Genomic DNA, 144,179 nt, shown 5'->3' with positions numbered 1-144,179 from the left:
ATCTTAAAAGAAATAATGTGATCACAAAATGGAATTTAAACTCATCACCTCCTTTAAACATAAAAGAGTCAATAAATTAAAATAAATAAATAAATAATTAACTAAAGATGTGGTGCTCATCGTTGATTGTGTTAGTGACTCAACCATTTGGATCTCCCATGTAAACTTTAGCTAAGTACATTGTTGCTTGTAGGCCAATATTCATAGTTATGGTTGCAAGATGCTGGTGGCCTTGGTTACAATCTTTGAAATAAATCAATAATAACAAATAGCTCCAAAAGCAATTCTTTTATTACTGTTATATTTTAGTACTCACTTTGTAAGCAATTAGAAGGCAAGCATATGACATAGTAAGACAAGGACCTCTCAATTTCAAAGTACAATAGTTGGAAATGCCAATTAAAAATATTGGGGGGGGACAACCACCACCAAGAATATGATGGGAATCAAATTCAACACGGCAAATTGATGGGAAATAGAAAAATTTTACAGATCATACATTTTTGGGCGTCACCATATCCATTGCAAAATAAATAATTAGTCAAAAAAATGGTTGTCTATCTCTAAGCATAGGGTGAGAGGTGACCCAATTGAATACCTCCACAATCCATAATTGAAAAGGAAAAATTAGTCAATTTCATGGAGCTGAGTATGATCCATACATAGGTGGGTGGCACAGACAATTTCAAAGAGAGAGGAACTAATGTCATTCCCAACGATGATATGGGTTGTCAATGAATTATATAATATAAAAATAAAAAAAATAATTTTTTAATAAATGCTAAAACTATTCAATGATTTAAATTGCAATCAAATCAAATGCAGGCCAAGGAAGCATAGAACAAATAAGAATGATATTTCCGCATCATAGATCACGTCCACTAGTGTCCGAATTCTAAAGTCTGTATTACAATAGATGTTTTTAAAATAAAATAAATAAATTATTATTATTATTATTATTATATAATAGCATACTCAAAGCGAATCATTTCTTGATTAGGTAAAATGTTCACTAACTTTTGCTTAGATTCCTAGGTAGAAGCATCCTTTCTAATTCATTATTTTATTTTCTCTCCTTTTTATTATATTATTCAGGTGGTAAGTCCTACTCCACTAGGTGATTATGATTATTAAAGAATTTGGCCATCAACGTTAGTATTTTTTAAAATAAACGTGTTCATATTTTAAAGGATATAAAATGCTCGGATTCATGTGTAAGAACTGAATGTATTACAATGATAAAAATTGATAAAAACAAATTATTTATAAAATTTAAGATTGTATAAGTTCTCATTAATAATTATGTATACTCTATTCCTACAAAATTTCATTATAATTTAGCAGAATCAAATCTCACTAAAGCAATTGGTTCATTCTAGTAACTACTTAGAGCTTATTAAGGCCAAACAGTAAGTAAAGTTATTTTATAATATCATTTAACCATATATTATCACATCATTAAAAAAAATATTGAAAAACCATCAATGTTATTCTTTTGATTATTTGATAACAAATAGTTAAACGATAACATGAACAACTTCAATACCAAATCAAAATTGAAATTAAATTAATAAACTAGGAGATAAAGTACCTAATTATTAGTTCCTGATAAAAAAAAATAAGAAACCCGATAAAAAAAAAACCTAATTAGTTTATGAAGTTCAATTGCAAAGTTTTGAAAAAATATTCATAACCACAATTTTGACGCAATATCAAGGTTTTGGGAGTGTTTGTAACGGCAACAAAGGGCAATTGTAATCGTATTTATGTGTAATATCAACCAATATGATGAAATATCAATCATCAACACAATTTTTGTTTCTTGTTTATTTTTTCACAATTAATTTCCTTTAAAGATGATGTTATTCAAGATGCGGTTTAGTATTAAACGTAATCAACTTTTCTAACAAGAATTCTAAGTTTATTTCGTTTTGTCAGATACTTCCTCTAGATTTATATATAAGCAAAAAAGTGATCTTATATGTTGGATTTAAATATAAATAAATCTAACTAATTTTGTTTTATTTAATATTATCATTTTTTTAAAAATCTTTTATTTAATTCTAATTTTATTTTTAATAACTCTTTTTTATTCATAATAGCAAGTTCAATGAATAATATTTTAAAAATAACTTTATTTTTTATTTAAAATTAGTAAAATTAAACGATGAATTAACTTTTTCAATTAGTGTGAAATTAATTTTTTTATATATATGTGAGTTAAGAGCGTTTGAATCAATATAAAATCCTTTCTTTTGTATTTGTATGAATCTAATATTATTACATTTCAAAATTTTCTTCTCATATCTTCTAGAAAACCGAATTAAATCTCAAATTGACAGGTTAGTGTCAGTTTATTCATGCGGTTATGCACCCTTTAGGAATCCATTTAGCAGCGATTACTAATCTTTTTCTATATAAAACTTTGCTAATTGATCACTTAAAAGGTGATCAATCTTAAGGATGATATTAAATTGAAGAGATTAGGATTTAAGGGGGGATGAGTGGGAATCAGATTCACGTGTTTTGGGAAGCTGCTGGTCACTAAGGGACAGATGGTCCTAATCGAGTGGGGGCCCACAAGAGGCCCAAAAAGATCCCACCCTACAAAAAATGAAATCTGCCCATTATTTTAGTGTTGTCCTTGTTAGGGACTGGTCACTAAATGCTACCTTTGGCGTTTGCTCCTGCCCTACTACGTGGGGCCCCCCCAAGAAGGGGTTTTATTGTGACTTGCTCAGTCCCACAACTGCATCAAATCAACAAACATCATTTTTTTAGCTTTTTATTTTATTTTCTCTCTGCATACATTGCACACATAAATCTCTTTTGGCCCATCTAAGCAGTGAAATGAATTGAGTTGGGTGGTGGTGACTCTTCAACTATGAAGCACGGACATTTCAGTTCTTCAGTTTTTTGTTGTGTTCAGTATCTGACACGATACCGACATCGACACGACATCAACGCTCATGTCTAAGTTGAATTTGATGTGTTTGACATATATTCGTGGTCAGTGTCTGGGTCGGTGTTTCATAGCTCCTCAATTAATTTGGAATTTTGAAGCTTTGCCTCTTGCATTGCACAACCAACACGAAACAAAGGTCGCTAGTAGTAGTAGTACGTACAGCTAGTGCTAGCTAAGCAAGCTAGCTTTTCAAATGGAGGGCACTATTATAGGCCTCTTTCTTTCTTTTTTATTTTTCTATTTACTAGCTGTACTTTTCTATTGGATGAATGTGACCATCATAGATAATTGAAGCTGATTCCAATGTGATTACACCAGCTCTACTTTTGGAATTTGCCACATTTCTTTGTTTAGTGATTTCTTTTTTTGTTGTTCTTAGACAATGTTTTATAAACCAGATCCAACTCGTGAGTTCAACTAATTAGATTGTTCATTGGTAATGGTTCTAATTTAAAAATGAATTACACCAATTAAATCATGATTGTATTGATGTAGTATCTGATTTGATTTTTAAGATATTATATGCGCACACACTAATATACTTCCAGAAACTTGTTTGTTGATCATTAATAAGTTTTCTGTAAATTATGAGATTTTATTTTAAGTAAAATCTAAAAATGTGTGTTAAAAAATTATTATTATTATTATTATTATTATTAAGTAATGATTACAAAATGCATAATTAAAGTATAACAAAAGAGATCTTCATTGTTAAATAAATATTCTATTTTGTTATGAGAATAAAATAAAGTGATAAAACTACAGAAATCAATAAAGAAATTATGAAAATAAATTATTAGAACTAAGAGACAGAAACTTTCTGTTTATTAATTTAATACGATATGATAAATTAAAATTTTGAAATTTGAATTAAGATTATTTTTTTTAGGTAAAATTAAGATTATTGTTTGTATTATTAATTTAACATGATGTGATAAATTAAGATTATTTTCAAATTTAATAATAGAAATGTTATTGTTTTTTTTTTTAAATTTAATAGACTAAATTTGGGTGTCTTAAAAATGTAGATTTATTAACTTTTAATATAGTGTATTATGATTTAAAATTTAGTGTCAATTCAAATTTAAGTTAGGATTAACTAAATTTATGTAGTAATATTTGTGAAGAATGAAAAATATAAATAAACATGAATTAAATGTTTGACGAATATGTTAAGCAATTAAATAAAAAAAATTACTTAAAAATAAATATTTAAATTTACAAAATATATATGTGTATGCATAGATGAAAGTTTGAAGCCACACTTTAAAGGGGGCAATAATCTTCACTTTTTTATTTTACAGGATGATATATCTTCATTGTCAATAAGAAAAGGATAATATATCTTGCTTGTAAAGAAAAAAGGATAATATATTTTCACCTATTCAATCGACGTGTTATATGAGTTTACTCTATTATTTTTTTTATAGCCATATTAGACTATTAGTGCACTCTATAAAATGGATTATTGTACAAACTATTTGTCAAGACAAGAGTATGTATGTTTTTTTATAAAATCATGTTGCAAATAGCGTTATTCTAAATATTTTTATAAACATTTTGAAAAAATAGCGAATGATGTAAGGATCATAGCGTCTGAAACTTGATTTGTGAAAACATGCATTGATTGGAATTCAGAAACTCACATAATGACAGATATGAGGTTGTTGATATAGTCTTTATCATGATGTAAGTTGATGAATTCCATTAATTGCTGATTCATGCGATGTTTTCCCATTCACCAAATTGCATATTATACGTTCATTGAAACTTAGGTCCTACGAATGCTTCGTCCTTAATTATTTAAATTGATTTAAATCAAATATACAGCTAAATAACTTTTTGGTGGGGTGCTACTTGTGTGTTTATTCTGAAATCATATAGCATATATGATAAAAAAAAATAGTAAATGTAAAGCTATTCTTATTACTATATGATTTTCACGAATTAGAAAATACAATGGTTATTATGTCATCTCTTAATACCATATTAATATCTTTTATTAGACCAGTGGATAATTAATTTCGGCACCTTCAAATTTCATCTCTAATTATAAGACATAATTGACTAATTTATGTTTATTAAAAAAATTAATTAATTTAATTATTATCATTAAATTTGACTATAATTATAATATTTTTTAAATTTATCTTTAACGTTATTATAAATTTATTCATCTTCTCTGATCTTCATTGAAGAAAAAAAGAGAATTTAAAATATTTTAGACAAAAAAATAATTACATATACAAAATAAATACAATAAAATTTTATAATGAGAGATAAAGAAATTTGAAATTTATTGATTATGTCTTATAAATAGTGATTGAGAAAGTACAATATCTAATCATGTTTTTATGTCATTTTCAACATAATGGCAATTAGATTTCTATTTTTTTGTTAAATCAATGCAATAGAAATTATACTGAATCACATTATTCTATTAAAGATGCAACAATGTTATGTATTACAACTCGTTAAAGTTTGTCTAGTGGTGAAAGTTGAGATAATTACGTGAAAAATTAGGTTTAATCTTCATTTTTTCCATTATATATACACACACAAAAATGTTGAATGCTAGAAAAATGAAGTTGTTTATCCTTGCATTTTAAACAAAGTAAAAAAAAAAGACAATGAAAGGATATTATAATCAAAAACCAATGTCGAGAATTACTAAGTAATGCTATGCTAGTGCTCACCATTATCAAAAACCAATGAAATGGATAAATATATTTATTATGAATTTTAACTATATTATAATTTATAATTCATAACATGTATTTATTATGCCTTTAAAAATATATACTACTATATTATAATTTATAATTCAAACCAAGTCAATAACACAACACAACATCTCTCAGTCTTAAAAAAAAAAAAAAAAAAAACGTAAATCCGTTTGTTTCCCTTCACTTTCCCAGAAAGAAAAATCCTGTTTCATGAGAAACCCATCTGATCACGCGGATCGAGTGGATTGAAATCTTGCTAATATCATTATTCCAAATATTTCTTATAAAAATTATGAAATACACATAGTTAATGATGTATGATCGTAGAGTACTCTGAAACTTGATTTGTAAAAATATACATTGATTGGAAGTCAGAAATACAAATAATGAAAAATATAAGGTTGTTGATTTAGTCTTTATCGTGATGTAAGTTGGTGAATTTCATTGCTGATTCATGCGATGTTTTCCCATTCATCAAAATGCATATTACCCAATTATTTTTATCATAATTCCTTAGATGATGATGAAGCATTACGAGAGACATTTTTGTTCTTTTTCTAGATTTTTTGTGTGTACTTTAACACTTATATTTATAGGCGGTGTTTTAATTTTTTATTCATTTCCATATTGTTATTCATTGTGGCTTTGTTTCTTTTATGTTTTATTGCAATGCAATACGGTGTCTTTGTTATCTATAATTATTAATAAAGATAATTATTGCTTTTGGTATACATGTTTTCTATTAATTCCTAAACTACTCATATATAATTATTCCATTTATGAACCTTTAAATTATAATTATTATCACTATTTTTTCAACTTTTTTTATTTTTTATTTTAAAAATTACTGATAAAGACACGAAGTATCTCTCTTTTTACTAGTGTTTTTATAATTTTAATTTATACATTCAGGTACTGAAACCTAAGAAGGTTGGGCAAAATTCATGGGCCAAATTCGGTCAATTAATTGTTAAGAAGTATTAATAAATAATATAAAATATTTACTTTTAGCATCCAACAGAGTCTAGAGGTTAAGTGCAAGGATAATTTTTTGCATTGCATGTAGTTACAATCACGAAGGATAAGTAAATCAAATCGTGCAAGTAATAAATATACGATAAGATTAAATATGTGTTCATAGAGATTTTGTTTGTGCAAAATAACTTTGTGTGAACCAAATTCTAAGTAATGAAAATAAATTATTAGTTGGTTTTTGAAACTAAAGTGCAGAAATTAAAAATATCATAAAATCAACAAGCGTTAAATAATAAGTCACAACTACAAAAACAAAAACACAAACACTTAGAAGGTAAAAACGGGAAAAGTAAAGAATATGTTAAGTTATTTGGTGCTTGACCTTACTAAACCACTCCTATTACAATATTAATGATTTTTCACTACTCAATGCTCATTGAAATGTTATCCTAATTCATAAAAATACCCTAATCAAGATTCCTCTAGTAAAAAAGCCTAAGTCACTTGGAGTGTTTAGTGCACCAAGCTTCTCAGCAATGGGCGATTTAGCTTTTCATTGTCATGAAAGACCTTACAAAATAAAGAAATACAAGAGTGAAAGGAGAGAAAATGGTGAAGAACAAGGAAGAAGCCTAAAGTGTTATGCGTTTTCGCTCCTCACCATGCCCTAAGTTGATTCCCTCTAATCCCAAAGGAATGTCCCTTTTATAATGGATCCAAGGCCTTTGTCTTGTCACTTCAGAGAATGCACTACTCATTGGGCAAATTCTTCATGAATACCAAAAGTCACTCTTTAGTTTTCTGTGCTCATTGATCGAGCTGCACTTACTAGGTAAGTTCTTATGAATTCCAAAAGTTACAATTAATTTCTTCCTTCTATAGAACTTTGCTTGTTGGGCGAGTTGCACTCGTTAGTCAAGATATGAAGATGATCTGCAGGCTCTTCCTCCATTCCTGAATTGCCACATGTCCTCAAATGGCCTCTCTCGCTGGATGAGCATATCTCACTGGACAAGTCTTCCTTGTTGTGACAACTCCCTTTTTCTTTCTTGGTGTTCCAAAAAACTTGATCAAGGCACAAAGCTAGAAGAAAAGCTTAAAGTTTTATTTATAAGCAAAGTTCTATAAAACAATAAATTCTAACTAATTAAGGCTAAAATAGACGAAAATTAAGGAAAAACATATAATTATTGTATTAAATGTAATGCAAATGTAATTATGCACCATAATTATCACATGGTCGGTCCCTTTTTCTTGTGAAGAATTCATCAAATAAAGAGTAGTTGTTTCCGTCCATTTTTTTTTCTTCTTTGTTGACCATTTGTTCGTTAATGTGTAACTAGAAAATACTAAAACAAAGCTAGTAGCCTAGTTGTTTTTGACAAATGTGATTAGTTAAGACATGTTTTGTTTTCAGCACATCTTAAAGAATAAAAACACCAAAAGTTCCTAACCATGTGTCCATGTTGGTGATATACAAAATGCCATTCATGTTTTTCAAATACAGTTAGTCATATATAGCTTTCTCATTGGTCAAATTGAATTTCTTTTGTCAATAGTTGCTACCATTGACTTATTCTTGAAGCTTAAAACCCGCACGACTTTTGCTTCTCTTGTTCACCTCTTATTCTTATCTATCTATATATCTCTTTTATTATGCATGATGCAACAAATGCTTGAATTGTTCTTCATAATACAAAACTCAATTGGAAAATTATTTGTTGTTTTTCATAATGGAAGTTCGGTTCCCACTACCATATACACATTCAATGAACAACATTATCCATCTAGCTACAATTTGTGATAATATATAAAACTGATTGAACTCACTGCTTGGATTGTATGCAAGCTAATGTAATAGAACAACATAAGTTGATAATTGGTGAAGTATCCCTTACATTCCCATTACTAAATCTTTTTTAATGTGTTTTTTTAGCTAATGTAATCGAGCAACATATTGTATTACTAAATACTTAAATTATAAATTCAAGTATTTATGTGAGGTACTATTAAACGAGGATACTACAAAATAATTAATATTTTTTAACATTTCAAAATGATAAATATTGAATAAGTTGCTATATTTAAAAAATTGAATGCAGATAATATTGAATAAGTTGCTATATTTAGGATATTTATTAGATCTTGTTAACTGATGCTTACTAATAAAAATATTTTATTAAAACAAAATAAAAATATATAAGGAGTATTTAAAATCACAGTATCATAAATTAATAATATTTTTAATAAAAATTAATTTATTATCGAGGACGAAGTTTTTCTTATATCTCCTACGTATCCTCTTACAAGTCATATTACATTTAAGAACATTTAATAAATGAAAGTTTTAATACATTTAATACCTGAAAAATAAAATAAAAATATAAAATATTTACTTTATTTAACAATTAAGCTAAATTTTAAGAACATAGTACTACTGTACAAGAGAACAAATATAGAATATTAGAATTAGTCTTTCTTCGTATGTATAAGAAAAAAATTGCATAACTTTTATGAATCTAAAATAATATTGATTGTATTTCTTAATTTTTATGTTAATTTTTTATATATAAAATTAACATATTAATCAAATTTCTTAATTCTTGTTATAAAAATTGTAAAACAAACTAGGATGAGAAGGGAGTAAATTAATTAAAAACAGTCTTAAATGAAAAATTAAATACACTTACAGAATTGATAATTCAGTTACCATTTTACTTGAATTATCAATAGATTCAATTGCAAGTTAGCAACATGTTTCATTCATGTTTAAAAAAGTTTTTTTTTTTAAAAAAAAAAAAACCTTCCAAATTCTGATTCTCATAATAAAAAAAACCTTTGTCCATCATTGACTTGAATTAGCCACACAAAACAAAAGGAAATTGACCAGTCACGTGCCGGTCACATGCGGTTCGAACCACTATTCGTAGTATTACTTTCATAATTTTGTTTTTCTTTTGGTTCTTTTCGAGGGAATGAAAAAAAACTCCTCAAAATAGTACTAATCCATTCGGAAAAGGCCATTCATCATTCAGAAAACAGAAACAGAGCCAGCACAGTAGTTGAACAGAACAAAACAAATGCAGTAATAATAGACTATAGATAGCACCAGTGCAACCACCATGGCTTTCCATTTTTAACCGCGTTCCGTGAAATCTTTACTTTAACGGATCCACAGTAATAATTAGTCAAAGGACGACCGTACCCACCTAGGAAACAGTAAATCTTTATTATAGTACTACTTATTCTTATCTTTGGAAACTATCTATCGAAAAAAATAGAAATTTTAAAGCTACCAAAATTAGAGTTTTTTTAATTATTTAATGTGTTATATATTTGGCATCTAGATAAAAAATAGGGAGAAGAAAAATAATAAAAAAATTACATATTCACAGAGTGTTATTTGATCATAAACTTTTATTCTAATCGACCTTGATTATAAGAAAAAAATAGTTTTTATACTTATTAAAGAAATTTGTACTAATTAATTTTATTAAATTGTATTAAAGCTAATTTCAAAAAGTTCAATTCCTCTTCATTAGAATTTAATATCAAACAATTTTTTTTGTCTTACTAAAGGAAAGATATTTTAAAAATAATTTCATTAAATAAATAAGATAAATATATTCAAGATGGGATGGTGTATATAATTAAGTTTGTTATCTGTTACAATTATAACGACAATGTAATTTATACTTAGTTGATCAAATAAGATTATTTTACTACTGCATAATTATTAATCTCTAAAAAAATAAGTATAAAAATACAATAAATTCTAAGAGTAATTAAAAAAGTAAGAAAAACTTGTTAATAAAAGACAATATGTTTTTTTTTATAAAAAAAAAAAGTTAAACAGACACCGTTAAGACAAATCTTTGAAATATTAAGAGTTTAATGTATACATATTATTATTATTATTAATCTAATCATTCATTATTTGAATTATTATAAAATAATTATTTTAAAAATTAATAAATTTATCATATATAATAAGTTATAATTTGATAGCTGTATAAAATATTTTCCTTCTTATCAATGTATAATTTTTTTTCAAATTAAAACTTTTTAACTGAATTATTTATTGTTTTTAAAATTTTAAATACATTTAAACTTTAGAGGAGTCTAATCCATTAACATTATAATTCAAATAATACATTTATTTGAATTTAGATTTTTGTAATTGTAAATTTACACTTTAAGATGTGTTTATAATTTTCTTCATTTCAGAAATCAATTTAACATTAACAGCACCTTCTAATTTTAGAAACTAATCAATTATTGATTGTGAAAGAAAAATAATTACTCTCACAATTTTAGTATTTTGTTAAAGTGTCAGCCCCACAACTATTTTTTTTTCTTTTTTTCCCTTTGCTTCACCAAAACTAACGAGTGAAATTCTCAAATCTTTCTCACTCTCCCACCTCAGTTTTTTACTTCCATTTCTTCTTTTCACTAAACAAAGGCCTAAGAAAATCTTTTGTGCTACAAAATCGGAGTGAGATTGACATAAAGGGAGAATATAATTGGGGTAGGTATAGGCACTGGTAGCTCTAGTTCCTATTTAACAGTGAAAATAAAGCAGTGTCGCACAGTAAGAACCGTGTGGCACGCCTCACTCAACCACCACCTTTCTTTTTCACTCCCCAAAACTGATCCATAATCTTCCACCTGCACCGCCTCCCAAATTAACACCCACCTTTTTTGTATTTTCCCTATAAACAACAAAACGCCGTCGTCCTCTCCACGCCATCATGCCACCTTCCCAAGACTTTTTCCACTGTTTTTATTTATTTTATTTTATTTTGTTACCGGTTGTTTTAAATAGTCATAAGATTTTATATTATTATAAACCGTCTTTCCATTTAACCTAATGAGAAGTCTTCTATAAGAATAAAATTATAAGGATTCATCATATACATAAGTAATCAATATTTGTAAGAATCAAAGAATCAAAGGATTCATATCAAACCTTATTATGGTCTCTTTGGGTTAGATGGAATGAAAACAAAGGGGAAAAAAATTAAAAGTTGAATTAAAAAGAAAATAAAAGAAAAGAAAATTTTTCATTTTTTTTTTCTAAAAGTCAACTTATCCTTCCTTTTTCTTTCAATCAACCAGCAGAAAATATTTGTAAGTCGTGTTTTTTTATTTTTTTATTCCTCGTTCTCTCCTATCAAAGGCATTATTAGTAAAAAATAAAAACTTTAATTTTTTTTTAATAAAAATAGTACTAATGTTTTTGGCGGGGTGTTGGGAACCACCGGTTATCTTGTCGGGTTGTGGAATGTGCATTGGCCTTTGGTCCAAAGTCTGAGCTCTTAATTAGAAAATGGCCATTGCAGTCACTCTTCAAACAACAGCGACATTTACGAGCGTCCTACGTGTCAGATTTTGCTGCACACCTGTCACTGTCTGTCCCCACCCTCGTTGACCCCACGCGCCATTCACCACGCGCGCCAATCCTCTTCCTAGTTTCTCTGCTGGGGAAATTATCTAGTAGATCCACCGCGGGTCCCACTAAATTTTACTTAGTTAAAAAAAACCAAAATGTTAATTAAACAGAAGTACTACTACTACTATTGGTAACAAGTTTCTGTTATTTATTCAATTTCAGTAAAATCTCTCCTTTTAAACTTGTTTTTTTTTTCATCTCTTGGAAACTTTTCTTAAGAAAATTGACATCAATTTCAATCCAATCAAGTTGATAAACTAATTAATTAATTGAACAGCTCAAAATGCAAATTTGATGAAATACAATCGGCATTCTATGGCTGTCATCAAACCAACCAGAATGCACAAAACAACATAACTATGGTAACAAAACAAACATAGCAATTGGAGAGAATAATAGAGAAATCAGAAGGATCAAAATGAACTACTATTCTTTAACAATTTGTCAATTTATGAAAATTTGATATATTTTTTCCTTTTATGAGATTGAGTTGAGACAAAGAGATGATTCTCATTAAGGTCCTAGAGTCCTATCTTATCCAAAAATTAGGACATGTTAACATGCACACTAGCAGTCTTATAGGATTTACAAATGGGACAAATGTGGAGTGAAGACCCACACACAGTACACAAGCACAAATGACGGCACGGCAAAATCAGCACACAAGACTCTTCCTTCCTACAGTTCCTGCACAACCTCCCATTACCACCACCCTCCTTATCCTTCACCCCTGCGCACCCCGCTAACGTGCGCCAACCCCCCGTTTCCTTTTCTAAACCGTCCTCCTCGGTGCTCCCGCAGCAGGACTCGGCGTCGTCCATCTCCGCGCCGCCGCACACGGTGGCGCCTCCGCCGACGTCTTCCTCCGCCGCCATTCCGCCGCGCTGCGCGAGAACCTGCTCTAAATTACACCGCAGAGCATTCGCTGTGGCTTCGTTGGTTTCCGCTATGTTACGCCACACCTGATTCTCCATGCAGAGATGCTTCACTTTCTCTTCCAACGCCCAATTCAGTTTTCCGATTTTCTCTATCTCCTCTTCCTTCGTCTTCAGCTTCTTCATCACTCCAACCTCAATCGCTTCAATGATCCTCCTCGCTTGCCTCTTCCTCTTCTCATCAATCTCCATTCTCACCTTCTCCATCTGAACAGATTAAAAATAAACAAAAAACAATCAGAATCAGAAGATTATGAAGAGTCAAAATGAAACAAAATTACATGCAGTAAGGTTTCAAAACACGGTCTTCCACATCAAGATTTTTTTACCTATCCGCAACCACAATTGGTTCACACAAGAAACTATTTAAAACCTTGATTAGATGTATGAAACTACAAATGAATGAACGAGACTTACGCGTTGCATGATTAAATGCTCGATGTCGAGTTGCTGCTGCTGGATCTGGAGAGAAACGTCTTGGCCGAGAAACGAAAATGAATCGTTGTTGTTGTTGTTGTAACCGTAATTGTTGTTATTATCTCGGGAACGCTTTCTCGACATGGGAGAAACAGAAACGTTGTTGTTGTTGTTGTTGTTGTTGTAGGTAACGCCGCTTTCGGATTTGACGGCGTTGGCGAGAGAATGGTTGAAAACCGAGGACGGAAGCGCCGTCTCCGTGACGGCGCCGGATAACGGCAGAAACGAAGAGTAACCACCAATCGGAGTGCTGTTGTTGTACATGTTCATCATATTCGCCTCACCAGAATCCATCACTTGCCTGAATAATCATTTAAGAAATTTCACAAAAGTGAGAATAATAGTAAATAATAAACAAAAACAAGAATTTTTAAGAAAGATTAGAAGAGGAAGGGGTAGTGATATATATACCGGTTGGTGATGAGTTGAGAAGGGAAGAGATTGAGATGGCGCGCTTCAACGGCCATGATGATATCTGAGATATGCTGCTGTTGTTGTTGTTGTTCTTCTTCTTCTATTGTGCTTAAAAGGAATGAGTTTTTGTTGGGTGAGAGAAGAGAGAGCAATGGATGTGAAGGAAGAAGGGAGAAAGAAAAATATACAAAGAGTGGGAGAAAACTGAAGAGAGAATGACATGCAAATAGGTGTGGTAAGGTTGGATGGTGGGGTTTATTCGGGAGTTTCCCTCGGTCCACACACATTATTAATTACTAGATTTATTATATTATAATAATATTATTATTATTATTATTAAATGTGACCAAAAGTTAGACCAATAAATTAAAAAAATATATATAAAAAAAATAGGAAGAAAAGAGTAAAGATAGTGTTTGTTCAATTACTCCAGTGAGAGGAGGAGATCTTTTTGACTATTGTCTATATAATAATAATCCCGAGCAGCTAGACAAGACAGAGAGACAGAGATTTTCCAAGGGCATTTTAGTAAAATCAGTATTATCATTTAATTTAATTTACTTTAACCAATAGTAAAAACTGAATGAATCAGAAAAGTAATGGTGCCAGGTAATACCTGCCGACTAGACGGTGCCACGTAGGCAAGTATTAATTTTTATAACTGTTTTAATGTATGGGGTGTTGGGGGAAGGAAGAACAACGTGAAGGTGGTGGGGCCCAGGAAGTGGGGCTGGACACGTGTGTGGCAGGGTTGTGGGGAACAACAGAAGGGGGCACGTGCGAGGTGCCAGCGTGGAAGAGAGAGTACGGTATACCCGGTGGATTAAGGGGAAGGAGGGCTTTTTGGCAGTTTCCTTTTTTTTTCTTTTTTAAAAATAAAAAAAATTTTAAAAAAAATGGTTATTGTTTGTTTCGTTGGTTTGTTGAAACATGGTAATGGCATGGGTAACGTTGTTGCTTGCGATGTGTCTGTGTGTGTGCTCCCTTTAGACCCTTTTGCGCCACGTGTCCTCTTTTTCTGGGTGCGTTATTATTATGGGTCCACACCCCCTTCTTATGTCATTTTGGAAAATCGCAGCCGTCGGAACCTTCAACTTTCAACGATCCTGATTCCACCGTGCCTTGTTGTTTATACGGTTCTTGATACTTATGTTTTCCTAAACTTTTTGTAGTACTATTATGTAGTTATTATTAGCTCCCATTACATTGATTATCACTAATGAAGCGTGAAATGAGAAAATCAACTCCCGAAAAAATTTGCACCGATATTAAATGTATTTAGGTTGATGATGTGGAGTAATCTTAAGAGGTTTTAACTCTAGCTAAGTAAAGGTTTTGTTAATAAGTTTTTTTTAAAAGAAAAAAATGTTTAATGTTTAAATTATAAGAGAATGAAACAATATAATTTTTTATCTCTCAATAAAAATATTTATATTTTAAGTTTTTTCATCAATATTCTTAAAACACTCTCGTTAGCATTTGTCATAAATAAAATAAGTAGTATTGATTAAGAAAATTGGTTAATAATAATATTTGATTTTACTAATTATATTTTTCTTTAATATTATTATTTATTAGAATTTAAGATCAAGAAAAAAATAGATTATTGAACATAAAATCTCAATTAAATAAATAACGTTTTAAATAAGTATTATTGAATAAGATGACAGTGGTTAAAATTTGTTTATTTTAATCCACAATCATAATTTTTTCTCTTATATTTAAGTTTAAGACTTCTTTATAAGTTGAATTTTGATTTTTTGTAAGACAGCTAAGAGTATTCCTACTCGATTTTAATATTACCTTCATCTGAAAATAAGTTTCACATTCATCTTTTCAATATAAATTTTAACCTTTCAAAAAATTCAAATTAATTGATGTTTTAACTTTTTATTGAAATATTTAAACGTCTATTTTAATTTTGTTCTATAATAAATAATAATGTTATCTAACTTAATAATACATTTATTGAAATTATCATTTTCTAATAAATATTAATTTTCTTGAAATACTTATTATTTTATATGTATGAAAAAATCTTAAACATCATTCATTCTGGGAGGAAAAGAATATTATTCTCTTTCATCTATCTAGTAAGATTAATTTTGTAAAACTATTAATCTATTGCATTTATGTATTAATTTTTTTATATGTATAAAATAATTTAGGACCAAAGTTATTTTGAAATTGATTAAGTATAAAACAGTGTAAGAGTGTTTTAACTGGCAAGGAACTTAGATGATATTGATAAATCTAGAGTATTTTCTCAAAGATAATGAATTGTTCGGGCTCAAATATTAAACACTGTTTGAATATAGAAATTAAACCAATTCTCAAAGATAATGAATTGTTCCGGCTAATATTAAACAAAGGTTGTTAGTTTTACCTAACTATCAATGTTTAAATGTAATTATTTATAACATATTAGCACTTTGCTCGAAAAAATATTAGCACTTAGAAGTATAAATAAGTTTTCTGTAAAAAAAAATATAAATAAGTTAAATAGAATATAAAATAAAATCATACTCGCATTGTACTAGTAGTTTTAACTACATTAATTTTCAAACTTCCTTTATCTCTTCAGTCTTCATATATATTGTCTATCTTATTAATTAATTTATCTCTCATTTATTGCTCTAATATATATTTTTTTTCATTCAGAAAGATTTAATAGTAGTATATTTCTTTTATCGTTTTCTCTCTCTCTCTTTTCTTGCGTAGAACAAAGTAAAATAAGGGTGTAATTTGATTTCTCTCAAAAAGAAAAAAATATATAATTTGATGATGATAAAACAATTTTTTTTTCTAACTGCTTAACGTACTATTAATATTTATATATCTCTAGCTTTATCTACTGTCTCTCTTATTAATGAACTTATCTCTCATTTATTACTCTAATATTTCTTCTATAGTTGCTTCTCTCCCTTATTTGATATATATGCATAAAATAAATAAAAATAATAGTGTAATTATGAAGATAAAATTATTTTTTTAAAACTTTTCTTAACGTAATTTTTACCTTTCCTTAAAAAAACGCAATCTTTATCTACAGCTTTATTTATTGTCTCTTTTATATTTATAATTTACCTCTCATTTATTACTCTTATATTTCTTCTATCATTAATTACTTCCGTCTTTTCTTTGCTATATGCATAAAATAAATTAAAGCAAGGGTATTTTTTCGGTACATTGAAATAAAAATAAGGATATATATAATTAAGATGGTGACGCTTCTGATAACATTCAATTTTTGAAATAAATAAGAAAACCAAAATTTCTTCTGGAATAAACAATTAAAAAGAAACAGAAAAAATACCTCCAAAGACACTTTCATTTGAATCTAGAACTTATATTTTCCCTAACCTTGGATCTGGATTCTAGAAACGTAAACTTTGCGTAAAAAAGAATTTCCAACCAAACAAATTACATTCTTTCTCTTTAATTTTTTCGGTTCAAATTTGTGATACGTCTTGAGTTTACATGGGACAAAATTTTCGAAAAGTTTTTTTTATTAAAAATAAAAACAATGCATTGAATATAGACGAGATATTTTGATGGACTTCAAATATGCGACAAAATTCTAAAATCAAAGTGATAATACATCTTTTTCGTGTATGAAAAGGGGAAAAGGGGGTATGCATTAACTTCTAATAATTAATGTTGAACTTTTGTAAGGATATAATTTGTTTTGTGGTCACGACTTTATCTTTTTTTTTTTTTACTTTTTTGAATGCGTAGGCTTTCTTCCATTGAAATTCCCTTCAAAATCTAACTTCTAGTAAGGTCTAATTAATTCGAGATTGCCAAGCTTTCATACACAATGCATTCTCTGAATCCAACACTTTGTCCATATCCACCTATTCATGGCAAGAATTTCGAAGTTGTGGATAGACATGGATGTGTTGAGTCCATTATTGTTTAGCTAGCTTCCATACGTGGTTGCGTGTATTACGTTGTCACTTTTCCATGAAAGTTGCCTATCATCATATATAGTCATGTTCAGTACCTATGTCTCTATTTAAGGTATTAATATTTAGAATAAATGGTAAAAATATGGGTTGCTTATTAATTATATTTTGAAGATGCAATGTTTATGATAATTGATAAAATTGTGAACTTATAATTGTTTAATTTGGCTGTTCATTCTCTTCATTACGTATCTATAAGACTTAATTGTCAAAACCCTAAGGAAACAACTTGAAAGTTGAAAGTAAGGTGAGCTAGAATTGACACACACATGAGGTGGTTGAGTTCACAATTTGCACAAACTTAGCCGCCAAGGTTTAACCCGAAAAGAAAGGAAGACCATTCTTCTAAAAAACCTTTCTGTTGAAGAATTAGTGGCAACCAATGAAGGATAGACGTTATATACTTTTAATATAATGTTAATTTTAATGAAATGTTATATAAAGTATGCTTGTCTATTTTATTTAAGGTATACAGTATTATTGGGAAGTAATCTATCTCATTAATGTTTGATTAAGCTGCCATTTTCTTTTTAAGGTGTGCATAAAATCATGTCAAAGTTCATGATTTACCTTCGACATGAACAGATAACATCATATATGTTAATACTTGAAAGAAATTAATCGATTAGCTTAATGGTATTCATAATTATTTAATGCTAAATATATTTTATATTCAACGTATCATTTCAGTTGAAATTTTGAAATTAATGTATCTTATAGAATTTGATTATTTTTCTCCATCTCGATCAATATGATATTTTCTTTTGGTAGAATCTCAATATAAGATTTAAATACACTTTTTGGCCCTACTTTAAGGCAGATCTCACTATAAAGTCTACATATGTGGTTTCTTTAAAAGAAAATATTTCGTGTTTATTTATATGTTCATAATATTAAATAAATAAAGTATTGAATAAAAAGTAAATACGTTTAATTAATATCTCAAAAACTGAAAATATGTTTATTTTTTTATTTAATAAATAGATGGATTAGTAAGAAGAAGTTGTAGGATACTTTAGAATTATATTTCTTCAATTAATCACCTGATGCTGGTTCATAAATTATAAAAAAAAATTATATAATTTGAGAAAACAATTTACTATTTTATTTTTATTAACAATTTTATAGAAAAAATTATATCGTTTTTATGTTGTCTTATTTAAAAAGGTTTCTTGTGAATAATAAAAATAAAATTTAATATTTTCACAAGTTATTATTCAAATTATTATAAATAAAAATAGTATGACATTTATGTAAGTATTAATCAATAAAAATATAAAACATTTATTCTCATCACTTGGGAAATATCATTACAATGAGACATGGAGATGTAGTTTGTCTAAAATAGTTTATCTGCATATGCTTTTTTTTAGGAAGGCAGCATATGCTGTTATTATGATTATTACTTTGTTATTATGAGCGGCATAAGGGGCAAGGAAAAGCTGCAATGATATTCAATTTACTACACAATGATCTCAAACAAAATAAAACCATACGATGTTTGTTGTATAGTTTTTTTTTTTTTTTTGTAGCATGTTTTTTACTTTAAATAAACATTATATATTAATTGTTTACATATCCAAATCTTGGACACGCTAGCTTGCTTTTAGGAGACAAAAAAGAAATAACAAATACATGCATGAATCTCTTCAGCAAGTGCCAACGAGGAAACATGGCCAAAATTTTATTCCCAGGTCAATATTAACTGATCAATCCATAAAAATAAATAAATTAAAACTACAAAGGCAAATGAAATTAATGGCAGTGCCAACCAAGGATTCCTCAAGTTGATTTAGTTTTACGTGCAAAATTTAGTTAGCACGTTGCGGAGGAATTGTGGAGCTTTAGCCTTATAATAGCATGAAATAAATTAAATATGATTAGCATGCACTCAAAAGGATACGATTGTATTAGTTAAATAGATAATTAAGTTTAGGATAAAATATGTGATTTTAATTTCTAAAACTATGATTTAATATCATTTCATTCTTCTAATCATTTTTTAGTATATATATATATATTAAAACTTTAAAGTGATGTCTATTATTAAATAAAAATGGCAAAACATGCCTCTAATCATGTAATGTCATATTACTTTAAAATAATCCTTGATGTGACATGTTTACACAGATATCATATTATTATTAAATATCATAAAAAACTATTTAAAATTTTATAAATATACAAAATTATGCCTAAACCTTAGCCTTATTAATTTTAAAGTAAAAGTAAGCTGCATAAGGCAGGCATGCCGTACAGACACAGAAACAATGCATTGTTCATATATGGCAAATTGGCCTTTCTTTTTTATAGTCCTCGATATTCCCGATAGCTTAATGTTGGATTAGAAAATGTGCATATAAAAAAGCTAGGGACATTAATTTGGTTATATTATTATGAATAATGGAAACGAATGGGACGTGATCATGAAGTAACATGAATTATTGCATCAGGATCTTGGCAGAAAAAAGAAATTATTATTGCATATGGAGGGCCATCTTTTTCCATGATTTAAAAATTTATAACCTTTATTTTTTTTTATCCTTCAAGTATGGCATGGCCCTCGGCATTAATAAGACGGAAAGTAAGAGAACATTCAATTTAACCCAATTAATTAGCCAAAGAATTTGAGGTTTAAACAATTAGTACTAATTGCCAACCTTATCAAGTTTCTTGAAAAAGTGAGATGAATTAGACAGATAAAGAATCCATTGGAAGATGAGTAGATGAGAAGTAGCTGCTAGATTGATTCCACCTTGTCAACTCTCTTCACATTTCTCTTTCAATATTGTAGCTCCATTATTGCACATATATACTCCCAACCACATTGACCCTACTTTATTTTAACCACCAACGAAATGAATATGAAAAGGGAGAGAGAAAAAAAAGTAACCAAAAGTTGGGGGAGAAAAAAAAGAGGGGTCACAAAACAACTACATTTTGATTAGTGCTAGTAATTACTTTAGTGGAGGATGATGGATAATAATAAGGGGGATATATCATGTGTGTTTGTGCTTGCCCTTCTTTCAAGGGAAAATCGTTTTTTGCATCTTGACTTGTGAAAATAGTTTCTTTAGTATGGGATCCTTTTTCTCTTTTCCCCATTCAACCTAAAGTTTTTTATATTCTACATGTGATCTCCACCCTTTACTATTTCTTGCATTGAGAGAATCTCCTATACTCTCTCTCTCTCTCTCCATACCCTTTGTTTTCTTTATTTGGGAATCTCATCTTTCACCTCCACAATACAAGCATATAAAAACTAATCCTTGAACATGTCAAGCCTCTGTCTCTCAATTTCTCTCTGTCAGTCAGAGTGTGTGAGAGAGAGAGGGAGAAAAAAAAAAAACAAAGGTTGGTAATTAATGAGGGAGGATCTTCTGCATGACAAAGTGGAAATGAAAGAACACTTCTCTTTTTCTTTTGTTTTATTGTTTTGTTTTACGAAGTTTTCTTTAATTAAAAGTATTTTTATTTGTAGACGAATATTGATTATTGTTCTTGAGGTATTAATTAAAAAATTAAAATGAGAAATATTTTATTGGGATACATAAAATTATATTTCTCATAATTTGTTTCCATTCTTTTATATGTTACACAATCAATATTTTTTAAAATTTTTTTAAGTAATGTCTCAAAAACACTTGTTAGTAATACGTTTGTTTTTATATCAAACTCGAGGGATTTTTATTTTTTTTCTTCTGAAATGGGTGTGTGTGTTGAGCTATCAGTATATCTTGTATTGGAAACATACCTTACTTGTGCTCGGATTCTTGAAAGAGGGTAGCTTTTATATCTATCTACGGGCAACAAAAAAATTTGACCGTTAGGTTGGAAGGAGTGAATTTCAGAGAAACTGTATTGCATGCACTCATCCGTAGGGTTTTTGTGTGGACCCCCCTCTTAAGCAAAGTTGAAGTATTTACTACTTGATTCTTTTTCTTTCTTTACTTATAATATAAATATTTTTTTTATAAACTTTTCATTTAATACATGTTTGTAATGATAGCAAGGTAAAAAAAAAATTGTGTCTAATCTTGGTGAAGCCACAATAACACACAGTTACTTCTCAAAATTTATGATTATATTATACACGATTTTTTGGCCCAAAATTGATTATTATGTGTCTAGCCAGATCCAAAATTGATTATATGCCTGTCCAAACACACATTTAATTAGTTATTTACATCATACATGTTTGTTTTATAGTGTATTTAGATTAGTTTAATGGCAAAAAAATAATCAATTTTTTATAGTAAAAACATATTAACAAATAGTTGTTTTTATTTTTGTATGATATTATCATAATTTTATGGAGTAGAATTTATTCTTGTGTGTTATCTAAATATATTACTAATTTCTAGTAAGATCTGGATAATAGAAATTTGAGTAAAAACTTATTCCAAGGAAAAATATTTTTTTTTAATTTAAAAATTAAACCAAACATGTATGAGTAAACATTATATATATATGTACTTGGCCAAATCCCATGCCTCAAACTGAAGAGTACATTTCCCAACACATGGCCTAATTTATTTTTATTTTTTTTTGTCAGGTTTCATAATTCCATGTGCATTAATGTGATTCTCCTTCCCACAAAATACGACAAGTCATTTCACATTTATTTTTTCAGTTCTCACATACTGTATTGAAGAAAATATGCTTATTCTAGAGGAACCACATTTGCTGGTGAGGATTATGAGTTTGCATTTGCAATTGGGGGGCGGGGCGGTGTTGTCTATACCATTTCTTGACTCTTTTGCGATAGTGAAGTTTCCCTACATACATTTATTGTCTAATATATACTCTAATTTGTTTTTTTGGGTTTCACTTACTTTTTTTTTAAAAAATATATAAATTATATTAAATTTAAAATGATACAATAAGTAAGACATATTTCGGGATGAGAGAAAATTAAAAACCTTTAATACCATTCATCATTACAAAAAAGTCTTGTAGGTAGTATAACTCAAAAATGATAAAGAGGATCAATAGTGCAACCATGTGGGAGGATATAAAAATTTCAACCAACAACGTATTGTTCTTAGTACATAGTAGGATAGGTAAGTTGATCAGAGCTTGGATAAAAATGAGTTAAATTTAGATTTGCCATAACAGTTCGAGTGCAAATTGATGAAATAACTACAAAAAGTGGAATTCAAATTTAGGTGAAGTGTTATAAATGTTTTTTATATTATTTTTTATACAAAATGGAGTTGTTTTTAATAATTTATAAAATAAAAACCGACACTAAAAGTTACTGAAGATTGGTTAAAATTCAATTTTAATGAAAAAATAGAATAAAAATACTTTTAAATAAGTCTTATCATAAAACAAATACACCATCTCGTGGCTTAAGCACTACAAGAAGCCAAATGTTAATCAAATCCTATATCTGTGCAGATGCACCTTAACAATTTTTTTCTTATATTTTCACTTCATTTGCTATATATGTATTTTTATAAAAAAAATATTATTTCACCTTCTTATTTTTTTGTTAACCCTTCAAATGATCAGGAAAAATGGATGTTAATTAATTCAAAATTTAGTGGAAGATAAATAAAGTCTCATTAAGAATTATATTTAACTTTAATTTCAATATATTAATCAGTATGTTTAATAACTTATTATTTTACTTTATTTAAGCTTAAATTAGACAATATTATTAATAATATGTTTAGTTGAGAAAAAAAAATATAGTAAAAAAAGTACAAAATTACAATATATTTTCTTTTTATTTAGTGGAGTACTAACCTGATTTTATAACTCTTAAAATCATTATGATAAATTTATTAATTTTGATGATAATTATTTTAAGATATAAAATATAATTTTAAATTAATTGATGTAAAAATTTTTAATAATCTAAAAATATTATGAAAGCAAAATATGAAAATGATAATTGTTCTATAATTCATCCCCCTATATAACCAGCAATTGAAGCAAAACATAAAACAATTTCAATGCTCAAAGTAACTGAAAGTTAAGTTTATTGCTTTTTCTTTATCAAGTTTAACCCTCATATAACACAAGCCAATGCTCGGCCTTACGTACAATGGTCAGTAGTACATTTGGTTTTACGTGACTTGACAGAAAATATGACAGTGGCCTTGTAATTCTTCTAGTTCAATAGGTTTGCATGCCAAAAAAGATTCCAAGGGTTCGGCTATATCATTCTTGGACTCCACGTTTCTGATTAAAAATATCATCATCACAAGCTCAAAAAATGTTGGGTTTGGGTCTAAGGAATAATGATATCTAGACCATAAAAACAAAATAAAAAGAAAGAAATTAATATCCCCACTACCACTTTTGATAAGTAGCCAGAATAGAGAAAAGTGTTTTTTTTTCACATTTTTTTCATCCATTTCTCTTTTTTCTTTTTCCATTCTTCTTATCATCATTTTTTCTTTCTCCTGCATTTTTTATGTACAATAGAAAATAATACAATGGAAATACAATTTCATTATATAAAAGAGGCAAAAGTAAGCTTACAAAATGAAATAATGATTTTGTTGTATTATCTAGGGATCATGAAAAATTGTCCAACAGAACCATGTTTCCTTTGTGCAATTGGGGGTGAAAAAATACATAATGAAATATGATTTCATTATAAACTTATACAACAAAAACGTACTTTCGTTGTGTATTTCTTTTCACCCCTCAATTGTGTTAGACCTTGTGACCTCAATAACTTATGAAGGGGTGAATTAATTTTTCACTAACAAATTTTTAACCCCCTTCTAAAAGAGATAGACTTAGAATGCAGAAGCAACAATCAATTTAATAATGTTTTTTAAACATGCAAGATACAATTGATTGCAACAAAATAAATAAGATAAGGGAAGAGAGAATGCAAACACAATTTTATACTGGTTCGGCAAATTCCGTGCCTACGTCCAGTATTCAAGCAACCCACTTGAGATTTTCCACTCTCTTTGTAAAACTCCTTTTACAAAGTCTGAACCACACAGGGATAACTTTTCCCTTGTGTTCAAGAATCCTTTACAACAAGAGACCCTCGGTCTCTTAATCCCTTTTCAGAAGTAAGAAGAAGAGAAGAAGAAATCTCTCTTGAAAGATAAAGATATTACAATTGAAGATCAATCAAGATTCCTTATTGAATATGCAAGTATTTGACCAAGGAATCTTTTTGAGAGGATAAGACATTTCAGTTCAGAAAAACTCTCTCCCAATTTCGTCCCAAGTCACACATATATATAGGCATTTGATGGTTATTCACAAATCCAATCAAAAGATGTGACTGTTGGCAGATTTTCTGAAAACTCTTCAGTGGTAATCGATTACAATGTTTGTGTAATCGATTACACAGTTATAATTTGAAGGGTCGTGACTTTTGAATTTGAATTTCAGGAGTTTCGTTGCTGGTAATCGATTACAGACATATGGTAATCGATTACATGTTCAAAATTCAAATTCAAAACCTTTTTCAACAGCTCTTTTTCATTCTTCCCTTCTGGTAATCGATTACCAGAGCCTTGCATGACTTTGAAACCCTTTGTTTTGAGGCAAGGCTTGATCTGTAGTGAATCTTGAAATAAAGCTTTGTTTGTTGAAGCAATCTTGAAGCAAATGTTTATCCTTTGAAGCGGCCTTGTTTGATTCTTCTTTGACATTATCAAAATCATGTATACGTACATTCACATTCTTCCCCTTTTTGATGATGACAACGAAGTGATTTCTTTTTGACATCATCAAAACATACATGATTCACATTCTCCCCCTTTTTGATGATGACAAACATGTGATTTCTTCTCGACATCATCAAAGCTTGCATAATTTACATTCTCTCCCTTTTTGATGATGACAACCACCTGTAGGTTAGGAGCAACAACAAAAGAAAATATCTATTTGCATATAGTTTTACTCCCCCTTGATTTTGCAATGATTGCTTATATTGAAGATTTCATAGATTTCATATATAAAACGTTGTCTCATAAAGAATAGATAATTTCCTTTACTATTTTATCTTATATCTCTCCCCCTTTGTTATCATCAAAAACAAATCATGAATAGAGAGAAGAAAAATGTTACCACTTGTTGCAATGTATGAAAGTCAAGTGATACCAAAAGACATTAAAACAAACTATTGTGCACTCACAAAAACACATATCCAGTATCTAAACAAAGTCATTCATAAACCAAGACAAACCAACACATCAATCAAAAAACACAATCAATCATCAAACACAATCAATCAAATATTAAATATAATCAATCAATCAAACTAACAAACATTGAAGATCAATCAAGCAAAAACAAACACATCATTCCAACAAGCACAATCAATCAAATTCAATCACAATCATCAAGAACAGTCTAAACTCAAGTAGAAAACAAGCATCAAAAGTAATCAATCAAAGACAAGTGACATGTTGGTATCATTTGATATTACTTGTTGGGCATGTTGATCAAGTGGCCTTTGCTTATTGTCTCCATAAATCACATATTCACTTTTCTTGAGATTCACTTTTCTTGGGGAGAAATGTGACCTTTGTTTGTTGTCTTCATAAATCACATATCCACTTATCTTGGGGAGAAATATGAATAAACTTTGATGCCTGCCATGTGTTTGGAGAAATTGCTATCAATGTATCAACTTTGCTCTTCTCCATTTTCATAGTCTTTCATCATGATACCCAGACTTATGATTTTATTCTCTGAATCACTTGAAGAATTTATGACATTATCTTCCCAAGTGATGTATCCTTTCTTTTCTTCCTTCTCTTTCAAATTCCTCTTGTCAGATTTTTCATTCTTCTTTTGAAAACAGGACAATTGAATCTCATGTGCCCAGATTGATCGCATTCAACATTTTGGGGCTAAGGAGGAATCTTCTTCTTTCTTCTTTCATCATCATCTTCTTTCTTCTCTAGTTTTTTTTATGTAGTTGCATTTCTCTCTACCATTGTAAGAATAAAGGAATCAAATTCAATGACTTCCCATATCTTTAAATCTATGGCTTCTTTAAAAATCTGCATTCGGGTTTTCCAATAATGATAACCCTCACCATTGAACATAAGAGGCCTATTAATAGATTTTCCCTCAGGAAATGCAAAATTAGATGAGACCATATCTATTCTTGAAATTTTTAAACTTTAAACAAGAACCCTGCTCTGATACCACTTGTTAGACCTTGTGGCCTCAATAACTTACGAAAGGGTGAATTAATTTTTCACTAACAAACTTTTAACCCCCTTCTAAAAGAGATAGGCTCAGAATGCAGAAGCAGCAATCAATTTAATAATGTTCTTTAAACATGCAAGATACAATTGATTGCAACAAAATAAATAAGATAAGGGAAGAGAGAATGCAAACACAGTTTTATACTGGTTCGACAAATTCCATGCCTACGTCCAGCACTCAAGTAACCCACTTGAGATTTTCCACTCTCTTTGTAAAACTCCTTTTACAAAGTATAAACCACACAGGGACAACCCTTCCCTTGTGTTCAAGAATCCTTTACAACAAGAGATCCTTGGTCTCTTAATCCCTTTTCAGAAGTAAGAAGAAGAGAAGAAGAAATCTCTCTTGAAAGAGAAAGATATTACAATTGAAGATCAACCAAGATTCCTTATTGAATATGCAAGTGTTTGACCAAGGAATCTTTTTGAGAGGATAAGACATTTCAGTTCAGAAAAACTCTCTCCCAATTTCGTCCCAAGTCACACATATATAGGCATTTGATGGCCATTCACAAATCCAATCAAAAGATTTGACTGTTTGCATATTTTCTGAAAACTCTTCACTGGTAATCGATTACAATTTTTGTGTAATTGATTACACAGTTATAATTTGAAGGATCATGACTTTTGAATTTGAATTTCAAGAGTTTCGTTGCTGGTAATCGATTACAGACATATGATAATCGATTACATGTTCAAAATTCAAATTCAAAACCCTTTTCAACAACTCTTTTTCATTCTTCCCTTCTGGTAATCGATTACCAGAGCCTTGCATGACTTTGAAACCCTTTGTTTTGAGGCAAGGCTTGATCTTTAGTGAATCTTGAAACAAGGCTTTGTTTGTTGAAACAATCTTAAATTAATCTTGAAACAAAAGCTTATCCTTTGAAGCGGCCTTGTTTGATTCTTCTTTGGCATCATCAAAATCATGTATACGAACATTCACAAATTGCACAACAAAAACAAGATTTCATTGTGCAATTTTTCAGGGGACAATTTTGGAATATGGATAAAATGCACCAACATGGGTAATGTCGTTAACAAAAGTGGTAGTGCAAATAACAATACCCTAAAAAGAAACTTCACTAACAACTAAGTGATTTTTCTTTCTTGGGCCACAAAAGATGGGTTTTGACTTTTAATTCAGGAGCGGAAGACTAGTATGTGCAAGTGAGGATAGGTCTTCCATCGTGCGAAGGAATTTATAGCCATTGATTATAAGCTTATAAAAAAGGAAGACACAAATTGAATGTGATAAACTAGTCTCAATCATAGGGGATCCTTTTTCATAATTAGTCAGTTCTAGGGCTTTACCCTCTCCAACACCGTGTCACCTCCTTTGCCATCCTTGACTCACACCATGTCAATAGAACAAGTAGAATCATGAAAACCCTCCATTTTGTGACTTAGTCAGAAAACCTTTTTCATTTGTCAGATAACCGCTTTCGGTATTGACGTGCCTTTTTTGACATCTCCAAAGGATCTTGGTCTTGATCTTTTATGAGGAGTTGGATGTCAGATGTCTTTGTGACGCAATGTTAGCATTCTTCGACCTATGCACATCTAGATCTGAAAAAAGAAAACTCAGATCTAACAAAAAAATGAAACCTTAAATTTGCTTTTCCTTTTCTTGATTACGATCATTCCATTTTTATTTGGTGACTTTTCTTTGAGTGGGTTTTGTGAAAAAGATTGTCTCTTCTACAATGGTGGTCAACTTTCGTTGGTGCGATGGTGACGATGGCTTGTAGATTTGTGATAGTGCATAGCGGTGGTGATGAATCTGTTTGTAATTTCATTGATTTTTGTTTATGAATTTTTGGATCTATTGAGAGACTGCTAGACATGATTTCTAAATTTATTTTTTAATTTGTTCATTTTTTGTTTTGAATTTGTTTGTAATTTCTTCAAGAAAGGGGATCTAATTTTTGAATCTATTTTTTAATTTCTTCTATTTCTTGGTTTTTGATTTCATAGATCTGTTGTATAATTTTATTTTTAATTGAATCTATTCCAATTTTCAATTTGATTTCTTTGGATTAAAGAGCAACTTGCAAGAGAAGGAAGAAGAGTCGTGGAGTGTCAGGTGGAGGAGGAAGCCGGGAAGAGAAAGAAGGATACTTTGGAAAATGGGAGAGCAGAAATAAAATAAAATGATCTTTTATGGTTGAAACTAGGTAATCTTCTCAATTCATTATAGAGCAAATATATCCAAGGATTGGAAAATGTTATGCATGGTGCATGACCTATTTCCACTCATGCACACTAGAAGTCGTCTTAATTTGACCCATTTTTCTTTCATTCAATATTCAACCTCACAATAACTTGTAATCTTGAAACTATAAATATAATAAAAACAAATCTTTCTGTTACAGAGAAAACTTCATATAGTCTTGGATTTTTCTACACACTTTTTTATTCCTTTCCTTTTTTATTTTGTTTTATAATGGTTAATTTTGATAATTATTGTAAATGACCATTTTGGTCTCTAAATGTGTAACTCGATGATAATTTAGTCTCTAAAAAAATGAAAATTCTAATTTAGTCTCAATATGTTTAAAAAGTACGACAATTACACTCTACATGAAACTAAATGACAAATTGATCCCTAAACTTTACAACTTAATGTCAAATATATCCTCGAAAAATATAATTTATTAACAAATTGGTCCTTGAGAATTATAGCTTAATGATAAAATGGTCTCATAAATTTAAAGACAAAATGAAATTTTCACACTTTTTACACATTACAGTGACATTTTTCGTGGACCAGTTCAGTAAAGGCTAGTTTTTTATGGGCTGTTGGATTTAAAAGTAAGATATTCAAAGGTTGAGATAAGGTGACTTAATTTTAACAGCCTAATTTATTTAATATGAAATGGATATTTAATTTTATATAGATTTTATGATATTTCCTTATGTAAAAAATTAGTAATTTTGGTAATATAGTAATTAGGATATGAGATTAATGGAATATTTGGGTTGAAATTGGATTTGAGTTGAAGTTTATTATTTTGGGTATTTTTTTTCATTAGGGATTCTCTAGAGTTTTCAAAGGGTTCATGGTAGATGTTGATTCATTTTCGACTTATTTGGTATTTGGATTAGGGATTGTCTGAAGTATGGAAGATTTCAATGGATGGAGTAAAGTGGTTTCAACAAACCTTGGTTTGAAGTTCCATTTGGGTTAGGATATTTAAATCTGGATAAGGGATTCTTATGTGGTGGTTCGATTTGGGTTGAAGCTGGATTGTTAGGATAATTGGATTATTGATTCATTAGGATTTGGCAAGTTGGGGATGAAGTTGTTTGTTGTTGGCAAGAGCAATATTGTTGTAATTTAACTTTCTTACATTATAATGAATAATGAAGTTGTTATGTGATTTGTTTAAGTTGTTGTACGAAAGACGGGTAAGTATTTTGTTTGGTTCCTTGAAGTATGTTGATGTTTAAGGAAATTTTTGTAAACTAAACATCCTTTGATGATGATTCCACGATTAGGTTATGTTCTACAACAAATAAGATGAAGTATATCACTAAAATGGTTTTTGCAAAATGAATATCCAACAATTGCATTTTGAAGGCTATTTTGTGACAATGGTGTGTATGAAGTTGATTCTGAATTGTTGGACTTATTTGTGACTATAATGGTGTTGAACACTAATTCCATGAGAAATTGATAAGTGGAGGTTGATGTGTAAAATATGTTAGGCTCACACAAGGGTAAGTGTACCCTATGCAATAGTAACAATGAATTTAAAAATTTGGATATCGAACCTAATAGACCAGTTATATTTTCAATTAGTTAAGCTTATTAAACTAATAGTAGAATTGATTAAGAATAGGATTTAAATATTTTTTGGTTTTGGTTTTTTAAGAAAGCAAATAAACAAATATAAAGAGGAGTTTGAGTTATGACAAAAAATGGCCAGGGGTTATAATTCACTAGTATCAATTTTACCTCAATCCTAATCTTAATGAAATTTCTTTCCTAGTTAATTACCGATTCCCAAAATCAACTAAAGCCTATGATCAATGTCAAAAGATTTTTTTTTTGCATTAAATCAATATCCCAATGATCACGAATCTATTAATTTTAGTCAAAGGATAAGATTAATTCTAGGGATGATTAATTGAAGATTAACTAATCTATCAGAGTTTACCCAAACACTTTGATCATGTAATTTGGTATAAAACATTCTCTACCTAAATCTACCAATTAAATGTAGAAGATCACTACTATACAATTAAGTGAGTATTAGAAAGACCGACTTCAAATAAACATTAAAATAAGAAAGAGAATTAATTATCATAAAAACAATGAGAAATTTCATTAAGAACCAGAAGAGGAGTACATTTAGACAATTACATCATAACCCCCGAACTAGAAGGACTAGCCACTTATGATCAGAGAAAAACTAGCAATCGTATAAAGATTAAACATAGACATACCAATGGTCAATAACGATGATTACGATCTATCCTAACGATGTTATTCATGTTCTTTAGCTCTCAAAAGTCCCTTAGTTCTCTCAAGATCATAAAAGACAAGAATAAAACATAATAAAATTAAAAAAAAATCCCTTTTTACAAAGATAGAGATCTCTATATGTAATTTTTGAAAGATATTTCACAAAAAGGCATACTCCAGCCATGGTAAATTCACCACGGCCGTTATTAGAACTGATGTTGAAGCCTTGGGCCATCATGGATTGACCACGACCCATCTGGATTGACCACAGTTGTGGGGGGATAATCACGACTGTTATCGGATCCTTGATGTTGTTTTGAGAGGGTTGTTATCTTCTTCCCAGGGTCATGCTGATTACCACGACCATGGTGAATGGACCATAATCGTTATCATGTGCGGAGTCTTCAAATCTTCATAAGTTTTTACAATTTCCAACTCTTTCACTCAATTGAACATTTTAATTCTATAAAACAAAACTAGTGTCCAAATGTGAGTTCTGCCAAGAAAATGCAGGCAAAATGTCACAAAAACTCACACAAAATACCACCCAGAAAGTGATTTAGAGGTTGCAAACAATGAATTGAATTTTGTTCACCTAGAATGAAGCGTGTTGGTAATTGGGGAACAACTTAAAGTAAAGAAGGTTGACACTTTTGAGTCAGAGAGGAAGATGAATTTCCGTGAAGGCTTAGGAATGGCTTCATTATTGGGAATGAATCCTTTATGTGCGTGTAGGAAATTGTCAGTTGTAGATTGCAAATAAATAAGGTGGAGGTCCATTATTGGTTGTTTTCGTAGAAGGATGTTGTGAACGAGGATATATGGAAAAATTAGGCTTATTTGTTTTGTCTGGAGAGACCAATGATGGCCATTAAGTAGATTGAAGACCCATTTTATCATTTTACAATGTAATTAAATTTAATTGAAAGTTAATAATAATTTTTGGTTGTACCATTTTTTAATTGGAATTGTCACACAAATGATTATAAATTATGTAGATATATATATATATATATATATATATATATATATATATATATATATATATATATATATATATATATATATTCCTTATTTCAATTTTTAGTTTGTCATTATATTTTTGTTCTAAAAATATTGACATGGCAAACCTAAGGATAGCATTGTGATGCGAAGTCATGACAAGTTTGATGTCATAAGTTGTCAAAGTCATCTTCTTTTGACTTCAACATGGAGTTGAAGTTTGTCATTAATTTGATGAATTAACATTAGTACTAACAAAAAAATAATTATTGAGAACAAAAACAAAAAAAAGGATGAAATTGTATTAATAAAAGAATATGTTAGTCTTTTTGCGATAAGTTAGTAAATAATATTTAAGTGTTTTTGTAAATGAATGATGAAGTTGTATGGTGTTATAGTGTAATAGTGATGAAGTGACATGCTAACACGTGATGAAGTTTTTTGATGTTATGGTTTTGTTAACCTAGATTCACTAAAGGGATGGAAAAGCAAAACAAACCTAAAGAGTTAATCACAAATCACAAGTAGTCTTAATTTTGATGATTATCGATTTTGACACGAGAGTTCATCATTCCCTGATAACATAGACCTACACCATAAACCCTAATCCTAACCCTAATATCGACAATTAATGTGCATGTTAATGACAATTTTTTTGGTTTTTTAGTTGAAGGGATTCATAGTACAATTAAGAGATGATTTTTGTTAATGGAAGTTATTTGGTTTTTTAATTGAAGGGTTTCATAGTACAATTAAGGGAGTTATGAGTTTAGAATCATTTCAAGGGATTCAGAGTACAATTAAAGGAGTTATGAGTTTGGGGTCACTTCAACGGATTATATTACAGTTAAGGGAATTATGAGTTTAGGATCACTTCAAGAGATTTATAATACAATATAAGGGAGATATAGGTTTAGGGTCACTTCAACGGATTCATAGTACAATTAAGGGAGTTATGAGTTTAGGATCACTTGAAGGGGTTCAAAGTACAATTAAAGGAGTAATGAGTTTATGGTGATTGAAATGGATTGATAGTACAATTAAGGGAATTATGAGTTTATGATCACTTCAAGGGATTTAGAGTACAATCAAGGGAGTTATGAGTTTAGGGATTCATAGTTCAAATTTTTTAATTTGAATTTAATATATTTTTGTACTATTGTCATTATTATTATTATTATCTTTTGATGTAGTATGCACAAGTTTTTGTTGTTATTAAATTACTTATGTTTTTTATGCGTTCATCAACTAATTAATCAACGTGTGGCTAGTTAGTAACAACCGTCTCTTCAATTGATTCATAAGACAAACATCAATAATTAAAGAAGCACTGATAATATAGACTTTTCTTAAAAAAAACACAACGAACATATTTTTTATATAGTAAAAACATGACTATATAGATTTATCATGTATTAGAACAATGATCTTATTAATTGATCTTGGTTTCCTTGGTTAGCATAGTAGGATAAGGATTTTATGTGGAGATCGACCAAAAGTTGTATTCAATCTAATCTGACCTTTGTTACTAAATTCCGAGAAGATGAAAAACATTTTTCCCACATCATCATTGCGTTGAAACTCCATACAATATTCAACAAAATCATCACCTACATAAACAAGTTGACGGTAAAAAAGATCAAGTAAAATTCAGCAACCTCCAATGACATCCATAATTATTTTTCTTAAAGCATTAAGTGACATATCCTCACGTATTGTGATGACTTTAGGATCACTAGGACATTCAAAAAGTATCCATTCAGATGATGAAATCATGTCACCATCATATTTTAGGCAATATGGTGAATATGAAGCAAAGGTGTTTAGTTGCATCAAACCCCTACTTCTTTTTATATTAAATGATCTATTGTTCTCTCGTAACTTATACCAATAGTTTAGATCGCACTGACAATATAAACTGTTTAGATTGTGTTTATATTTAACACAATTGGTCACTAGTGCAGAAATAAGCAGTGTGGTGTGGAAAAAATAACAAGAAAATTGAGATCTAGTAACAACAACCTCACGGGAGTCCCTCACATATTCTACACTACATGCATTAGTTGGAGATGACTTGGAATCATACGATATTATGCTTTTTCTGCTCTCTGTAAGAATGATTTGTTCCATCACAATGACTTCAACTTTATGTGTACACTTCCTCATTCCACATATCAAAGGATATATTTATTTAATATAGTGTATTTGCTAATTCATGCTTGGGAGATATTCTGCTCCCAATAAATGGGATGGAGGTTTGATGAAAGACTTAAGAGTTTGAATCTATACATTACCATAGGGTTCTACGCTCTCTTACCATTTAGTTAGATTATGTTCATAACCATGGTTGGAAGACATACTAGTCCAAGAAACAGAAGTTTGTCTATGAGTGTCGGTCTTGTAAATTGTTCAATTAAGTTCAAGTAACAACTATACCTTTCTTTATTTTGAATACTTTATTACAGTAGAATATAATGATATATGCAACATGTGCCTTTTTTTAATTTGTTACCATGTTTGCATACTAGACAACCCCCTAAGAATTGATGACATACTAAATAAGAAGGTGCACCTATTTTATTAATTGTATATTTAATAAAATTTATGACCTAGACCTCTTGCTACAACCACTTTTATATAATAACACAAACTAAGACTTAAGTTCTCACATCCATGTTGACATAAGTAGAAAGCAAAGTGGTGAGCAACATCCACGTTAATCCCTCTGCTATGAGCCAACACAAGAAGTGTAACAAGTACTATGTAGTATTTGAGGGTCAACGCCCTAGGACCTAATTCTCTTGGGCTTAATGTAACCGTTAGGTCTATAGTTACTTTGGTTCAACCTTAAGGGATTTTCAAGTTATGAGGAAGCTAAATTCCACTAGATGGATTGCCACATCAATGGTGCTTACAATGTTGTAGGTAGTCATCCCGATGCTCATACTAAAGGGTAGCCTTTTCATGATAAGTATTTCACCCCGAGAGAAAGTCACAAACATGACGTTGATGATACTAAGCCTTTCATGCAAGGTGACAAACACCAAGCTCCTCATGCTAAGCCTTTCTTGTAAGGTCACAAAGATCAATCATGTCATGGTATGTGTTTCATCTAAGAAGAAGGTGAAAAAACCATTATTTCCTATTTTTTTTTTCAATAATATAAGGTTTAATATTGGTATGCACATTTTTAATGTTTATGTCATTAGCTCACTTTTGTAAATGAGGTTGTTCATTTAATATATCCTTAGGAAGCTTGGGCTCGGGGTTGAAGGTTGCATCATAGTTTTTTGAGGAATCTTTTTACATTGTCAAATCATGAAAGAGTTATTATTTAAACTTTGTAATCACTTGAGTATTCCTCCACCAAAGTATAAATGTGAAGGACTCACACTCATCAATGGTGTGGAACATTGCAAATATTATGGATCGCTGAGTGTGGGAGGAATCAAAAACGAAATTATGGTACACTACAAATATTATAAACTAAGTGAATACGATGCTCAAGAGGATGTTTCTATTTCATTGATCCACAAATTTGTTGACTCAACAAGGAAGATAATCAAAGACGTTAAGAACTACACTATCGAAGCATTATGAGATCAACCACGAAAAACCAAATATGAGAAGAAGGAAATGCAGATAAAAATAGATATATTAACATACATGTTGCACAATTTTTCTTCAAATTTGGTGGGGAATGAGTGAAAGTTTGGTTCATAATCTAAATCATAAAGTGTGGTTTTTATGTGTATTATGGGCGAATAGGTTAAGCTGAAGAATCACCTCATGTGTGCGTGTAAGAAATGTTGTTTACTTTCTGTTGTAGGTAGGATTGTTTCCATTTTCCCACCAATGTATGAACCCAGAAAGGTGTTTCACCATCATATGTAACCAAAATTTTAAATTTCAAAATCCCATGTTCTTTGTGGTAAATATGGTCTTTATTTAAAATCGTTACCTTTATTTTGGTCAATTAGATAGGTTGCATGCATCTCAATTATTGACATTGACCAAACAAATTTAACATCTTATTAATACCCTTTGTTCGGGCCAGTATTATCCCATGCATTATGTATTATTTATTTAAATAACAAAACAAATACTTAAAATAAATGTAACAACTTAAATTTTAAAAGCTATAATATCAACCACATACTAGCTATTCAATAATATATAGGTAATTTATTCAATATTATTAGTTTTCAAATTAAAAACAATCAAATAGGTACAAACTATTTTAAAAATAATAGTAGCAATTTATTTTCAATATAACATTTTTAAAAGTTTCAACATTTTATAAATTAAAAAACCAATATATTGTTTACAATTTTTTTAAGAACAATAAACAATTGGTTGACCAATATAAGATAAAAATGGACTACAAGAGGAAGTAGGATTCTAAGATTCTTATTCCCATACAAAACAAGAATTGACTGGTCATCATATGTAAGACTTTTGATCCCATATAAGACAAAGGTTGACTAAGAAAGTAACTAGTTAATAAGACTATGGATATTAGTGCACGTGCAACATTACCAGATACACTTTTATCAACTATTAAAATAATTCTATGACAACCCATTTTGAGGAAGGTGTTTTGTGGGAACTTTTCATAGTGTGACATGATGAATTTCATTAAATGTGATGGAACAAGCATCTCTCCATTCTTGTACTTCTCTGCATTCCTTCCTCCTTCTTGATGTGAATTGATCACTTCATGATATATATGCTTAGTTGTAAGTTCCTTTGGTAGAAGTGAGAGAACTTTGTATTGTTGTCATTAGCTAAAATTCTCCCTCTCCCGCATGAAATTTTCAATTAGCTCCCATGCTGTTCAAAGTTAAGGTATCATTGATATCCTTAGCTCTAAAAACTTCATAGTTATTATCCTTGTTCCATATTTGTAAGTGTTAACCATAATGCTTTTATAACAACCCCTCTGTTGTCCACCGTCGTTTAGTCTCAACATTGTAAGTTTTAAACAAATAATAGGAAGCAACTAGCCAATGATACCAAACATGATTTGACAACCCATTTTTGCAAGTGTTAATCCTTCATCCATCTAACACATTTTTTTACATTTAATAACAATGTTCGATGGCAGAAGTTGCATATGGGCAGAAGGATGTTGATGAATTAGTCAAAGACAAACTCATAGAGAAGCTTATAAACACCGTGGATGTATGCCTACCTTTAGTTGTGTTTCATTATCCCTTAAGTTACGAGAAAGAAAATAACTATTAAATAGTAACAACATACCTGGTTCTTGTTTTGTTATATTTAAACTTAAACAGGAACACAAAGGTCAGATTGTGGGTTTGACCAAAGAGGTTGGTCAAGTAAAACAAACCAACGAGGCAATCTTGTGAACTCTAACTAGAGAACCCTTCAATGATAACCCAAAAAATGCATGCAACACCCTGGAAAAAGAGCATAGTCCCTCATAAATGGATGTCTCACCCACAATGCACCAGCAAAAAAGTCAGAGTGTGGTGGACACCAACTGTTAACTCATTGACAAGTGTATCAAATTGTCTCAACCACAAGGACTTTGTTTGTACTTAAATTAATGCCAACCCAATTTAAAATCAATAAATAAGGAATTTAAAATAAAAGATAAAGAAAGATAAAAGATAAAATAAAGATTTAAAATAAAAGATGATAAAGATAAAAAAGTAGAAGATAAAATATATAAGAAATTTTAATGTAAAAGATAAGAAAAATCAAAGATAAAGATGATGATAAAAAGATAAATTCAGAATGCAAATATGTTGGGGCCTAGCATGTCTTATTTGCCTAAGATGTATTATTTTAGATTTTTCTCTATCAATTAGGTGAATTTTTTCTATCCACATCTATTACAATACTTGCCCCTGATGTCTCACGATGACAAGTCTATCTTATCTATCTATCTCCCAAATGTATTTGCAAAGACTCAATAAATAAAATGTATGAAGTTCTAATTCTAGATGTTTGCTTTGATACATAGGCATAATGTAATCACTCTATGTCTAACAATGATTTTATTAAGATATCTCTTTCTTTGAGTTCTATTAGAAATTACCCTCTTTCAAGCGACTAATCCCTAAAGCTGATGATATAAGACCTTCCTTGTATTTCTACTAAAGATTACCCTTTGTCGAGCACCTAACCCCTAAAGACGATGTAAGGATGAATGATACATGAAATTAAAATAAGAAAGAATAATATGAAAGAAAACACATGTTTGCATTGATAGATATGAATCATACAATATATCTTTTGGCTTTTTAGGCCCGTCAGGCCCTAACTAAGAGGGTTTAACCTTGAGAGACTTTACACTTTAGGGACTGATGTGGATAAAATAAAGGAAGGGATGGATAAAGGGAGAGAAGGGAATAATGGACATAGAAATAGGGTTTCCCCTATTAGAGATACTCAAGCCTAAGATGTATTCATTAGAGAGCTCTAAGTCTCCAAGGTGGTGTCTTTTCCTTCTGCTTCCTACTCCTTTTATAGGCTTAAGGTAGCTTACTTTTCACGCTGACTTCGTGCTGAGCGTGGGCTTTCGCGCTAAGCGTGCTTTTGGACTTCCTCATGGGCCTTTTTCGCACTAAGCCTTAGCTTTCCCGCTCAGTGAAGGTGAGCGTTAAGCCTAGATTGCACACTGAGCAAGCTGTCCAATTCTTCCAATTTTTCTTCAAGGCTTTTTCTTCCAATTTTTATATCAATTTTCCTCCAAAACACTTGAAATCTTCTTCTTTTAACTTATACTAATAAAAAACTACAAATGTATTAATTTCTTTATTATTTCATTAACAATGACAGTATAATAAGAAATTGCAATCATTCTTAACCAAAATTGATTATCAAATTAACTCAAATTTCACAGTTATCATCAACCAATTTGAGTATCATAAAAAAGAGCCAAAAAAATTGATACCCACGATCCTGTGCTGAAAAATATAGACACCATTTATCTTGATGCGTACAAGGGAAGTATTGGCTGGTCACAAAAAGGAGGCCTTAGTGCACCTTATACAAGGTCGAAAACAAACAAAACATAGAACCAGTTGTCTAAGGATTAGCCACTAGCATATAAAACACATGTAACTGACATTAATATGAACAAAGACAAAGACAAAGGATTGGCCACCGACTAACTAGAAGGTAGAAGATGGATGACAACATGGGATACTTGAAAAGAAGGTTATCATTTACAGGCTTTCCCACCATATTAGATAGTTCCATAGAAAACAAAAACAGTGAAGAGGAAGGATAACAAGAAAAGACAATCCCGAGAAAAAGAAAGTCTTTCAACATGGTGGAGCGTAATTCATGATTTCATGTATTGATACCTTCAACATCAGGAGCTAAAAAGTACATTATATTTATTTTGTGTTGGGTGAATCCATGATGCTTTTTTGATGTATTTATTAATTTGTAATATTTTTCTAGAAAATACTTAGGATGTGTTTGGATATGCGTTGAAATCATATTGAACAGAAAAATCACACTTTTCAAAGCAAAAATGTCAAAGCAACTATGTGGTTTCACCATAAGAACCTTTAGGACTTGCACTAAGAGGTGAGTGCAGCTCTTGTTTAATTTGGTGAAAATTGAAAAGTAAGAACTAACGAGACAAATTTTTCTGCTACCACTAAGTGTGCGTTTAAGTATGATAAACCATTGTTGGATACTTTGTGGCTAATAAAATTCAAATATATAACATAAAGTGAGATGAAATTATTTAAAGGTTTTCATGTTATATATATGAACTAATTTTATAGAACTACATTTTTAATAACTTTTTACAAATCTTTTATTAATTAAAAAACGTTTAATAAACTTTTTAATGAGATTTGAACACACAATAATTTTATATAAAAAAAATATTTTTTTTTAAAAAAATCAAATCAAGTTAAGTAAACTCCAATATAGGCCCATTTAACTGCCATCAATTCCTTTCTTCTCTTTAAGTCTCAACCCACCAAAGGAACGAACAGTTATATATATATCGCCTTATTTGTTTCCCGCCATCAAAGATCACACAAACTTCATTTCGCTGCGAGCAAGCTCTTTCGGTAAGGTGGTTTTCTCTCCTTTTCCCTTCCACGATTGATTTTCTTTATTCCTTTCGAATTGATTTTCCCACTGCAAAATGTAAGAAGAAAAATGCTTCTAACTCTAACACTGCGAGATTATCATTAACGCATTGCGTTTGAGTTTGAGAGAAGATTGCATCATGCCTAATCACCAAAATTCAACTTCTGAACAAGTGAATTTGTTAATGCGTTTTTAAATTTATTTCTGATTCGATCTGAAAATGCTATCTAGGAACTAGGAAGCTCGGAGATACCAATTCAAAAAATGGAGTGAATTTTAGATCGATATTATCAGGAAAACAATTTAGATCTATTTTTAAATATTCACCTAGCTTTGAAATCTTTCTCTGCTTTCTTATTTCATGTATAATATCTCTTTTCCATCGACAATTGCAGCGGATTACTGTCTGCGGTGAAATATCATGTCGAATATTACTGTGTGCGCGCGCTTTAGGCCTTCGAATTCGAAAGAGAAGCAAAATGGCAACGACTCTGGCTGCATTCGGAACATAGACTCCGAAACTTTCATTTTCAAGGTTTTCATATGTCAGATTAAGCGTCTATTAGTTGCTGGTTTTGTTCAGTATTTACTTTAGAGCTGTGAAATTCACCACTTAATTGAATCATAATTTTGGTCAGGACGAGAAGGATGAAGAATTTGTGTTTAGCTTTGATAGAGTGTTCTATGAAAAATCCGAGCAATCTGATGTCTATCAATTCCTAGCTCTTCCCATCGTTAGAGGTACAACTGCAGAATTCTCACTACAGATTTATATGTTAATTCAATGCAATTACTGAAATCTTCCTTAATTTGAATGACTTTTGCTTCCTTATGAAATAGTGCATCAACTTCGGTTATTTGAATTTTTTTTTCCTTATAGTTTGTTTAATGCTAATACATGTCTGTACGGTCCTACATTTTCCTTTTAAAACAATCTGGAAATGTTTCTTTTTTTGAGGAAAAAAATTGGAATGTTTCTTAACATTGAAAAATGGGGAAAATGATACTTGCCTTAACTATAGATTTATTTTTTATTGAGATCACGCTTTACATTTTATATGTATTCTCATGAATGAAACAGATGTTGTTGTTGATGCATTCAATGGGACAATTATCACTTATGGCCAAGTAAGATATCATAATGTGTCCCCGTTTGATATAAGCTTTTTGCTTCTTTTGGATAAATAAACCCACAGACACACACATGCATACCTTTTGAATTGTTATTTCACTCACGGTGCATCCGTTTTGACTTCAATGCTAGCTAATCTGGAAGTAATTAAGGAAAGAGCGCATGATGAAGAAACTAGACATTTCCCTTCTAAATATTTGGCTAAGAAAATTTGCAACATCTAGTTAAACTTACATTTCTTTGGACTCTAATTGATTACACGTTTCGTTTTTCTACAATCAATTGCAGACTGGAGCTGGGAAGACATATAGTATGGAGGTGGAAAATTATCATATTAAAAGTAATCAAAAATGATCTTGTAAAACTTAGAATACAGCAATATAAATAACTACTTCTCCGAAGCAGGGACCTGGAATACTTGAATGTGAAGAACAGAACAAGGGGCTTCTTCCAAGAGTTGTAGAAGGACTTTTTGATTCCATAAATTCTTTGGATGAAGAGAAGACATATTCAATTAAATTGTCAATGGTACACAGAAACTAATTAAAACTACACATGACTGGCAAAATCATCAGGTTATAGTAAATAATTTTTCTGATTTTGTTTATGATTTGTCCAGGTTGAAATCTACATGGAAAAAGTAAGGTATGCATAGAAAAAACAAGTAATTTTTCCCGATATATGTACTTGAGCATATTCTATCGGTTTCTGATTGATAAATTTCTTAACTTTGTTGGAAAAGCTAGTTTTGATGTGAATTTGGATTTTGAAGAGTCTTCAAAATAACTGTCTTCTTATATAGGGACTTATTTGATTTATCAAAAGATAATATACAAATTAAGGAGATTAAATCACGAGGAATAATTCTACCTGGGGTTACAGAGGTGAGCTGTATATTATCTCATTGCATTCCGATTATTCTTTTTCATTCAGAAGTCACTTTGTTGTTCACAATTAGGCATATGGTCTTATGTACAAGACTAAGACGTAAAATTTCAATTTTCAAACATGAATCCTACTTATGTCCTGACAATGGCTGACATTCAAAAACATAGGTGTTGGCTTTACCTGTTTAGTATTTTTCTTAGGATTCATAAACTTAATAGTCTGGCCTATGGTGCTTATGATGACAGTAATCCCATAAACTTAACGAGATAGAAATTTTGATGAAATAAAATTGAAGCTTTACTATTAATTATAACTTCGGAACTAATGATAAAAGTTTATTTAACAAGTGGTTGTATCCTTATCTCGTGTACTTGACATTCTGACTCATGATGCTTGTAAGTTGTGATTGGTATAGCCCTTTAAGCTTGATGTTATTCTCGAAAACATTAAGAAAATAAAGTTGTACTATTTCCTTTAACTTTTGGCCAATTCAACCGTAAGCTTATGTACATACATACACGTGTGCTTTAAGTCAAATTAACCAAGGCCTAACTTCTTTAGGTAACAACATATCAGCATTGGACGAGGCACTCCTTGAGCTGATTCAGCTAGTAGAGTAGAATGGAATCATTTTGAATTTTTATATGCAACTTTAAAAGTTTTCCTTCCCTTATATGCTACAAGATATTTGTTTTACCGAAAAAAAGAACACTAATTGGTGATTCTTATTCAATTAATGTCATATAGTACTAACAGGAGATTTTGTTTTTCCTTCAGATCACTGTACTGGACCCAGCTGAAGCATTGCAAAGTCTATCCGTAAGAAAGAAGCAAGTTGAATAGCATTTTTTGGTTTGATTTTACAATGCATTTTGGCTTCTAATTCTGATCTCAAATATGTAGAGGGGAATAGCTAATCGGGCAGTTGGTGAGACCCGTATCCTGCTTTGACTCTTTATTTTATAATGATATCAAATTCAGTGTTTTTATTTTATATTTTTATAGTTAAACTACATACTACATCCAGTCCAAAATTATTGATGTTTTATAAATTTAAAGTCTCATTAATTATTTTTTTAATTATACTCCTATTTAATAATTGCTATTTTCAAACAACCACTCTTATAATAGATATTAAATGAGAATATTGTAGACTAATGTAATAGTTTATGGATACTATTAAATAATTTCTTAATAGCGGTATATTAGCCTTAAACATCAATAACTTTGAACAGGATGTAGTAATAGATTAGGGTAAATCCCCTGTTTTCTTGAGGGAGGATAAGTAGTGGTAGGAAGGTCACTTGCCCTCTACAACCTTCCTAAACAACACATGTAGAAATGAACGTGGCCAGCAGCAGAAGTCACTGCATTTATATATTCACAATTCAGCAAGAATTTTTGTCCAGAGATAAAAGGTCTGCATCTTCCTGAATCTCTGTGGTACTTCTTATGAATCATTGTTAAACACTTGAGACTATGAACAGGACGAGGTTCGGGAAACTAATTCTAGTGGACTTGGCTGGGTCAGAGAAGGTGGAGAAAACAGGCGCTGAGGGAAGAGTTCTAGAAGAAGCTAAGACCATAAACAAATCCTTGTCTGCACTTGGGAATGTAATCAATTCTCTTACGTGTGGTTTGCCAGGAAAAGCAAGCCATATCCCTTATCGTGATTCCAAACTCACTCGAATTCTTCAGGATGCACTTGTCAGTCCCCCCTTTATAATCTTTCAAATCATGGCCATTGTTCATCAAATCAGAATCGCAAACGTGGTATTTCTTAATCGCAGGGAGGAAATGCTAGAACTGCACTACTCTGTTGTTGCTCCCCCAGCGCTTTTAATGCATCCGAGAGTCTGTCCACACTTCGTTTTGGTGCAAGGTATGTCATCCATAAAAAATTACCTCTGCCTTTTATTCTATCAAAATAGACCATGTGAGGTTCATTTGCAAATTGCAATTGGGATTTTACACTTCTACTGATGATCCTTGTTCCATTGTGGGATATTGCGTTGAATGTTGTTTGCAGGGCGAAACATATAAAGGAGTCGCCTCGTGTCAATTTCAGTGAAGAAAAATGTGACACAAGTTCCAGTGCTGCTTCTCCATCTAGAGATGAGTCAAGTGCTAGAATTTTGAACAAGGTGAGAATATTGTTATAGAATCCTTTTGTGAATTAGAATTCGTAGTAACTAATAAAACTTGTGTTAATACAGTTGAGGGGAAACTTGAAAGTTGAAGATGTGAAGTTACTAGAGGAATTGTTAATACAAGAGGGCATTCTCTTTGAACCTCCATCAGTAGAAGAGGAGTCAGACATAGAAGACCTTACCTTGCAGATAATATCCTCATTACAAGCAGCTATGGAGAAGCTCACAGCTGCTGTTGACGAGGTATGAACGACAAAAATGTGCTATAATCTTTCTCTCACTGTGTAGATAATACTGTCTCAGTCACTTTGAAACTTTCAGGCACTTATTGTTTGCAAGATTATCACCATGTTTGGTTAAAAGAATGAAATGACAAAAAAGAAAAAATAGAGAAATTATCAACTTAATTACTTAATCTTTTGTTTAATTTTATAAACATACAACTATTTACTAATAAAAAAAGAATGATCATTTTTTCCCTTTTGAAAATTTCACTACCAACCACCATACTTTAAAATTGTTATTTCTTACTATGCTAGCATAATTTATCCGACTATGATAGAAACATGATTAATGTGGTAAATACTAATAGAGATAGGAAAAAGGAATAATATTGTTAACAGTCTAAACAAATGTTATATGAATAAGAATAATATAAAATGTGTATAATCTATTGCTCATGTAATTTACAGCTGAAAAGGGAGAATAGAATTCTCAGGGCCAATGTTGATGCCTCCACGGAGTCTCTGTTCTACAAGGGAGCAAATAATGGTTCGATTTTTCAAAATATGATTTTGCGTATCCCTACTTTCTTCTTTCGCTGGTTGGGTTACACTTCTTCTCCAACAGGATGGCAGTAACTCTACTGATTCATATGCCATGCCTTGCCAGCCTTTAAATACTATCAAAATAGTAATGGTACATTCGTGGTAACAATGAATAGAAATACTAAATATGCCTCATGCTGATTGACTCATTGTTGGACATTTTGGGGTTAGGCTAATAGCATAGTATATGCTGACAAGATATATATTCCTGAACTTCAACCCACTGATCACAATCAAAAGAAAGCATAGTTTGTTAGCCTCTGTTCTATATGAATAGTAATAATAGGGTTTTTCTATGCAACTTTGCGCAGGTTAAGGCTTATTAAATACCCACCATCAACTAATTTTGACCAATATATTAGGCTTAAATATAATGTTAGTTCTTTTATTTTTTAAAATCCGTAATTTTTGTTCTCCTATTTTAAAATAAACATTTTATCTTCGTATCTTTTAACATCTGTAATTTTAATTCTCTTATTTTAAAATAAAGAGATATTTAGTCTTTTAGTTTTGTAAAATTCACAATTTTGGTCATTCCATCAAATTTGAAAAGTATTGATTATTAAAAAATTAATTTAATATGGTCTAAATTTAGTGACATGACACAAGATTATTTGTTTAATTTATGTTATAGTGAACATTAATCTCTTCAGTGTTAACGTTTTTAGTTTCATGGAAGGACCAAGAATCTAAGATTTTACAAAAGTGAAGAAGTAAATGTTTTTATTTTAAAATAAGCGGATTAAAATTACAAATTTTAAAAAATAGGAGGACTAAATGTATTTATTTAAAAATAGGAGAGCAAAATTAAAAATTTCAAAAAGTAGGGGTGACCAAAAGTAAGGCAACATATTAATTATGATTTCTTGAAAAAAAACACTAACCTCTCTTATTTATTTCAACAAATTTACTCTTTTTTATTTGCAAATTTACTCATTTATAATTTTACATTCATATATAAATAACATTTCTAAAATGGACCTTACAGTTATCATCAACTCAAATTTTTTTCTTACACATTCTTTAGAATGTTTTAAATTTGTGGTTTTTGTACATCATTGTTGATGGTGTAAGCCCTAGTCGAACAAGATAAAGTTCATATAATAGTAAGTTTAATATCATAGGACATCAAGTAAAATGGAATACTATTGGATAATGGAATACTATTCTTATACATTCTGAGTAAAATATTATTGTTAATAAGAACAACAATAATATAATGAGACATATATGTATAGACAAATTGCCACATCTCATGGGTCATGGATGAAATATCAAGTCTTCACATAAGTATAAGTACATATTAAGGTAATAATGTATTAGATTGACTCTGCATGAGAATGAGAATGTTACATAAAACATTGTCACAAAAGATTTTCAAAGTAAACATGGTATATGTAGTTTTTTTACTTGAAGTCACTACCATTTTTACATTAGAATTTGTGATGCTTTAATACCATTTAAACATCACCTGTAATAACGTGATAAAAAAAAGGTTGGTGATTTGGCATATAGAGTCATGGAAAGGGATGTGAGCAATCTAGATGTTCATCCCTTTTACATAACAAGAGTGATATTTTTGGATTATTTTAATTGAGGAAGACGGTGAAATGCATGATCAAGTTAAAATTAGTCAATAAAGGCCGGATATTAACCTCATTTGTTATTAATGTGTCTACTTAAATATCGAAAAACGAATAATTAGACTTTACAAGAATGACACATTTTACGCCATGTGTCCGATTATGATTCTTGAACAAAATGAAAAAAAAATGACATGATTCATGTCTTTCACTTATATCTTTATAAGAAAATTTCCACCACGACATGACTTTGGTTCAAAATTCCCAACAAGTACTACTTGCAAGATTTTTTATCATCTTCTATGCCAATTTGAACTTCACTTCATCACAATAATATAACGTGTGCATATAAATGTCAAACTATTTTTTCTTTATAAATCAGGCTTGAATATTTTAACTCTTTTGAAATAAAACCACTAAGTTATTTCTAAAAAGATTACTTAATATAAATTAATCTTTCACGAACTTAATTATTTGTTTTCTTAAGGTTAATTTACTCTTATAATCTCTCTCTCTCTTATTTATCACTAATTAAGTAATAAACAAGGGTTTATTATATTTTTAAAGTAACTTATAATAATATAGACTAATATAAATAAAACATCTATTAATAGTGTCATTAATTTAAAAGTAAAATATACATCGCATGCATGAATATCACATTTATTTAATTTTAAAACGATTAGTTTATGTAACTCAATCACGACATAAAAAAAAGAGACATAACTCAGTAATAGTATCTCTTTAGTGTTTTTCCCTCACTATTTTTTCTCCTGGGGTATTCGCAATGCCAGTTAAGATCAGATTTGATTAAATTTAAGACTCAATCTAATTAAATTTGATCATTTTGATTCGGTTTGATTTTCATAGTTAATTTTTAAAACTCAATTTAACCCAACTCATTCATGAACGATTTTATTTGATTCGAGTCAATCAATTATCCATCTAAATTTGATCTTTTTTTTAACTACTATTTTATACATGATTCATCCAAATATCAAATATAATTAACACATATTATCAAATGTTTGAAAGTAATAAAATTAATTCATTTAATATCATCAACATAATATTCTAAAATAGACTAATACAAATTAAAATAAAATATTTTTCAACAAGATTTATTATAATAGTCTGAATCACAACTATTTCTTACAAGCTAATTTCTTACAATAAATTTTGCTACAATCAGATTTGCTGAAACGAATGAATAAAATATGATTCATTAATATTATAAATATGGTAGAAAAAATAAATATAAAAAGGTAAAACAAATAACAATGTACCTAAAAGTAATACAATTTCAACACTAGTAGTCCTAACACTTATCGTACAATGCTTGGAGTCCCCGTATTAATACTATTTAAAGTCAAATTAAACAACTCTAAAAATCTTGATTAATTTTGATGTTCGGTTCGATTTTGATCAAATTTATAAATTTAAACTCGTGACTCAATCCGTATATGAACGATTTTGATCAGTTTGATTCAATTTTAACTTAAATACATAAATGACCAAATCCGTGATCCATACACTTCTAATTTTTTTGGTGGAAAATATGGGGGAAAACCCCAACTAGATTAAAACCGGTGTAGAAACGCAGTGGAAGAAACATGAGCCATCACGGCTGAGGAAATATAAGATGGAGTTACATTAAGAAAAACTCGCATGTCTCTCCCCTAAGGAGATTCCGTTACTTGGTTGGCTTCTCAGAAAACATAAGACGAGTGAAAGGTCCCCCTTTGAAAATAAAATGTTTAATATCTTGAACAATACTAAAGAAAGAATGAGAGTTTTGGCAGCCATGAAAAACTAGTTTCGAGTCTGACTCCACGCAAATCTGCTCAGTATGAAGGACTGAACAGAAGCCAATGTGATGGGAATTAATTATTTGACAATAAAACCAGCACCAAGCTCTACGTTTATGAAATTGAACAATATTTAATTCTTTTATCTAGATTACATTTTGCAATTATTTGACAGCATTGTTTAGATTCCTTTCGCAATTACTTTCACAACTTAAAAGAAATGCATTTTAAAATTATCTAAGCACCCATAATTTGACCCACTTTATAATAAAAAATGGTAAAGATTGGAATTTCCTGTATAGAACAAAAGGAACAAGTGAAATGGTTTGGTTTACGTTGGACCAAAAGCAAAAGAAAAAAGGGTTTGATTCAATTAATTTACAAAGTATAAATTAAATATTTTGATACGTAGCATGCAGAATAAGTGTAGCCTCCCCTAGTAATGGTGGATCTGGGCCACACCCACTAGGCTTATTATCAGCATGGCAACTTGATTTGTTAGCCATTGGTCTTTGAAATGTACGTAACATTACATTTGACCATTGATGATTTAATGGCGTCTTTGATTTTTAGTTAAAAGATCTCTAAGTTATAGTTTGGACAAAATTGTAAGAGACAAGTTTTTACCCAAGTATTTTTTTTTATAAATTTTCTTATGGTGCAAACACTCGTGTATGTATTTGAATAAACTGATAAACAAGTTATTTAAATTTGTTTTATGAAATAAGCATTATTTGTGTACATGTTTGAAGGTCTGTTAAAATTTTGAAAGAACTTATGATATATTGATAAACTGTTTTCAACTGATTTCAATAAACTCTTGAAGGATAACTTATGAAATCTGCCTAAAAAATAAAAAAACTTATGAAATCAGCTTATAACTCATATAAAAACAATTTAACTCCATTTTTTTACTATAAAAAAAATTATACGTAAAATACTTATATAATATGAATACTTTTTAATAAAGCCTTAATCAAACTGTTTATCCAAAGAGACCTAAATCTTATAGAAAAAAAATATTGTAGCAAGTTCCTATCTGCAAATCAAATTAAATTGTGAGTTTGTGTTTGTATATTTCAAATTATGAAAAATTCTTCTGCTCAGTCATATCACGTCACACACAAGTATGGGTGGATGCTTCTGTTTGAAATTGAAGGAAGAAATATCTTATCGGGAAAAGAAGGTTCTCTTTGAACTTATTATATTCAAACAAATTTAAAAATGGTGTGTGTCAACTACACACAAAAAAACAAAAAAAAAAGATTTTACGCATATTATGAAGTGTTATATTCCCACAGAAAGAAAAAAGAAAGTAAAAGGAAGGCATCTTCTTTTTATTATAATACTACCTCCGCCTCAAAATAATACCTATGTTCTTATATATATAAGACCTTTTTACTTGACTGTTTATCATTTTTTTATAAAATCCTCTTTTAAAAGTTTATTACATTAATTATTTTTATCGTATAAAACTCTTAATTAATTATATCATATTCTCTAGCTCTCAAAATATTAATTACTCTTTACTGAGAAACAATTAAATGGAAAGAAAAATAAGATAATTTTGGAAGAAGTGTATGAATAATTTACACACAAATATAATATAATTAACTAAGATAATTAGTTTTCTTAAAAAGTGTAAATTAATTAAAAAGAGTCTTATATATAAGAATGAAGGTAGTATCATTTTTACACATATTAAGAAAAAATAATAAATAAATAAAAATAGTAAATTTACAAAATTAATCTTATTATATTATCATCAATTTATTTATAAATTTTATTGTATACCATTAATATTATAAGAAATATAAGTAAAAGAGATAATTAATTAAAAAATTAAAATGATAATTATTTTGGGATAATATTTTTCTCTTATATAACAATTATAATGAGATATCAATAAGCTAGTTTTAGTTTTTGTTGATTAAAGAATCTTTTTATTTCAGTTTCATTCAGAAAAATGACATATTATTGGTTAAGCAAGTTTTAGTTTATGGCTCCCGTGAATTATTTCTACTGGAATGATTTAAGTTACTTATCACTAACCCAACGTTAATAACTTGTTTTTCAAATTTAAAACTTTTAGTGTACATATTAAGAAATAAAAAATATTACTACTAGTACTAAGAAATAATTATCAACACGTACGTGCACGGATTCCCATTAGCAATTATCCTAAAACACTAATTAACAAGGAAAAAGTTTTGGATAGACCTTATCCATATATAAGTCCCTTTCAAAAATATTTTACAACTAATATTAATAACTAAATATCGGAGTATAAGATATTTCTCGAAAGATGCATGTTTGCTACGTACAAGACTGGTTTTTTTAACAGAAGGATTTATTATATTTCATTAAATTAATTATCAATAACTAAAAATGAAAATATGAATGATTTGTTTAATTTTATTACGATATTAACTGTTCTTTTTTTTCATTTCACTTTATTTTTCTTTTGTGGGTGAATCATAGTCTTCATTTTAGTTATTTTTTCATACTGTAAGGTGTCAAAAAATTTCAAGACATAATTGCCCAATTGGCACTTTTATATGCGCAGACGGAACAGTTGTGGGTTGTTAAGCAAATACGGCGTCGTTAAAGGCTGCTGCGCATTTTAACTTTTTGGCCCCACCCAAGTTCACGTTTTTTTATTAGTATCTTTAATATTATATCGTTTATTAGTTTTTTTATATAAAAAAAATGCTTAGTGGTGGAGATTGGGTATAGATATGTAAGGGGCTAAGTTCAATCTTGGTTCTTTTCATTATATTATAATATAAGAAATAGTTTTTTCAATAATTTTTTTATGAGTTTAGTTTTTATAATGACTAGATTTAAGTATAAAATCTTTGATACGGTTAACTCATCACAAATCATATTAAAAATGATTTTTAACACTTCGTCTTATTCTTATTATAAGATACTATAGACATTATTTATACATATCAATCAAAATAATTATTTGATTTGATTTTATTGATTTTTTTTAAAATATGTAACTAAAATATCAATTATATCCTTATTAATAATCATTAACCTGATTTGAGCAATGTAAAAATATTGAAGTTCAAGAATATTATGCACTACTTTAAATTTAAAAAAACATAAATACTTAGAATATTTAATAACAACAAGTAATGAAAAAAAGATTAAATGTTTCAAAAGAATTCTAAAGTGTCTTATAAAAAATTATCATTTCCTTTTAAATTATGTATTATAATAAAGATAAGACTATAATTACTATAAAACTCAATACTTATTTGTATAAAATTATATTTAATTAAACGATGATAGTGTAATGTCAATATAAAAAATTTTACATTCTCAATCAATCAAAATGAATATTAATATAATTTTTAAAATAATTATTAATGTATATATTATTTGTGATTGAATAATATATATATATATATATATATATATATATATATATATTATATGAACTATTTACTATTATTAAAATAACTATTTATTCTTAAAAATCATTTTAAAAGTAGGCATATATACCACTTAAATCAAATATTTTTCCTTGCACCTTCTTAAGTCATTGATCTGTCTCTTTCTTTATCTCTCACACCTAAAACGCGCTTTTCTTTATTCCACGTACAAGGCCATGGCAGCTGTCCCAAAAGTCTATTTATATACACGTTAACTTCTGATGCTTCCCACACTCTCTTTTCTCTCTCTACAAACAATATCAAGACAACTTCATCTAATTAACCATGAATCACCAACAACAATCTCCTGGTAAGTCTTTCATATATTTACTTTTTATACTGAATATAATTAATTACCAGCATTCCTTCATCAAAACTGATCTCCATCATTAAGAAAAATTCTTTCTCACTTTCTTACCAAATATGCATGGTTTTAACTTCCTATAATTTAATGAATGGCTTGATCATATTCATATTTAGGTGCTTAATTAAAAATCCTGGTTTTATATTCAAAACTAGAATTATTAATTTCTATAGACATATTGATATTTTAAAATATATATATCTAATTTGGATTGTATGATTTTCCACCAGTGACTGCATATCCAGCAGTGAGTCAGAGCAACCCAGCAGCTCCACCACCACCTGTGGGTTATCCCACAAAGGATGATGTTCCTTCCCAACAAAATGTTCCAATCAAAACCTCTACTAGGGGTGATGGCTTTTGGAAGGGATGGTGAGTTCATTTATAACCAAAATCTTACTTTGTCTAATTAATTAGGGTACTGATATTTATAGCAAGTACAATAATTAAGGACACAAGTTAAAGAATTTTAAAATAGAAAGTTTTGTATTGAAAATAACTATTGAATTAATTGTATAATTTGTATTAGAAATTACTGTGAAATATGCCATCAATACCTTTTTTTTTATATAAAAAAGTAATTTAATTTTAATTCATTAATCAAAGTATTTATTGGCCCTTTACATCTAATCGTCATGTTTTGATTTCTCAAAAGTATCTACTTTTTTTTTTCTTGCAGTTGTGCTGGATTGTGCTGTTGCTGTGCCCTGGATTGTTGTCTCTGATTGAAGTTATGGATTTGGGCTTATCCTCTCTGTCCTTTGTCATTTTCTTTACTAATTTAATTTTGTACTTGTCTAATAAGGGTATTTGTGTCCTCCGAGACAGCAAAATTTTATTTATGTATGTGATGGAATTTGTATCTTGTTGATCTTTTTTTAACTTTGGATAGGGAATCAATCACATGGACCATTGTTGCAATTAGAAACCATAACCCCTCCTAAGTTTTATCGTTTTCAATCAAGAATTTGATCAGTTATTAGTATTACTGGCTGAATCTACGTTATTCATAATCATAAGAATATTGTGTTCCAATTCCAAGGAAATGAATAGGTAAATTTGTTAACCAATATTGATGGATACAGATGATACTAGTTTGTGTTTAGAATCTTTAACATTGGGTATAAAATAAAGAAGGATAATATATCTTATTATGTGCACTCACCATTTTAAAAGAATATTTATTTTTTTTATGATAGACAAATACTTCATTTTAATATTATGGTAGAAAAAAATTAAATTCGGTACTAATTGATGGATTAGGCGATTAGCTCAACATCTAAGGCAACATTCGTCATGCACGTGTAAAGTATGTTGTCCCTGACATTTTTTTTGCCAAATATTTGATCAGACTGCGTTTTAATATATTATTAAAACAGTAAATTCAATAATTGAAGTTATTTTTTTATAAAAAAAGTTTGATATAGACTATGAGATATGAGCCACGTAACCAATGACATATTCCATTGTTTATGTCATGATATAACTCTTAGGTGTGTTTGATTTGGAAAAAAAAAATTAAAAGAATAAATAGTACAAATTGATTTGTTTCATGTTTGATAAAAAAATTATTATGGAACAAAACAAAACAAGTGATGAGGGACAAAATAAAAATATTAAAATTTGTAACTTACTAACGTGGCATTTTTTTGTTCCAAGCACAACAAAACAAAAAGTCAAAATTATCCGTCTTGTATTCCTCTCTCTTTCACACATATCCGTGTTTTTCTTTGTTATTGTTGCTGCATATTTGAAAAACCCCCTTTGGTATCGTGTGAATTTTAGAACATTAATTAGGTTAATTGTCATATCATGGGTCTCACCGGTTAGACGATAACAAATAGGAATGTTACATAGGTTGCGTTGTCTTTAATTAAGACATGATCATATGACATTTGTGAAGAAACAATGCTTGAACTAATGTCGCGTACGTAATTTTCTGTGGGGTAAAGTGGATATTGGCAAAACCAAGTCCTTGGTTGCTTGGTCAGTAGTTTGTTCTCCGAACAAAGAAGGGGGGTTAGGCCTTTTTAATCTCAAGGACTGGAACCTTGCGCTTCTTTCCCGTATCTTATGGGACTTTCATTGTAAGAAAGATTCTCCATGGGTTTGGTGAGTTCACTATTACTATTTCAGAGGGAGCGATGTGTGGAATTACAATACTTCTTCATCAGATTCAATTTTTATAAAGAAAATCATTCAAATAAGGGACTTTATTATCTCCAAAGAGCTAAGTACAGAAGAGGCCAAAAAAAGGATTCAATCTTGAAGCACCAATGAACAATTGCTTGTTGGCAAAGTCTATGAATACATTAGAGGTACCAAGCCTACTGTTAGTTGGTGTTCTGTTATATGGAACCCAGCAATCCCCCCTAAGATGTCTTTCATTCTATGGCTTGCTAAAAGGAACCGGTTGCTTACTCTTGACAAAGCTGATTTTTTGAACAAGGGTTCCCTATGCCCTTTATGTTCAAATGAGGCTGAGTCAAATGCTCATTTGTTCTTTTCTTGCAGGAAATCTCTCCAAGTTTGGGCTCACATTCGTGATTTGGCTCCTTTCCGTAGACGTTTCACTTCTTTGCAGCGCATTACTGACTCTTTAATTAGGGGCAGATCCACATCAGGTGTTCAAGGAAAATTTCGTTGTCTGGCTATAGCAATTATAGTCTACTGCATCTGGCTGTCTAGGAACAAGCTGATTTTTGTAGATTATCAATTTTCTGTAATAGAGGTTATTAGCAAGATTAAGTTTCTTATGTATAGACAAGCGCACCTGTTGCATTTGTTTTAACATCTTGATATAGGCCTTCTTGTATTAGGGAGGCTTTTAATTTTCTCTAGCTGCGGGGTATGTCCCGTTTATTGTTGTATCATTTTGGGTTTAATATAATTTACATTTTTCCCAAAAAAGAATTTGCTACCTTAGGTATATTTTGTCCTTATGTTTATGAGTAATTAGTCTTGTCGAATTTGTTAAATTTTACTTGCAGGAACAAAGTGAGACGGGTGAAGCGAGTGAGGGGGAAGATGAAGATATTTCAGTCCACGTTCTATGGTTTTATAATATGAACTCTATTTAGATAATTAATATTAAAGAATATTTTGATACATTTTACATTATTTATATTGGTTTGTACATTATCCACCAAACAATGTACAAGATAAATAATTGTCCTGTCACTTGAGTAGTTATCTTGTTTTATTCTCCTTGTGCCGTAACTCAGTGTGCATCAATATGAAATTCTAGTCAAGCAATTACTCCTCATTCATTATTTCCATACATTTCGTTAACCATTGTGGTAGGCTTGTGACTTGAATTTCCTCCACCCTGATTCTCAAAAGAGAAGCCAAACCAAAACAATTTCATAGAGGGGAAAAGCAGCAAAGCATGAAAATGTGTTTCAATTTCTCCCCCTCATAGCAAGGGCAACGAGGTCAACAGCAATTGAATATAGACATGCCCTTCTTCAAACCAGGTTCTTACATGTTGGAGATTTCTCAACAGACCATATTTTCCACTATAAATTTATGCTTGTGTAACTTGTGAAAGTCTCCTATACTTATCAAAATCCAGAGTTGGCACATGCTAGGATGGACATGACAAAGGTAGGCTCCTAGACTTCAAACGTCGGATTGAGAGTGACCTTTGTTAGAAAGATAAGAGGGAGGACCTGCAAAACAAAGGACTCTGACGCTCAAGTAAGTACATGAGTTAGGAGAATAAGAAAGAGAATGTGTATACACGGGTATATAATCAAGTGTGTATGTGTGTTCGAGATGTGTTGAGGGTTCGAAGGAACCTGATACTTATAAGAGTGGAATGAAGTTGTAGGTCCTTGTTTGTAGGAGGTGTTATAGCCCTTGCAGATAATTATCTACTTATAAATAATACCAAATAGCTTATAGATAAAGTTAGAGATAATATATAGCTTAGAGATAAAAAAAAAACTAGTAGATAATTTATACCTTATATAGATAAGGTGTGACTTTGTAGATAATTGAGTATCTACCAAGAGATAGAAAATGATAGTATATTCGAATAATAGGGCGTTAGAGATAACCTGTCGGTTAGGGAGCCCGATGGCTAAGGGTTGAGGTCTGTGCTTTTGTGCTAGAGCTGACATGGAGGGTTGACATATGTCTCGAAGTGTCACCTACGATGTCATGTATATTTTGTGGACCCTGGATCATACATCCCCAAAAATTCTTCACTAGACATAGCTAAGTGATATCTTATTTTAACATTGTACTCACCATCAACTATGTAAGGCCAAGACAATTCATCCTCTCGTGGGCATCTATTCAAAGGAATAGATAAAACCTACCTTGTAATATACAATGGGAATAGAGCTTCGATTTTATCAACTTCCTAACCTTCACCACTTTCTTTGATAGGTTTTGACACTATCATGTCATTATCAACTTCATTTTTTCAACTATGTAGAAACTAGTTGGCATGAGCCTTTGGTATCCAATTATCACACCACACCTTGATTGTGTATTTGTTGCCAATAATCCAACATGCATCTCTTTGAATGAGCCATTTATAGGAGAGCACACTAGCCCAAGTGTAACTAGGATTGTATCCCCTGACTGCATCAAAAGCAAATCCTTTGATAGTACTTTGGCTTGAGAGATCTAGGCTAGAGAGAGTTTTTTTTATGCATGACATGTCATATTTGTTTTGCCAACAATGCATTATTAAGAGCAAATATCATCTGAATGCCCAAAACTCCTAGGGACGACCATGGGTCTAACTAGAAATAATGACCTAATGAATTCAAACCAATTCAAAGAGTATTTTTTTGGTTGTTTGGATCATTAGTTTGATTCGTATTTTAAAATTATCCTACATCAGTTCGAGTATTAAATTTGAACATATAGAATCCAAACCAATCCAAACTCATTATTTTAAAAAAATTATGTTGTATAATTTTATAATTCTATAATTTTTATATTGTATAATTCTTACTTTTAATATTATCCCTTAGTTTCTTTTATTTTATTATGATTTTCTATTTTTTAATTTTATTTTATTAGGTGATCCAATGACCTAATTTGAATCAATTTAAATGTGATTGAGTTGGTTTGATTTAGGTTTTTCTTATTATAAAATATTGAACTAATCCAAACCAATTAACATTGATATGTTAATTGGTTTGAATCAAAATATCTTCTAAACTTGAACCAACTTGATGGTGATGGCCCCCTTTGATTTAGGATTAAGTTAGTGAAATAATATTAACTTAAGGTTTGAAGTCGGACACACTCTCCATGGCTGTTATCCTGAGTTAGTGTTACTTGGATACAAATATAATACAGGTAATATTGACTTAATGTTTTAAGTCGGACCCGTTCCCCGTAATAAAATGATTAAATACAAAAAGGGACCAAGTAAGGAAATTAATTAACGTGATGGAAACAAATACAATTGAAAAGAAAAGAAACAATTGCTATTGAGAGGCAAAAATTGCATGTTAAATGAATCGAAAAAAGGGGAAACATGCATTTATGAGGGATGAGATTAAACAAAAAATTGAAAAGAAACAATTGCCATTGATTGGTCAAATGTTGTTCCTTGCACCTTCTTCAGTCCTTATTCTGTTTGTCTCTCTCTCCTAAAACGCGCTTTTCTTTAATCCATAAGGTCACTCGTCGCAGCCCTCACCAAATCCTATTTATATACACATTATCTTTCTATGCTTCCCACAATCAGCTAATTAATCCCACACTCTCTTTTCTCTGCCTCATACTACAAAAAGATCAAGAGCAACTTCATCTAACGATGAATCACCAACAACAAACTCCTGGTAAGTCTTTTAAATATTTATCTTTTATGCTGAATGATTAAATTATCAATATTCTTTTATCAAAATTGGCTTCCCTCCTTAAGAAAAACGTTTTTTTTTTCCACTTTTCGTTTTTTGGTTGAAACCAAATATATATGCATGGTTTTCACATCCTAGAATTAATGGATGGGGTTATCATATTTGGGTGCTTAATTAAAACTCCATTTTTCTATTCAAAACTAGAATTATTAATTAATATAGGAAAATACTTATCATTTTTTTTTATAAAAAAATTATATCTAACTTGGATTGTTTGATTTTCCACCAGTGACTGCATATCTAGCAGTGAGTCAGAGCAACCCAGCTCCTCCACCACCACCTGTGGGTTATCCCACAAAGGATGATGTTCCTTCCCAACAAAATGTTCCAATCAAAACCTCTACCAGGGGTGATGGCTTCTGGAAGGGATGGTGAGTTCATTTACTTTGTCTAATTAATTAGGGTATGAGATGTGAAAATATAAGTTTCAACTTAACTCAATTGTATGAAATTTTACTTTGTCTAATTAATTAGGGTATGAGATGTTAAAGTATAAGTTTGGACTTAACTCAATTGTATGAAATTCTATTTGTTAAGTGAATGATGTTTTTACTTATATACTTTATCATGAAATTATTTTTAACATATGTAAAACTTAAGTTTTTTCTAATACTTATAAATATTAAAAATACAATTGAATTGCAGTACTAAAAATTACAGTGAAAGATGTTATTAATACTTTTTTATAAATAAAAAATACTATTAATTTCGTAACATATATTTATTAGAGCGCTTTACATCTAATCATGTTTTGATTTCTCAAAAGTTCCTTCTTTCTTTTCTTGCAGTTGTGCTGGATTGTGCTGTTGCTGTGCCCTGGATTGTTGTCTCTGATTGCATATCACTACACTTGTGGATTAGGGCTTGTCCTCTCTGTCTTTTGTTGTTTTCTTTACCAAATTAATTTTGTATTTATCTACTGTAAATATATATTAAAGATATTTGTGTCCTCTGGGACATAAAAATTTATTTATGCGAGGGAATTTGTATCTTGTTGATGTTTTTATACTTTGGAAAGGGAATTAATTAATCTCATGAAGCGTTATTGCAACCACTAATTAGAAACCATAACGTTTGCTTTAATTTACAAAGAAAAGAAAAAAAGAGCCCCCATAAAATTTTAATCTTTTCAATCAACAAATTGATATGTTATTTACTGGTTGAATGTACGTGTTAATTCATAAAAATTCCAAGGAAATGAATAGGTGCATAGTTAACATAGGTTGTGTTAGGAGTTATTTCAGTTAGCTTTAAGATTTGTTTATTACTAAATTTTTTAAAGTAATTCTTAATATTTTTTTAAATACTAACTTTTAATCTCTAATTTTTTATATTTTATTTCCTTTTTATCTTTAAGTATTTATTCAATTTTCTTATTAACATTTTAAATATGTCATTTTATATTTTTCAATTATTTCAATAGATAATTTTATCAAATATTTATGATTTAATAAATTAATTTTTTCAGTTTTAACAACCACTCTTCAACTTTCCATTATCAATTAATTTTTTAACTTCTAATTAAATTTTTAACTAATTTTATTGAAAATAGCATGTAAATATGGATTACCTCAACACTCCTAGTGCATGTGTAAGTGTAACTATCTTGACCCTTGACAGTTTGGCCAACTTTTGGATAAGACTGCTTTAATTTTATTAGAAAACTCACACCAAATCGCATTTTTTTTTTTAATTAAAACAGCAAATTCGGTAATTGAAGTTTTGAATTTCGAAAGAAAAAAAAAACTGGACAAAGACTGATATAGTTTATTAGTAAAAAAAAATAAAAACAAATTATTATTATATGATTATTTTGAAATGTTTTATTAAAATGAAATTGTTTTTGTCATATTATTTGAAAGTCGTTAAATCATGTAACAATTTTCAATGTCACGTGTCTTTTTTTGTTTTAATTGTACTGTCATATTATATTAATTATAAAAATAAATAAATTTAAATAAAACATCAAATTTAAAATAAAGATCAGTCAGTTTTCTTCTGTTTAGGACTACATTCAGGATCCATCTTTGTCTTTTTCTTCACTACAGTGCTCGGTTTTCTTCTTTCGTCACTTGGTAACCAGTTCTTTAGAGAAATGTAAAAAATGTTAATTCAAGAAAAAATCAATTTAAATTTTCCAGCAATAGCAATTCAACACTGTACTATTTATTTATGTGAAAATATATACAACAATGTTATTTTTTTATAAATAACATCACTTCCCATAAGTGTTACCATTAATCTCTATTGAGATTTAAGAAAATTATACAGGTTTTTTCTCGTTTTTTTAAACTTACATAAACTTTCCAAAGAAATTACTCATGCATCTCCTTCATTTTTAAAATATACCTATATTTAATGTTATTAATGTTAGTATGAAATTGGTTCAGATAATTTTGTGCGTTGGATCATTGATAACTTGATTAAGATAATTTCATTTGATTGTTAACACCCATAATTATTCTTTTGGCTTATGGGTTTGTTGGAATGGGGTTGACTCAATGGTTTTGTCTCACGATGATATTTATTTGACTTATAGGTTTAAAGATATGATAACTTGATTGAGTTTTTTTTTTTATAACTTTTTTGAATCCAAGTTGTCCAATATTTGAAGGAGGAAGACAAGGACATTTAGGGGAGAAAATAAAACTCATTAAATGTCATGAAATATTTAGACAACATTTAGGAAAATTTGTGTAGATTTTAAAAATTGAGAGAAGATGTATGTAATTTTCTTAAATTTCAAAAAAAAAAATTGTGTAGACTTTAAAATTAGAGAAATACATGCATAATTTCCTTAAAAGATATTTATGTAGTTTACTCATGAGAAAAGAACAAAAGAGACCGACACATCATAATGTATGATGAACACTTGGTAATAAAGTCACTCTTCCAAAAGAAATTATTTAAATATCAGTTTTAAATTAATTACTATAAAATATAGTAATTTTATTATATATAATTATCATAATTAAATAACAACATAAAAAAAATTGTTACATACATAAAAAAAACTTTTAAACCATGCATTCTACTTAAATTCTTCAACTATATATTTATTGCCTTCTTCTTTCTATAAAATTCTTTTAACTAATTTATAAGAATTAAGAAAATTAATAAATTTAATTAGTACAAGTTTGCATCAATTTTCCAAATTTACTCTCAAGATTTTTTTTCTAGTATAGATTGTATCTCCCATGTGAAGCAATCTTCATTACAATTTTTTTGCTATGATAATGAGTTTGTTATAGTGGACCAAGAAACTGCCAGTAATACAAACACATTTCAAAGGATTTGTCAACCAGTAAATTATAGTCGACTTTTTAATCCGTAATAACGATGAATTATAGAAGGTCTTGTCCTTAATAAATTACAATGAACTTTACCGTCGCTATATATCTATTACGGAATACTAATTCAATTTTTTGTTAGTCAAAGTCATTACTACGATTTTTCAAACACTAATATACGAAGTAATTACAGTGGGCTTAACTAACATTTGTGTGGGTTCACTATAACAGCATTTTCTTAAAACTTTGTATAACTTTCACTTTATTGTCTACGTAGCTAGATTGTTTTAATTTATATAAATGTTATATATAATTTATATAGTATAACAAAAAGAAGTAAGTAAATTGGGTAATCACTCTAACTGATAAAGCCTACTCCTCTTAATATTTATCACGGCTGCATGTTCAGAGTTCAAAATCAAAATTACTAGTGAAGCTGAAACAAAAATGATTAGAACACTTAACTCATTTATTTTTTACAATTAAAAAAAAAAAAGAACACACTCATTACCCTTAAGATTTCTTCAAAAAAAACTTATTACCCTTAAGATTATTGAGATATATATCACTCTTTTACCTAATTAGTTATATGAAATAGTGATTATGTAGTTTATCTTATTAATTCACAGCCAGAAATCTTCTATAATCCTCACGAGAGAGAAAAAATCATCTTATTAATTTATAACATTATTGTTTATTAACTACTTCTATATACTAATTAAAAATACTTCAATAAAAAAATTAAATCCTATAAAAAAAGGTTAACTAATTAAATATCTCAAAAATTCTATCTAGCAGGGAGGTAAAAAGACTTGATATGATACGTGGCAACCCACAAAGTACGCTCCACCTGGCACAGAAGGTTCAGATGCAAACACCCACTTTGCTTTCTTAACTCACGTTTCTTGTTGTTGCAGACGCCATTCGGATTTCGATTGCATTAAGGAACCAAAATCCCCCAAATGAACCTATATATATAAGTACACATGCATATTAATTTGCTTCCATAGTTTCCAATTTCATATCCTCTTACCATTAAACTTAAACCCTTTGATTGGTATAAGAAAAGAGTAATTCCATCATCATCATAATGAGTCACTTCAACATTGAGCAAGAAGCCCCTGGTGAGTCTTTGTTATATCGTTCAGCATAATGTCAGCAAAACGCTCCTATTTTGGAACAACAAAACATGCATGGTTTCCTATATGTTAAATTCTTATTTTATCCAAATCGATTGGCCACAAATAAAGATGAATTGTCCATCTTTGCATCCTCAATATTCAATAATGTTTACTCTATCTTCCTTAAATTAATGTTCTGCAGTTAGATTTAACATAAAGTTTAAGCTATACTTAATTTATTAATGAGAAACACGATTATGCACTAATAGTATTTTATAATGTCATCCAATAGTCAATCATTATATATAATAAGTTCATTAATTTTTATAATATTTATTTATTATTTATAATTAAATAACACTATAAAACTATTTTATACTGTTATGCATGATCACTAAACTCTTTGTTAATTCTCATTCAAATTGTGAATATCTTTCTAAATGGGATTTAATTACATGCATGCAGGATTTTACTATATACGATGAAGAGGTATCATATCCATCTTCAGTTGAGGCCTATCGTCCGGCTCCATATGCTACTGCCCCACCACCTATAGGTTATCCTTCCAAGGATGGTCCTGCAGCTGCAGGGTACCCCCAACAAAGAGTTCCAGAAGAAACCAAAACCAGGGGGTGATGGATTTTGGGAGGGATGGTAGGTTCATTGCCAACATCATTGCACCTTATATTTAGTTCTAGCATTTCATTAACACTAATATTTTCTTTTGACCTTTTTTCTCTCCCTTTTCTTGCAGTTGTGCTGCTTTATGTTGCTGCTGTGTCCTGGATTGTTGCTTCTGATCATAGCACAGATCTGTGTATTCTTTGTAGTTTGTGAAAAAATAAGGATATGTCCTCTTGGGTAGGGCGCATTTTATCCTTTGTCAGATGCTTCTTTTTCCGTTATACTTTGAATTTTATTTTATTTTTATAATGTATACTTAGTCATTATCATATGATTTGTTATTAGTGAGAAAAAAATTATCATAAATATTGCGTTGAGAACAGTCTAACGGTTGATAACCAATACATTGTTAGTGTGTGTAAATGATAAATAATTCTATCTTTTAACCGTACTTGGTTTAACTATGAAGTTTAATTTATATGAAAAAAATATTAATTGGGAAAAATACCTTGATTTACCCTAAAAAATTAAAAAAGTAATTGTATTTATGAGTTAGGGAATGTTGGGGATAAGTATGAAAATTAAATTATTTCAATAATCGATTATATGGATAATCAATAATTTTTATATAGGATTAGAAGTTTATTTGGTGTTTTGATAGATTATGAAACTAATCATTAGTCTTTCGTTTTGTTATACTTAAATATTTTGTTCATTCCTTAGAGTGCATTCTCTAGTGATCGAACACATGTTTTTTTCATAAACTTAACAATTTAGCATGTGTTATTAACTAAACTCCACCAATTGAATATCAAAATTAGTTTTTGTTTAGGTAAGTTTGCTTGAAAATTGATTTTAAGATAATTAGTTTTGTTTGTATGTAAAAAAAATTAAATAATAAAAGAGTATGAAAATAGCTGAAAAGGAAAAAAAAACTTTTGAAAAATAATCATTAGCTACAAAATTTCATATTCATAAAAACAACTTATTTTTTCAAAACAAAAACTTTTTAAAATTTAAGCTATTGTCCCAAAAATACAATGAGTGTTTAGGCTAGCTTCTCCTTTTAAGGATTAAAAAGGAAAGAAAAAAAAGTTGGACTAAACACTATATTATATCCAATATGTGGAAACCAATAATTTATGGTTTTTATTTTTTTCATTGAAGTTTTTATTTAAAAAAATATCAAACAACTTTTAGCTTAAAAGAAGATTTTAAGCAATAAAAAATTAAAATTTGGCAAATCATTTCTGATTATTTTTTAAGTTCTTAATTTTAGCTTTAATTTAAAAGTTATTTTTAAGTTAAAAAAAGTCGGACCTAACATACCCTAAGTCTCAGTTCATGTTATAATCTGATGTTGCATTAGATTTGCTATTTAGGGGGCTGAATTCATTTTGTAATTTTGTTATCGGGACTGTGCGCCCCCTTTCTTTACACATACACAAATCGCCACAGTTAAGATGTTTTGTGGAAATTTTTTCTTTAAATTGTCACAATTAAGATAATTTTGTGATGGCTTTTTATTATGGCGATTTTTCTAAATGGAGGTAAAATTCGTGATGTTTTGTTCATAGGGAGCAAATTTGCAAAAAAATTTAAAAAAAAATAGATTGAAATGTTAAATTTGTGACATTGTAAAATTTTGGGAGAAAAATACAATTAAACCTATTTAATTTTATATTAGAAAATTCCTAAATTATGACTTAGAAAAAAAATTATCTCCTAACTTTTACTTATCATGCAAGTGTTACCATAGTTTAAATATTAGAAAATTGTTCAAGACTAAAATTACCTACCAATAAAATACAATACGCACTCATTGTTTTTTCTTATAGATGATACATATGTTTTACTAGAAGTAACTCTATTCAACTTGATAGGATCATAACAATGATGATAAAATTTTCATTATGAGTATTTAATAGTAACAAACCTATTCACAAATGAGGATATGCAAATGCACTTCCTCGATTTAATAAAATAATAAATATTTATCTTGAAATTTTATATTTTGCATTTCTTAATTTTATATATTTGAATTCCCTAATTTATTCTTAAATGAGGGTAAGTAAATGCATCTCATTATTTTAATAAAATCACAAGTATTTACTTTAAAATTTATTTTATACTTCTTATTTTTATGTGTTTGAATCCACCATTCCATTTTTTCACTCTTCTTCTATCTTTATCCGTATGTGTATTTATCTTTTAATATTTGTTTTATTTTAAGATTCTAAGAGTATTTTTAATGGGAGTTTTTGAACTCAAGAATCTTTCTTTAACATATTTACTACTATACATGCTCTAGAAATCTTCAACATGGAGGTTGGGTTCCTCCTCCAGAACTACTCCCATTTCAAAAAATATGTATTGTTTAATATTTTTTTCCCTAACTGATTGATAAAATAAACTCTGCAAAAGAAAATTCTTAGATCTTATATGACATCCTGAGATTAAAAATATGATCCAAAAACTCAAAATTGAGTCTATCATTAAAGATATTCTAAAATCATTTTATACAATTCTTAAGTCACTTAATCATCTTTCTTTTAGATTTCTTTAAGCTCATCATAACACTTTTTTGTTAAAGTTAGAAAAATCTCACACCAATTAATCCATTAATCCATCCAATCTGTGATTGTTATATATTAACCCAACAATTCAGTGTACCATAAGTCCATAACGAGAAGGTGGATAAGCAGAGACGAAATCCGATATTTTTTATAATCAATTGTAAGAGGAAAAAAAAAATATTTACCTCCTCTCCAGTATAGTATAAATCGCCAGTATTTTAGTATAACCATATATTTTTCTATAATTAAAATTTATAATGAATAAATATTTTTTAATAAATAAATTATTTTATAATAACTAGCCTTTGTTGATATATAAAGTATATTTTAAACTTATCATAAATAATTTATATTGTGCTATAAAAAATTATTTTTAACTATTTAAATATTTTTTTAATAAAATATCAAAATGTAATTTAAAAGTAATAATAGAAATGATGAATCTGATGACATGTGATAAATTGGGAGATATCATCTCATGTAAATATTTACCATCTCAGCCAAAATTAACATAGTTAGTACAAAAAAATAATGGATTAATCATTTTGGTCTAACAAAATATTGTAAGAATAAAGTGAAATTTTTAAAATTTAAGAGATTACACTGGAACCAACAAATCCAAACTCAAATTATATTTAATTTTTTGCAAATGTTCAAAATGGGTCCATTAACATTTTGTGTGAGGATTGTAACAATAAGGATCAATTTGAATCATTTTTAAAACATAAAGGATTGAAGTGAATTTTTTTTTAAAAAAAAAAAATAGGAGATCAAATTCAAGAGTCAAAAAAAAAATTAGGATTAAAAGTAAATTTTAACCTTAATTATGGTAAAAAACAAAAAAAAAAAAATTTTATATTATAAAATAATAGATAATTTGGGGTTGACTAAAATCATACTTTTTTTATTTTACAGGATCAATCATACTTATTTCAGAATGGAGGAAATGGCACAATATGTTTACTACCGTATTTAACCTTTGCAAGAAGGAATTCACATTTTAACATTACATATACATTTCACTTTTCCAATTTATAGTTAAAAACGTACTAAACCGTAAATCGGTCCTTGTATCTATGAATTTTACTAACCATCAATGATAAGGAAAATAAATTTCTTCGTTAGCTAAAAAAATTGAGTTGCTTTGGGTGGGGGGAAATCGCATTCAATCATGGGTTTATCTGGTGCAAAATCATATATATAAAGAATGTAAATTAAGTGCATAAAGACTAACGACAACGCAGTCATGAAAGACGAAATGTCTCGAAACTACGCGTGGAAGTTGAGGATTTGGAACAATAAGAAATGAAAAAGACTTGTGACACGTGGCAAACCATTTGTGCATCCACTTGGCAACAGAAGGTTTTCATGCAACACCGACTTTATTTTTCAGTCAAATAATATAATATAATCATAACGCGTTTTTATCTGTCCCACGCGCCATTCGATGTTCTATTGGATTAAGGAACCATAGCCACCAAAGAATCTATATATACTGCTAGGCATGCATATTCACTTCCATAGTTTCCAATCTCACATCCCCTTATTGTTAAACCCTTTGTTTGCACAAGAAAAGAGTTACTTCATCATCATCATCAACATGAGTCGCTTCAACAATCAGCAAGAATCCCCTGGTGAGTTTTGATTATATCATTCAGCATAATGTTAGCAAAATGGTTTCATGTGTGAAGTTTCTTTTGATCCAAATAGATTGACACCATATTTGCATGCTCAATGTTCATTCAATAATATGTACTTTCTTTTACATAAAGCTTAAGCTAAAATTAATTTGTTACTTTTCATGAGAAATGTGAGTGTATTTCTAAATGGGATTAATGACATGATATTATGATGCAGCAGTATCATATCCTCCAGCACTGTATGTTAGTGCCCCACCACCTATGGGTTATCCTTCCAAAGGTGATCCTACAGCTGTAGGGTACCCCCAACAAAGAGTTCCAGAAGAAACCACAAGCAGGGGTGATGGATTTTGGAAGGGATGGTAAGCAAAAATCACTTCACCTTATATCTATTTCTAGCTTTTTCAGCAACATGCACCAAATCTTTGTTTTAATATTTTTTTTCCTTCTTTTCTTGCAGTTGTGCTGCTTTATGCTGCTGCTGGGTCCTGGATTGTTGCTTCTGATTGAATCATAGCACAGATTTGTGTTTGTCACCATGTTTTCTTTTTCACATTGCCAGTTTCCTATTTGTATTCTTTGTAGTTTAGAAGAATAAGGATCTTTGTCCTCTTGGACAGCTTGTATTTTATCCATTTGGTTGATGCTGTTCTTTTTCCTTGTATTTTGAATTTTTTTATGATGTATTTAGTTATTATTATAAGATTTTTTTTATTATTAATAAGAGTAAAGTTATCATAAATTATTGAGTTCGAGAACATTCTAATCGTTTGCCTAACTTGGTGTTTCAATCTCAGACACCTTTGCTAAATATATATGGATGAATAATTGAATACAGATTCGATAAGTACCTATTATAAATACTTATGAAAGATTAAATATAATATTTTACATAAACTAGTTTAATGGTTAATGTTAAAAAAAATAGTGCATTGTGGCCCTACAATTTCAATATCATAATACATAAATTTCATTTAATAACTTAATTTTCTCTTTTTAAAATTAAAAACTCTTACTATTGTTAATATCTTCATCTTCATGGTAAAATTGGTTATATACTTAACTTAGGAACATGTAATGATCTCCAATTTTACTAAAATTACCACGCATATACCCTTTAACTTCAAAATACAAGTTTGAAGTTTTTTTTTCTTTTTTTAGGCAGGATAACTTTGAAGTTAATTTTATCGAGAACATAAATTTAATGATTAAATATGTTTTTCATATTTGTAATATATTATTTTTTAAATTATTACCAGTTAATTTTTTTATTTTACTACTTAATCTTTTCAGATTTTTGTATTTGATATCGAACTCCCTTAAATAGTTGAGTAATAACCTGACTAATGAAATGTCATGTCATCTATGCCATATGTTCTAACGATTTTGCATATCATTTAATTTTTTATTTTAATAAAATGTCTAAAATTTCCCTTCCTTTCTTAGACAATCTCCCCAAAACACTCTCAATCATATTAGGTTCTTTGTGTTTGATTTTCATCATATACAAAATTTCTTTGGACCATTAACATTCACACATTGCAAGGGGATTAGTCTTTGACTCAGTGAATTCGGAGATATCTATGATCTCTAACTTGGGACCAAAAAAATATTTGAAAATCATATTAGGTTCTCTTTGACGAAAACCAAACAAAAACACTCACATACATGATCGTTGCATAACTGCCATCGACCTTGTCGCCATTTTCATTGTCGTGCCTCGATCTACAATGTCACTGCACCGCTGCAAACCCCTCCAAACCTCTCAATGAGTTATCACGAAAGAACTTAACACTCCTCTTAGAATTTGTTGTGTTTGTGTGCGTTTATGTTCAGGCGATCAAGAGGAGAAGAACAAGGCTAGGGGAAATTGAAGATCAACGAATCAGAAACACCATTCTTGCTTTGGAGTTGCCTCCTCTACCACTGCAGATTGTTCGATGAAGACATGCGTGAAGATCTAAAGAATGTGCGTGATTTGAGTTCATTTTTTGCTTTTGTTTGTGGATCTAAATTGATCTTTGATGTTGTTCAGAGTGTGCATGATTTGAGTTGAAAATCTAAGTTCATTTTTTGTTTTTGTTTATAGATCTAAGTTGATCTTTGATGTTATTTTGAGTGTGTGATTTGAGTTACAAATCTAAGTTCTTTTTTTTTTTTGCTTTTGTTTGTAAATCTCATTGATTTTTTTATGTAATGTATTTGTGGATGTTGATTTGTGTTCATAGTAAATTATGGTAGTACATTCATTGGCTGAGAAAGAAACACAAGGGTATTATAAACCTTTTGTTACGAGTTTATAAAACTTAAAAAAACATAAATAATGTGAAAAATCATAACAAAATAACTCAATCTATCACATGATATAACATCAATGACATGACATTTTGTCATTCATATCATCACTTAACAAAATCAAGTTAATACTAAGTACCAAATACAAAAATTTGAAAAAAAAATTCAGATAACAACACCGAAAAAAAAAATTGGCTAACATTCTATAGAAAAAAAATGTATAAATATGAAAAAAGATATTCAAGTCTAAATTTAAAGGTGATTTTTATGCCCACCAAAGAGCTAATTTTGACTAACATCAAGCAAGACGGGTAGCAATAGCGAAGCATTGTCCTCTAACTCTCGTTGTCATAAACAAAGGAGTTAGTCTTCTCACCCATTCAAGATCGCATTTGATATTATTTCGATCAACAATTGGTACCATAAGAAAACTGAACTGCCATAAAAAAATGAATTCCCACTAACTTCTGTTAACTCGAGCAGCAATATCCTCCATCCCACTTATTAGATAAATTAAAATATGATCCCTCAGTTTATCTCTAATTTCGGATTTGGTCCCCCTATAATTTAATTCACAAATTTAGTTTTCTAGTTTTATAAATTCCTCCAAAATTGATCTTGGAAACCCGATTTAGGCGTTAACCGTTAACCTCAGACATTGACTGTCATGTGTCAATGCCACGTGTGACTGTCACATGTCAATGTCTAAGTGATTCCCTATAAAGACTTCATTTTTTGTAAGTAAAATTGTACTTGTTGGTCCCCCAGTTTTACTCCAATTTTGATTATATTCAACCAAATTTTATTACTGGAGAAGTTGTATTTCAAATTTCAAACAAAAATATCATTGTCATACATAAATCTCTTAAGTAGTCGTATACACATAATACAGCATGAGGGAGAAAAAAAGAAAAAAAATAGGAGGTTATTACAAAACCTATTAAAATAAGAGATCTAGGAGGTTATTACAAAACCTGTTAAATTAAGAGATCTAAAAATTTCAGACTCAGTTTAAGATTTATGCACCACTTTCCCAAGTTAAACAACCTGGAAGTGGAAGAGAAACAAAAAGTGATTTTTCACTAGGTTCCAAGTGAATGAAAAACTTGCGATGAAAAAAAAAATGCGAGATTTATCAAAACATACTATGTCTCTAGCACCCTTGACTAAACCATTCAAAAGACCAATTTTGCATGAACAATTTATAAAGTGATTAATAAAACTGAAGGACTAAATGTGTGAATTAAATTATAAAGAAACCAAAATCAAAATTGGAGTAAAACTGTAAAACCAAAAATGCAATTTTACCTACAAAAAATGAAGCTTTTACAGAAAACCACTCAAACATTAACACATGACAATCAACATCTGAGATTAACGATCAACATTCAAATCGAACTTCCAGGACCAATTTTACAGGAATTTATAAAACTGAGGAACCAAATTTGTAAATTAAATTATAAGAGGACCAAATACGTAATTGAAGATAAAGTGAGGAACCAATTTTACAATTTTGCCTTCTAATTAAGGTGCCCAGAAATTACCTTCAGAACTCCATACCCCACATAATAAGTACAATCAATTACAGGAAATGTGCTTACCAGAGTCTAGTATTTTCAACCATTGCTTGGATATTATGTAGTTTCATAATGAAATGCTTCACGGTATCAAATGGCGAACCAATTTTTGAATATCGGTAAAGATGCCATGGAATGAAACAAGTACTGGCTGAGATTCTCGCTCCCAGCCTGAACTCAATCAGAGTATAGGATACAGCTTCAATAATAGGTACAGTGGGGAAAATAAACCAATAACGATGTGAAAACAAAAATAGACGACAATCAAAACGTTTTCTTCTCCACCTCACAAAAATGGTTCCCAACACTTGTCTCCCTTCCCACATCTAAATTCGTCTCAGGTTTTTATAGCTGCTGGTGTTTCTTGTGATCTGTCTCTTATCAGTGTTCAACTCAGTTGGGGGGCGGGAGGGACATCAAGAGTGATTCCAGCTTGGATTTGTCCCCACCCAATAAGACGCCAATGCTTCTCAACACGACGACTAAGTGCAATCTTCTCGCCCTTGCTAGTGCACACAGGGGAAGTGAGTTGCAACTTCGCCAAGTCATTCTTCACAGCAACTACTCTAGCCCCCGTCGACATTGATCCAATGTTCAACATTAACATCTCTCCTTTAGCCAGCTTGGATACCTTTCCCTGTCTCTCAGACCCTTTTGTTCGGACACCAAGGAGCCGCCGAAGCAGGAAAAAGTTTACCTGCAAGACCAAATGCAGAGTTCATCTGTAAATAAAGAATTTCAACCACAAAAGGGGAAATGCAGAATTGAGTCTCATGGTTCATGAGATGTGACAAAATAGAGTTTAGAGAAGTCCACATCTTGACCACTGACCCAATCCCACCAGATTGGCAAGCAAAAGAGATGAATGAAGATATTTTATAAGGATCATTATCCTCATTCATGGCAGGAGGCATAAATGGATAATTAGGCATAGCCACCTACCTCAAGTTCAACAAAAACCTCAGGTAGTGATCCAACCTCTCCCAAAACTTGACCTACCAACCTATCAGCACGTGTCAAAGTGGGATCCATTGTTGTCCCAACACCAATTAGGCCTCCAGGAACAGCAAATTGAAGCTCATTTTGTTCAGCATACAATGAAACTATTCTTGAGTATATGGGCGTGCATCTGATATTTCCACTCTCATCTTTAACAACAATCCCAGGACGAACTTCAATGAATTGATTGACCTTCAAAACACCCTTCAAAGAACAAATTGTCAGATGAGTCTGATGTCTGTGGTCTTTAAACCACTTGAAAGTTCATAATAACAAATTCAATTGGTTGTGCAAAAGCACCACACAATTGCATTCCTTTATTTTGGTTTGGAAATAAAATGGCAGTCTTTCAACGTATTTTGGAAAATTGCAACCATAAAAAGATTCCAAACAAAAAAGACAATGCAATGCAACAAATTAATAGGGCGCTTGTTTCTCATTCATGGAGCATCCATATTTATAGTGGACAACTTGTCATTACTTGTAAAAGCACTTTGAAATTGTAGCATGGATTAAACATTTTAAAAATTATGCATTCCATACATTATTGGGGATATTAATATCTGTGAGTGACGTCAGTGCAAATCAAGCATGATACATGGGAAATTGACGAAAAGACCTACCCTCAAAATGCTCCCACCAGCTACACCTCCTTTTATTTCATCAACCTCATAACCAGGTTTATTGACATCAAATGACCGAATAACGATCATATTAGGAGGAGAAACAAAGTTCCTTTCAGGGATTGGGATCTTCTTCACAATATACTCACACACAACATCAATATTATACTTCAACTGTGCTGAAATAGGTACTACTGGTGCACCATCAGCAACAGTTCCCTGGTAAGTCACAAAAAAAGGGGGGAGAATTATCATGTAAGTTATTGAAAAGGAATTCACTTGTGTAAAAGAAATCTCTTTATAAAAAAAACTTACTTGTATAAACTTTGAAATTGCCTCATGCTGATTGATAGCCACATTTTCTTGAATCAAGTCTACCTTGTTCTGAAGAATTATTATGTGCTGTAGACGCATAATTTCCACAGCAGCTAAATGCTCAGAGGTTTGTGGTTGTGGGCAGCTTTCATTGGCAGCAATGAGTAGCAAAGCTCCATCCATGATTGCTGCTCCATTAAGCATTGTAGCCATAAGAATATCATGTCCCTGCAGAAATTGGAAAAGTAAAAACAAATATCACACAGATGTCAAAACAAAAAAAATATATGTTCAATGATTTAGCATTTGATTGAAGACCTGTAATTATTTGGCTAATAAAAAGGATACCCATAGAAATATGGAAATCCCACACCATATGTAAAACAGTAAAAGCAAAAATATTTATTAAAAAATCTTAGGTGCTCTGTTAGGTTAGCCACTTTGGTTAGTTGGAATAGTTAGTCAGTGAGCTAGTTAGAGTGTGCAAGGTGATAGTCTATAAATAAGAGAGAGGAAGATTATCTTTAGTTTTGAAGAGGAATTTAGTAAGGATTGATAATTTCTTCCAATGTAATTGGTCTCCCTCTACCCCCTTCCAATGACTTTCTCTTTGCAGAGCTAAAAAGCATGCAATAAGGTCTACCCTCCTCACCAGTATTTCCAGTGACTTTCTATTTGTCTATAACCAACCACTTCAACTAATTTTCTGCCATTTTTCCTTGATATGAGTCATACCAATATCTCCTCATATACAATTGTTTCATATTGTTCTTTCTTGAAAGACCACATCCATCTCTCTTCAATGAACACAATTTTTCTTCAATATTATGAACCAGTACCTATCATACTCCTAGAGCATCAGATTTTTCTTACTCTAAACCATTGAATATATACTAGTCTACTACCACTTCTATAGCATTGCAAGTGTAACTACAGACAGTAATGAGTAACATTGCTGAGGAGGTATACATCTATTAGTAAGCACCTACAGATTTTTTACTATGTATCTGTGTTCATACATACATCATGCATGTATGCACACAATATCCATATCTTACTGCCATTTAAGGAATCGAGAGAGAAGATGCCAAGGAAAGATAATGTATAAAAGTAAACATGTCTCAATATATATAACCAAATGTGCAGGCATATCCATATTATCTATAACGAAATTATGCATAAAACAACCCTAAATAACAAATGTAAGTTCAGGACTTTACCGGACAATCCACAAATGAAACATGTCTCAGCAATTTCATCTTGCTGTTTTCAAATCCTGGCACATCACACATAGGACTATCTTCCTTTCCACTTCCATAAGCCCTGTAGAAAAAAATTGATCACCTCACCAAAAGTTAAGATAATCTGATATCATAATGGCAAATGTAAAATAAATACCCACTTGTAGCACATAGGCCTTGGACACCGTTCATCTTCACACTTGTATATTTTTGCATTAGCATAGCCAAGCTTGATTGTAATGTTACGCTCCAACTCATTTTTGAAACGCACAGTCTGCACAACATTCATGAAAACAACAGAGGTCAACAGTTTAAATATCCAAGGCTAACGGAGAATGTGTATGAAGAATAATATATGGCATGCTTACGTGTAATCCTTTTTTTCAAAATGAAGATGAAAAAATCTAATGTTGTCAAACTACTATGTAGCCTCTAGGAAAAGATGACCTCTTCTCAGAAGAAGGCTTCAATCAACCAGAGTTAATCAAGAGAACCTAAGTCCCCAATATAGATATACAATTTATCCATGACAAACTAAAATATACATGTATACATATATTGATATATACATATTGAAACAAACCCACTAGCCACAAGCTGCACATATATATATATATATATATATAGCAATAACCTTAAGAGTTAAGATATTGAGTAAATACTTTCTTTTCATATTAAATAAATCACATCAATAATCTATATTTAAATATGTTCCTGGTAAAAACAAAATTCCAGAACCCCATGTTCAAGGGATTACATATATCCAATATATAGCTACACACTAACACCCTCATCCCTACTCCCGAACAGAAGAGAAAAAGACAAAGGAATACCTGGACTCCTGATATTGCTTTCACAACTGTCGACTTGCCATGTGCCACATGACCTATAGTGCCTGTCAGGATGCAATTCATTACATCAGCATCAACAATCACAAATGGAAAAGAAGCAAACACAATATTTTTAATGAGAGAATTATTTAAGTTCTAGAGTTTAATTTTCATGCATCATCAGTGTTTTTACACTGTCAACCAATTAGAAATCACCCTATGTATGACTTTTAAAATATTTTTTACAAAAAACAACAGTCTTACCATACATGGCAATATATATCTGGATAATAATATAAAAACTTTTAAACTATCAGTGTATTCTAAATACTAAAACTAAATCATAAAATGTGAGAGAAAATATTACCAATATTAATAGTAGCCTGCCGAGATATGACTTCTGGAGAAAGTGGATGCAACTTTGTCACATCCAACTTACTCAGGTCTTGTTCCATCAAACCCTTCCGTGACATTTTGACTGCTTCCAATGAAATCTTAAGAGATGAAACTAATTTATGACTTGCCAACTAAACTATCTGCATGTACATATCACAGGACAAGAAAAACTTGCATCAGAATCTACAATTTCTTTTCTTTATTATGTATATAAACATATTAGACAGAATATAATTCTCTGTTGTCTTATCCTACCATGACCCCTGATCAGGTAAAATATGTATGCTCCACACAGTTTCATTATTTTCTCTACAAATTAAAAAATGAAATCTTTCAAGAAAGTATAAAATGTTATTGTTCAACATTTTTTGTATAATTTTAATTTAAGAAAGAGGTGCACGGAAACCCCATAAGATTTGTGACATTTATCAATAGATTCTTCATCTTTCAGTTCAGGAAGTTACGCCCTAAAAGCATAGCAAAATAGCTTTTCTACATACAAAATTTTTGCAAAGGAAACAATGGTAGGTTGCTGATTTAAAAACTTAAGCCCGAGAGTGAAAGTAAAGATGAATTTACCAAACAAAATTGAAGTCTTTTCAAAATAAACAGGAGTCAATATAGTTCTCCTCCATTCTCCCATTTCATAATTACAATTCCCAACAGCAATTAACACATTGAGAAACAACATAATTGATAACTATTTTAAACTTTTGACAAAATCATTCTCTCAAACAACATCTAACAAGGTGCTCCAATTCTACCACATTATTTATTTAGTTTCACAACAGAAGATATCATCATAGCCTTCATCTTACCTATTCTAACTCCCATCCACTAAAGGCAATGTAGATGAAATTGAGAAGAGCTATAAATTAAAAAGTCCTAACATTGGGGGTTGCACATACTAGGGAAAGAAAAATATATTAATAATAATAATACTCGTGCGGACTCGTTCAGACTCGTGAGCTCAGTGCCGAGTCAGTGAGTACAGTTTTTTTTATTGAAATGACCCACCCAGGTGTCATGAATATAGGAGACTTGATTACGGTTCTTCTTTGTCACTGTTGCACTCCTTTTTCTCTGCGATTCTTCCTAGTTTCTTTCTCTCTGAACTTCCAATCCTTCTTTCTCCGCGATCCTTTCTGTTTGAGCGGCACTAGCTTACTGCACTTAGGGTTTTAGATGTCTTTCTTTATCTTTGGTCTGTTTAGTATTGTTGGGCCCGATCTGTTTGAGCCCAACAACTTTATTTTTATATTTTAGACACTGGCTTCATTGCTTGATACGAGTGCTGTTTTTCTTATTTGAAAAAACGTTTGAAATAACAAAAGAGGGTAGAGAGGAAAAAAGCAGCTCAAGACAACTAGAAAGTGAAAATTAGAAACAGAGATGACATAAAATGGCCAAGCAAGAGTGCTAGACCTCAAAAATTAAATTATAAAAAGCGGCAATCGTTGATATAGTAACGAAATGCATAGAGCAAATTCTACCACTGTCAATGTAGGTAGCGCAAAATGGAAAAGAATGCTACAGGGACTTTATATTTATCTAAAGTTTTATATTAGATTGGGATTATAATTGCATTATCAAGGATTTTTCTTATCTTTGGGTTATAAACCTACAATATTAAAGACATATTGCATAATCAATAATATCGACGTCACCAACGCTTCTTCATAGAGATTCTAAACCCCAAATCGGAGGCATACTTTGCCCTAACAGTAGAACAATACTCTTAGAGCACTCATCTTGACTCAAATACCAATACACAAGATAAACATATTAAGAAAAAAGTGTTCGATGCAAAATGACAGAGAAAATTACAAAAATTTAAAATTAAAAACAAAATAAGGATTATTACCGATTAGCGGTGTCTCCGAGTGGCTGAGTACAACTACAACGGTGAAGAATTTTGGTGGAGCAAAGACGAAGCAGCTCTTCGAAATCGATTCTGAAAATTGAGAATGGAGGAAGCTCGAACAAAACGTGATTCGCTGCGTCTACTTGGAATTTATGGTTTGAGAGTGATGAAAGTGGCTGGCTAGGTTTTTGCTTTGCGTGCAGAAGAAGGTGGGCCAGTGGGTCTTGGGTTTGGAAAGGATTCTGGGCTTTAAATGGGCTCAGAATGTAGAAGATAAGATAATTGCTATTTCTACTTCACATTTTTCTATTCCCACCTGTTAATTTTTCAATAACGGACACAAAAGGACACTTTGCTCTCTTTCTATTTCTGTTTAGAATTAGATACACCACCACCATATCGCGATTACGTTTTTTCTCAAGTCTGCTTACTTTTTTATAATATAGTTATTTTTTATATATAATATAATTTAGTTGTTTTAAAATATGTTTTATGAATTACAATAATTAAAAATAAGACGTTTTCTGAATAATAATATTTTAAAAAATGGATTTTAAATTATATAGTTTAATATAAATAACGTATAAAATTTGCCTCAAATACCTATTGAAAATATAACTAAGATTTTGTTGATATACATTTAAACTTTTCAAATATGTTTCATAAATTAAATTTTTAACTCACTCTCTATATATGTATATAGCTATTAAATTGTGTAATAATTAATTTTTATTTAATAATATATTTTTTATTTTTATACTAAAAAATATATTTTTATGATAGATAGACGGGTAGAATGTCATATATTTATTAAACATACATAAAAAAAATTTAGTTAGTATAATAAAAATATTATACTCTACAATCACTTCTTTTATACAATGTAGCTCCTCAATCAGCCGCGAAATGAATCCAATGGCCCAGAAAGTTACTCTTGATCTAGATGCAATATATATATATATATATATATATATATATATATATATATATATATATATATATATATATATATATATATATATATATATATATTTGTAGTGAAACCAGTTTTTGTATTTAGGATGAGCATGGGAATTTGGTACTGGCAAGAACATACTAGCAACCATGTATGGAAGTCCATGAGGATGAAGCTTGGGGCCTCTTATCAGCAATCAAGTTCGTTTCATCTTTGGATTTCAACAATGTTATGTTTGAATTTGATAGCAAAGGAGTGGTGGATAAAATAAGGAGTTCAACTACTAATCTTTCTGAATTAGAGGAGATAATAATTGAATGTAGAAGTTTGTTAGCCCTTAATCCAACTTATGTAATTGGTTTGGCTAAGAGACAATAGTGTGATTCATGAACTTGTTAGAGTGGCACCAAATTTACCTAGTCTCTATACTTGTTATCATGTCTTTTTATGTATTGAGTAGTTGGTGATGAATAAAATGGTACGAGTATATTTCACTAAAAAATAAATAAATAAATAAAGGATCCGAACGCAAAAGATATCCTCTTTAATTTGTTTATAGTTTGTCAAAAAAATGACATTGTATATAATATTGTCCTCTTGTAATTTTTATAAGAACTAAATTAAAAGTTTTCTTTATTAATTTTTATAAGAATCAATTTTTCGTTTTACAAAAATACTCTTAATTAATTATGGGTCACTTTTCTAAGTACGATAAAAATAAGAAAAATACATTAATGTCTTGAGTTTTCCGGTATTCTAACTTTATCTTGTATAAAAGCATTTAAAAAATCTTACTTTAATTATTCACGTGCATAGCCAACGAGAAAGATTAATAAATACAAGTATGTCTCATTAATATTAGAAGTAATTTGAAGAAAAAAAACATATAATTTAAGATAAATTTAATTGAGACGCCGTTTTTTCTTTGATCCAACGCGTTTGTCCCACACGTCACCAATTAAGGAGCCATCCAATAAACCTATATAGACAAATATTTACATCCACAGTTTCTCATCACATACCCATATTATATTTATCATCACTTCTTTATTATTAAAACTCTCTGATTGTGGCAGTAGAAAAGAGCAACTTCATCAGCATGAATCACTTTAGCAATCAGCAAGAAACCCCTGGTGGGTTCTTCTAATTACTATCATTCAACATTATGCAAACAAATGTTTCCAAATCAATTGGCACAAATGAAGATGAATTCCCAGTTCTTGAGATTTTGTGAGAGAGAAATTGCACAAACCTCCTATGTTTTTTTCAACATTTATAGGAGTCTAGTCTCTGTTAGAGACACAATGTAATATTTTTTAAATAATTAATAGATTTAGTACAATATATAAAAGATATTACTATAATATCTTTCAGGTATATATATATATATGTATATATGAAAGGATCTGTAAAATTTCATAAAATAGATGTTAAAATTGGATTTTACGTGAAGCTTAAGATGAATACTTTTGTTTCCAAATTAAATCAACATAGCATATTTTTTTATCAACCAAGATTAATTATATGATATTATCATATCCACCACAAGGCCATGCCAATTCTTCAGCTCCATATGTCACTGCCCCACCACCTATGGGTAAGCAGGGGTGATGGCTTCTGAAAGGGATGGTAAGTTCATATATAGCCAAAATCACTACACCAATTAAATTCTACTTTTTTTTTCTTTCATAACATTGAATTAATGTTTTTTTTTACTTTTTCTTCTTCTTCTTGCAGTTGTGCTACTTTATGTTGCTGCTGTTAAGAAAATAGTATTTGGTAGTTTTTATTGATATGAAACACTGAATAAATATGTGATCATCTCTATCATCTTCCCATGATTATTGAGGATAAAATATCAAAATAAAATCACAAATATAAAGGAAAAAATATACACAGATTTAGATCAATTATAATTTAAATTCAAATAATAGTTAATCCCTACAATTAAGGGATTCTAACACCCCATCTCAAGTTGGTGCATGAATGTCACACATCCCTAACTTGTCAAGAGAATTACTAAGGGCCTTGAATGCTACTGCCTTGATCAGCATATCAACAAGTTTCTATTCTAATTTTACAAAAGGAAAGGCAATAATATCATCTTCAATCTTCTCTTTGATGAAATGTCTGTCAATTTTCACATGTTTTGTACGATCATGTTGGACGGGATTGTTAACAATCTCTATGGCTGATTTATTATCACAGTAAAGCTTCGTTGCATCCTTTTATTCATATTCAATATCCTTCAAGAGACTTCTAATCCATAACAATTCACATATTCCAACTGTCATCCCTCTAAATTCCGCTTCAGCACTTGATCTAGCAACTACTTGTTGCTTTTTACTTCTCCAAGTTACTAGATTTCCTGCCACAAAAGTGAAGTAGCCAGCGGTAGACCTTCTGTCATTTGCTGATCCAACCTAATCAGCATCAGTATAACCCTCAACTTTGAGGTGACCATGATTTAAGAATAACAAACATTTTCTTGATACAGATTTTAAGTACCTTAATATCTGTTCCACAACATCCATATGCGGTTATTTTTTGGGCCATGCATAAATTGGCTCACGACATTGACTGCATATGCTATGTCTGGTCTAGTATGAGACAAGTAAATTAGTTTTCCCACTAGTCTTTGATATCTTCCTTTATCTGCACTGGTTGCATTAACACAATGAAAATTCTTGTGGTTTTGTTCTATGGGAGTATCAATTGGTTTACACCCAAGCATTCCTGTTTCAGCTAACAAGTCTAAAACATACTTTCTTTGAGAAAGAAAGATACCATGCTTGGACCTTGTAACTTTTATCCCTAGAAAATATTTGAGATCTTCAAGCTGTTTCATGTCAAATTTAGAAGCTAAATGTCTCTGTAAGCTTAAAATTTCATCAGGATCATTTCCGATCACAATCATATCATCAACATATATTATCAATGCAGTGATCTTACCTTGATTATGCTTGAGAAACAAGGTGTGATCAGAATTGCTTTGTGTGTAACCGAAAAACTTCATAGACTTTGTAAATCTTCTAAACCAAACTCTTGGTGATTGTTTCAATCCGTATAGGGCCTTTTTAAGCTTACACACCAAAGGAATATTTGAGTACTTTGGTATACCGAGAGGAGGATCCATATAAACTTCTTTCATTAAATCTCCATGTAAAAAGGCATTTTTTACATCGAATTGAATAAGTGACCAATCTTGATTTGCTACTAGTGATAATAACACCCTCATTGTATTGAGCTTTACAAATGGTGCAAGGTTTCTTGGTAATCAACCCCAAAGGATTTAGTGTAACCCTTTGCAACTAGGCTTGCCTTATATCTTTCCACACTTTCATTAGCTTTATGTTTGACAGTAAACACCCATCTACAACCAACTATACTTTTTCCATCCAGTAAGGTTACAAGTTCCCAAGTAGCATTTTTCTCCAATGCTTCCATTTCTGTTTTCATTGCCTGAATCCACCTAGAATTTGCTAGAGATTCCTGCAAACTACTAGGAGTAAAGGCAGTAGATAATTGAGATACAAAATTGACATATGACTTGGACAACTTTTCAGATGACACGTAGTTGTTTGTGGGGTATTTGACCTCACAATTAAGAGTGGGTTCATACTTAATTGGGGGTTGTCCTCTATTAGTACAAGGTGGAAGAGTGTAAGGGCTCACTATTGGGTCAAAATCTGGGGTAGAAGAGACATTGCATTGTATATCAGTGGAAACATAGTTTTGTGTATCAGCAACAAAATGAAAAGGAGTAAGAGTTTCAGGTGATACCTCTACAAAATTATTTTCGAATTGGATCAACAGTGGATTTGAGGTTGAAGGAGATATTATACTATCATCTTTGACTATATTCTCAGTTACATTATTCTAAATTTGATCATCCATGTTCTCATCTCCATTATCTTGAATTCCATCATCTATTGTTGTTGTCATAACATCAAATAACCTGATATCTTGGTCAAGTCTATCATGATTCTGAACCTCCAAATCACCCCCCCCCCCTTTGAGGTGAAGAATGAAGTGTTTTCAAAGGGAAAAAACATTTCATACTCATGAAATGTAATATCCATTGATACAAAAAAAAATTTTGTAGATGGATGATAGGCCTTATATCCCTTTTGAGTGGTGTTGTATCCCACAAAAACACATTTCATTACTCTATTTTCTAATTTTGTTTGTTGGTGAGGATGCAAATGTACATATATGACACAACCAAAAATATGGGGTGGTAAATGATTGACAAAATTAAGGGTGAAATGATGAGAAATGGCATCAAGAGGTTTCTTAAAGTTTAACACACTTGAAGGAACTCTATTAATAAGATAAACTGCAGAGCTTAAAGTTTCACCCCATAAGTAAGAAGAAATATTACTGTCAATCAATAGTGATCTAGTAACCTCCAAAAGATGTCTATTTTTTCCTCTCGGCTAGTCCATTTTGTTGAGGGGAATTAGGACATGATGTTTGATGAAGAATACCAACATATTTCATAAAATTTGTCAACCCATTTTTGTAGTATTTCCCTCCATTATCAGACATAACTATCTTTATTGAAGTATTAAATTGTGTGCTTATCATTTTGTGAAAACTTAAAAAACCTTACACACATCACTTTTGCGTTTAAGAAGGAATAACCAAGTCATTCTTGTACAGTCATCCACAAATGTCACAAACCATTGCATTCCATTATGTGTGGAAAGAGGGGCAGGTCCCCAAACATCAGAGTGAATAATAGAGAAATGAGCATTAACTATATTGTTATTTATAGGAAAAGTAACACGATTACTTTTTGTCATTACACAAGTTTAACATTTAAAATTAGAGATATGACAATGGTTAAACAATGAAGCAAATAATCTCTTAAGGTAGCTAACAGATAGATGTCCTAATCGCTTATGCCATTGCCAAATATCTCTTTTATTCTTAGCTTGTGTTTCATCACTTATAAAGGGAGTTAGTATTTTTCCTTTGGTATATTGAGAATTACCTTCAAGATAGTATAATCCTTCACTTCTTTTACCATTGCCAGTCTTCTCCTTCGTATGTATATTATGTATAGTACAATACGTGGGAAAGAACAAGAAAACACAGTTATGGGACTTGGTTAATTGACTAACAAAGAGAAGATTGCAGTTGAGAGAAGGAACAAAAAACACATTATAAATGGATAAAAAGGGAGAAATGGATATTGTACCATTACCCATAACTGGGGAAGAAACACCATTAGTGTTTATAATGACTAAAACAAAACTATTAGAGAAAAACTGTGTAAACATATTTCTATCACAAGTCATATGATTTGTTACACCTATATCAATTATCCAATCACTATCCTTAATAATAACAGAAAACCCACAAATTGGTTGAAATGTATCTGACTTAGCAACAAATCCAGTGGCAGCGGTGGAGTTTTCCTTTGGAGACTCCACTTTTTTTCCTTTTTGGTGCCATTCAGGATAACTTGTACCATCAAGATGCTCAAGGATTGAAAACTGATCTTGCATATGTGGAGCAGAATCTAATTCATTTGACCTATTCTCTATTTTTGTATTCAGAAGCTAATATCCAATTCCTAAAAAAAAAAGATATGAAATAGTGAATAAATATATAATTCTCTCTACCATCTCTCCATGATTGTTGAGAATAGAATATCAAAACAGAATCACAAATAAAAAGGAAAAAATATACAAGAATTTAAATCAATTACAATTTAAATTTAAATCATAATTAATCTCTACAATTAATGAATTCTAACAGTTGTTGTGTCCTCGATTGTGTCTTCTAATTGAATCACGACATGGATTATATTTGTGTTTTTTCCTTTCTCTCATTTGGATTGTATTCCTTGTAGTGGTAGAAGAATAAGGATATATATATTCATCCTATTTGGACAGCATGTATTTATCCATTTGTTGGAAGCTGTTCCCTATTTTTCATTTTACTTTGAAATTTTCGTGATGCATTTGTTGATTAGTCTTAATTATATTATAGTTTTTTAAAATTATTATATGGTTTTTATGGTTAGTATTTTTTTTTTCCAGTCTCATACACCCCTGTCATGGCTTAAATTTATAATTCTTCAGTATCATAATATCCATTATTCATGGAAGCAATTCTTGCACCTCCGCTGAAGATTCAAAAGATTGATCACTTGAAACAGAACAACTTTATCATTGCGTAATGTATATGAGCAAACAAATGAAAGACATCAAATATCGTCTATCTTTTATGGATTCCATTATATCACGGCAAGTTAACACGCATTACGTAAGAAGAATGGTAAGTTGTATACTTGTATATAGGCTAAAATATTTTTTTTTTGTCTGCGAGTTAGCATTTTTTATTTATATGTAAGTTTATTTTTCTAATTTTAATCTCTGTAAGTTTGTAATTTTTTTAATTTTAATTCTTGTAAAATATTTTGTTTAATTTTGTTTTTATAATTTATAGGGATTATAAATTAAAAAATTATAATCTTACATAGATTAAAATTAGAAAAACGCAAAATTACAAAATTAAAAATAAATAAAATATCTTAAAGGATCAAAATTAAAAAAACACCAACTTACCAAAAGTAAAATTACAAAAATAGATATACAGAAATCAACAATGAAAAAACTACTAACTTATCATCATAAAAACATATTTAAACCCTTTTTATATATAAGAGGAATTTTATATCTTCTTACAAATTTTCTTATCTAGAAAATTTTTGAAACATTCGAATTTGCACTAAAACTAATTAAATTATTTTATAAAACATTTTTAGTAAAATACACATCAGATGACTTATAACTCCATTTCCCTTGTCATAAAGGGTTATGAAATTTATAATATATTTTTATAACATTATTTTTATTTTGTTGCATTATATCTACAATTTTATTTTATTTTATCTTCTTATATTTGAATTTACTTTTCATGTGTTTATTGTCATCGCAAAATCCAAAATCTTCCCTTTAATCTAAAGCTTTCAAAACCTTGATAGAAGAACCACAAAAACATCCTCCCAATCCATGCAAAGTTGAAATGAAATCGGCATTACCATAATCACGATGGTTTAGATTCGACAAATTGAGAATGGAAAAGTAGCATATGAACATGGGAGAGGAAGCCCCTGTGAGGATTTTGAGAGTCAGAGAAATGGTCCAAGCTCCAAGCAAGAGAGCTATTATTATATAAGAGGAAACTATACATACTACGTGTCTATGAAATACGGATACTCTAGTCCCTTGTCGTGTTCGGTGTCCGACACACATCGTGTCAGTGTCTGACACCGACACGACACCCGTATTACGTTCTATATTTTGGACATTATAGGTGTTCAGGTATTCGTGCCCGTGTGAGTACTTCATAGGTACACATTTTAAGTAGAATAAAGCAAGATGAGCAATTAAGAGTCTGCAGTTATTTTTGTATTAGTTTAATTATTTGTCTGCACTATCTTTTTTTTTCTATTTCATCCTTTAACTGATACATGAATGGCAGTTGTAATTGAAAAAGAGAGGAGACAAAGTTGTCTAAAGAAAATTTGTACACCAAAGCAAAGCAGGGTATTCCCTTTATATATAACCATATACAAAGCAGGGTATTCCCTTTAAATAAAATAAAATAAAATTCAAATAAAGTCACTCAAAGACTCATTTTATCTTATAAAAATCTAGTGTAAAATGAGAGTAACATAAAATGAATGAAATTAGTCAAATTACAATAATATCGCGAGACCCGTTTGCCTTTCCCATTTCATTTCCAAATCTTTTTGTTTCGTAAATATCTCTTTTTGCCGCGACAAATGCTACCATCATCCACTGTCCTGTCTCTCGCCGGAACCGGCGCCGGCGTTCCGGTGAGCTTTTCCGGCAAACTGGGTCACCTCGAAACCAAGTTTTCTCCAAGACCCAGAAAGGTTTTCAGCCGTTCGTGCATAAAGGGGCTTCCTTTACAACAAAACACCGTCAATGGTTTAAAATCGAAGAAGAGAAACACACATTCGAGCTTCGCGTTGGGTAAAAATGCCGAAGACAGCTTTTTATCGGTATAATATAATATTATTCTTTGCAATTTCCTTTTTTATTTTATTTTATGTTGGTTAATTTAATATAGCTGCACAATAGCTTGTTAAAAGTTCGGTTACAGTTAGGATAACATTGAACACCTTTTTTTGTATGTATATTAAAAAAAAATCTTCTGGGTTCAGTTTAAATTTTGGGTTTCAACTTTCAAGGGAGGAAAAAACTTGGATGCAAGTATTATCTTCCTATAAAAATTGAAGTTTTTACCTTGGTAAATTATGTTGATTACCAACCTTTAATGCAAACCTTTATTATGGGAATTATCGGATGTGAAACTTTAATTTTGATTGGAGAACATCAAATGTATCTAAGGAACTGTAGTTAAGTTTTGTCCTCTTAGAAAAGTGAGGTATTGAAAATTTGGAAGCTTACTTTTATACAGGATCCAGTGTCTTTTATAGGACTGTTTTGCATCTTTTATTTGTGTACTGCACGAATTTATAGTTGTGACAATTCATGCTCGTATCAAATTTCAACTGGCTCCCTTTCAAAGTAAATTTAGATACTTCTGTATATCCTGTCAAGTGAATTGTGATTGATGACCATCATTTAGGGTGCTTAAGTAACATAATTTGTATACTTTGCAGGATGTAAATGGAGACACCGATGAGATGTACGATGAATTAATTAATAATTATGGAAAAGTGGTATTTAGTAGAAAAGACAAAAAGCCTGCTAGCGCAGAGATTGACGATGATGCTGAAAGCCTGTCATGTAAGCTAAAAGCAGTTTTGTCAAAGATTTTGCTTCCACCTTATTTACATTTATTTACAATTTGTTCTTTTCAACATTTTGGATTAGATAAGGTTTCTTCTTTAAGAATAATCATCTGTCAGATTATGTGATGGATGATAAATTAAGGTTTTTATTGATATAGTTTTTTAACTAATAAATGTAGTTGTTATCATGTGTGTTTGTAAACAAATCATGCTACTTCACATGCCTCCATCTGATTTAGATGACCCCTCTCCACCATACTGCTGTTATGCTTTAGATAGAGCCATGCATTCAGTTCTGTGTAATTCTGAATTCATTGTTGAGTAAGTTGATGCTCTGTAAAAATATTGTCATTATGTGAACACAGTTAATACATTGCACTGCTTGCAGTTTCTTTATCCTGTTAAAAACTAGGCAAAACAAATATTGACCATTTGTAGCCAGTAATGAATTTTGATTGTATGTAATTGAGACTAGCTTGAACTCCCCCCCCCCCCCCCCCCTGTACCTAACCCACAAAAGGGAGAGAGACAAGAGGTGAAGCACAGTCTTAAACTTCACATCCTTGAAATTTCTAAGGTCTAAGTGGTTTAGAAATTAGGAGCATATAATTTGAGATTCAACTGTGACCTATATGATCTTCAGAGACCAAAAGTGCAAGATAGATGGAAAAGGTTTAGATTGATTATTCATTCAGATGAAATAGAAAAAATGTAAATTATGTAAATCTCACATGGAGGTTTCCTTTACCTGAGTACTGAACCTAGAAATCAATTAATGACAAACATTAAAGATAGTGTGTAGTAGATAGAAAGATGCTACTATGTTCTGTCCGTTAGTCCTTTTTGGAATCAGGCACTGTAACTGGTTGTTGCTTTCTTTTTTGAATTGTATTTTCAATTGAGAAATTTATTTTGAGTGCATCTATAATAATTTTCAAAGCAAAATACATAAAACATTTGAATGTATGATGGAAAGTCTATTAAGGTCGGACACTTTAAAAATAAGCTGTGCCCATGTCAGTTGTTAGATCATACTCAATTAAATTTGACTGGTTTAACTTTTATCATTTATTTGTGTGAATCTGCTTTGTCCGTGCTTCTCAATAGAAAATCCTCTCTGCGGAAGACCTACTTTGTAAATATGTCTTCTCAGTTGGGGTGCATTGGTTTTTACTTTTCTGTTTAATTGCTCTGTACCATGGAATCCTTCTTTTAAAAATATTAGGTTATTTTCCTCTGAATACTAACATACTATCTCTAGGCTTGCTCTTGTTGTCATACTTTTGTGTGTACAACAGTCAGAAAACTAGTTCAGTTACTTTTTGTTTATATGAATCTATTTTAGAGAGAGAGAAATATATTGTGCCTCAAGTATTATCTAAGTATTAACTGCCATGTTTGTAGTTGCTGTGGAATTGGCCACGGTTGCAAGTGAGGTTAAGGCAGGAGATATAAAGGTCTTATTTGTGAAGCCACTTGTTTACTGGACTCGATTTTTTATCATAGCTACAGCATTTTCTCGTCCCCAGATTGATGCTATCGGGTATGGCCTTTGCCATTGATCTATTTATATTTAGCAGGTAATGTTTGAGGATGTCTCTTTGCTGTGCTGAAAGCAGGATATATTCATTTATGTTGATATATCATTTTAGGTCCAGAATTAGAGATCGAGCTGAGAAGAAATATGGAAAAATTCCAACCGGAGACACAAAACCCAACTCATGGACTCTGTTGGACTTCGGTAAGTGATTTTACACCGTAATAGCATAACCTGCTAACAGAAATTCTTTAATCACAATTTCACTTAAGAATAAAGTTTTAGGTGTCATCACATTCCAACCTCCCTTCAAACAAGCGCTATGTAGTGCTGCCACTCAAGTTGACCCAGATGGGTACTTGCCCTTATTTTACTATATAGAACATGTCTCCAAGTTCTCAGTCACAGATTCCAACCTAGTTTCTTTTATGATGAAAAGAAATAAATTGAATTAATTAAATTCAATTTTTCTCATTCGATCTCAGAATACCGAAACTCATCTGCTTCCATTTCGACTTTCCTTAAGTGGGCTTGGGCTTTTTCCAGCTGTTCAATGGCCCTTTCCCATAATTCTTCTGAGTTTCGAATAGTTCTCAAGATTTTTTGTTTTCGATTATTTAATAAATCACTTTACAAAGGGAGGAACTGTATTTTCTTAAAGGATAAAATATCTACCTTAAACTTAACAAAGAGCACAGCCTGCTGCAGAAAGCAGGAGTACATCAATACAGCAAAGCCCTTTAATTGTCTGCCTTTACCAAAGAAATCTCTTGAAGTTGGCCATTGCACTTCTGTGAAGGGTTTGAGTGATAGAATACCTTTTGGGACCCGAAAGATGATGAATTATGCCTAAGCAGGGTGAAGCTAGAGGAAACTCTGGTGGAGTCCTGCAGCGATACTGACGTGTAAATCATTCATATGACTTGGGTATAAGGGCGAAAAAGTAATCGAACCATTTAGTAATTGGTTCCCTCCAAAGTTTCCCTTAGGATAGTTGGAGCTTGCTGACGAGTTCTATCAGGTAAAGCCAATGATTAGAGGCATTGGGAGCGTAATGCCCTCGACCTATTCTCAAATTTTAAATAGGTAGGACGGCGTGTTTGCTCTAGTGAGCCGCGCCACGGAATCATGAACTCCAAGTGGGCCATTTTTGGTAAACAGAACTACTAATGCAGGACAAACTGGAAGTTGGGTTACGGTGTCCAACTGTGTGCTAACCTAGACCCCACAAAGGATGTTGGTCGATTAAGACAACAGGAAGATACACCTCTAAAGACAAAACTTGTTAAAATTACACATTGTACTCCAACAAGATGCATAATCAGCAGCCTAAATACAGCGAATGTCAAGATGTTACCCTCTTTGATCCCACCAAAACCGTTTTAACCAGTCAACCAAAATTTGCTTCCAATTCCCAAAATGCCTATATATTAGCATTTTTCAATGCACGGTCAAGAGTTCACTTGTCCAATGGTGTAGGTCAGTCAATTAATGGAAACATGGCCTCACTAGTTCTGCTTTAGGCTTTAATATCCAGAATGTATGGTTTGGTAACATTGTTTAGTACTCTCTGATCCTGGTTGGCCTTGTGAATGTTTCTTGATAACAGGTGATGTTGTTGTCCACATCTTCCTTCCCTCACAGAGAGCTTTCTACAATTTGGAAGAATTTTATGGTAATGCAACACCAGTAGAGCTGCCTTTTGAAAATCAACCACCACCATTTCGCATTTGATGGACCTTTGGTTTGTCGGTAATGAAAAGTTCAAGATGGATGATGACTATCTTTGATAAGGTCATTAATCACTGCCAGCTTTGGTTTGTTTACATGAGTATATTGTAAACATTCCAATGTGCTTATCAGCCCAAGACTTTGAGCTTTCTTTTAGCTGGGATGGGAGTGGAGAATCACCCAATGGGGAAGCGAAATGGCACAATTTCATTGCATTTAGAAGTTGTTTTCTGAACTGTACATTAGAGTGGTAATTAGCAAATGGGAATAGAGACAAATGTAGTTGTCTGACTTAAATTTGACTTCAACTAGTTTAAAATTAGGCGGGGTTTGTGAAATCTTGTATTTTTTTTTCTTCTATATTTCAAACAAAAGAGAACACAAGAAGATTTATGATTTAAAGGAACTTTTTACTTTTTCTTTTGTTTTCTAATTTTAGTTTGGACTAAAAAGTCAAAGCTATCAAGAAATTGCCAACCCCAAGAAATTGTAAAAATGATAGTCATCTAGGTTTGAAGGTTGATAAACAAGCAAGCTTAAAAGTTTGTATTTGTAAGTTTGTATGATTAGTTTGGTTAAAATTTAATCGACTATTATGAATTGAGATATGTTGATAACGGAATAAAGTTAGGAGGAAGTTCTTCGGAAGATAATATATTCGAGCTCTGTGTGAATGCATTTCAGTGCAATGAAAGATAATGCCTCTTGGTATGCACCGCTTCTGATTTCACAATCATAATTAAGTAGCATAAGTAAACACGTCAAGCTACCTAGCATTGTGACAAAATACTATCCTGTTTAACACCAGATAAAGCTATCCTGTTTACACTTTTTACCAGCTTGACATAACTTGAGGACAAAAAAGTTACAACTAAACTTGTTGCAGACCATTTGACAGTGATTACATTCCTTCATGACCGATAGAGGCTTATATAGTTGTCCTATTGATTTTGAAGATGTCTTCATTTTATATATGGTTTGATACTGGCCAGCAATACCTCCATCAAGCTGTAGAGCTGAGTCTACCCTTCATTTTCATTGGATTGGCGTCTCATAATCCTAAGAGTTTCTAAGAAATCTATAATAAAACATCTATGGGATAAAACTCTGCAGCACGTTTCTTTCATTTATCTGCTTCAAAAGTTGCATATACAGACAGCAGGCATAAAACTCTAAAACCTAGCTTCAGATAGGTTCAGAGCCCCCTTGAGAACTATATAGGCCTATCTTCACAATCTTATCTTATGCTGCCCATACGTTGGAAGTCAGGGGGGACTGATTCCTGCAGACACCAAAACATGAACATAATCTGTTAAACTTATCATAAATTAACATAGACAGTGAACTCCTCAGATGCTAGTGGACCTAAAACATATCATTATATCAAAGTTCCACTACCAAAACATTAGCTCTGGTTCTTCTATCAACAACCGATCATTATATAACTGGATTTCAGGTGCCCATCAACAAGCTTCCACGTCCTATTTTTTATCCTTCACATTACATGCCAACACTACTGGTATTTTATGTTCCATGACTGAGATGTATGTAACTCACGGCAATTTGGTTCACTCTCCAGGTTAAGAAATTGATCTAGGGAAATTGGCATTGTTGCAAGTCTTAAGATACTAAGTAAACACAAAAGGATGTGATGTGGCAAGGATTGCAGCCTTCTGACAAAAGGATATGACAAATGATCTGCAACCTCCACAGTTCTGTCAATATGTAATTAAATGTGTTCAACATTCTTCATGTTACTAATCATAGCGTTGAACACATTGATTGGCTAATGAAGAGAATTTGGCTAAACTACAATTATGTAAATTAATCATTTATGTTAAGCTTCAACTTCCCTTAACCTTTTCATCACCCTGAAAAAAAATATGTAAATTCTCAGCTTTAGATGCACCACCACTATTTTACAGTTTTAAATATAAAGTAGAATATGCATTATCATATGGACATGAAACTTGCAAAAGGAGAGTTGCAGTTAAAGTTAGCTGAGTGTTGACTAGCCTGTCTGAGTTTTGATGGGCTTCTGTCCAACCAGGTTCATACGCTTCAAGAAAACCCAGCTTTGCCTTGTTAGGTAAATCATGGGGATGGACAAATGGAACACCAAGTGGCCACCCTATCTCCATTCGTATATTTGCACATGGGCTATCAATGCTGTGAATGTGACTTTCACATTCCTTGAGATTACAGAACCGCAGCTTGATGCCTTTCTTATCAGCAATATCCTGGACCCTTTCTTTCAAAACTCTTTGAGCCTCAAGCCTTAACCTCTTGGAAGGTGGCAAAGGTTTGCTTTTGGGATTTTGCTTCCTTCTCTCTCAAAGCAGAATTGACACTAATTCAATCTCAATAGTGATACTCATAAAACAATGAAATTATTTCATGAAACACCAAATACAGAAATTTAAGTTTAAACTTCAGACAATCGGGAAATGATAAGGTACAGTTCTGCCAGAAAAACAATCTGTTGGGAAAAACTCAAGTTCCAAATCCACATTCTAAGATAATCTAAGTGAAAAATTTATGAATTCTTGACCTTTTCCGTATTCTTATTTAGGCAAATAAGCATTTTCCTAAAAACATCCGAACATGTTAACATCTGGTCATTCCTTTGAGCCTGGTGCTACTAATATAAATGAAAGAAGCTAACTACAAATTGATCAAACAGTAATAACATAATTTTAAATTTAGCTTGCAACTCTTGAGTTTGACACTTTGGAACATTTTTCATGAATAAACACCTGAGACGTAGAAATAGCAATGAACTAATTATTATATAAAGAAGAAAAATGTAATGCAAGCATACAGCTTAAAGAACACCACCAATTATCAGTTCAAAATGTTTTATCTACTGTCAACATTAAGTAAGTCTCAAATGTTGACTAAAACAGACATCGAGCAGGATACAAAACTTTAATATACTTATTTTTGTTCATCCAGTAATCCATGGACAGTTCCTTTTATTTATCACCTAACTGGAAAATCAACATGGGCATCATCCAAAATTAAACATGTTCCCAAATGAAGTTTTGGAGAATATAAACAAGCGCCCTATCGTCCACAAATCCTATTCCACATATAATTAGAATGTTAAATACCATCATGTGTTGGTTGGAAATTGAAGCACTGCAAACTAGGCCTGTTAAAGAGATGATCTGTTGGGTGAGATCTTTGCATAAAATCATCCACTGGGACAGGAAGCTGAAACTGAGCTTCAATTCCGTAACCTGCTGCTCGCATTTCTGAACAATCCAAATTGGTCATTGATTTAGGCAAAAGTTTGAAGGCTAAAGAACATCGTCCATACATATTAGCCTCCATATTAATCTCAGTTTTGAGCAATGCAGGGTTTACATATCCTGCAGTTGCTTGATAAAGAGCAAGCCCAGGAAAAACAATAGCTTCCTGAGGTCCCAGATCTCCGTCCACAAGAATCCACCGGCCCTGAGAGTCTCTTACATGTAAACCAGCCCTATCGGACTTAACAAGCGATAGCAAGCTTTTATCAACTTGGTGATCATGGTCAGGATACATAATCATTTGGCCATCCTCTTGGGTAGTAGTTATATTATTATGATGCTGTGGCCCCTGAAATGATGGCCTTGCATGACAACAAACAGACAAAACAGAAGATGAAATTTCCCTATTTCTCAGTGGAACATTATCCACTATTTCTACAAACGGAGAGCTGCGTATATTCAAATGGTAGCTAATTGCATCCAGAATATCCCTTGCTGCTTTTCCAAATAAGGCAAATATGTCTGGCAACCCTGCTGGGGGGGGGGGGGGGGGGGGAACTCAATGGAATTATTAGGTTCTGAAGGAGTTAATCCAGGTCTATAGTCATAAGTTTCTTGCCACAAATGAGAATCTGCATAATAACCAGAGATGTTTTGCACCACTCACGAGACTCACCAGGATTGATTATATCTGCAGGTGGATACGTTTCCCTTTGGTGGAAATACATGCGAGCAGATTCTAAACCAGATCGCAGAATAGCCCCGTCACTTGCTGGAAACTGAACGATGACTGCAGAAAACTGAGCCAGAGAATGTGACAAAATTGAAACTGATATTTTATAGGAATCAGATGCTAGCCCGTTCCAAGGGACTAAATCAGTAAGCTTCACACGACCTAAAGATGGAGGGTCACTATCTGCCATGAAACCCTAGTCTAGACAAGTAGAATTGTGGGTATAAGAAACTGCTAAAACCAATTTCAGGTAATACTCAGAAGTGCAAAAAGGAAGGGTCGATTTACATGTGCGACACCATCACACAGATCCGCCACGCCGGAACCGATCTCCGCCGCGCCTGCTGCTGCTACGATTTACTCATGACGCCGGAGAAGGAAGCAAGCCACCGGAGACGGAGAAATTGTTGTGATTTCTGACCAAAAACCACGTCCTTCGTCAATTTTTTTTGCTTTTATAAAATTAGGTCTTTTGTTGAACCGTTCGAACCGCCGGTTTACACCGGTTCGACATCAGAGCGGTTTTATGAGACGAACGGTTTTATAAAATTAGGTCTTTTTACAATAATAATCTTTTGATCAAATTGGCTTGTTACTTTAATAAAATTTTGGCGCAAACACTACTAAAAAGGTCAAATATGTTAAAATTGAGTATCGTCTCATTATCATCTAATATCATATTTGAGTGGTTGAGAGTTTTTATTTTTTATTGTACCTAGATTGTGGTGTATATATTATTTGGCTGGAATATTTTCATTACTTGTTTATTTAATAAAATTTAAGCTCTTCACTTGACTAAAACCCTTTAAGCAGCATTAATTATATTTATATTGTTTTGTGGCGGTTAACTTGGTATCAAATATTAGTTTAATAATATTAATATTATATTATATTAAAAAATATTGTTATAATCGACTCGATCACGATTTTACCATTGAACCTTAAATCAATATCTTTACGGGTTTGGTAACCAATCTGATTTAAAAATATTGATTGAAAGTTAAATTTTTATATTTTGAATATAACAATAATGAAAATAGTGTCAAGAAATTTGAATTGTTTTATGTAACCCTTGATATTAACTCCAATGTTGTATTTTTATAACTTCATCAAGATTATACAAAAATTAAATATAAAAATCTTAAAGAACACATGCATCAAGAAGTTATATTCCTATAAGTCTCTCGATACAAGGAAGTCACATCAAGTTCTAGTGCATATACACAAGATCTCTTATTATGCATATGGATCAAGATCAATTCATTAATGATTAGTTGACTAAATGATAAATCGATATCATGAAACTTGCACTAAATAAAAATAAGGTTCATCTAATCCTAACCACGATGAGTTTAGCAAAAAATGATAAAATAACATATTGGTGGAGATGAAGAAACTAATAGAAATTGAGTTGAGTGTAGTAAGAAATCGTCTTTAAATACATTCTGAGTAATGGGACTTGAAAAATGGCTTTTATATTTGCTGGAATGTGCCCAAATGTATAATTAAATCAATTACGGTGCACAAATATTTTAGTTGTTAGCTTGGATGTTAGTTGGGCATTTCAAACGTTGTACTAAAAATACATGTAAAGACTCTGCAAATCATCATCATTGTAGCATTTCCAAAGTTGAGCAACAAGTGAAAAATTTGTGACCCAGAGTTGATTCTCGCATTGATTTTCTCTTGGTGTTTCCAATGCTGACCTTCAAGTGAAAATTTGGTGATGCAGCTCATGCTTAGAGTATAACAATGAGTCTCCACAGAAAAAGTCGTGTTTCCTTCAACAAGGTGTGGGACGCCATCCTATCATTTCAAATGCACAATCGATTTACAAGTATTTTGCTTTATTTCCTATAAAATTTAAGAAAATTCATCGTGAAAATAATACAAAAGAAAAGGTATACACTAAAACTAACCCAATTTTTTTTATAGATTTTTCCATGGTTTCCATTTTTTTCTTATTCTAACAAATTTTCTTTGAAAACATGCACATTAATTCATCAAATATGAATCTATCACAACTCCAAACTTAAGACTTTACTTGTCTGCAAGCAAACAATTAAATCCAAAAAGGGGTTGAAAATAACAAGAAAAAAAATGCATGATTCATTGATAATTTCAATTTTTCAATTCATTTTCTTTTTGTTTTCCTTGAATCCTTTTCCAAAATGATCAACAACATAACTTCAATGTTTTATAAGCATTAAGAACAAATAAGATCAATTGTTGAGCAAAAAATTATCAAGCTCTGTTTCTCACAGTACACATTAGTCAAATGTATCAGCAAGTATTTGCACTTTTTCTTCCAGAGTAATTAAATCCTACCATATGTTTGCAGAAGTTTTGAAATTTTTTCAATACTGAATTTTCTTCATGAGGTCTTTTATTGGTTGTAATGGGGCTAATGTTAAGGTGGATGAGAAAGTCATTTTAGGCTTCTTGTTTAACAAAACTAAGTTTATCTGAATTTCTCCCAACAATGATTTTCAATTAACCCCAAAATTCTAAAATGTCTCGTCAAGAACTCTTCTATGTAGGCTTCAAAACTCTTCACACGTGAAAAATCTTTGCTCAACCAAATCAACTTATTCGTGTAAAACGTTAGCAAACAGCTTTGGTTTCAGTTGCTTTTATATACATACAGGATTCAATAAATCAAAAGAACCATACAAAACATCCATTGAGTTATCAATTTATTTCCCATTTCTCAGTCTCCTTTTCAATTTATTTTCCTAAGCTCATATCAAGACCTAAGAATTTGCAGGGAATGAAAGCTACCAATTAAGACTACCACAATCAATAGTTTAAATCAATCCAAATGAAGGAAGTGGGTGTGGGATTGTTTAAACGTAAAACAGGGGTTAGTAATTAGTTTTCTTCCCCAATCATCTTGATCACTGTTGTGGTGAAAGCCAACCACAAGGTGAAGTTTCTCATGTTTCCACTAAAACTTTAAAACGAATGAATGAATGCAAGCTAGAAGTTTGATCATTGATGTAAAACATAATCAATATAATATAGTTTGATCAATCATTCATCCCAGCTTTTTTCTCTTCCATTCACTCTAGCTTATGTTCATTCATTGCTTCCAGCCTTCATTATTTCTTGTTTGCACTCATTCATTCCTTGTTTGTTTCATGTATTCCTTTCTTTCGTTCATTTATTCATTCATTCATTCATTCTGGAAAACATAATCAATGTATGCAAAACTTTATGATTGTTTAAATATAAAAGTCAAGTTTGTATATTTCTATACTAGTTTTATTCTATTTATGTTTAATTTTCAGATGAGTACTAACATGAAAAAAAAAAATTATAATCAATAAACAGCTTAAGACATTACCTATTACCTTACTAGTATACATCTTTCGGTTTGAAAAATTATAAAATTAATGAAACTTACAATATCATATTAATGAAGGGCTTATTTGCAAACTCAATCATCCGATCATATTTTTAATCACTTGTTTAGTAAACATTACAAAACATTTCGTTATAATTGAAATGCAAGGGATCAAGGCCTGTATTGATATTAAATCATAACCAAGTTTAAAAGGAATTTCATTGTATAACTGTAGTATGATAAATCTAGCTTACCTCAGTTTTTGCATTTCGTGCTAATACTAAGAAACTAAATCACATTGAACATTTACTACTACTTTCTTCGCATAATCAAATTTCTAAAGAAACTACCAGTTACATGGAATTCCACTGAATTTCTAGAAATACAATAAAGCAGAGCACTATCGTCTTTCATGTTTTGCATTTTTGAGCAAAGTAACAACTAAAGTAGGATCCAAACAAAAACGGAATGCCTAGTTTCCAAACAACTTTTAAGTGCTAATAAGAAAAAATGTGTTAATAGACCACAATGAAAAGCAACATATATCCCCAAGCACATCAAGCTAGAACTCAGCCGGTACAGAATCTCAATAAATACATCAACAGAAATAGACAGTAGATGTACAAGAATTATCTATGGCTTGCGAGTTGGTGGTGGTGGTGGTGGTGGTGGTGAACTGCTGCTGCTGCTGTTGCTACTGCCTCTTCCTCTCAAAGGCCTACAATTAGGAAATGAACTCAAGTTAACGACGAACTGAAATGAACTATGAAGATACAATCCAATACAACCAAAAGTTATAGGAATTTGTCCTTGATGTATGTGCACTTGAAATAATCATCCAATATCTAAAATCCTATTGCTGAAAAATATCAGACTGAGGAAGAGAAATTGATAAGATTTACCAAAAAGATTTACCAGTCACATCAAGCATATATGAGTATCTACTAAAGATACCATCCATATGTCATTTGTGAAGCACTGATGCAAGGTGGCAGATTTTAAGGCATAAACACTGAGAAAAGAATAGTGTCTGACAGGAATTCAAACCATAGCAGTTAATTTGATTCCATATTGTCTTGCATAACAACTTTCGACCTTTCAATGTAGTAGGCCGTGTTTCATTTATATGATATTTAAGTGTCTTTTTTTAGAAGGAGAACAAATCTCTAACTTTGCAAAATTTGTACCAAGAGAGTCAACAGTGGAAATTCTTAATGAAATTATTAGACTATAAATGATTGAATTAATTACTAAGTTGAAAAAGAAGAAAAACATGTCAGCAATATAAAAAGAACAAAGAACCAGTGCTCTTAAACAAATCACGAATCTTGCCAGGAAAATCAAACAGTGAATGTTACGAAAAAAGAGAAGGAATCAAAAGAAATATTTAACAGAACATTATATTGTATACTGTATACATTACCTTCTTGGGCTCCGACTCTTTGATCTCCGGGATACCTGTCAAAGTTACAAAGGACTAAGCCATAGAATATTCCAAATTAAAAGAACATTGTCCATATAAATGAGAAAGAAGACGCATACCTTGCGTGGACTAGGTGAATCAGAGTAGGATGATGACCTTCCACGTCTAACTGGTGGTCTACCTCTGTCAAGAAAATAAAGTTTAAGGCTTTAAGCAGTGTTCAAATATTTTCAAATTACATCCAAGCATTCAATAAAAAATAACTAGAAGTCCAGAAAACTTCTCATGTATTTTCATATGCATACAGGTGTTGGTTATAAGACGTTCAAGACTACTGAAAGTATTCTGTGAAATAACATTTCTTTGGTTCTCCCTAATCAGCATTATAGTTACTCTGAAATCTCTTCTTCTGCAGCTATTATTTATCAGGTAATAGTCAATTTTTAACTCATGCAAGTGTACACCCTTAATTACTAGCATTAAACCTTGTGTTAAATTTCATTAAATCTGCACATATATGATCATTCGAAAGGATCTGGATAACTACAAAATCCACCAGCTCCAAGCATTATATTTTTACATTCTCATAAGCATCTCACGGTTTTTTTTCCTTCTATCTAAATATTCTTACACAAAAGCAAAATAATTGGCAAAAATAAGACATACCATAGGGAACAAAAAAAAAATACATAGCTCGTTTTAGCAAACTGACTACTGAAACATAAGCATGCTAGAAAATTACCTGCGAGGTGAGAATGACCTTGAGCGTGAGCGTGCAGACCTACGTATTGGAGAGCGAGTACGTCTACGACCAATTGGAGACCTTCTAGGAGGACTACGTGGTCGTCTAGGTGGTGATCTGCAGGAAAATATTCATTTTTTAAAAGGGCAATCAACAGCATGTACAATCTATTGCAAAATGCAAAGTGATAATAAAGGGAAATAATCAGTAATAAAATTACCGGCGCCTGGGAGGAGGTGGAGGTGAACGTCTTCGACCTGGACTTCCACGTATCCTTCTAGGTGACAGCCTACAAAGATTATATATAAATGAGTAGACTTGACTAAGGATACTGTTAACCAGTGTGTGTGTGCGTGTGTGTGTGTGCGCAATTTGAAAGCCTACCTTGCAGGGGATCTAAGGCGTCTAGGTGGAGATGGAGAACGACCTCTTCCAGGAGACACAGGCCGCCTCCTAGGAGGTGTGTCTCCTCCACGACGATAAGGAGAGTCTAATCGGCGACGAACAGGAGAATCTGCACGGCGACGTGGAGAATCTGGTCGTCTTGGAGATCCAGCTCTTCTAGGTACAGGAGATCTCCTCCGTGGTGAGGGAGGAGGTTTTCTACGAGGAGAAGCTGGTATCATTGAACCAAAGTTCAGTAAACATAAAAAGCTACCAATATTATAAATACAAACAAAAAAATGCCCAACACCACATATATACATTCTCTTTGCCGCTTTGGTCCATCCTTGTCAACATCTGCACTAGCATTATCAGCCCTGGGGGTGTCTCTCTTTGGAGCAACAGCAGAAGCCTTTGGGGGTGGTGAAACTTTCTGCCTTGGAGGTAGAGTAAATCTTGCCTTGATGACATTGCCATCTATTTGGGCCTGCATTACAAAAAGCAAAGGCATAAATCTACAAATGTAGCATCCAGCAAGCTTGATTATTGAAAACAGTCCTATTCAGTCACAGAAACCTACACCATCCATGTACAATAATGCCTTTTCAGCATCCCCTCTTGTCTTGAACTGCACATATCCATACCCTTTTGGAAGATTGACCTGGAAATGAGGAAAAAATGAAATGTCATATCACATTAAATTCCTCTATATAGCTATGATGCCAAAGTAAATGCAAACTTACAGTTCGATCCATTGCCAACTCGACACTTATAACCTCACCAAAGTTACCTGAAAGTTAATGCATCAAGGTGGATTACTAAAAGGTCAACAAAAACACATGTGTACTTTGAAGTTATAAAGGTTACTAAGAGCTTTCTTTCATTACTGATATTAATTCCTTAAGGTCACTAAAATGTCTCTTTACTTAATTAGGTAATAAGACATCAAGCCAATATGTTTCAACAGTTAATGAAATTAATATTAAAATTACTAAGTTGAAGCCTCAATGATTGAAAGTCATGGTTTAATGAGAAATAAATGAAAATGGAACAAAAAGAGAAGTTGCACAGGGCTTAATTCATGGATTCTACCTCCATGAGACATTGCTTACTCCACCACTGGACTAGACCAATTACATGTGAATTGCCAAATAATAACCCTTACAACTATTTGGCAACTACGAGGATAACAAAGAGCATATAATATATTATTACATTAAAAATGTAAGATAAAACTAGAAGGTATAAATAATTAGAAACATACTGAAAATTTCTTTCAAGTGCCCTTCATTGACATTTCTGCTGAGCTTTTCTACATGAAGAACAAGTGACTCGCGTACAGGAGAAGGTTTCCTGAGTTCAAACACAGGAGATAAATACATAAGCAAGAAGTACGAGTAACACAAAAGGGAAAAAAGACTGTTAATAGATCACATCCAGAATTAAAATTAAAATATATAATTATAATTATTACAACAGTTTGAAGGATATGATATGGACTAAAGGAACATGAGACTGTCATTACCAGACACTACAGAAAACTGTATCAACTATGTTGTCGCACTACTTATTGGCACCTTATCAACTTTCACACAGTGTTATCAATGGTGGAAGGCCAAAACTCTGCCATATGAACATGCCATTACGGCCTATGGCACCGCCATAGCAGGCCTCCCTTCACAAATTGCCTATGGCAGTTGGCAAAAAAAAATCTGCCATGGCACCACCATTAAACAACATTGCTTGCACAATATACCATGTTAAACTTTAACAATAACCACAACCAAACTTTAACAAGGATCACAACCACAATAGCATTCAAATAACATACATTGACATAAAAATTTCAAGTCTCTATGACAACAAATTCAAGAACTATCACCAAAAAGTAATAACCATAGAGAATTTGAAATCACACTACCTTGGGGGAGGTGAAGCTCTCTTAGACTGAGGTGGAGGAGACCGACCTCGCCTAGTTGCGTCAGCAGGACTACAGAACAAAAAAAATGAAATAGTAGTATCATATCAAATTATCAACGTGGTCTTCAAAAACCAAATTGACCAAAAAAACAAAGAAAATAATAGACAAAAGATAAAAACAAAGTACTTCCACATCTACCACAGTCCAAGTTTCCAACCCACTTTACCAATCTAATTATCTCATGGCGTACAACTCAAAAATACAAACAGCAGAAAGAAAATCAAAGAGACCATTAACAAGGTTTTGAAATGTTCGCAACCATAATTTCAGGACAACGTCAAAGATTTTAGAGTCACAGACCACAATTTTGGCAGCAAGGTCAAAGATTTCAGAGTCACCATGACCGTATGACAACTGCAATTGCAGCTGCATATGTCCATTTATCGTGGCAAAACCACAACTGCGGCACAATTTAAAACTTTGACCATTAATCATCTTCAGAAACAACACAAAATGAACAATCAATCTTGCAGGCTCGATAAGATTCAATTTCTACATATCTCCCAACCACACCGCACGCAAAAACTTCAAGCATAGCATCTAAGAATTAAAAAGAAAAAAACATAGATCTCTACTTCAACATCAATCCCCAGCTAAGAGAACATCGCATGCTTTTAAATTTGAAGAACAGACACGAATCTAAAAAACTTTCAGCGTGAAATCCAAGAACTTAAAAACAAAAGAGTTCACAATTTCAACATCAATCAGCAGCCAAGAGAACAACACCCGCTTTCAAATTGAAAAAAAAAAAAAAAGACAATCAAATTGCGGAACGCGGAGTACTTTCCCCGCTCCGATCACAGAAATTAGCTGAACCTTCAGGCTCTCAATCACGCCGCGCTCAAAAGTCAATACCACAAGCGAAAACATTCAGCAGCACGAAATCCAAAAACTAAAAAAAATCAGCACTCAGCAGCCAAGAGAACAACGCACGCTTTCAAATTGAAAAAACAGATAAAATCAAATTGCGCTCTGATCGAGGAAATCAGCAGTACCTTCGGCGCCTCTGCGGGGGAGGGCTGCGGCTGCGGGAGCTTCGGGAGGAAGAGGAGGAGGAGGGGGAAGAGGATCTGGAGCGCGAGGGAGAACGGGACCGAGAAAGGGAGCGCGAGCGAGAGGAGGAACGAGAGTCGGAGGGGGAAGAGGAGCGAGAGGAGGAGCCGGAAACGGAACCGGAGGGAGAGCGACGACCTCGCCCAGGTTTCGCCATTGTTGTTGCAGAGAGGAAGGAACGAAACCCTCGATAAACCCTAGCTCCTATAACCAGGCTAAGGAGTGAAAGTGAAAGTGAATGAGAAGGGAATCCAAAAGATAAAGGAACGGTTGAGTGAGTGAACAGTGTTAAGCAACGATGCGTACGGTGTACCGTATCATAATTATATATAATATGATAATCAATTTATCAAATTTTAGGCTTAATTTCACCGGTAATAAGATAATTAAGAATAATAATGTGTTTTTATGAATTAAAAAATTTAAGAAAATTAAATTTAGTGAGAAAAATAATGAATTGTCACATAGTATTTGTCTGTGGCAAAAACTTCTTTTGGAATAAATAATATAAAATAATAAATATAATATAACTAGTTTTTTTATTCGTGTAGTATAGGGGTATTATTTTGGCCATTGTTATATATACAATTTAATAAATTATAAAAAATTAATTTTTGAATATATATATATATACAAAATTGTAAATTTTAAAAAAAAATTAACAATAAGTACTTAAATAATATTTCTTGTAGTAATTATTTTATCTTAAAAGTGTAATAAACTATGCATCAATCCACTACTTTTATAAATTGTAATCACAATAATAATGTTTTTTAAGTGCCAAAATTTAAATACTTGATGAAAAAACTAGTTGCACCTGTCCAAGAATAAAAGTCACCCCTCACTGAGTATAATCACAAGAACCCACTCTATCTATCGAAGAGATACTCAGCTTATGAAATCCCATAAGGCCAATGATAATAGTCCAGAGAGCTCGGTTGGAGAAATTGTGCATGTACCAATTTTATAAGCATACAGTAAGAAAATTTCTATTTATATTAACCTATAATAATAATAATAATAAATTAAAAAACATTAATCTAACTATAATAATTTAATTGTTATTATAGTTTTAGGTAAGTTGTTCATTTCTGCGAGTGAAGTGTAAATTCTCATTATTAATTTAATAAAAAATATTTATCCGAGAGTTTGATTTTTTACATTATATATATATATATATATATATATATATATATATATATATATAATATGATTTATACATTACTAAATTTACATTTATAATATCAACATAAAATAAAAAATTAAATTTATCCATGTTTAGGTAATTTTGTAGTCTTGTGAGTTAAGAATAAATATTCTTATTTGATTTTGTGAGAAAATATTATTCTTCATTAAATTTATTTATATATAATTTTTATAAGTTTACATATAAATATCATTGTATAAAAGAAAACTCAAATTTAAAGAGGTAAAGAAAATTCTTCAATAATTAACATAATTGAAAAGATAATAAATAATGATTTATAACAACAAATCTATATTAACACATTTAATAAATTCGTTAAATCAAATGATGGTTAGCAATAAAAAAATATTTATATTAAAATTATTATGAATACAAATTTATAATATATTATAATAATGACAATAATAAAATCATAATTACAAATGTTGTCAAAGAATTATATACATTAATTTTAAACTCTCTAGTATGTAACTAATCTATATAATAACAAATCATACCACAAAAATCAAAACATAAAAGAATGCTAACAAAAAAATGAAGAAATAAAAGGATACATAAAAAAGGAATAAATAAAATCATGTTCTCATCCTATGTAATTCTATCAACAGGTAACACTTATTTATGAACCATTATTTATGAACCATTGAGTCAGATCGAGGTCTTATTCTTTGCCAAATAGGATGTGTAATTTGAACACTCTTTAAGCTTTTCTATTGGTTAAAGAATCTATTTCTAGTTGTTATGAAACAATTAAGAGATTTTCTAGAAGAAATACAAAATTTTGCTTTTGATTTTGTGCAATTTACCTCCTTTGTATGCAAGTAACCTCAATAATTATTGTTCTCACAAAGAAACAAAAGAAATAGATTAAACATGTAATTAATAAATTAAGTTAACTAACATTAATAAAAAAAATAGCTCATATCTAACTACTTAAAGAATTATTAAAAAAATACCATAAAGAAAGAAACATAATAATGTTACATATACCTTGTTAGTTACAAGACTCATGAATTTTACCACCAGTATCATGACATGGTGACCATAGGAACATATTAGTAGAGAATAAAATGTTAACAAAAAAGAGAGACATTATTATATTTGATTAAAGAAATCTTCAAAAAAAATATAGAAAATAGTAATCTTCAATGTGTCATAACCTTTCCATTCACTATATGTCGGTCCATCTCATGTAAGTAATCTCTAATGAATTCAATTTTTTTTTAAAATAAAGTTACATTTATCATTATACATGCGCAAAGTATTCAATTAAAAAAACAATGCACACACTCATATATGAGAGATCCACTTACTCCAAAAGTAACTCTTTTCATCATTTACATTTATTTTCTTATGATCTAATGGTTGTAATAAGTAACTAATATTAACCATTAAATCTCAAGAAAATGAGTGGTGAGGATAAGGAGTGACTCTAAGAGGGTGTTTGATAGCTAGAAAGTTTTTACTTTCTCAGGAATCTTACATTGAATAACTATAATTCTCATGTTTGATAATTAATTAATAAAAAAAAAGATTCTCAGGAAACTGTGATTCCTATGAATCAATTTTAGTCCACTTTCTCTCAAAAATATTCCTGAAGGAGGGGTCAGGATCCCAAGTTTCCCAAGTGGATGGAAAGTTCTCATTATGCAAAATGACTACACTATCCTTTTTATAATTACAAATTAGCATTCACCAGGGTTGTTGTTTATCCAAAAGCTTTAGTCTCCATTATTGTTGCGTTGTGTTACTCCTCCATAGTCCCGCACTACTTTTTCTCTACATTATCTCATAAATTTAGGTTTATGTTTAATTTTCTACTTCTTTTCTCATGAGATTTTAATTCAATTTGATTTTAGTGGATAAAATTGTACTTGTTCATGCTTTCCATTTTTTATATTTTTTTTCCTAAATTAGAATTAATGAACATGTGGCATTGGTCTTACTTTGTAATTTGTGATAGACATGTGTATTAGTTTTCATAAACATTTATAAATTAATAAGTTGGGTTGTGATATGTACCTTTATTACATGAATATGTGTAGGTAGTTGCTATATCCACTACCCTTCTTTGCTTATCCACTCCCCATTTCAATTTGTTTTCCAAAAAATACACTCTTTTATTTACTTAGAAAAGGGGAAGCAAAGGAGAATGGATATAACAAGTACCTGTGTGTATTGTTGGGTTGGGATTTGTTATTTGGAGTGTGACATGTGTGGAACTATCTTAGTCCTCAACTCAATAATGGCTTAACTTTTTACTCATCTTTTGTATTTCTCTCGAGTGGGGCATTAATAATGCATTACCTATGATGACTTTTATGATAAAATTAATTTTTCTTTAAAAATTAATGATAATATTTTTTTTAAAACCAGATTGAATTTTAAAAACCACATAAACTACCAAATTAGGATGCATTTTTTTAACGAAGGGTATATTTGTAAAAAAATCTTATATAGCCAAGAAAGTTATAATGTAACTGTCGCAACCTACCTCACAATAGGACGGTGAAAGAGAATAAAAGAGGCGTCTTCTAAAAACAGAAAATGAGTGGGAGTCATCACCAACGTTTATTTAAGGAAAATGTTAGAAAAACCAAAAAGAGGTCTGTGAATTTTGAAAATAAGGGTTCAGGAGTTGTTTACGCATAGGAAAGGTATTAGCACCCCACGCGCCCGTCACAAGGGACGACAACCTTTAATCGAGTGTGCACAACATGACTTCAAAATTATTTATTTTCCTAAGAGCAGTGAATTGCTTTTATTACATTTTTTTTATTTTTTTCGAGTCAACAAGGGTGTTACCCTTGCTCCTACATATCCCCACGTGCAATGAGAAAATCAGACATACGTAGTTCTTTAAGTCTGAATGTTTGTGTGTTAAATTGATCTTATATTTTTGAAAGATTTATTTTAATTGCGAACAAAGAGTTGTTAAGGCGTTGGACCTTGAAACGACGTTTTAAATTTTGAAAAGCGGAGAGAATCGTTAAAACATTGGACCTTGAAACGATCTCAAGTGATATTTGATAAAAAAGAAGTTTGGTTTGTGGATTGATTTCCTTTTCATTTATTTGTGTTTATTAATTTCTAGTCTCACAAAAGAAAAGAAAACAATTTCACGAGACTGGTGATCGGCTAGAATTAAGCCTTACAAATAAAATGAAATTACCAATGAAGAATGAGAGAAGATGAATACATATATAATGTTAGAGAGGACCCACATAAGGGTACATGGATTATATTCAACTCTTAAGAAAAGAAAAGAAAAGGAAGAAAAAAACTAAACGATTGTTGCACAAGGTACAAGGCTAGCAAGAGAAACGATGTAGGGAATGATCCACAATTGCGATTCGGTAGCGCATTGGCTTCGCTTTTTCCTTTTTTCTTCCTTTTCCTTCGTTTTTCTTCCTCCACAGATTTTCTGAACCCCTAAACCCCTCCCCCAGCATGGCTATTTATAGGAAAAGACCATTTAGGGCAGGGGCAGCTCGCCCAAGCGATTTGGTAGCTTAGGCCTGAAGGCATTTCATGGTCCAGGCGAGCCAGATGCTAGCCTCGGCGAGCTTGGGTCCAGAAAAATCCACAAAATGACCCTTTTTCCCCCTTTCCCTTGTATCCTTTTGTTTTCTTGATCAAAACCCGGAGTGATCCCTCGCTTCGCCCTGCAACCGGTGCCAAATACCGTAATTCGACCGACAATGATCAAAGCATCACAGGTGAATGATAAAACATCATACCTGGATGAAATTAGGGTCTGACAATAACCAAATGTGGAAATATTTATTTTTTAAGAAATATATTAAGACTAACCAAATGTATTTTATAAAAAAAATGTCTTAGCCCTAGGCTCTAGGTTTTGCATTCTTTGCATGTACTACGAATGGTCCAGGCTCCAACAACGAACCACCTGATGGTGGAGGAACATCATCGACCTCAACAAACTTTTGTGAAGAGGAGACAATCATCAACAAAAATTAAATGACTAACCTTAGGCCCATGTCTAGTGATAAATATAGGTTGCCATCTACTAACCCGGACAAGCTCATTTATGAAGATGGCTAGTTTTTCCATGCAAAGAAGAAAAAAATAGGGGGGTAGAGGGTCATCTTGCCTCGAGCCTCTCTTAGGTGCAAAATTGGGTAGTTTCTCATTGTTCCACTTAAGAGAAAGGCTAGTAGCAGAAACACAATGCATGACAAGATCAATAATATTTTCAGGAAACCGAAAATCCTTCAAAGTAATGTTCAAAAAATCCCAATTGACTCTATCATAGGCTTTTTGAAGTCAACCTTGAAAAAAAGAATACCAAATCTACCCTTTTTAGTATGTATATTATGAACAATCCAGATGACCAAGACCTTAGAAATCACCTTAAAGAGGACATTACAAAGACTGATATGTTTGAAATCTTTCAAGGCCAAGGGAGTGTCTTTCATGAGAATAAAGACAATAAGAGTATTAGTTAAACCTGGACTCAGTGTACCAGTAGCAAAAGCTTTATTCACGAGGTTGAAATATGCCAAAATATGGGACTCAGTGTACCAATAGCAAAACCTGGACTCAGTGTACCACACATCTAGTCCCAAAATATGCCAATAAGATTTGTAGAAAATGGATTGAAATCGTCTGGCCTAAGGGCTTTATAAGAATTCATAGAAAACACAACATCTTTGACTTTCTTAACAAACACAAAATCTTGCAAAAGGTCACAAATCTGTTGATCAATCATAGGAATAGAATGGAGATGAAGACTAGAGGGATGGCACTGATCATCAGACTGGAAGAGCTTTTTAAAGAAAGTGAGGACTTCTCTTTGAATAATGTCATAATCTGAAATCCAAATATCATCAATAAATAAACCAGAAACTTTGTTTTTTCGCCTTTTGATGACAATTTGAGTGTGAAAAAAATCTGGTATTCTTGTTACCAAATTTCATCTAGTTTTCACTAGATTTTTGGAACTAGAGAATCTCTTCTTAGCAAAGCACTTGATTGTATTGAGTCTAGAGATCTTTTCCAACTAAATGAGGTCAAAAAAAGGAAAAAGATCAAGTTGTTGGTTGATCCCTCTAATTCTTGTTTCCAACAGACGCTTTCTTTTAAAAATGTTGCCAAAGACATTATTATTGAAAAAGATGGATTTCTCTTTAACTCCTTGCAACTTAGGAAAAACGTCACCTTGCGTAATAAACCACACATTATTGACAACTTTACCATAGTTTGGATAGCCCATCCAAGTAGCCAGGAAATGGAAATAAGGTACTTTTTTTGGGGCAAACTTGAGACACTTGAGCAGAATAGGGTTATGATCCAAGCTATGCATAGGAAGAATTTTTGCCATGGCATTAAGGAAAGCTAGCCTGCAAGTAGCATTGGCCATTCATCTATTCAACTTCTTCCTCACGTTCCCACCATGTTGAGTATTCTTCCTCAAAGTGAATAAGCCCTCATTGGTGTCTAAGTCCCAAAGATCATAATCATCAAGCACGAAGGATAGGGCAAGGGCCCTTGTTCTATTGAAATTTCCACATTGCATCTCATTTGAGTATAGAATTTCATTGAAATCGCCCATCAAGAGCTAAGGATCAGAAATAGTGTTTTTGACAATTCTCAAGTGATCCCAAAGTAGACCTCAAAGAGTAGGTGTGGGGGAGGCATAAATGGCTGAGCAACACCAACGAAAATTTATCTTCTTGATGGACAAAGAAATGCATTAAGGAATAGTATCAAAAAAGAATAAAGGAAACGTCCTTCCTATTAGAGAAGACCCAAATCCCACCCGAATGGCCAACAAATTCCTGTATAAAAATAAGGTCATACCCAAAGATTTCCAAAACTTTTCCACATTAAAGAATTGGACATGAGTTTCAAAAATGAGGAAAATGGAAGGGCACAGTTTCTTAACAAGATCACGAACATGTCGCTTGGAACAACGACTCATGACTCATCTAATATTCCATGAGACAACTCAAAACTCATGGAAAACAATCATAGCAAACATTTGAGAGGGGAAAAAGGGGCCAAAGCCCCTACATGACCATGGCATGGTCCATGATATCATGGTTCTAAACAAGACCATCCTACTTGTCAACACACTCCTGCGAGGTACTTACTTTCATATCATCATTTTAAAAGTTGACTTTATTCTCATTAGATGTGATGGAGTTTTCATCATGGCTCATGCTATTCTCAGACTCATGGTTTGGAGGATGAAAGGGACTAGGGTTGTTGTTTGGTTGAATTATGGATGAGGCTGTAGGGGTGGTGTTTGGTTGGATTATGGGAGTTTAGGTATGAAAGGGTAGAGGTTTGACATTTTGAATCATCTGTCAGATAGGTGTTTCATGATCTTTACAAGGTCATTTGTGTTTGGCAAGTAGAGAAGGCTAAGATGGGTCAGCTTTAGGTTTGCTAGGGTTGGGTATTTTTTTCATGCTAAGGTTGTTGTTTTTTGCATGAGTGAAGGGTTGTTTAGGTAATTGCTTACCCTTATTACTTGGCTTATCCTTGGAATAAGCGTTAGGGATTTTGGAATCTTTATGTTTCTTTTTGTAGATTGGTTGTTATTTTTGTTTCTATGCATAATAAGCCATTCACCATGTGGTGCAACATCATTAATTCTGGTAATAGTATCTTCATGATTGATACCCAAATTAAGCGTATTTATGCCATTCATAATTGCAAAACTATTATCAATATCTACATTGATCCCTCCATTATTTGCTTTGTTATTCTTCTAATCACCTAGTCTGGGCTTTGCTGGAGTTGTCTCTATCGCTACTATCGCCAGAGAATTAGATTTGGTTGGAGTTTATTGGTAAGCAAAATTAGAATTTTGATGACCATTTCTTGTAGCGTTAACCATCAGAATTTGGCTCTCTCTTATATGGTGTCAATAGCATCCACACGATCCACATATTCTATGGATCCGTTCATATTGCACTTGGTACCAAAACCCCCTTATCCACACACAACCTATCACAAGTTTGGTCAGATTGACCTCTATGCACACTCTTACGAACCAACCTCTTCTCTCATCCTTTGTGACTCTCAAGTGAAGTTTGTTAAAGAGGTTCTTGAGAAATTTTGTTTTGCCTCTAGGTTGAAATTCAATGTGGAGAAGTCTCAATTTTATGCCTCAAAAAGTGTCTCTAATATCAAAAGAGACCAATACACCTCTATCATTGGCTTTCCCTATGCATCGAACCTTGGAAAATATTTGGGTTCCCCTATTTTGATTGGTTGAGTATCCAAAAGGGACTTTAATTATGTCCTTGATGGTGTTAATAGTAAACTTGTTGGTTGGAAAAGTAAATTGTTGAATAGGGCAACTAGGGTCACTTTAGCCCAATTTGTTATTACTTATATTCCATCTTATACCACAAGTTATTTTTTATTTCATTCAAAAAATTGTGAGATATATATAGGAGATGTTGTTGTCCTAAGGCATACCAAGAGTCCACTAATCATAATGTAACCCTTAATGGTGGTAATTATGTCAAGTTAGTGGCTTATTAATGATCATGTAAGCCACTCAAGAGATACACAAAAACACACCAGTAGTCACTCCTATTTATGCCTTATTTAAGTATTATTCTAATACAACCCAATAATATAAAACAAAGAAAATAACCAAATGTTTTGGGCCTAAGTGCCAAAACAAAATAGTGCAACACAAACATTTTATTACAACTTTATTTAATAAAAACTATTCTTCTTTTATGTTTTTGCTCCTTGTTTGATCCTCATCATTGTCAAAACCACTGTTTTGTCCACTAGTTGGACATCCCTTTGGACTTTGGTCACTGCTCTTGATTTTGACGATAGTTATCGGCTTTGGCCCCCAACCCCACCAAAACAACCTATGATTTTGCTATTTCTAGTATCTTAGCTCAATGCAAAGTAAAATACATCAAAAGGCTTCGTCTCTTGAATCATTACGATTACTTAAGCCTAGACTCACTTATCACATTGATTTCCACCATCGTGTCCCAGAACCACCTTGAGGAGATGAACTTTAACCTTTTCTATAGCTATTCTTCATAGCCTACTTTGCCCAACACACTTTTCACTTGCTAGGCCATCATGATTCTCAAGTAGAGCTGGACATGTGGGTAAGCCAACAACCTGCGAACCCGCATTTCACATGGGCTTGTTTTTTTCGAGCCCGCACTGTACCTACCTCACATAGTCCACGGGTTTAGCGGGCTGGCCCACATTTAACAAAAAAATTTAAAAAAAGAAATAGAAAACTAAATTTTAAATGTGAAATTTGACCCATTTTAAATCTTTTTAAAAACTAATTATGAATTGCCCAATAAAAAAATCATTGCCCAAAATGATAACAAAATTTGCATCTTAAGCCACTTAAAAAACATTTTTTTATATCAAGTATACTTAATCTACAATTCAACTCAGCAGAAAAAAAAACTTAATTTACAATTCTATATTAAACCAAAATATTATATCAACATTCACCAACCATTGAACCATATAAGAAGCACTTATATTCTATACTTTTAAAAAAATTACTTTGTTTACTTATTTATTAGTATTATATATATTTTTATATAAAATGTAAAGATCTCACAAGGCCCGGTGAATAAAAACTCGTTTAACCTATGACGCAACTTAAATGGGCTCAAACGGGTTTCACGGGTGGCTCGCAGGCCCATGCTCATTTGCCCAACTCTATTCTCAAGTAGTGCAGGATGCTCTAATAAAACATTTCAGGTGTTAATATTGATGTTTACAATGTAGCGTAATCTTCTAAAGTGGAAAAAAAATGAACAATTGATAATGATGACAGCTCTGTTATGGCATGGATGCGGCACGATAGTGGTACGTTGGTTGTTGGGCCTTATGGGTACACCATTTCTCTTTGTTTACTAATTGCACAATGAACATGATTCAACTAATTCCTTGTATTCATTATTACGGGTACACCCTTTCTCTTTGTTGGGCCTTACGCTCATTTGCCCTCATTATTACATCATTAGTGAAGGTTATTTTGGGCCCAAACATTTTGTTTTGTTTGAGTTTCTTCTGAAATCGAGACTAGACTTGAGAGAACAATTGAGAGAAGTGAAAACCCTAAGAGAAACTGAGAAACAACACACCCTATTCCTTCTCCAGTGTTGGGCGCACCTCTCTGTTCCTTCTCAGGCGTCATTCGATCTTTGACGACCATTGTCCTCCTTCTTACGTTTTTTTCTTTCAGGCACACCTTTTTGTTATCTACTTATAGGTTTTTTGTTTTCTTTGATCTCATGTTTCTTTTCTTTTTACTTTTTTCTTCTCTCATTCTTTTCTTTTATTGTTTTTTTCCTTGCTCTCATTCTTATATTGTTATTCTTTTCTTCTCCTTTAGGTGTTTTACTATGCATAATGCCGCTACCATGGATTCTAATGATCAACAAAAAAAAGATACCAACACAGTGGAATCTTCAACTGGAATGTTCAAGCCTACAGATGATAGGGTTGATGTTTTTGGGAAGTGGAAGAACTTAAAGGATACAAATAACAAGAAAAGTGTTACCTGTAATTTATGTCATAAAACATCTATAAGAGGAATTACTAGAGCCAAAAGACATCAACTCAACATTATAAGAGATGTTATTTCTTGTAGAAAAGTATCAGAGGATGTTAAATTAGAAATGCAAGAAGCTTTTAACAAGAAAAAGTTGATATGGAGGCATACATGGAGTCTACACAAGAAGAAAACGAAAAAGAGGAAGATAACATTCAAGAGATTGCAAGACTTAGAAAAAATTGAAAAAGGCCTTCAATATCATCAAGTGAAGGCTCTTCAGTTGCTGCCAAGAAGAGGACCACAAATAATAAAAGCCCTATTGATTATATGTTCTCCGAAAACCTGAAGAAAATATCAAATTGGGAAAAGCCATGAGACAAACAAGTGTGAAAGATCCTTATGACAAGAAGTCAAAAGATACGACAGTTCAGTACATTGCCTGTTTCTTTTTTAGGAATGGAATACCACTCAATCTTGCTAGATCAATAAGTTTTAAGTTGATGATTGGTACGATTGGCTCCTATGGTACTCATTTAAAGCCTCCAAGCTATCATGAATTGAGAGTTCCACTCCTTAAAAAGGAGTTGGAATACACAAAAGGCTTATTGCAAGTTCATGTGGAGGAGCGAATAAAATATGGATACTTAATTATGTCAAATGGTTGGATTGATAGGAAGAATAGGATTTTGATTAAATTTTTGGTAAATTGTTTCTTGGGAACATAATTTGTGAAGAGTGTGGATGCTTTTGAATACATGAAGATTGGTGACAAGATCTTTGATCTTTTGAATGGCTTTGTTGAGGAGATTGAAGAAAAGAACATGATTCAAGTGGTGATGGACAATGGAAGTAACTATAAATTGGCGAGTAAGAAATCAATCATTCTCAATGAAGTGATTAATTTTATGGTTATAACTTTTAATTGTTACTTTACTCTAAGTTTCTTGATTTTGATCTATTTAGGTAAAATTTTAGAAGTGACAAGACCAAAAATATTTTGGACTCCATGTGTTGCACATTGCCTTGACTTGATCTTGGAGGATATTGGAAGGATCCCAACGGTTAAAAGAGTTATACAAAGAGACATCCAGCTTGTATGCTACATTTACAACCATACATTGACTTTGAACACCATGAGGAAATTCACTAACAAGACTGAATTGGTGAGGACTAGAGTTACAAGATTTGCTACCACCTTCTTAAGTTTGCAAAGATTACATAAGCAAAAGGTCAATCTAAGAAGGATGTTTACTTCAGAAGAATGGAGGAAATTAAAGGCAACTAAGGAAGCTAAGGGAAAGAAAGCAACAAATGTCGTTCTATTGGCATCATTTTGGTCTCATGTTGTCTTCACTTTGAAGGCTATAATGACTCTTGTAAGTGTATTAAGGTTGGTGGATAACAATAAAAAAAACCTGCAATGAATTTCACTTATGAAGTAATGGATAGATCCAAGGAGGCAATTCAAAGAGCTTTCAATGATAATAAAGAAAAGTATAAGGATATCTTTGTCATCATTGATCATAGATGAGATTGCCAACTTCACCACCCTTTGCATGTAGTAGGTTATTATCTAAATCCTAGGATCTATTACACCAATCCAAACATTGACAAAAATGTTGAAGTGGAAGATGGCCTCTACAAATGCATTGCTAAGATTAGTGAAGATGATGAGTTTGAAGTTGCAATTCACAAAGAGTTGTTAAGAGGGGTGGAGACTGGTTTGATATGACTGCAGCAATAAAAGCATGAACTCAAGTGCTTCCTGGTAAGTGGGAAAGTTCACTTATAAATTTGAATCATTATTTAATTTTCATGTAAATACTAATGCATACAAATTGCATAATTCACAGCTGAGTGGTGGAAATTCCATAGAGGAAAAACCCCCACACTTGCAAATCATTGCAATTAAAATTCTAATTTTGACTTGTAGCTCATCGGGATGTAAGCGTAATTAGAGTACCTTTGAGTATGTAAGTTAATGATTGATTTATTTGATTATGAAACATTGGGAGCTGAAATTGAATCTAACATTCATTTTTTCAAATTATTATAGATTCACTCAAAGAAGAGAAGTAGGCTTGAGCACCAAAAGCTTTAAGACTTAGTTTATGTTAAGTATAACCAAAATCTTGTAGATTATTTTAATTCTCATGATGTTATTGATCTCATTGCTTTAAATGACATTGATGAAATCAATGAGTGGTTATTGGGAGTTGGAAGAAGAAATAAATGACTTGGTTTTCAAAGAGGAAGATTTGAGTTGGTTAGATGTCGATATTGGAACTGGGGCTAGTGAACATCTGAAATACACGGGAAACAAACACAAATGAAGAAGGTAAATGATGCAAATGAAAAAGGAAAAAAGGTGGCACAAGTGGAAGAAGAGAATAAAGATGAAGGGAAGGAAGAGTTCATTTCTAATGTTAGTTGTAACGACCTCAAATATCATTGCATGAAGCACTAAGGCTTTAACGCGGAAAGATTCATTTTTAGTTCCTTTAAAACTCTTGAATTAGTTTAATTAATGAAAATATGCATAATTTTTTTTCGTGAATACAACCATGTCATATAAATTTCACCCATAAAAGGTTCTCAAGTTGTAAAACATAAAGGTACATGTGCCTTAAGACACTACATCTTCAAACAAAACAAACAAAACTCAAGGGTTCCATTCAGGGAATAAATACAACATAGATCCATGAAGATATATAAACCTTAAGTTGGTCCCCACTAAGACAAAACATAAATAAATGACGAAGGGTCGGATCTCGCCCACAAGTCCACCACCAAGTCCACATCAACCACGAGTGACATGTTCCTCAGAAGTTACATCATAATCTGCTCCCGTATCAAATGATATGATCATCACAGTTAAAAACAAACGCAAGGGTAAACTCATTTTAAAAGAAATATAAGATAAATATATTAAAAAAGATATAGAAATCCTCCATTTTTTCAACAGTCGTGTATTAATACAACTCCTTAAGTAACACATCGATTTCTCAAGTCACAATTATCAATGCACATGTTTAACTATCATGCTATGTCTTTACTATACTCTTGAAAGATTTCACCTTTTGAGTGATTAACCCAAGTACATCCCTTAAAATAGTAGCACTCTATGATCTGACCATTCGGACAGACTCGAATTAACCCTACAAAGGAAGTGTGATTTTATCGAAAATGGATGAGTGTGGATAGTGACTTATCTCTATAAGGCTTGCAAAGACCTTAACCTATATAGAGATTCGCCCGCCTATCCATTATATAAGCTCATTTAGTGTTAGCCACCACGACAACCTCCAGCACTAGGTTAAGAACTTTCTTAGCACCCTCAACTTACATGCCTACTCACATGCAATGTCGTTCATAAATGCATGCATGTTATGATCATTCAAATCAATATCATATGTCATCACAAATTCATTCACCAATCTTAGCACCATAAGAGGTCATAACATCATATATTCACCATTCATACGTTCATCACACTCATGAACCCACATATAGTTCAATAAGCATAGCAAGTCATTCCAACACCTAGAATTCTTGCAAACAACTCACCAAAAACTCATAGGAATGTGAATCTCATGATCTCAACATAAAGTCAACTCTAATAATAAAGCAACATCATTTCAACCACATCTCATATCATCATAAATTCATTAAGATTTCAAAATAATTAGTTTATGCAAGGAAAACAAACATTGATCACATCCACATCAAAATTGGTCATCGGACTCAAAGCCAGTCATTGGACTCAAAACTGGTCACTTGATTCAAAACTGATTATTGGACTCAAAATTGGTCACTAGACTCAAATTTATTATTGGACTTAAAATGGTCATTGGACTCAAAATTGGTCGCCAGACTCAGAACTCATTAGTGGATGTGAAAATGGTCACTGGAGGTGACATTGATCACTGGACACGAAAATGGTCATTGGATGTGAAAATAGTCATTGGACGCAAATTCTGCATAATTTCAAATTTTCTATCGAATTGTCTTTCATGACTTCCAAATCATCCCAAAACAAACCCAAACCCTTTCCCATCAATTCCAAATACATAAGCAACATTAAAAATCTTTACAAATAGGAACTTTTGATCAATATTCATCAAATAAACAACAACCCAAATTTCAAAACTCAAAACCTCAAATGCTCAAACTTCCATTTTTAAAAACATGATTCATTTTCCAGCAACCTTGAAACCAATCCGCAACTACCTAAGCATAGAAAAGGATAAAACTTCTCTTACCTATCAAACTCAAGGAACTTGCTTTAAGATGGAGAAAAGGAAGAAAAGAGGAAACTTTTGGTCCAAAGAGGAAGCTTTGTTTAACTCCACTAGCAATTCAAACTACAAGGGCATTATCCATACCCAAAACCAACCCAAAGTCATATTCAAACCCAAAAACTAAGTTTTTTTTCCATGGAACCCCATGGGTGTCTTAGTGAAAAATGAAGATGGAATATAAAAGAGGGAGGAGAGGTGCTACCACACAAAGGGACAACTAATGGACAATAAAGAGAGGAGAAAAAGACCTCCTTTGAGCAAGACAACCGAGTTCTCAACTCTTCAAAGAATGTGTTTTCTTAAAGAGAAAGAAGAGAGTAGAATGAAAGCTTTTGTGTTTGTGTTTCAAATTTTTAAGAGTTGAAAGAGAGTTTATGATTCTTATAATTTCTCATTTTCACACCTAAACCTTACTATACACACCCACTTCTCCAAACATAAACTAAAGTTCATCTTGTTACGTCCAAAACACTAAAAACTCATCAACTACATACACATAAAATCAAATCACCAAATTTATTAATTAATTCATTCAAGTACTTAAATTTAATTTAATTTCTCTTATAATTTAACTAAATCACTTTCACAATCAATTAAAAAAATACAATATTACACTAGTGAGATTGAAGGAGAATTACAAGATGAAGGTCTTGAAGATTCTAAATTTTTTAATTCTTATTAGTATTTAGAAACTTACATTTGTCTACTTTATGTTTAAGTACTATGCTTGGTTTTAACTTTTAAGTACAATGAGTTTTTATTATTAACGATGATTAGTGCATGAATTATGAGTTATGTTTCTGTTTTGAATGCTTATATATAATATTGAATATTTATTAAAAAAAATATTAGAATAGCGGTCATCCCGCTATCCCACTTAAGGACTCTGTGCCACGACAACAATATTGACTACTATGCAATAAACACTATTGCTAAGACTCTAGCCTTGGGAAAGCAGCATCATTGTAAATCAAGTTCACAAGTAAATCATGCAAGCAACTCTGAAATTTTGCAGATAAAGGTAACGATGAATAGAAGCTGAAAGAATAGAAAAGAGCAAGGAAAATCACATTGAAGCATAATGGTAGGGAAATCGAGGTCTTATGAGGCTGAGACTAAATACCGGGAAGAACAAATTTTGAGTTCGGTGAAGATCAAGAATGTCTATAACTTAATTGAAAAGATAAAATCAGAATCAAGTTCAAAAGGATATGAGGTACAGAAGCTGAATTGAAAAGAAAGAAAGCTAATATTGTATCAGAACTTCTATTGCATTGTATTGTGGTCATTATCTTTGTCAACATTGTACTTGATCTTGTGTACAATCTAAGCTTTTATTCAATGTATAAAACTTGTGTTTAATATACTTATTATCTATATATTATCTCCTTCCATTTTTTCCCCCTTACTCTTCTTTTTATAAGCAAAAAGAATGTTATTAATAAAATATATCAAGATCTATCACAAAAAAGTGTCCAAAACCGGACACAAAAAATACATAAAGACAGGTTGTGGTTTATGTAAGCTCCAAAACCATGAATTCCAACTAATCACTAGAGTAAGTACACAAATAAAATAAAAAGACAGCAGTAAAAGAAAATTATCGGCTAATTACGAGGCTAGCGTGAGAAACAATCTCATTTGGATGTAGCTGGAAGTCCAAATTTCCAAAAGAATAAAATAAAACTCAACAAAGTAGTAGATATTTTCTCCCTTAAAATGTGTGGTTAATTCAGCTTTTTCTTTAAAAAAAATAATTATTTTTACTAACTTCATAAAAGAATTTTTGAAAAATAAGCTATTATTTCTCCTATAAAAAGGTTTACCAAACACATGCTAAGTCTATAAAATGTTTTTTCTTTTGAAAATATCCCCCTTCTTTATTAGAGAATTATTAACAACATATTCTTTAACACACATGTTTTAATACACTTTATTTTTAAATGAAAATTATTAAAAAGCACAAAAATTCTAAGTTGCACTTCTTATTAAATGAGTCTCGCTCATGCTTGTGGTTTCAAATATTGTTTTACCTACAATAGTATATTAGAAGACGTGTAAAAAAGGGCCAAAATTAAATGCATTTCTATAGGTGTTGTAAGTGTTGTTTTTCAATCAAAATTGGAATTTCACAGTAATCCGCCTAACAAAGGATTCTATTAAATGTAAATGCAGGTTACCAAGGTGAATTTCTAATTCTGATTGGAAAATAGCACCAACAACACTTATGGAACTACATGTTAAGTTTTGTCCATTAAAAAATTGCTAGCACTGCTCTTTCTATTATGCTATGAAGCACGGACACTCCAGCTCCTTGCCGTGTCCGGTGTCCGACACGCGTCCGTGTCAGTGTCTGACACCGACACGACACCCGTACTACGTTCTATATTTTGGACATTATAGGTATCCACGTATCCGTGTCCGTGTCGTGTCCGGTGTCCGTGTCGGTGTCGGTGCTTCATAGCTATTATGTGGAAGGCTTTGCAGACCTAGGATAGGGGAAGCAAAATGACATGATAAAAATCCAACTCAAGGCATCAGTTTATCACAGCATATAAACCATGGTCAGGGCCATGTGATGTGAGCAACAGTTAATTGGCAATGTATGCCCATGTTAATTGAAAAGTGACATAATTCAGTTCAGAAATTCAAGCATTTTAGGAACTAAATGGCTCTCCAAGGTCACAAATTTACTTGAACTTCAATGACAATGTGAACTCCAATCACATCATTGCACACTGTCAGAGCTGCTAAGCATAAACACAGTACCACAGTGGCCATAAACAACACATTCTGAGGTGATTAGACTTATAAGTCAGTTTTTCCAGCTTATGCAAATAATCTGTTTCACTGAGGTTCCTCAGTACTAGTTGAGGCTTCAGAACGCCTTCTCTTTGCTTCATTGTCACCCAGCTGCAGTGAAACACACAAATCTTCATCACAGTTATTCCTCAATGAAGACAAGTTCTCTGTTGCAGTTCTGTCCTGTATGCTGTTTTTATGCAATGGAGACCGCCCAATGAAGCTCGGAATGAACTGGTGTTCGATACTGGGACCAACCTTGATTCCATCTTCTAATTTAAATTCAGTCTCCATTATTGATGGTTTCATGTCTTGGCTACTAGGTACAACTCCTAAGGGAATGGACTGAATTTGAAGACCAAGTGGCTCATACTTGTCTTCAGCTTTATCTTTTGGAAGTACACCATCAGGAGGTGAGGAATCACCGACTGTAGAGCCAATTACTGTGGCTGACACAGCTCTTTGTTCTTGCACTGCCACTACAAGAAACAACAGCAGAAAACAACCACAGATTTTAGTAGTTAAATTTTTCTTTCACTTCCTGTAAATAATCCTAATCAATATGAAAAACAATCTTTCAAATCTGTCTCCATACTATTCCTACATGAGGTGTGTCCATATTTTCACACTATCTTCAGTGTAAATAAACTGTACTATAGTAATATAGTAAACGATTTCAAGAAAATGATTTTGTGTAGTTGGTTTAAGACACGCAAATAAAGAAACTAACCCTACTAAGATTTCCAATATCCCTTCAAGCACCAACATAATCCCAGACCATCAATAGCACCAGATGTTTTTGTAGACTTCTTTTATGCTTCATCTATGTAGAAGCAGCCTTTGGTATATCATAACTCATAAGTGGGAATAAAACACCCTAATGTAAATTCTAAAATCCCTTATTTGAGAATGCTAAATTTAAAAAGGACAAAACAAAGTAGAGGAACCCAAGAATGATATATTAGGAAATGAGTGACAAACCTTGAAGTCCTTCATCAGTCGTTATCAGATCAAGTTCAAGTAGATTGAGAAGACGCCCTAGATCCACCCCACTAGTCCAATTCTCAGGAGGTTGCCCAACTTTTAACTTAAGGCGGCCTCTGTTAGCAGTTCCTCCCCATATTATCCCAATTGGTCGCGGTTTCTCACCATTGTCACCTTTTAACATGATGAGACTTCCACTGTCTCCTTCAAGGTCAAAAGTTTGTTGGTTCTCACCAACAACAAGAAGATCCGTCAGAAAGCATATACCTTTCTCATCATTGTACTCTAGGGCATAAGCCAAAACTACTCCCGTGGTCAAGCCAGAGCTTCTTCCAACCTTCACCACTTGTTTTCCAATAAGGCTACTAATTGGAGCCTGTAGATCAATTATTTTCACGTCACCAATATCTCCAACACCCCTCACTGAAGTAGTAACAGTGGACATGTCAAAGTCATCAGCAAAAGGAATGAATGCACCATCAGCTCTCACAAAAGTCTCTGCACAAGAATCATATCATGACAAGTGAGGACTAAGGGTATGTTTGGTTTAAAGGAATGAAAGGGGTGTGAAAGTGAAAAGAGATGAAATGTTTGAATTAAAGTAGAGTGGAGAGGTGTGAGACCCACACCGATTTTTAAAATTTTCATCTCAAATACACCCAAGATGAAAGTAACCAAACACTACCTAAGGAGTATGCATGGGGAACAAAATGCAAGTAACCCAATTAAATCAATCAGACTCCTAAAATTATGTTACCTGGGTTTATTCCAGCAAATATACCATACCAAAGCTCATCCGTTATAAATGAAGTTGCTCTTTCTACTGCACCAAGATAAACCCCAGGCCCCAAAGTCGGTGGAAGAGGATGAAACATCTTTTGGTTCGGATAATCTAGGTCGACTGCAACATGACGATTTGTGAGAAAACCAACTTGCCGACTGCCAGTTTGGCTTTTCACGATGGCACCCAAAGTTCCATATGTCTCTTGGCTTGCCACCTAAACTTAGAAAGTAAATGGTCAGATGTCCAATATATTCACCAAATAGAGCACTACAGAAATTTTCTACTAGAGACGCTTCTATGAACTGCATTGATTTCTGAAAACACCAAATGAACTTTTCTCTCATAACAAGATAGCTATTTTATGATAATGATGGATATCTTAGAATGTTGACATTCAGCTCAGTTAAGAACAGTAAAGGTAGATGAAGTATATGAAGGAAAGTTTTGCAACAATCCAGATTTGCAGAGGCCTAGATAAGACTTTATATTTAACAATTTCTTCACAAATTTGATTTATCAGGTGGATCATGGTCAGGTGAGAGTCCAATAGTTTAATTTATCATACACATTGAATTTGTACCCAATAATATTTTTCCTGACACGAATGAGATATTGTTACTACTCTACCGGCTCATAATCACAGGAGATTGAGGATCCTACTATTTCACTCTTCAAATATCTCAAATAACTGCTTTCAAAGACCAACAAAACTGCAAGGTCTTCATTTCTGGTTTTCCTAAATTTATAGCTAATCTAGGTCATAGGTTTGGCCATTGACATTCCAATAATGAGATTGTCAACTAAATGGCATTCAGAACCAGATTTAAGGTTAAGTTCCAACTATTTTGTGTGTGTGTGTGTGTGTGTGAATTTTACAAATGAAAATCAGGGAGGAAATCAAATATTTAAACCATTGTTTAGAAGCACAGACATTCATCTATAGAAACTGGTAAAGAATTAAAAACAAGGGAAGATAAATAAAAAGTTTAACCACATAAAAAGTTTTAGATAGTACATAAAAAAATATGAAACCTGAAATGTAAGATCTGAAATTTAAAGAAGTCAAGAATCAAAAGTAGTTATATCACCAAGAGTCCACAATAGAACATCAAGCTCAGTAGCATATCAAGATATCAGCATTAACTTTTGTGAGGTTAAAGTTAGTCTTGAGAAAACTTAAGATGCTTTGTTGAATTTACAGCACAAACTGCGAAGTTAGACTCATGCAAACTCAACTGACTAGAACAAACCTCCAAAGCAAATGAATATGATTTTTGATAAAAATTAAAGGACAGTAGTTACACTGTGGTTTTTAAGTGGAAAGACTAAAAATGCTCCTTTAATCATCGCATATACAAAATAGAATTGAATCAAAGATAATCATTTGTAAACCGGATTGGTCCTTCCATATGTATCGTTAATTAAGAAAGCACAGAAACACCTGAGATCCTGAACCAATGCATGGATCGCCCCCACGCAAGTCATCTACGATCTCTGTGTACAGCTGCTCTTTTGAAACTGGCTCTGGTGCACCAAAATACGAGAATTCCACCACATCCACATCACACCATACTCCACCAGGCCCCTGATTCACAAATTGAACATTGATTTTAAATGCATCCTAGGCACCAGATAACAACCTAAAACTGTTTGTGATATATAAATATTTCAAACTCCAAAATTAAATCAAGCAGGTTCAATTTGGACAACTCCAAGAACCTCAAGAGCAGTAGGTAGACACTGGATTGGACTGAGCCACTGCTTGTGAACTTTCCTGGAAACGAACACTAGAATGGCAGGAATATCTGTTAATACACCTCGCCGTATTCGAAAACCAATAGCTGTTCCAAGGCTGTAACAACGAAGTATCTTGCTGTGAAATGCCCTGATTGTCATGAGTTCAAGTAATGTGGTTGCCTGATGCCCCTTTGGCAGACGACCAAGGGTTTCAGGTAGCACCTCCTTTTGTAGATTTAAAAAATAGTTTGCTCTCTCTTCAGCAGCATCATTCAAGCGGCTTGGCCATGAGAAGTAAGCAGCACTGCTCTCACAATGCTGCCCAGCTGAAGCAAAGGGTTGAAGCGTCGGAGGACTAAGTGAAGGCAGATTAGAATGACTGCAACAGTTTCTTTCAAGATCCAAAGCAGATTCTTCTGAGGGAGTCGAACCAGAGCAACGACCTCTCATGTTTAGCCTGGTGCGCTCCATCTTTTGATTAACCTGAAATAATGTTTTATTTAAACAAAAGGGGACTCAGAATGCAAAAAACTGGAAATGTGGGAAATAGCAAATAGGACCTCTAGCTTAGTTCAAACTTCAAAAGACAGTGAGAAAGGGCATTAATTTTGGTCAAAAGAACTAAAAGTTAGCTACTAACTGAACTAAAAGTCAGACCCATGTGGGATAGATTCAGCACACAAGCCAGTAATTTATATTAATTAATAAAAGTTATTTGAAATGAAGGAGAAAGCACAGAAGAAAACAATAAATCAAAATATCAATCTCTAAACTACTTTTAGAACAAATAATAGAAAGGGAAAGGTAGCAAAAAGCGAAGGTAAGGAGTATTAAAGGAAAAACCAGATTATATTAGTGTAGCTGTAGTAAGGTTACTCTACCACCTATGAACTAGTACAGTATGTAACATGGTGAGAAAGAAAATGATCACACAGTATTACACAAAACATAATATCTATGGTCAATATGTATGAAATTAATATTGTTTTAAATAAAACTGAACACCACACTACATAATCAGAAAAGCATACAAGAGTACAGTCACGACCATATCAACAAAAGGAGTAATACACTTTCAGTAGAGTAAAAGCTTGATGTTCCCTACTCAATATAAGAAAACAAACTCATTTACCAATCAGCAAGTCACAAAATAAAGAGATTTAAAAACTTGACAGAAGCATGATAAAATGAAATAATATTCCTCTAACTTGCGGAAGCACATAGAAGTGATCGATAAAATGGGATTGGGAACAGAATCTGACATCCACATCCCTTCCAATTCTCAGATTCAAGCAAATGGAAACTTCAAATTTAGCAATACACCATGATGAACTACAGCAATTAAACCAAGCTAAGCAAAGTTTCAAGCATGCCAAACATTGCAAAAGGACACGATTCAAGTCCAAGATATTTCATTCATTAAAAAGAGAAAAAAAAAAAAAAAACACAATCAGTATTCCTTAAACAGACAAATCAAGGTCCTTAAAGCACAAAAGGCATGCCCTTGTTGAATTCCCAACATAGTTTCATAAAAATCTCAACAAGGGCACTCTTCAGTTCAACAATCAAAGGCCATAAAGCAAAGATTTTTCAGGTTTCCACAGAACCCCAGTTGCCCAAAACAAGAGAGAGACCAGTTGAGGAGCAGAGTGGAGAGTGCTAGAGGCTCATTGAGACAGCGAGTTCATCCCATAGGGAAGATGGAATGAGAATCTGCTGCAGAAAAAGTTACAGAAATGAGATGGTGTTTGAACGGTGCTAAGTGGTGATTGCAGTTCAATCCCATGAAGCTGCATATGAATGGGGGTAAAAGTAAAGTAAGCTCAGTGTGTCTCTTTGCAGTGTGTATAGTATAGTTGTTGTTGGTGTGTGCGCGCGTGTCTTTTTATTTTATTTTATTTTTCTGACTTTTTTTTATATAATGATAGATGTAAATTATTTTGGCCTTCCAGTATGAACATTTTTTTTATTAATTATCAAATTCTTTTTTTTCTGACCATTCTGACGAGATTACATATAAGTTTGAATATTTTTTCTTTTAACATAATTTATTTGACACTACTCGATTAAGAAATATAAGTTATTATTATTTATTTTAATTTTGTTAGTTAATGATTGAATTTTTATTAAATATTATTTATATTTATTTTTGTGTTTTTGCATATGATTATCATAATATTCTTTTTTATCAGTGAGTTAGGTTTAAGGGAAGGAGTTAGTCCCTAATATCTACTTGGACAAATAATTATATTTAGTGTTTGAATATGTCTCAAATAGAACTATTTTTAAAATAATATTAAAAATATCATTTGTACAATTTTTTTATGGTATGTTATTTGTATAATAATTTATATTTTATTGCATGTTATAATGTCTGAGAGAGATAAATACTTACAAAATATGATGCTATACAAATTGTGAATGACGGGAAGAAACTAAAATTATACACGCTTTTAAATAATGTAAATTTTTATATTTGAAAATAAAAAATAAATTGATTTCTTTTATAAAGACTAACTTAATTGCAAGTTGAATTTGTCCATTACAATTAGTTAATTACCGACACGAGATATGTTGCCCACTATGCAAAAAGAATGGACTCAACCTCATGACTGTAAATTCAATTATTCATGGTTTTGTCATTCATTTAATCATTAAAATGTCTCGCTATAGAAGTGAAAAAGCTCTAAAATTGAAGGTACAAAAGTTATCTTGATCACTTATTAAAAAAAAAAATAGTTATCTTGATCAAGTTCTCTCTTTCAGCTTCTCTCTACTTATATGTTCCTTTAACTGCAAATAAAAAGAAAAATAAATAAAGGTAATGCGATAAATATATATATATATATATATATATCACTATTTTTTATATAAAAAAATTGAAAGAAAAAGATAAAATTTATAGGTCCCACGTATATATATAAAAACAACCTTCCCTTAAAGTAGGGGTAAGTGTTTTTAATAACATAAAAAGTTAAAAATAATAATTCTTTGTGTTTAAACTTTATTTTATACAGTGTTTAAGCTTATAAAATTTTGAGTTGTTTTTTCTTTTCTTTTCATTTTTATAGTTACTGTTTTGTTATAATTTCTTCTTTTATTTTGGTTTGAACTACCATTTCCTCTAGTAAAATTTTCACTATAAAAAATTATAATTTATTCTTTACCTCTCTTCCTCACAAATTCTTGACACACTCTAACACACAGTTAACTCAATTGGAGCATATGAGAGTCGCAAATAACACCTTTGTTTCGTTTCGTTTCGGGGTTCCCTCACCCTTCATTAATTCATTTTCTTACTTCTATATATGTCAATGTTATATACTGCATTATTTTCTTGTTTATGTGGATGTGTATACTTTGTGTTTTATGCGAGTTGCCTTTTTCTACTCCTATAACCGAAATGAAAGGGATCAAAGAGAAGAAGAAGAAGAAAAAATGAATTCCATTCACTATAGTACGTTAATTATTGTATTCTAACGTGACATGGCAAATGTATAAAAAAAGTTCAACAAAAAACTATCATAATAGAATTAGGATCCAAACATTAAAATAACAACAATAAAAAAATAAACTATAGAAAAAAAAATCGATGAAGACCTTTAGGTATTAGTGTCACATGAAGTAACTTGATTTATTTATTTATACTCTAAGAAGTAACTTGATTTATTTATTTTTAACTTGATTGATACACACAATTCTGAAGAAATAGATCTATAGTGCGACATGCATGTAGCAGCAATTATATATGGGTAAATGTGTAAGAACAAGTGCAGCAATCAAAAGCATCATGCAACACTGGTAATGTTGGATTGTCCATTGTTTAGGGCTTAAAGAAATAAAAATGATCTATGACAACGTACGCAACACTGTTGAAGGATGTATCATTTTCCTTTAACTGTTGTCTGTTGTTTTTCTTTTTAACTAGTTTTTGATTGGTGCAATGCACAGGATTAACAATTTATTTGTGTATGTATTGGATGGTTTTTTATATAAGTAAGAATCACCCCAAAAAATATGTTTTTTATTTAATTATTTATTGTGACATATAACAAATAAAACTTTCTCAAAATAAGTCAATATAATAAAATAAAGATAACATAAGAAAATAATTGAGTTATTGTGTAACAAAAATGTGTATTGATATTAGAAATAGGTCCCTCATCTTTATTTAAACTTTGAACCTATTTTGTTTTTTTAAATAACTATAAATTGCTGAGATTGATCTGAATTTCTTTAATTCTTCATCACATGTCAAAAATACCTAATTAAAGAAAATATAAATAAAAATAATCTAGTATAGTAAAATTGATAATAAATTATTGATCAATTAAGTTATATGAATGTAATTTTATATTATTAATATTGACAATAATATAATGTATAATTAATATGGGATATCATATGCAAAAATACGTGATGAATTATATTTTGGAGTTTAACAAAATAAAATTTGTTGCTCTAGTATATTTTTTTATATGAAAGATGTCAAAGTCTCAATATGCTATAATTTTCTGTCAATTTGAAGCAACAAATCAATATTGAAGAGTACACAAATAAATGTTTAAAAAGTAGATAAGAAATAGTGATAGAAAATAATAAATTATAACAATACATAATTTAAATTTTGAAAGATCTATCGATAGCAACATTTAAAGTGAATTATCTCCATCATCGTTGCATATGAGAATCTTCAATCTCTTGCCTGTTGTAACCCTTAAAATTGCAAACATACAATTGTCCATTTGAGAAACTCATCTTGGAAGATAAATTTCAACATACTTAAAAGATTGTCCTTGACTTTTGTTTATTGTCATCACAAAATAAATCACTATTAAAAATTGCTTATATTGAAAATGAAATGGAATTTTATGATCAAATAAAATCAATGATAATCTTGGAATGAATTCTTTTTTTCCAATTGTTACCAAAAATGATATTTACTTCCAAAACAAGATTTTCCAATCGTTCACAAAAGTGACTAGAAATTGAACATCATCTTTCAACAACAACAAATAAATTAAGAATTAGAACACACAAAATATTTATAACATGATTAAAGTAATATGAATTAAAAAAATCAATTCATTATTTAAAAAACAATAATTACATCTATATTTACACAATAATTAGAATAGTAATATGAATTAAATTCTAATTATATTATGCCTATGTTTATTAAGAAATGAAAACAATAATTATAATTTGGAAAATGATTTTTTACCAATTTTAATTAAAAAATATATAATATTTTTTTTATTAAAAAATTTATTTAATTTTTTTTATACATCTTTATTACTAGGGGTGTTCAAAACTAAACCAACCCAAATGGAAAATCACAAACCGCAAAAAAAAAAAAAAACGAAATCCAAACCAAACCTCAAGTTTTCGGATTAGTTTGATTTTTTTTTATAGAAACCGAGCGGTTTGATTCAGTTTCGGTTTCTAGCCAAAAATCCAAACCGAATCGAACCAAACCGCATATTTATATATTATATATATTTTTTAATTTTTATTTTAGTACGTGTGACATTACCCATTAAGTGTGAATTGCATTTCAGTTTCACTTATCTTTGTGTTGCATTTCACTTACACACCACTGACTACACAATTCACATTTCACTTACCATTATCGTAAACCCTAATATTCTTCTTCTTTGATATAAGTGTGATTAAGTATTCAATTTGGTGTTCATGGGTAGTCTTGGTTTTGCAATTGAATGGTGGGAGATGCTAAAATATGATCTTTTTCTTGAACTTGGATAACTGGATTGTTGCCTTTGATCTTGATGATAAGATTACTAATAAACTTACTAAAGATTGATTGTGTCATGTAGTATATAACTACATATATGTTGCTGGTTATGGGAGATTTTGAGGAAAAAATTATTGTAGGAGAGATTTGCAAAAATTTATGTTTGATTAGTATGTAAAGGTGTTTGTATGACATGATTTGTTGTTTTAGTCAGAATTATTTTGGGAAGCATGAAGTAGATTTGGATAACACATCTCGTTTACATTTTCAATTCAAAGATAATAGTAATGAGTACTGATTGAGTATTAAAAGAAATATTAATTTGTTGACTATTTTACTTGAATTATTATTGTAGCATATTTTTATGAATTACTTGAATTATTTGACTATTTTATGTTTTTATACTTTATTTTCTTAAGGAATATTTAGATCTACAACATGTTATTTTTTATTATGATTATAAACAAGATTTTATAATCTAAAAAAAAAAACGAAAAAACTGTCCAAACCGCACCGCATAGATTAGTTTGGTTTGGATTTTATTTTTTAAAAAATTCAAACTGAACCAAACCGCATGTTAATTTATTGTTTGGTTCGAACATAATTTTGAGAAAAAATTGTCTAAACCGCACCACGAACATCCCTATTTATTAACAAAAAAAATTCTATCAATCGTATAATTTTTTATTCATATAATAATTTTGTTTTATGAATATAATATAAGGATACAATAAAAATATATTTATATAAACCTATATCATACATTAATATCATGTCATTTACATTTATATTTATATACTTCAATTCAAATTCATTGATGTTTCCAATTACGGTGGATTAAGATTCTGCTTTTCAAATTTTGACAACTTCTGATGTGATAAGTATCATAAAAACTACTACAATTATAACCTTTATTTTAACAATCAACAAAAATCAGTATTCAGGCTTTTTGTAATAAATTTTCTATAATTTTCCATTTTTAATTTCATATAAAATCTTTTTATAATAACTTTAATGATGTAATTATCTGATTCAAAATAAATATGATTGTCTTTTCATAAATTTATTATTGTAAAATTTAAAATATATATATTAATATGCATGAAGTGTGCAGTTTTTAATTTATAATCTAATTAAAATCATATTTTTTAATCATAAATTTTTCACTCTAAAATATACAAAAGTATAATTAGAATTTACTCTTCTTATACATGTACTTACTATTATAAAGAATACCTCTTTAATGTATATGATTGCCTAATAAAAATCTTCCAGAACATTACAAATTAGTAAAACAATTTATAAATATTAATTTTTAATTCATAATTCAATCAAACGATATGATTTAAGAAAAATTAATGTAACATTTCACATTCTACATTAATTTAACTCTTAAATTAAAGTTTATAATTATTAGATTAGTTAACAATTCTGAAAATATTTAAATATCAATTGGATTATTAAATAATAAAATTTTCTTAAATATGATTAGTGATACATTAATAAGCATTAAATATCAATTAATGATACAATTTATATTACAACATTTTTTCAAAATAAATTCTATTAAAAATCATATTATTAATATCATTAATATTAGTAATATCATAAACTCAATTTTAAAATATTTATTAATGAAAATATAAAATTGATCCTAATTCAAACTTTCCATTGATTACAATTAAGTCAAATTTAATTTATGATAAGAAAAACGAATAAGAAAGATTTTTAATGTTAAATTAAATTTGAATAAATGAACATTAAAGATTAATATTTTGTTGTTTTTTATGCTAACAAATTTTAAATTTTATATTCTAACAAATTAAAAATAAAGATTGTTCCTTTTCTTATTATAAAAAAAGGAGTATTTCCTTTAATACATTAAATTAAATTTGTAAAATATATTTTTTATAACTATTTTATCATACTTTTTTAGGAAAATTTGAAATTGCCATTATTTTAAACAAATATCTCTAGAGTTGGTCCTTATTAAATTTTAACCTGAAAAAAATGAGAAATATTATAAGTTATACTATATTTAAGGGCATTAGTGACACAAAATTAGGCTAAAGTTTAGCAATTAATAAAAATTTAGAAACACTTATTCCTAATGTATTTATAAATTTTAAAAAATGGAATTTTTTTATCAAATATTTTTTTTTTGCATTTGTATTATTATTATTATTATATAATTTTTTTTATTTAGTTATAATTTTTAATTAGAAATGCAAATATCTTCTACATTAAAAATTATGAAATCTGCAACAAGTAATCAATAATTCAAATATTTTATTGTTGATGATACATTTTTTGCATTTTTAATTAAATTTTAAATTTTAATCATAATAATAAGTAGAAAACAAATTATTGAACATTTTGACCCTTATATAAATTTATATAAAATTATTTTATAATAACTTTAAATGTGAAATTATCTAATTCCAAATATAAAGATGTTAAATAATTTAAATTTTAAAATATTTATTTATGTAAATATAGAATTGATCTTAATTTAAATTTTTCAATGAAGTCAAAATTAATTTATTATTTAAATAATAATAAACATATATCGATGCTAAATGATTTAAATTAAAAATTTAAAATATTTATTAATTATTAATTTGATCAATTTAAATGTTGTTATATACGTATATACCTAGTTATCCTCTTAGATATGCCCAAAAGTTATTATGCATTCCAATTACATAGTAAGAGCATATATACTAAAATAAAAAAATGGATGATGACATAGTAAGAACATATATCTTTATTATTAAAAATTTGATGAATAGATGCATGTTAACCACAAGTGAATTGATTTCGACAAAAAAATAAAAATCTTGAACCGCTAAGTGAAAATATCATCGTTAGGTATTATTCTATGAAACAAGAACAATAGTGAAATCTTGTTCTTCAAATATTTTGGATGAAAAATAATGTTTTGATGACGATCTTGTACATTATTTCATTTGTTTACATAAAAGAAAAAAATAATGTAACATAACATACAATTAGAAGTTTTCATGTCTATTAATATTCATACTCACCAAAAATATTTTTTCAATACTATTCAAACTACTTCCTTATATATATATATATATATATATATATATATATATATATATATATATATATATATTCCATAACTATGGTGTTTTAAATAATAAAAATAGAATTTGAGATCTCTTCATCGATTAACGTTATATTTGTGCTAATCAATTATTTTCTCTAGCTAATGTTAAGTGTGTTCCATAATCACGAAACTCAAACCTCAAAGGCTTTCATCCAATGTGGATGAAACTTTATTAAGCAAAATATACTTGTAAAAAAGATAAAACAAAAGGTGTTAATTTAAGAGAAATTTTCCTTTTTAATAGCATAAATCTCTTACTACTTCATAGTGTTGTTGGAAGTAGGTGTTGTTTCCTCTATTGCTTCCTTATTTGTATTGCAAGTAGTGTTTTGCTTGTCGATCAATATTGGAAGAAGCCATTTTTTCCTATCCTAACCCTGGTGACACAAATAGTGACAAAATGTAAATTTGTAAGAAGGGAAATTCTAGGAATGGTGTGTGGTATTTATAAACTTCATGTATTAAAGAGTCATTATATGAGTATTTCTTATGTCATTTTGGTATTATGAATATGAAATTTTTTTATTATTATTTATACATGTGTATTGATCATTGTTTGAAAAGATATAAAAAAATGAATGAGAAAAAAGAAATAAAAAGTGGCCACACCCTCCAAATAACAAAATTGTCAAGTATTTCCCTCACTGAAATTGTCAAAACATCAAATCAAATAGCCTCAAACAAAATTGTTTAATGATGGAAATTGAACTTAAAGAAGCAAACAAAAAATAGTTAAAGAAAAAATGTAATAAAATTAGTTGAAACGTTTTGTACTTGAAATCAACCAAAGTATTGAAATGAGAATACATATCACGGAGAATAAACTTGAAACAGGAAAAAAAAAGTGAAAGGAGAATCACAAATTTCCCAACCAAGTAGAAAAAAATGAATATCCAAGTGAAAGATGGACAAATCAAAATGACATTGGATTAAATAAGTTGATTTTATATTTATAGAGATATCTAACCCTATAGTAAATATGTATTTTAAAAAAAAAGAAATAAAAGTGCATCATTTTTTTAAAAGGCTACTTACTAAATTTTGGATTAATAGATATACATTTTTTTAAAAGGAAATAAACGTGCATTTTTTTTTTCAAAAAAGGTCACTCACTAACTTTTGCATTAATGGGCTGGCATTTTCTTTTCCATTAATTGGTAATTTATAACAATGGAAACATTATCATTATTCAGTAATTGTTAATTGTGAAAGCAATGACTTCCAAGATTATTTTGATGATGCTAAAGAATCAAGAGTTAAGCAAGTTTCAAAGAATCAAGAGTAAAAAAAAAGCTTCAAGAATCAAGATTCAAGAATAATCAAGTTTCAAGAATCAAGATTCAAGAACAATCAAGATCAAAATTCAAGACTCAAGATTCAAGAATCAAGATAAGTACTAAAAAAGTTTTTCAAAACATTGAGTAGTACAAGAATTTTTCACAAAATCTTTTACCAAAGAGTTTTACTCTCTGGTAATCGATTACCAGAAGGTAGTAATCGATTACCAGTAGCCATCATTATTTTCAAAATTGATTTACAAAGCTGTAATCGATTATCATGAGCATGTAATCGATTACCAATGTTTTAAAACGTTAGATTTCAAATTTCAAGAATCACAACTAGTGATAAAATATTTTCAAATCATTTTAAACTTGTTTAATCGATTACACAATACTTGTAATCGATTACCAGTGTTTCTAAACATTTTAATTTTCAAATTTAAACATGAAGAGTCATATCTTTTGATGTGTAATCGATTACACTATAATGGTAATCGATTAGCAGTGACTAATTTCGAAAAATAAATTACCAAAAGTCACAATTCTTAAAGTGACGTGTTTCTAAAGAGTTTTTCAAAAGTTACAACTTTTAAAGTGACTAGTTTTCAAAAGAGTCACAATTTTTAAAAGGTGACTAGTTTTAAAGAAATTGCCAAGAGTCACAAACTTTAACTTGAGTCATCAAATGATTATAAATATGTGATCATGGCACGAATTTCAAACTAAGACTGATTCCTTTCATTCTAAAAGATTGATTTCTTTTTATGATCAACAGATTTCTTTCATAGAGTTTTTGTTCAGTACTTTCTCTTCCAAGAAAAGTTCATTGTTCAAAGACTTGTGCTACTCTTCTTCTTCATTCATTTTTTTCTCTTGTCAAAAGATTCAAAGGACTAACCGCCTGAGAATTCTTTTGTTTCTTCCCTTCTCCCTCTTGACAAAAGATTTCAAAGGACTAACCGCCTGAGATATCTTTTGTATCCCCCTCACAGAGAATTCAAGGGACTAACCGCCTAAGAATTCTTTGTCCTAACACATTGGAGGGTACATCCTTTGTGGCAAAAGTAGAGGGTACATCGACTTGGATTGTTATACTGAGAACAAGAGAGGGTACATTTATTGTGGATCAGTTCAAGTGGAGGGTACATCCACTTGGTTGTTCAAAGAGAACTAGGGAGGATACATCCCTTGTGGATCTTTGGCTTGTAAAGGATTTTACAAGGTTGAAAGAAATCTCAAGAACCGTTGGTTGCTTGGGGATTGGATGTAGACATGGGTTGTTGCCGGACCAGTATAAATCTTGTGTTTGTCTTCTTCTTCCCTACACTTTTTAATTTCTGCTGTGTACTTTTAATTGCCGCTTTTACTTTTGGTTAAATTATTGTTTATGTTCTTTACTTTCTTAACTTAGTAGTAAAAGCCTAGTTGAATCTAGTAACATTAAGAAGGATAATTTTTAATTAGTCAAGACACATTAATAATTAATTCAATCCTCCCTTCTTAATTATTCCGAGGCCACCTGATCCAACATTAATCTCTTCAATCAGTTCATTAATTTTGTATTTTTTGTGTGCATCACATCATGCAATTTTTTACTATCACAACTCATAATTATATAATTTTTTTCCAAACCAATCACACCTACTGATTTTTTTTCCAAAACTACTCTCACCTATCTCCTTTTATATATGTAATGATTCTTAAGTTCATTTTGCTTGGAAAAAGTAATTCATAAAAAAAATGAAAGGTTTAAATTCAATTTAAATGAATGTTCATGATGTTTTTGTCGTTACTAACTTGATCCTTGGTTTAATCAAGAAATGAAGCCAACAAAGTTGTACCAAGACTTGCTCCAAGAGTACAAAATGGTTTATTCCAGAAAGTGACCCATTGGTTTCAAAAGTCTTGTGAAAACTAGGTCAACCTATGAAGTAGGAACACCTCTTTTTTTTTTTTTTTTGCCCAAACAATTGTAATAAGAAAGAGGTACAAAATAAATGGCTTAATTATCCCCATTAGACACTAGTTCGTTGAAAAACTTCAATAGGTGACATTTGACTACTACATGGGCCTATTTGGTGGGGTTAGAGAAATCCCTGGTGGCTCCTCTTGGAGAGTGGCATTGTTTGAGGCAAATTCTCTTTCCATTGTACATCCAAAGAAGAAGTATGTAAAGTTTTTATGAGTATGGATTCATACAAGTGACCCAGCTATGACGACTTCTAGCTTATCTTCTACAAAATATACTAAGAGCAAGTAGGGGATGATGCTTGACACTTTGTTAAGACAACATTTGCAATAGGTAAGTTGGATGTTGAGGCAACTGAGATCTTTGTGGTACTTATCCCAAAGTTGGATGATCCAAAATCTTTTAATGACTTCAAACCGATCAACTTGTGTAATGTTGTTTATAAGTTGATTTATGAAATCCTAGTGAACAAATTTTGCCCCTTCCTTCAACATTTGGTCAATCTATTTCATGATATCTTCATCCCAAGAGAAAGTACCATTGAGAATATTATTATCCTTTAGAAAGTCATCCATAGTTTCTCTAAATCTAAAAGGAAGAAACATAGTGTAATTCTCAAATTGGATCTGGAGAAGGCCGATGAGTGTATGACATAGTGGATTGGTCTTTTTTGTAAAATGTGTTAAAGAGTTTGTCATCCTAGAGATTGTCATCAATCTTATCATTGCAATTGTTTCATCCACCACAACCTTCATGCTCAGGAATGAGAGTAAATATTTGTCATTACTTAACTAGAGAAGATTGAGACAAGGGAGCCCTTTCTCCCTTTACCTTTTTGTCCTATGTATAGAAAATCTTAGTGATAACAAGTCTAAAGTTGTTATGTAGTCATGGCATTTGGGAGCCTATTAGCATTAGGAGAGGAGGGTCTTCCCTCTCACACCTTTTATTTGCAAATGGCGTGCTACTTTTCATGCAAACAAAACCCTCATAGATAAGGAATGTATCTTATACCCTCAATGACTTTTGTTCAAAATCAAGGCTTAAGATTAATTTAGAAAAACATAAATCCTTTACTTTAAAATGAGTTATTAAATCAGAGTAAAAGTCTAATGTCATAATTTTTAATAATCAAACAATTAAGTGTTTGATTAATACCACAATAGGAATTAAATTTAAATGTCACATTATTTAACAAGCTAACTAATACAATAGCATGATATTATATGATTATGTGTTCTAGTGACTTATTATGGTTTTTGGGCTTGATTTTGGCTTATAAATCTATAGGTCTATGATTAAAGGAAATGGGTAGCAACTTATGAAAAACCCAAACCCACTACATAAATCACATCCCAAAGAGCTTCAAAATATGAAAAAAGACTTGTTTCTAATTTTTTTCATTCCACCTTCTTCTACAAGATTTTTCTTGCTCTCTAAAGCTAGAGTTAGATTCTACATTTAAGATTTTTTTTTCTCCCTCTAAAGAGCTTTTATGATTGGTTTTTATTTGGGAAGCACCCATTCTCTTCTTGCTTGGTCTCTTGAGTTTATTTTCCTTTTCCCACCCAGTAGACATGAAATGGGTTTCACTTCAAGATTTGATTGGTAGATGAAAACTTGATTGAAGCTTGTTTTGGTATTTTTTTAGGTTTATACTAGTTGAATATATGCCAAAAGTTGGGGGAAAAACTCCTTAGGAGCTTCAAGATCATACCTTTCACTTCTCCTTCAAGAAAAGAAAAACTCCAAACTAGTGGGTAAGGGAAGCTATATCCTATACTCTATTGTGGTGTGATATTGAATTATTGATTGGTTGGATTTTGAAACCTATGTTAGGAAATTGGGGGATTTTAGAGATTAAGCTTGTGGGGTTTATTGAGTAGATTAATTGGTTATGAAGGTAATAGTTGTGTTTAGGAATGTTTTGATATTCTTGGATTTGATTAAGAACCACAAATAACTCTTGGAAGTAAGAATTTGTAAACTTTTGAAAGTTGAAAATCACAAGACTAGCCTGTTGTTGTGTGCTCAACGCTCATGTTCTTTGGGTTCATGTTTAGGGGTCGAGCTAAGCACAATGAATTCGCGCTCAGCTCGTATGTTCATTTTTTAGGTGCAATTATCACTCATGCTTAACATGTGGTGGGTATGCAAAGCTTGAAGGAATCTAGAAAGCAAGTTTAAAACCAATATTCCAAAATGTCAAGCACAAGCTAGACATGCTAAGCACAAGAGTCTTGTGGACTAAGCCTCCAGTAACAATGCTAAGCTCGACTGTCTAGACAACAAGTACTTTCTAGTTAATTAAAGATTGGACATATTATGTAATTGCCTTTCATGTTCATTCCTTATGTGATTATTATTGCTTGCATGGTAAGTATGTCATGTACCATGTTTAAATGCTTCTGATGAGATAAGTGAGTTATTGTTATTCAGATAACTACAATATTGGAATGATTATGGTAATTTTTGTAAACAAAGTTTTATCTTAATGTGGCATATTTGAATAAGTTTTGGTGATATTAGTTAAAGTGATGGTGTAAAATTCATGGTGAGAATTTTCTACTTGGTTTAGTAGACTGCTAAATGGGTCTCTAAACTTGGTGACTATAAGTAAGGTGAACTCATATGTTGATGAATTTGGTAAATGTGTATACCATTGATGTTGGATTGATTGTGAGGTGAAAAATTGTATGTGCATTCATACATAATGCCTAGTTGGCATTACATATGGGTAGACATGTAAGATGAAAGTGTTTGATGGGCTCCCAAGCTAACGTTAGGGGTTTCATGATGACTAATGAGAATAAGCCTATTTAAGGGTGTTCAAATCTAAATCAATCCAAAATAAAAAAAAAACACTTAAAATAATCAATATTTTTTTGGATTCAATTCAATCCAATCCAAATTTTGTGGTGGAAAGTCGCTCTTTTACATCAACATTTAAAATTTAAAAGGTTTAAATATTAAAAACTAATTTTCTTAAGACATGTATCCGAGTCAACTAAAGTTATTAAGGAAGCTCCACCTATCGAACAATAAGAGTGGGAAAGTCAAGTGACTCTTCCTTATCATAAAGATGTGCCAAATATTATTTATAAGGATGTGAACAAATATAATTTAATTGAGGTATCAATTGAAGTACATGCAATAAGTGGTGATAAATTCAATAATCTAGACTATGTGAGAAATTATGAAAATGGCAATGAATAGTTAGAGGACTTTCTGGATACCTTAGAGGAGGAAGGATAGGACATATATGACACTTTAAGGGGTCCAATGTTGCTAAAATAAGTGAGTAGTTGGATGTATAAAAAAAAACCTATAATTAGTGAGGCTTCTAGAAGACATGTAAGATAATATGAAAATTTAGAGAATGTTGAAAATGCCTCTAATTATGAAAACAATGATGAGTTGGTAAGCCTAAATGAGAGTGATAGCTTAGATGATGAAGTTATGCCAAAATGACCTGAATTTAATGAAAACATGATTTAATTGAGAATGAGAAGAAATTTAATTCCAATGTCACCTTTAGAAAGGCTCTTATGGAGTCGATCATTAAGAGAGGTTATGAAATTATATTGGTATAATTTTGACAATTATTACACCATTTTTATAACTTGATATAGAATATAATTTTTATTGATCTAATCGTTGAATTATATCTACATATTATCAAGATCATTTGTCAATTTTTTTAAAATTAAACATCATCAAGAAGGTAATCAAATGATCCATATTTAGCATATTTAGAAATGTTTATATTACATCTATTTTAATCCATTTGAAGGAGGTAACAAATGATTTTGGATAAATATGAAATTTTGCAAATGTGATCAATGTGAAAGAGACTTTCAATTCAACAATGAGTTTTAAGAAAATATTATCCAGTTGAAAGTTATAACATGGTGTAATAGTTGTCAAAGTTACACCGGTATAATTTGATCACTACTAGAAAATAAGCTTTTTACATCGGTTGTTAGGGACTTTTAACATCGGTTATTAACCGATTTGAAACTAGCAATGCCAATTTATCAACGTTAACATCGATTGTTTAAAAATTAATGTTGCAGCAAAAAACAACATCGATTTTTAGGAAAACTAATGTTGTTTAATGGTTTATTTTTAAATATCATATTTATTTTTTTAATTACCAACCTGTAATTAATTCAAATCACACCTTATCATTGAAAGTTGTAAAAAAAACACATTAAATTAGTCATGCACCAAAAATTATAAACAAAGTATATGAAAATAAAGTTTATAATCTCTAATTAAAAATAAATAGAGTTGAAAAGCAACTAAAAACACAAAATTATAATCATCTGAAATTATATTTATTTATAAAATGAAAATTATATTTATGTACACGTGACACGTGTCATCATAAAATGAAGGATAAAAATAAAAAGAAGAAATGTAGAATTAGAAATGTTGAAAGGCTAGATAGTATACATGAGTCTGTTTCGTACTCTTGTCTTATTATGCCCGGCACCTAATAACGATAAAAGTTTTTAAAAGATCTTATAGCCAAGTGTCTTGATCATTACAATGTTTTTAATTTTGTATCCTGCTTCAGATAAGCATAAATCTTGTAAAGTGATAATTTTTTTCTTGTAAAGTGGATATTCATTCGGCTTTACTCAACCCAAATGGGTGGATTATCATAGCTGGAAAAAATTGAGTTAGGATGTTGGTAGGAGTTTATAGTCCACTTTATATTAAGTTTTGGTTTCCTAAAAGAAGTTAGACTTGGGAAATAAATCAGGTTAAGATTAATACAAATTAAGCTCATCAGATTTTTTTTATAAATAAATTACATATATTTTCCTTCATGTTTAAAAAAATGACACATCTTTCTTTTATATATATATATATATATCTTTAATGAGGTTTAAAGAAATTATATATGGCTCCCTTAATATTTTAAAAAAATTTACACACACCTTTCTTTTGTTTTTAAAATCTATAGAAATATCTCAAATGACGTCTAAATATTCGACAATAACAAATTATATTTGTTGGACAATTTTTATTAAAAAATACCAGCAAAATGATGAAAAAAATTGAAAAATCTGATGCAACAAAATACAAATAGATTTGAATAGACTTGAATCTAATTTTAGATAAAAAGTAACATATTTAAATTTTGCAAATACAAAAAATAAATAATTTTTTTACCGTGACAAATTTTGAATATTTTTATATTTATGAGAATGAAAAATATTTTTTAATTTTTTTATCAAAATTATCATCACATATAACTTGGTATTGTAAAAATTTTAGACGATATTTAAGAAATTTGTTTAAGTTTTAAAAACAGAAACACATTTGTAATTTTTTTAAACCTCATAAGAGATATATGAAAGTTTAACAAATGAAGGGAAAAATGTGTAATTTTTTCAAATCTCATGAAATACATGTATAATTTATTCTTTTTTTCATGAGTCAGAAATCACATATGCCTTCCGATTCCTTGGTCAAAGATTAATTACCCCATACAATATAGGGCTGCCATTGGTCCAAAATAAATTTTACATATAATAAAAATCTAATATAATTTTCTCAGTAAATAAATTATTGTGACATGTGTAAGACTTTACACCACAATATAAGCTTTTTTCATTACAAATTGATGTATTTAAGCAAACGTAAACATTTATGTTAATATTATATTTTAGCCTTTAATTTTATATGAATGTAGAGCTATAAGATTTTGTTTTTCGGTGCTTAAAAGCCATGCTTAAAGACCAAGTAACGAAAGTGAGTGAAATTCATGTTTTTGCTCATGTGTCTACGTTAGCACCAACCAATCACAATAAAAAAATAAATATTCTTAGTACGAACTTTGAAACTATGCTTTTTTTATTTTTTATTTTTTATATTGAACTTTGAAACTATGCTTCAGTTAGCCTTAATTTTCTTTAGCTTAAATATATAGCAAGACCTTTACTTTTGTAGTTTTATAGTTGCCATGAATGTCACAGGATGATATTAAAAAAATTTTAAAAAATGAAACATTGGAATATACACAGATTTATATTAATTTTAAATTGTTCACTGAAAATAATTTAAAATATATTCAGTCACTGCGGCAATTTAGAAAAACTACGCATTGAATATTTGTGCGATTAAACAATTTCAAATAAAAAAGAGCAACCGAGCAAATAAACTGAAAAAAGTATAAATGAGGTGAAGTTGAAGTAATTTTGTTTGGTACTCCATTTGGATTAATCTTAACCTAAATAGCACTTAGTTCATGTTATAGATTCAAGTATTTATAAAGTTACACACATAAATTTAAAATTAACCCAATATACCTATATATACATTTTTAAAAAGTTCATTAAGACATTTTTAGATTTGAATATAATCCCTGGTCTAAAATCTGGAGGTATTTATTTTACTATTATATTTGGGAGATCAATATATGAAAAGTTTGAGAAAAATGACATTGACACGTAATAATTGAATGGAATATAGAGTACTCGAAAAGCATAAACCAAATTGTTATGGTGTATTTGGCTATTTACAAGAATTTCACACTCAATGTACAAAATACAGATAGATGATAAAAGTCAGAAAGAGTAC

At 30.9% G+C, this 144,179-nt stretch overlaps 10 protein-coding genes and 1 pseudogene across 19 annotated transcripts; 6 read left to right on the top strand and 5 right to left on the bottom strand.

Annotated features, from left to right (window-relative positions):
* Positions 1-12,608: 12,608 nt before the first annotated feature.
* On the bottom strand, positions 12,609-14,375 carry LOC100787292 (probable BOI-related E3 ubiquitin-protein ligase 3). The gene is made up of 3 exons (XM_003546746.5): positions 13,942-14,375; positions 13,471-13,831; positions 12,609-13,260 (listed from the first exon to the last, which is right to left on the bottom strand). Exons 1-3 carry the CDS (start codon positions 14,229-14,231, stop codon positions 12,664-12,666), a joined length of 1,248 nt encoding a protein of 415 aa, XP_003546794.4. The 5' UTR covers positions 14,232-14,375; the 3' UTR covers positions 12,609-12,663.
* A 26,167-nt stretch (positions 14,376-40,542) lies between these two features.
* LOC100786737 (kinesin-like protein KIN-1) lies at positions 40,543-46,093 on the top strand. 3 transcript variants are annotated; one of them, XM_003546745.4, is made up of 16 exons: positions 40,543-40,657; positions 41,075-41,214; positions 41,318-41,420; positions 41,761-41,807; positions 42,100-42,129; positions 42,217-42,339; positions 42,431-42,456; positions 42,614-42,695; positions 43,477-43,518; positions 43,603-43,636; positions 44,039-44,117; positions 44,187-44,406; positions 44,490-44,581; positions 44,729-44,843; positions 44,916-45,092; positions 45,542-46,093. In XM_003546745.4, exons 2-16 carry the CDS (start codon positions 41,101-41,103, stop codon positions 45,707-45,709), a joined length of 1,452 nt encoding a protein of 483 aa, XP_003546793.1. In that variant the 5' UTR covers positions 40,543-40,657; positions 41,075-41,100; the 3' UTR covers positions 45,710-46,093. The 3 variants fall into 3 exon arrangements, with proteins under 3 accessions (XP_003546793.1, XP_006598200.1, XP_014622866.1); XM_006598137.3 differs by having other exon boundaries at positions 40,565-40,662; XM_014767380.3 differs by lacking the exons at positions 40,543-40,657; positions 41,761-41,807 and having other exon boundaries at positions 41,178-41,214; positions 45,542-46,090.
* A 6,651-nt stretch (positions 46,094-52,744) lies between these two features.
* On the top strand, positions 52,745-53,945 carry LOC100306006 (uncharacterized). The gene is made up of 3 exons (NM_001364446.1): positions 52,745-52,823; positions 53,108-53,249; positions 53,557-53,945. The coding sequence occupies exons 1-3, from the start codon at positions 52,799-52,801 to the stop codon at positions 53,600-53,602; spliced, it is 213 nt and encodes a 70-aa protein (NP_001351375.1). The 5' UTR covers positions 52,745-52,798; the 3' UTR covers positions 53,603-53,945.
* Positions 53,946-58,495: 4,550 nt separating this feature from the next.
* Positions 58,496-59,769, top strand: LOC112999537 (cysteine-rich and transmembrane domain-containing protein WIH1). Its single transcript, XM_026125694.2, has 3 exons — positions 58,496-58,687; positions 58,995-59,136; positions 59,554-59,769. The coding sequence occupies exons 1-3, from the start codon at positions 58,663-58,665 to the stop codon at positions 59,597-59,599; spliced, it is 213 nt and encodes a 70-aa protein (XP_025981479.1). The 5' UTR covers positions 58,496-58,662; the 3' UTR covers positions 59,600-59,769.
* A 3,376-nt stretch (positions 59,770-63,145) lies between these two features.
* Positions 63,146-64,151, top strand: LOC100788709 (cysteine-rich and transmembrane domain-containing protein WIH1-like; annotated as a pseudogene).
* A 3,655-nt stretch (positions 64,152-67,806) lies between these two features.
* On the top strand, positions 67,807-68,680 carry LOC100784629 (cysteine-rich and transmembrane domain-containing protein WIH1). Of its 2 annotated transcripts, none has more exons than XM_006598136.4 (3): positions 67,807-68,010; positions 68,237-68,378; positions 68,477-68,680. In XM_006598136.4, the coding sequence occupies exons 1-3, from the start codon at positions 67,881-67,883 to the stop codon at positions 68,520-68,522; spliced, it is 318 nt and encodes a 105-aa protein (XP_006598199.1). In that variant the 5' UTR covers positions 67,807-67,880; the 3' UTR covers positions 68,523-68,680. The 2 variants fall into 2 exon arrangements, with proteins under 2 accessions (XP_006598199.1, XP_003546789.2); XM_003546741.5 differs by having other exon boundaries at positions 67,815-68,010; positions 68,234-68,378.
* Positions 68,681-71,919: 3,239 nt separating this feature from the next.
* On the bottom strand, positions 71,920-78,329 carry LOC100784099 (eukaryotic translation initiation factor 2 subunit 3-like). Of its 2 annotated transcripts, NM_001254557.2 has the most exon segments (9): positions 71,920-72,585; positions 72,831-73,091; positions 73,511-73,729; positions 73,826-74,053; positions 75,046-75,148; positions 75,228-75,340; positions 75,900-75,961; positions 76,264-76,432; positions 78,157-78,276. In NM_001254557.2, coding segments are annotated over 8 exon segments (1,401 nt in total). In that variant the 5' UTR covers positions 76,370-76,432; positions 78,157-78,276; the 3' UTR covers positions 71,920-72,276.
* Positions 78,330-86,821: 8,492 nt separating this feature from the next.
* Positions 86,822-91,584, top strand: LOC100306104 (protein Iojap-like). Its single transcript, NM_001250664.2, has 5 exons — positions 86,822-87,158; positions 87,783-87,909; positions 89,319-89,457; positions 89,567-89,655; positions 91,061-91,584. Exons 1-5 carry the CDS (start codon positions 86,916-86,918, stop codon positions 91,183-91,185), a joined length of 723 nt encoding a protein of 240 aa, NP_001237593.2. The 5' UTR covers positions 86,822-86,915; the 3' UTR covers positions 91,186-91,584.
* A 287-nt stretch (positions 91,585-91,871) lies between these two features.
* Positions 91,872-95,960, bottom strand: LOC100788178 (uncharacterized). Of its 6 annotated transcripts, none has more exons than XM_026125620.2 (4): positions 95,113-95,960; positions 94,296-94,970; positions 93,199-93,514; positions 91,872-93,053 (listed from the first exon to the last, which is right to left on the bottom strand). In XM_026125620.2, exons 1-4 carry the CDS (start codon positions 95,357-95,359, stop codon positions 93,020-93,022), a joined length of 1,272 nt encoding a protein of 423 aa, XP_025981405.1. In that variant the 5' UTR covers positions 95,360-95,960; the 3' UTR covers positions 91,872-93,019. The 6 variants fall into 6 exon arrangements, with proteins under 6 accessions (XP_025981405.1, XP_025981404.1, XP_025981401.1 ...); XM_026125619.2 differs by having other exon boundaries at positions 91,872-92,464; XM_026125616.2 differs by having other exon boundaries at positions 91,872-93,514; positions 95,113-95,370; positions 95,458-95,710.
* A 2,908-nt stretch (positions 95,961-98,868) lies between these two features.
* Positions 98,869-104,413, bottom strand: LOC100783566 (serine/arginine-rich splicing factor SR45). The gene is made up of 12 exons (XM_003546739.5): positions 104,041-104,413; positions 102,986-103,054; positions 102,329-102,417; positions 101,808-101,854; positions 101,645-101,725; positions 101,386-101,551; positions 101,065-101,296; positions 100,901-100,969; positions 100,681-100,797; positions 100,058-100,121; positions 99,939-99,973; positions 98,869-99,233 (listed from the first exon to the last, which is right to left on the bottom strand). Exons 1-12 carry the CDS (start codon positions 104,253-104,255, stop codon positions 99,149-99,151), a joined length of 1,269 nt encoding a protein of 422 aa, XP_003546787.1. The 5' UTR covers positions 104,256-104,413; the 3' UTR covers positions 98,869-99,148.
* A 17,269-nt stretch (positions 104,414-121,682) lies between these two features.
* Positions 121,683-127,301, bottom strand: LOC100783035 (protein NARROW LEAF 1). The gene is made up of 6 exons (XM_003546738.5): positions 127,083-127,301; positions 125,431-125,931; positions 125,153-125,296; positions 123,685-123,925; positions 122,925-123,425; positions 121,683-122,422 (listed from the first exon to the last, which is right to left on the bottom strand). The coding sequence occupies exons 2-6, from the start codon at positions 125,917-125,919 to the stop codon at positions 121,989-121,991; spliced, it is 1,809 nt and encodes a 602-aa protein (XP_003546786.1). The 5' UTR covers positions 125,920-125,931; positions 127,083-127,301; the 3' UTR covers positions 121,683-121,988.
* Positions 127,302-144,179: the final 16,878 nt, after the last annotated feature.

The sequence above is a fragment of the Glycine max genome, chromosome 15 (genome assembly GCF_000004515.6).
Source record: "Glycine max cultivar Williams 82 chromosome 15, Glycine_max_v4.0, whole genome shotgun sequence".
Taxonomy (NCBI): Eukaryota; Viridiplantae; Streptophyta; class Magnoliopsida; order Fabales; family Fabaceae; genus Glycine; species Glycine max.
The sequence above is the reverse complement of the archived record's forward strand: the minus strand, read 5'-3'. Positions and strand labels throughout refer to the sequence as shown.

What these genes read in the sequence shown, in the direction of transcription:
- LOC100787292 (XM_003546746.5), bottom strand. Translation starts at nt 14,231, where the DNA reads ATGTGTGTGGACCGAGGGAAACTCCCGAATAAACCCCACCATCCAACC. An exon ending in TCTCAACTCATCACCAACCG is followed by an intron (nt 13,832 to 13,941) that starts GTATATATATCA and finishes ATGATTATTCAG; the next exon opens with GCAAGTGATGGATTCTGGTG. An exon ending in AGCATTTAATCATGCAACGC is followed by an intron (nt 13,261 to 13,470) that starts GTAAGTCTCGTT and finishes TAATCTGTTCAG; the next exon opens with ATGGAGAAGGTGAGAATGGA.
- LOC100786737 (XM_003546745.4), top strand. Translation starts at nt 41,101, where the DNA reads ATGTCGAATATTACTGTGTGCGCGCGCTTTAGGCCTTCGAATTCGAAA. An exon ending in ACACTTCGTTTTGGTGCAAG is followed by an intron (nt 44,582 to 44,728) that starts GTATGTCATCCA and finishes TGTTGTTTGCAG; the next exon opens with GGCGAAACATATAAAGGAGT. An exon ending in GTGCTAGAATTTTGAACAAG is followed by an intron (nt 44,844 to 44,915) that starts GTGAGAATATTG and finishes GTGTTAATACAG; the next exon opens with TTGAGGGGAAACTTGAAAGT.
- LOC100306006 (NM_001364446.1), top strand. Translation starts at nt 52,799, where the DNA reads ATGAATCACCAACAACAATCTCCTG. An exon ending in TCACCAACAACAATCTCCTG is followed by an intron (nt 52,824 to 53,107) that starts GTAAGTCTTTCA and finishes ATTTTCCACCAG; the next exon opens with TGACTGCATATCCAGCAGTG. An exon ending in GATGGCTTTTGGAAGGGATG is followed by an intron (nt 53,250 to 53,556) that starts GTGAGTTCATTT and finishes TTTTTCTTGCAG; the next exon opens with TTGTGCTGGATTGTGCTGTT.
- LOC112999537 (XM_026125694.2), top strand. Translation starts at nt 58,663, where the DNA reads ATGAATCACCAACAACAAACTCCTG. An exon ending in TCACCAACAACAAACTCCTG is followed by an intron (nt 58,688 to 58,994) that starts GTAAGTCTTTTA and finishes ATTTTCCACCAG; the next exon opens with TGACTGCATATCTAGCAGTG. An exon ending in GATGGCTTCTGGAAGGGATG is followed by an intron (nt 59,137 to 59,553) that starts GTGAGTTCATTT and finishes CTTTTCTTGCAG; the next exon opens with TTGTGCTGGATTGTGCTGTT.
- LOC100784629 (XM_003546741.5), top strand. Translation starts at nt 67,881, where the DNA reads ATGCATATTCACTTCCATAGTTTCCAATCTCACATCCCCTTATTGTTA. An exon ending in CAATCAGCAAGAATCCCCTG is followed by an intron (nt 68,011 to 68,233) that starts GTGAGTTTTGAT and finishes ATTATGATGCAG; the next exon opens with CAGTATCATATCCTCCAGCA. An exon ending in GATGGATTTTGGAAGGGATG is followed by an intron (nt 68,379 to 68,476) that starts GTAAGCAAAAAT and finishes CTTTTCTTGCAG; the next exon opens with TTGTGCTGCTTTATGCTGCT.
- LOC100784099 (XM_041009436.1), bottom strand. Translation starts at nt 76,369, where the DNA reads ATGTCACGGAAGGGTTTGATGGAACAAGACCTGAGTAAGTTGGATGTG. An exon ending in GCAGGCTACTATTAATATTG is followed by an intron (nt 75,962 to 76,263) that starts GTAATATTTTCT and finishes GCATCCTGACAG; the next exon opens with GCACTATAGGTCATGTGGCA. An exon ending in CCAAGGCCTATGTGCTACAA is followed by an intron (nt 75,149 to 75,227) that starts GTGGGTATTTAT and finishes TTTTTTCTACAG; the next exon opens with GGCTTATGGAAGTGGAAAGG.
- LOC100306104 (NM_001250664.2), top strand. Translation starts at nt 86,916, where the DNA reads ATGCTACCATCATCCACTGTCCTGTCTCTCGCCGGAACCGGCGCCGGC. An exon ending in CCGAAGACAGCTTTTTATCG is followed by an intron (nt 87,159 to 87,782) that starts GTATAATATAAT and finishes TATACTTTGCAG; the next exon opens with GATGTAAATGGAGACACCGA. An exon ending in TGATGCTGAAAGCCTGTCAT is followed by an intron (nt 87,910 to 89,318) that starts GTAAGCTAAAAG and finishes CCATGTTTGTAG; the next exon opens with TTGCTGTGGAATTGGCCACG.
- LOC100788178 (XM_026125616.2), bottom strand. Translation starts at nt 95,359, where the DNA reads ATGGCAGATAGTGACCCTCCATCTTTAGGTCGTGTGAAGCTTACTGAT. An exon ending in TGCAGATATAATCAATCCTG is followed by an intron (nt 94,971 to 95,112) that starts GTGAGTCTCGTG and finishes CCCCCCCCCCAG; the next exon opens with CAGGGTTGCCAGACATATTT. An exon ending in TTTCCAACCAACACATGATG is followed by an intron (nt 93,515 to 94,295) that starts GTATTTAACATT and finishes TTCTGCTTTGAG; the next exon opens with AGAGAAGGAAGCAAAATCCC.
- LOC100783566 (XM_003546739.5), bottom strand. Translation starts at nt 104,255, where the DNA reads ATGGCGAAACCTGGGCGAGGTCGTCGCTCTCCCTCCGGTTCCGTTTCC. An exon ending in CGCCTTAGATCCCCTGCAAG is followed by an intron (nt 100,970 to 101,064) that starts GTAGGCTTTCAA and finishes TAATCTTTGTAG; the next exon opens with GCTGTCACCTAGAAGGATAC. An exon ending in AAGAGTCGGAGCCCAAGAAG is followed by an intron (nt 99,234 to 99,938) that starts GTAATGTATACA and finishes TCCTAATTGTAG; the next exon opens with GCCTTTGAGAGGAAGAGGCA.
- LOC100783035 (XM_003546738.5), bottom strand. Translation starts at nt 125,919, where the DNA reads ATGGAGCGCACCAGGCTAAACATGAGAGGTCGTTGCTCTGGTTCGACT. An exon ending in ATTTGCTGGAATAAACCCAG is followed by an intron (nt 123,426 to 123,684) that starts GTAACATAATTT and finishes ATTCTTGTGCAG; the next exon opens with AGACTTTTGTGAGAGCTGAT. An exon ending in GACTGATGAAGGACTTCAAG is followed by an intron (nt 122,423 to 122,924) that starts GTTTGTCACTCA and finishes TGTTTCTTGTAG; the next exon opens with TGGCAGTGCAAGAACAAAGA.